This window comes from Mytilus edulis, chromosome 13 (genome assembly GCF_963676685.1).
Source record: "Mytilus edulis chromosome 13, xbMytEdul2.2, whole genome shotgun sequence".
Taxonomy (NCBI): Eukaryota; Metazoa; Mollusca; class Bivalvia; order Mytilida; family Mytilidae; genus Mytilus; species Mytilus edulis.
The window spans coordinates 67,109,000-67,253,178 of record NC_092356.1 but is presented as its reverse complement, the minus strand read 5'-3'; the positions used below and the strand labels follow the sequence as shown (position 1 = coordinate 67,253,178).

General features: G+C 32.5%; 3 protein-coding genes across 4 annotated transcripts; 1 reads left to right on the top strand and 2 right to left on the bottom strand.

The window, feature by feature from the left end:
- Nucleotides 1-44,352: 44,352 nt before the first annotated feature.
- On the bottom strand, nt 44,353-46,442 carry LOC139500485 (uncharacterized). The gene is made up of 2 exons (XM_071289223.1): nt 46,296-46,442; nt 44,353-45,777 (listed from the first exon to the last, which is right to left on the bottom strand). Exons 1-2 carry the CDS (start codon nt 46,440-46,442, stop codon nt 44,353-44,355), a joined length of 1,572 nt encoding a protein of 523 aa, XP_071145324.1.
- A 6,384-nt stretch (nt 46,443-52,826) lies between these two features.
- Nucleotides 52,827-57,235, bottom strand: LOC139501542 (beta-1,3-galactosyltransferase brn-like). The gene is made up of 2 exons (XM_071290654.1): nt 57,155-57,235; nt 52,827-54,668 (listed from the first exon to the last, which is right to left on the bottom strand). Exons 1-2 carry the CDS (start codon nt 57,184-57,186, stop codon nt 53,708-53,710), a joined length of 993 nt encoding a protein of 330 aa, XP_071146755.1. The 5' UTR covers nt 57,187-57,235; the 3' UTR covers nt 52,827-53,707.
- Nucleotides 57,236-65,570: 8,335 nt separating this feature from the next.
- Nucleotides 65,571-133,907, top strand: LOC139500777 (uncharacterized). Of its 2 annotated transcripts, XM_071289617.1 has the most exons (5): nt 65,571-65,751; nt 69,836-70,421; nt 83,435-83,604; nt 90,293-90,510; nt 110,097-110,609. In XM_071289617.1, exons 1-5 carry the CDS (start codon nt 65,656-65,658, stop codon nt 110,272-110,274), a joined length of 1,248 nt encoding a protein of 415 aa, XP_071145718.1. In that variant the 5' UTR covers nt 65,571-65,655; the 3' UTR covers nt 110,275-110,609. The 2 variants fall into 2 exon arrangements, with proteins under 2 accessions (XP_071145718.1, XP_071145719.1); XM_071289618.1 differs by lacking the exons at nt 90,293-90,510; nt 110,097-110,609 and adding an exon at nt 133,694-133,907 and having other exon boundaries at nt 65,608-65,751.
- Nucleotides 133,908-144,179: the final 10,272 nt, after the last annotated feature.

Here is a 144,179-nt window from a genome sequence, read left to right as displayed (position 1 = left end):
ATCAGTTTCAGAGAATTTTTTGTTTGAATCAGAATGATTCTTTACAAAGTAGGATTTATCCCTCCCTAAGACAAGATACTTGTATCTACGTTGGCCATTCTTTTTTATGAAGCAAAGTAATATCAACTCTTTCAATTTGTCTTTTAGTTTGGAATGTGGAATACTTGTGTACAGGGTAGAAAAGTCAAATGTTTTAATACTGTTACAAGATGAAAGAGAGTTAGATTGTATGTACTCTAAAAGATCTTTTGAATTTTTAAGTATCCACATCTGATTCACGCCACCTCTAGAATAGGCAGTTTCACAATAACTTTGAAGCCCGTCTTTGATTGCTGATAAAATAGATGTTAATAATTTAGAAAGAGGTTTCGTGGAGCACTTGGAAGACCCAGCAATATACCGTTGTTTGTAAGGACACTTATGTAGTTTAGGTATCCAATACAGTGATGGAAGATCCAGTTCTTCATCTTTGGTTGAAATTCCAAAGGAACATAGAACAGACCTATGATTATCCAGGATTTCCTCTTTGGTAAGTGTCGTGAGGGTATATGTTGAGTTACCAAGTGAATTGTCAATACCTTATTCGTTTATCAAGCAGTTGATGTAGTGACTTTTACACACAAAAACGATGTTATTTGGGGCTTTATCTGCAGGAACAACAACATATTTGTCATGGAGGTCGGATAGGTGTTTTGCAACATTTGGGTCTTTAAAGATTGACGTAGCATGGGCATTGATGGGCCCATTCAGTTTCTTAATTCTGATTTGTATCAACGACCTAACTGCCTTAATCCATTCGGAAAGAGTGTCTACGTCTTCCTTTTCGCGCTTAGCCCATTGCCTGGCATAATCCTCGACTGAATCCATCAAAATTTTAAAGTTGTATTTCCAATTGATGGATTTAGGCGCACGATATTTGGGACCTTTCGATAACACATTTCGTAGAGAAGTGTTATTAACAATGTTAAGGTCACCGGTAATAACGTGGCCAGCAGGATTATATGTGAATTTGGAACTAGCACAAGTGCAATCAGGAGGTTTAGACTTGAAGTCGTCAATATCGAGATCCTGCAAAACGCGTTTGTAATTGAAAATTTTAGCTGCAATAGGTTTGGTATAGGTATAAGAAATTATTGGTACAGACTGGTCTTTGAAATAAGGAGGTATTTTCGATTGCACTAATTTATGATGAAGGATATTGCCTAGGTTGACGCCATCGAGACCTTTGTTGGCAAAGGAAAGATTAAGAAAAGATCTTTTCTCTTTTTCATCTTTTCCAATGCGAACTGGCTTGAAAAGTCTGTGACTTGCAATATCCGAAATTATAGCTTCAAGTTTGTATTGGTTTGAATGAGGGTTTGTACCAGTGGATTCCAAACATAAATTGAACAGAGAATGAAGTTTCGAAAGGGGTAATGAATAAAGTTTCGTGCGAATGTGATGAATACCTAACGGCTTTTGTATGAATGGCAGCAAGTCATTAATAGAGACATCATGCAGAGAAGGTGATGTATAATGACGATGACCATGACTGCGTCTACGTCGAGGAGTCTAGTTGAAAATATTCATCACATTTACCGAGTTACACGAAGGACTAGATAGAATACCTATACCATCAATTTTGTCATTGCAGCCATAAGGTGTTGCAGTTCCAAATTGTCTAATCCAGTAGTCTTCTTTTTGTCTACGAAGAGTCGTTGAAAGATTAGGATTGTTAGAGCTATGGTATATCTTTTCGATAATGCGAACTGTCATAGAAACGATGGAATGATCGGGCTGATTGAAATGCTGGTATAGAATGTCGTTAGCATTAAGGTTAATGTCTTATCTATGACCGCACATACGTTTGTTAAGCCTTCCTTTCGTTTCACCGACGTATACCAATCCGCAAAGGTTGCACTCTAATCCGTAGACGACATTTATCGATTTACAATTCAGATCATCGTAACTTCTGGGAAAATATGACTTCTTGGTCAAATTGCTAGTGAATTCAGCATCTGTAATTAAAATAGCACAAGTTTTGCAGCCTTTGGTGTCACATTTTGAAATTCGACAGTGTTGTACTGTGTCATCAAACACCAAAATGTCTTTAAGGAGAACTGAACATGGCTGTATATGTGTAATATTGCTATTGTCACTAGGACGATGATCTGAATGAGTCGTGTTTGAGAAATTGTCATGTCTGGTGATGAGGGGACACCTGCCGTATCAGACGACACCGTGTCCATGGTGACGTCTGTTTCGGACCTTTTTATACTGGGCGACGTCCGAGCCAGTTTCCTGTTTAATCTTCGTAAGTTCATGCAATTGTAGTTTTGCTACTGGGCGGATGATGTCCTCGGGGACAAAATATCCACCAGCAGAGACATCGACCCAGTGGTAATAAAAGAGGGACGAAAGATACCAAAGGGACAGTCAAACTCATAAATCTAAAACAAACTGACAACGCCATGGCTAAAAATAAAAAAGACAAACAGAAAAACAATAGTACACACGACACAACATAGAAAACTAAAGAATAAACAACACGAACCCCACCAAAAACTAGGGGTGATCTCAGGTGCTCCGGAAGGGTAAGCAGATCCTGCTCCACATGTGGCACCCGTCGTGTTGCTTAAGTGATTACAAATCCGGTAAATAGTCTAATTCGGTAGGTCATATTCATGAAAGGGGATTGTAGTTACGACGTAAGGAACATATCCGATATCATTTGTGAAACGGTTATTCCATAACGGTCAACCAACTCGTGATGGCGTCCGTAAAATTTACGAAGGGATGATTTCAACTTCACCATTTGGAACTCTTGGTTTAATAGCTTCCTTGTGAGCAGCAAACCTCTATCAAGAAAATCATGATATGAAATGCAAGCACGGGAATATCGTATCAATTGGGAGATATATACCCCGTATGCAGGTGCTGCTGGAATGTTGCTACTTAGAAATGGAAAGTTCACAATTGGAAAGCTGAAATCATCTCTTTTGTCGTAAAGTTTTGTTTTCAACCGACCCTCATTGTCAATTTCTAGATGTAAGTCAAGATATGAAGCCGACTTAACTGTATCTGTAGTATCCTTTATCTCTAGTTCGATTGGATAGATGCGTTCCACATAGTCACCAAATTTTGAATTGTTTAGTGAAAGAACATCATCTATATAGCGGAAAGTAGAGTTAAAGGATATTGCTAACTTCTTATCTTTCTTCCTAAGAAGTTCCTGCATGAAGTCAGCCTCATAATAATAAAGAAACAAGTCGGCGAGTAGAGGGGCACAGTTTGTTCCCATTTGAATGCCGACAGTCTGTTGAAAAACACGTCCTCCGAACGTAACAAATATGTTGTCAATCAAGAAATCAAGCATCTTGATAATATCAGTTTCAGAGAATTTTTTGTTTGAATCAGAATGATTCTTTACAAAGTAGGATTTATCCCTCCCTAAGACAAGATACTTGTATCTACGTTGGCCATTCTTTTTTATGAAGCAAAGTAATATCAACTCTTTCAATTTGTCTTTTAGTTTGGAATGTGGAATACTTGTGTACAGGGTAGAAAAGTCAAATGTTTTAATACTGTTACAAGATGAAAGAGAGTTAGATTGTATGTACTCTAAAAGATCTTTTGAATTTTTAAGTATCCACATCTGATTCACGCCACCTCTAGAATAGGCAGTTTCACAATAACTTTGAAGCCCGTCTTTGATTGCTGATAAAATAGATGTTAATAATTTAGAAAGAGGTTTCGTGGAGCACTTGGAAGACCCAGCAATATACCGTTGTTTGTAAGGACACTTATGTAGTTTAGGTATCCAATACAGTGATGGAAGATCCAGTTCTTCATCTTTGGTTGAAATTCCAAAGGAACATAGAACAGACCTATGATTATCCAGGATTTCCTCTTTGGTAAGTGTCGTGAGGGTATATGTTGAGTTACCAAGTGAATTGTCAATACCTAATTCGTTTATCAAGCAGTTGATGTAGTGACTTTTACACACAAAAACGATGTTATTTGGGGCTTTATCTGCAGGAACAACAACATATTTGTCATGGAGGTCGGATAGGTGTTTTGCAACATTTGGGTCTTTAAAGATTGACGTAGCATGGGCATTGATGGGCCCATTCAGTTTCTTAATTATGATTTGTATCAACGACCTCACTGCCTTAATCCATTCGGAAAGAGTGTCTACGTCTTCCTTCTCGCGCTTAGCCCATTGCCTGGCATAATCCTCGACTGAATCCATCAAAATTTTAAAGTTGTATTTCCAATTGATGGATTTAGGCTCACGATATTTGGGACCTTTCGATAACACATTTTGTAGAGAAGTGTTATTAACAATGTTAAGGTCACCGGTAATAACGTGGCCAGCAGGATTATATGTGAATTTGGAACTAGCACAAGTGCAATCAGGAGGTTTAGACTTGAAGTCGTCAATATCGAGATCCTGCAAAACGCGTTTGTTATTGAAAATGTTAGCTGCAATAGGTTTGGTATAGGTATAAGAAATTATTGGTACAGACTGGTCTTTGAAATAGGAGGTATTTTCGATTGCACTAATTTATGATGAAGGATGTTGCCTAGGTTGACGTCTACATGTATATACATAGACCAACGTGAGCGACACAGGCTCTTTAGAGCCTCTAGTTTATACATAAATTAGGCGGTTAGTTTTCTCGTTTGAATTGTGTTTTATTGTCATTTCGGGACCTTTTGAAGCTTACTTTGCGGCATGGGCTTTGCTCATAGTTGAAGGCCGTACGTTGATCTATATTTGTTAATTTCTGTGTCATTTTGGTATCTTGTGGAGAGTTGTCTCATTGATAATCATACTTCATCTTCTCTTTTTATATTTTGTGCCAAACAATAGTACTTCAGTGTCAAACAATCGTTATCACGCGTCAACAAATCTGTCTTAGGGTCAAACAATTGTCCATCAGCGCCACACTGTCGTACTTCAGATTGATCATAGCAGGTAGAACGACCATAGCGACCCATAATTATGTTCATTTATAAATAACGGTTGGTATTTCCAAATGTACTTGCTGTTTATATAGATGAAGCAAATTAATATGAGCTTTAAAAATGGTATCTTCTTATAAACTATAATAATAAAGAGAAGTGGTATGATTAAAAATGAGAAAACTAACAACCAAAGTTCATATGAAGTGAAAGTAAGGAATTTTCAACTATGAAATCATAAATACCGTGAAGGCAGATGTAAAAGTCACCGCCGCGGTTTCCAAATATAAAAGAACGCAAATATTATGCTGCATACGAGTTGAGACATATCATTTTCTTCAACCAATTATCGGTGTAAACTTAAAACTAACATTGTGTTGATTGTAATCGTTCTTCATCATTACTGAGTTGAAGCACTGTTTTGCAAGGAGACTATCCTTGTTTACGAAGCACCGACAGTGTTCACATGCACGAGGGCAAGTATTAATTCAGATATGTAAACAAGTTACGACTGGAAAGGAGTAATTTTACTGCTGTGAAATGGTAAGTTTACATTTGGAAAGTTGAAATGACTATTTCGAAATTGTTTCTTGTACATGTATGTCAAGACAGAGGGACATTTAAAAAATGTGTAGCATTTTTTTACTTGCAGAGTTTTCCCTGAACTGAAGTTCATCAAGGTACATTTAACGCAAAAGATGCACAATAGTAAAGATTATCGGGTTTTCTACATTTTGATATTGTAAATAAACTCATCATAGATACCAGTATTGAAATTTCGTATATACGTCAGACGTGCGTTTGTCTACAAAGACTCATCAGTGACGCTCGAATAAAAAAATGTTAAAAAGGATGTAGATATAGGAAGATGAGGTATCAGTGACAATGAGACAACTCTCCATCCAAATAACAATTTATAAAAGTAAACCATTATGGTTCAATGTTACGCCTTCATCAAGGGAGCATGTATGTTCTCAGGTAACAGTTTGAAGAAATGATTATGGAAAGTATGTACAAATGTTTGAAAACTTAGTTGTCATAAGAACCCTATAAAACATGTATACGTATAAGTGTAAATCAAGTCCAGTAATTTATTATTTATTGATATTGAACATGAATTAAAGACGACTACAATCAATCGGACGACGTTTTGGCAATACATTACGTCTGATTAGAGTATAAAAATATTGGACGTCAGATTTAGACGTCGATTTGAGGAATGGACGTCGATTAGAGGCCGGACGTCGATCTGAGTCTTACATATATTCGAGGTAAACCCGATTATATGCTTATCGTTCTATTACTGATCTTTCAAACCCGCATTTTGACAGGTTAACACTTTACGAAAGCAAGCTTGATGACGGTTCCGCACACATTGTGACGTCGCTAACTCTTCAGAAATTGTTACGTCGCTGATAATGCCTGATCTTGTCTCAAAGGCGTGGCATGAGGAATACAGAGCGACTTAGCAGGGTAAAATATAAGTATTGAAGGACGATAAATGTGTTTTATTCAAAAGTATTTGACATCATCCTCCATTGACCTAAATGTGAAAAAAGAGAACTTTGCAAATTATCAAAATTTCATATAATGAGATACTTTCTTTTATCCAGCTGATATAAATTGTATTCTACTGGTACTTATGATAGCATAAAACTTGACATTGTCCAAAATTAAAAGACATATACATATAACCCTGTAGGAGCACCTCGATCACAACCCTTTTTGGTAGGGTTGAAGTGTCGCAGTCTTTTTAATATCTATGGTGTGGTTTGTATACCAGTATTGTTGTTTGTATACTGTTGTTTACATTTTGAGTTTTGTCGTTTTTTTTTTTGTCATGTTTTTTTTTAATCGACTAATGAGTTTGAGAATCATTTCAATACCTCTTGTATTTCTTTTGCAAGTTGCTTTTTTAATGTCTAAGGGAATGTATTGTTTGCACTGCTTCATATGATCACAATAACGAGTCCGTCAAAAGCGGTGATCAATGAATAGTTAGGAGAACAGTAACTATCGGTTGAAAATTAAATCCACTAACACAATAATTATACATCGATCAAATATGTTGCATTCTGATGATATCATTTTTGATAAATTTGATACTTAAAATAATGCAGTTCTTTACAACATAAACTTTTTTCATTAAAAAACAAAAGTGTATCCACGATTCCCCTTTTTGTAGTTAATATCTGTTCAATGAGAAGATGTTTTCGAACTTCCGGTTGGGCTTTAAATTTTAGATTAGAATTGAAAAACGTAGAACAATAAATAGTTTTGCAATCACTACAAAATGGAATAATTATGTTTGCAGATTTTGTAGTAGGCTTTACATATGTTTGGAAATCAATTTGATTGCCACCACAGTTTCAATATACATTATCGCTATTAATCGTTCTTTAAAGGTGTGTGTAGAGTGTCGAAGTTCATCATAAAAATTGAACAGTTTTACCATCATGTGTTATGTTATTAACAGAGGAGAGATGAGACGGATTTGTGATTTCTAAAATCTCCTTTTTTGTTGATAATGTTTATGTGATGGATATATGTATGATTCAAAGTTTTGCAGTGCTCTTCTATTCCTAAATTAGACATATAACAGCAAAACGGTTTAAGATGTTTTTTTGTTTTTCCCAGGAACAACATTATATATGTCATGAAGATGGAGATAAAGCATCACATTACTCCGGCATTTTTAAAGGGTAAGAATTCCGCGTGCTCATCGTACATCATAGACTTATAACGTGCTTCTGAATGCATCACCGATCAGCTTTGATCCAGTTTGCAATTGGGATCACCTGACTAGACTTGACTCATTGGCATGCATAGTCCTCAACGGCCACCATTTGTAACCTTAAGTTCTTCATTTAATTGATTGGCTATACTTTGGACCATTGAAGTTGAATAAGAACTCTCCTGGATGTTTAGCAATGATGCTGTCTTTTTAAGTATCCTGCTCATATCATAGTTTAATTCATTTTATATTGTACAGCTATTTGAATGGCGTTTGTAAAATTTGATAAACAAGAATACCTTTGATATTATGTATGTTCTAAGTTAAAAATTAATTGATTAATGATATTTCGTATTATTTCATTTCTCTTCATACTTACGAAGATTTAGTTACTTAAATCATAAAATCTGCTACTTCGAATAGACTTCTCAATCGACATAGGCCCTTGAAAAACGTGGAAAATGATATAATGCATCACTGTTCAACAAGATAGCATTATAGCTGTACTTTAGTACCTAACAACAGTATTTTAGTGTCATACACTCGTATTTCAGCGTCAAACAATCGTAACTACTCATCAAACATTCGTTCTTAAGTATCAATCATTCGTACATTACCGTCAAACAATAGTACTTTACCGTTAAACAATAGTACATCAGCGTCAAACCAATTATACTTATGATATTAGAAACAGCAGACAATTTAATTGCCCAGTGGTCTTGCTGTGTTTTTAGAAAAAAAAACAAATTAATATGAAATGTAATGTAAAAAAGGTATGACCTAATAAACTTTAAAAATAAAAAGAAGTTGCACAATGTATGATAGAAATTGATACCAACTAGCAACCAAAGGTCATGTGAAGTGGATGTTAGTAATTATACACCAACGCGTGCCTTTCAACTATGAAAATCACCAATGATGTGTAGTCAGTCGTAAATAGCCCCGACATAAAAAATACAAAACAAATCAATGGTTGCATAAAACGGCAAAATGTATAACTTAACAATATAATAAAAACAAATGTAAAACTAGTCGGTATTTAGAAAACAAATTATATGAAATCTTTTTAACAAAAGTAAACTTTTTTAGTAAAAAATCAAAACCAAAAAGCCAATTACAACGATTATCATAAACTAATTTATGTTGATCATAATTCGAGGAAAGTATTGGCAATTGTACAATACCATGACCAAATCAAAAGCAGATATGTAACAAACTTTTAAGAATTAATATTTCCAGTCGATAGTAAGACAAAACTGTTTGCATGACGCTAATAAAATTTAGTTCATTGTTCGTTTATTGATAAGAAAAGACACGTTTATTCACGCATACTATATTTGTGTTGATGATTTGCTTTAGTATTATTAGATGTAATCCTGTGTTGTATAGCATGTATATGGAACGCCGGCACTGTCTTATAGTGTAAATATTTAATGTGTTATGTCACTCTGCCTTTACGTCCTAGGCTGTCATTTCTTTTTTATGTTATGTGCAGATGCCTTTATTTCCTGACACTGTATCTCTGTGTTATGTCAAATTAATTAGTTGTATGGTCAAACAATTGTATGATATGTCATTGCTAAACTTTGTTGTGTGCAATAGGCATTCCACTACGCTGTAAACTGTGTGTCAAACAGACAACAACCTGACCATAGAGCAGACAACAGCAGAAGGTCACCAACAGGTCTTCAATGCAGCGAACATTTTTATATTATTTGAATACCTTCAAACTTCATGATCAACCACCTTTACATTATATCCTATGATCACTATGTTGTGTCTATCCTTCCTTTAAGTAAGTCAGTAACTAATTGGATCTTGTCACAAATGGAATTGTTATGCCGAATGTTCTAAATATTTTGTTTTGATACATCTTTGTTCTTTGAAAACCTCATGATGTTATAGTCTTACGGCTTTATATTGTGTTTATACATATGTATCTCCAGTGAAAAACATGATACATCATTGTATACTTCATATGCGTTTTGCCGAACAATTAATACTCTCTGTTAGCATTCATTACCTCATGTGCAAATGCCGTTTTGATTATGTCCAAACACCTAATACGTTATGTGCAAACACTTATAACGTTATGTGCACAAAGCTTATACGTTTTGTGCAAAAATTGTTTTATACGTGATGTGCAAACACCTCTACGTTATGTGCCAATACCTATTACATTTTGTGCAAATACCTATAACATTATGTGCAAACACCTATTACGTTTTGTATAACACTTATTTCATTATGTGCAAACACCTATTACGTTTTACCGCACCACAGGTAAATTATAACGTTGTGATTGGTTTAACGCCGTAACGTGGTGACCCCCTATGAGACCGTATGGGGTTAGTAAATTTCATAGGGGGTTCATGACGCGTTAATGGTGACGTCATCTATTAATGTTGTTGTGTTTCATTGTTTAATTTTCAACAAAACGCAGCAGAATAAGTATAGCGTGCGATAAATTCGTTATACGGTTAACTACTGACTCCCTACGGATCCATAGAGGATTTTACTAACCCTCTATGGATTCGTAGGGGGTCAGTAGCGAATCATATAACTTATAATGTGCAAATACCTACTACATTATGTACAAACACCTATTACGGTATGTGCAAATGCCTATTACATTTTGTCCAAACATTTTTAACGTTATGTACAATCACCTATGGTGTTATGTGCAAACACCTACTAAGTTCTGATAGAGATTTCCAATTAAATGACATTACTCGACATAACCGACCTTGACCGTATCTCGGCCTATTGCAGAGAAGGTCGACGAAGGGGACCATAAACTGCATGACGTTTTGGCTCGTTGAGTACACACACTTTGTTGGAATACATTTGATCTAAAAAATTAGCACAAACTACTATTTAAATTCTTTACATATTTTGTTATTAAATTTGGAGTGATTTCATCGAAAACATACTTAAATGGAATAATTAGTTCAGTAACCGGTAATCAAACACACCGATCATTTTTTCGTCATTTCAATTGACCCATATTTTATCTCTTAAACGGTGAATTCTTAATGCTCATAAATCAAAATTAAGTTTTAACAAATAAAAATAATTAGATATGAAGCGTGATCATATTCTTATTTTTGATGTTATAAAAAAAGAAAAGAGTTTCAAACACGCCGAAATGTAAAAGGTGTACACGACTTGTCTCTTTTTGTTTTTTAGCATACTTCTAATTCTATAATTTATTTCAAGATACTTTTCACCCCGTATAACCCCGATACAAATGAATTCGGACGTTGACGCGTTCGAAGCGATAATCAGGACAACATTTGGGATGACAACAATTTTGAATGCCTCTCTAGAACTTATTTGAGTATATATAAATGTGTCAATGTGCAAGTAAGTTTATTTATTCAAATATATAGTTATTGTAAGTTTTAGATATTGCATAGAACTTTTTATAAAACTACTAGCTGCAAAACCCACAGACATGGTGCAGTTTCATACGTTTTATGAGATAAACAATGCTGAATATCTTTTCGTGCATACACCTTTGCGTATTAATACCTTAAGCAATAACAAATAACTATGCGTTGAATTACTACGTGCTTCAAATGTTCCCTAGAACTTAGAATAAACGCAATATCATACTTCATAAGTTTTCTCTTACTGTATCGTTCGTCTCACAAAATATGTCGAGGTTTACTAGATAACATTTTTGTTCGCTTTGGGGATTCCGTATATCGTCAGATTATCGGAATTCCAATGGGGACTAACTGTGCACCACTTATTGCGGACCTGTTTTTGTATTGTTATGAGTTACAATTTATGACAAAAATAAGCAAAGACCCATCGAAACAACATCTGATAAACAAATTTAATAATACTTTTAGATATTTGGATGATATTTTGGCTCTCAATAATGACGACTTAAGTATGTATATTAATGAAATTTATCCTGTTGAACTTACTTTAAATAAAGCTAATACTAACAATGACCACTGCCCTTTTCTTGATCTTGATATCTATATCACTAATGGAAAGCTGAATACTAAAATTTATGATAAAAGGGATGATTTTTCATTTCCTATCGATAATTATCCGTTTTTAGATGGTGACGTTCCCTTGTCACATCTTACGGTGTTTATATATCTCAACTTGTACGATTCGCTCGTGTATGTAACAATGTTTTAGATTTTAACGAGAGAAATTTATGTATTACTGAAAAATTATTACACCAGGGTTTTCGATATCACAAACTAGTCAAAACATTTACTAAATTTTATCATCGGTATAAAGACATTATTCGTAAATATAGCTCAACATGCAGACTTTTAATACGTTCAGGTATTTCACATCCAATTTTTTATGGTAATATTCTTTATAAAGCACAAAGGTGTCAGTATTCACCTCAGAAACTTACAAAACCTTTGAATAGACTTATTAAGAAGGGATATAATTACGATACTGTTGTCAAGTCATTAAAGATTGCATATTTTGGCGTTAATATTGAGTCATTGATAAGGTCTTTGCATCGGAACTAAACACATTTATTCAAAAAACAGTTGTTGGCATGACACGGGTTATGTTCTTCTCATATATGTTATGATGGTAAGATACTAAACCCCTAACGGGAAGGATTGTGCCTGATGTTCATATGATGAAATCATAATCTTTCAGTCAGTTTAGTTGAAGTCTGGAGCTGGCATGTCAGTTAACTGCTAATAGTCTGTTGTTATTTATGTATTATTGTCATTTTGTTTATTTTCTTTGGTTACATCTTCTGACATCAGACTCGGATTTCTCTTGAACTGAATTTTAATGTGCGTATTGTTATGCGTTTACTTTACTACATTGGTTAGAGGTATAGGGGGAGGGTTGAGATCTCACAAACATGTTTAACCCCGCCGCATTTTTGCGCCTGTCCCAAGTCAGGAGCCTCTGGCCTTTGTTAGTCTTGTATTATTTTAATTTTAGTTTCTTGTGTACAATTTGGAAATTACTATGGCGTTCATTATCACTGGACTAGTATATATTTGTTTAGGGGCCAGCTGAAGGACGCCTCCGGGTGCGGGAATTTCTCGCTACATTGAAGACCTGTTGGTGACCCTCTGCTGTTGTTTTTTATTTGGGCGGGTTGTTGTCTCTTTGACACATTCCCCATTTCCATTCTCAATTTTATTCGTTGTGCGTTTTTAAATAATCACTGTACAGTTCGTTGACAAAAACCGTCACAAACACTTTCTTATTAATGTATTCGAGATGGCATCGGCAAACCTTTTTCTGTATTCTACTGTTCATTTTTATCTGTTTACTTAGTTGAAGTAGATCAACATAAAATATCATTCATACAAAGCCAAAATTACAATGTTTAACCAGTGAACATCTAATAGGAATGTTTCTATTGAAAATTGGGACTTTCAACGTTGTTCCAGATAAAATAAACTGTTAATAAATATATTCCAGGGGAAATTACGTTTCAAAAAGTATAGTACAGCCAATAAAATTTTAATGACTCTTACTTTGCACAATTTGAGGCCTACCAAATGCTTATGTTGGTATAAATTCGCCTAAAAGAAAGCATCCATAGAAGATCACTGAACTCAGTTAGCCAAGTGCTGTATTCCAACTGGTTCTTTTTTTTTTTTTTTTACATATTAAACTATGTAGATGTGGTGTGATTGCCAGATTACAAACTGGAACTTCACTAGATTTTACCTATATAACTGCTTAATATCAGCTTTGTCTTCAAGTGAGGTCGTGGCTTCATCGGTAGCGCTTTAAACTGGGAGTAACGGATTGTTGTTAAAATTGGGTTCAAGTCTCACGTTATTTTTCTTATTTTGTGTGTTGAAGAATTAAATTGTTATGTTTCTATAACATTTTTTTCGAATGTTTGTTTAATTTAAAGAGTGATACTTAAGAAGGTGCTTGTACATAAGCAATAACACGATAGTTGATCGTATAGATATGAAGCCCAAAATGTGTAATACACATAACGAAAACAAAAGTCATAGTGGAAACATTTCAAAACAACAAAAATACTAGTACTGACATTGTTACATTGTACCACCGTCCATACACAGGAACATAAGTCAATAGAAGAAAAAATGCACAACACAACAAACGACAAAACAGAACAAATCAATTACTCTACTAATCGTGACTGTAGGTAAAACCTCAAGAAGTGTTGAATCTGTATAACAAAAAAAGTGTGCATATGATACAATACCATGCAGACAAGACCAGATTAAAGTGTTTGTTGTTGGTACAAGCTGTTGTCCGGTACATATAGACCATAGACCTTTAAAGTCTGCACAGTGTATATATATCGATACATCCAGATTGAGGAAAACAACACCCCAGTTAAATGCGTCCGATATATATGGCTTCTTGGACCGATGTTGTATCAGATTAGCTGATTTATATCAGATAATTGGATTATTGAATGTGTCTTGTATTTATATTCAACACCCCTTATGGGCATTCAGTTTTATGTGCGTCCGTTTGTTCGTTCGTTTGCCTGTCCGTCCGTCCGTTCATTTGTATATCCGCCTGTTCGTTCGTTCGTCCGTCTGTCCCGTTTCAGCTTAGAGTTTTTGATTAAGGCAGTTTTTGTTGAGGTTGAAATCCAACCAAATTGAAACCTTGTACACATGATCCCTATGATATAATCCTTTTAGTGTTAACGCCAAATTACAGATTTTACTCCAGTTTCACGGTTCACTGAATATAGAAAATAATAGTACGAGTTGGGCATCCGTGTGCTATGGACACACTCTTGTTAAAGTAAAACAAAGCTATCAAACACACGAAACAAATGTACGCTACAAATCGTATATCAACGTAAAAACGTTTTTTTTTAAAACAAAACTAATTCTGAATATCTTTAGTTGATGATTTATATTTGAATGCTCCGGCAGGGGTCTTAAAAAACAAAACAAATATTTGTTTTGATAAACAAAAAACAAACAATTGTCTTTGCCTAAATAATTGTAAGAGTACACGTTCGAGCTATGAAAAAAGATGATGTGACGAATTCACAGTGTGGGCACGGAACTGTACGATTTTCTAATAAATTGGTCATTCGGGAGACTGTCTAGCGGGGCTCCGACGTTTGCAAAATAACAAATTGCTTGATGGAAACTTTGATGAACTCTTATGCTACTATAAACAGTTAATGTTTCAAGTTTTGATAGCTACAAAATGCTTTATGTAAATATGAACCAATAAAATAATAAGAAAGATATATGCATCCAAACGTTTTCCTTAGAATGGTGGAGCTCCGTGTTAAACAATCAAAATTGTCACACAACAGCGATCAAAATGTCAAATAAACATCGTTTGGATGCATATATCTTTCTTTTTATTCTATTGGTTCATATTTACATAAAGAATGTTTTAGCTATCAAAACTTGAAACAGAAACGTTTTATGGTAACATAAGAGTTTATCAAAGTTTCCATCAAGCAACTTTTATTTTGCAAATGTCGGCGCCCCGCTTGACATCTCCCGAATGACCAAATTATTAGAAAACCGTACAGTTCCGTTCCCACACTGTGAAATTTGTACTATAATTAACATCTACCGGGCTATTAAAAAACATGATTTACCTATCTAATCCAATGAGAAAAAAAACTCAGGGGAAAATGCCTCTACCATTTTTTTCCCAAAATACCTATTAGTTTTTTTTAAAAGTTTCAAATGAGAGGGACGGTCAACCTGCCCCTTTTTATAACATCCATCTGTCTCAACACGCCTCGTCAGGGACGGAAGAAAGGGTAAGTCATATGAAGGTTATTCAGAATAATATGCACGACTGTTATTGGAAAAGAACGACAATGAAATAAAAAAAACTGTGCGGTACAGGCTATGCCCATTGGTGAACACCGTACGTTGACCTATCGTTTTTATTTTTTGCGTCATGTGGTCTCTTGTGAAGAGTTGTCACAATGGCATTCGTAACATATCTTCTTTTGTATTGTTCCTTTCAGTTGTACATTTTTTTTGGAAACTAGGGTCGTGTCTGTATATTTATAAATGTCTTAATTTAAAAAACATGGGTGTTTAACGCCGACTCTTAAAGTAGAACAACATCATTTCCCATTAAAACTAAAAATTCATAAAGCATTTTTACATCAATCAATATCTAAAAATACCACATTTCCAAAACTAAGTCAACAACCCGATGCACACACATTACCTTCAAAAATTATACAGTGAAGCAGTCCACAGCGTTTTAGAAAGCTAGAATGTTTCATTTTCTTTGATTTCAAAATGCATAACATTGATGGGTTTTTGTTTAAATCTGTGTCATCAAAACGGTATCAGAACGTAATAGGTGTTTGCACATAACGTAATATATTTTTGGACATAATGTAAAAGGCATTTGCACATTATATGTTATATGGTTCGCTACTGACACCCTACGGATCTATAGAGGGTTAGTAAAATCCATAGGGGGTGAGACCGTAGGCCAATTCCCATATGGATTTAATTCACCCTCTATGATTCATTTTCTGCTGCGTTTTGTTAAAAAATAAACAACGAAACACAACAATATTAATAGATGAAGTTACAATTAAGGCGTCATGAACCCCCTATGAAATTTACTTAACCCCTACGGTCTCATAGGAGGTCATCACGTGACGGCGTTAAACCAATCACAACGTGATAATTTACCCACGGTGCGATAAAACGTAATAGTTGTTTGCACATAATGTAATAGGTATTTATTTGCACATAACGTAATAGGTGTTTCCACTTAATGAAATAGGTGTTCAACATAACGTAATAGGTGTTATACATTACGTAATAGATGTTTGCACATAGCGTTATAGGTATTTGCGCAAAATGTAATAGACATTAGCACATACCGCAATAGGTGTTTGCACATAACTTAAACGATGTTTGGACAAATCATATAAGTTGTTTGCACATAAAGTTATAAGTGTTTACACATGTAGGTGTTTGAACAGAATAAAAGGCATTCCCTCATGACGTAATGAATGCTAAGAGAGAGTATTAATTGTTCGGCAAAACGCATATGAACTATACCATGATGTATTGTGATTTAACTGGAGATACATATGTATAAACACAACATAAAGCCGTTAGACAGTAACATCATGAGGTTTTCATAGAACAAAGATGTATCAAAACAACACGTTTAGGATATTTTGCATACCAATCTCATTTGTGACAGGACGCAATTAGTTACTGACTTACTTAAAGGAAGAATAGACACAACACCGAGAACATATGAAAAAAGGTAAAGGTGGTTGATCATAAAGTTTGGAGGTATGCATAGTTACAACATAATGTAATTCCTTTTGCACACAACAAAGTTTAGCAATGACATATCATACAATTGTTTACCAAACAATTAATTAATTTGACATAACACAGAGATGCAGTGTCAGGAAATGAAGGCATCTGCACATAACATACAGAAAAAAAATGACAGGACGTAAAGGCAAAGCGACAAAACACATTAAATATTTACACTATAAGACAGTTCCGGCGTTCCATACATGTAGTTTTTAAGTTTATTGTAAGAAGTAAACAACAATTGTTTTTTTTTTGTCTCTAGTTTATATAATATGAATACTTTTTATTTGGAAGGGGGACGTAATATACCAAATATACCAGGCTATCAACATGATCAAGTTATCGTTTTAGAATCTTAAACATTCATGGAAATACTCGGCGTACACAATTGGTTATTTACGTCATAAACAAGGGAAATTAAATAAATTGAATGCCGGTAATTCTATTTTAGAGAATAGGCAATGAAATTATGCATTGCTTTTTGGATTCTGAAACGGCGAATTGTAAAATGATTAAACATGTTAACCATGTTAACAAGAATTAGATAACGAAAGTTTTTAAATCTATTACAATAATAAGTCCAAGGAGACGTCCTTTGGTTTTCGTTGTTTACGAATATAGTCCATAGTGTAAACAGTATATAAATTTCAATTGTTTTTCATATCCTCTCCTAATTTATTTCTCGATATTTGATGCATCAATTATTAAGTAAGACGGTGAAATTACATGTTAAAACAAATGTGTGCTGAATCTTAATGTTAAGTAGTGATTACTACAAGTTTTTATAATTTTGATATTATTTGTCCAAATAGTAGTAAACTTTACTATAAAATTTTATTTAATTTATTGTCTATTAAAATACATAACGAAATAACTATTCTAGGTCTAATAGTAAGAGTCTTGTGACCTGAGTTGTATGACAGTTGCATAAAATTGAATAGCACTCTCCGTTGATAAGTTAAAAAATGGTTTAGAGAATGAAGTTCCAACTTCATCAGGCAGTGATGTGATTAGTCACATTGACGAAACTATACGGATGGAAATCAGAACAGGAATAGTACCGCAAAAACCCACCAAAGTTTGATCAAATAAAAACACAGCATAGTTAACGTGTTGTTGTATTAAAATCCTACAATAAAATGAAGAAGAAAAAAAAACGACGAAACAACAAACAGTCTAATTAAGAATGCATAGAACAAAAATTGGTCCCAGGCAATTAATTGTGTTTACATACTGGTTCCCAGTTATGCTCTCTGTGTTAAATCTCTCAGACACATAACTTTGGAATGTTTTCAGTAAATAAATATGTGCATATTGTTTACATTGAAATCTGTGGTAACCTTTCATTCGAGGTAGGGGTAGTTAAGAAATTAGTGTTAGTTTAAACTCTGAGAAGTTCAGGGCATATAAACATTTAAAATATGCCGCAGAGCAATATATTTTGACCTTTGAAAAAAATTGGGGTGTATATGAACTTTCAATTCTAGGATAAGATTTTTTTCAAAACTTCATAGTAAAAGTGGGACAGTTTTAGCCGTAAAAGGAGTTCCTATGGGAAATTGCATTGTGAATATTTACAGAAATGCAACCTATAATGATAACAACGACGTAAAGAATTTCGAACGTTCAAGTAAAACAAATATACCTGTAGACTATTAAACCAATACGATCCATAAAGGTGAAGTACCACCATTGTTTTCCCTTTTAGTTTTTTTTTTTTTTTAAACTTTCCCTTTCAAATAAGAAATTCTTAACATGAGTAAAGTAAAAATGTCCAGTACTACAGACAAAATTTACCATAAAAGAGGACAAAAGATACCAGAGGGACAGTCAAACTCATAAATCGAAAATAAACTGACATGGCTAAAAATGAAAAGAAAACAAACAGACAAACAATAGTACACATGACACAACATATCAAACTAAAGAATAAGCAACACGAACCCAACCAAACACTGGAGGTGATCTCAGGTGCTCCTGAAGGATAAGCAGATCCTGCACCACATGTTACACCCGTCGTGTATGATATAACGAATCCGGTAATTAGTCTTATTCGGTAGGTCACATTCATGAAAGGGAAGGGGATTGTAGTTACGACATAAGGAACATATTCGATATCATCTGTAAAACGGTTATTCCATAACAGTAAACCAACTCGTGATGGCGTCCGAATTTACGAAGGGCTGATTTCAATTTCACCATTTGGAACTCTTGGTTTAATAGCTTCCATGCGAGCAGCAACCTTCTATCAAGAAATTCATGATAGGGAATACAAGCACGGGAATATCGTATCAGTTGGGATATATACCCCGTATGCAGGTGCTGCTGGAATGTTGCTACTTAGAAATTGAAGTTCACAATTGGGAAGCTGAAATCATCTCTTATGTCGTAAAGTTTTATTTTTAACCGACTCTTATTGTCAATTTCATAACATTTCATTGCATTTAGAAAATAAACATCACTGGCAGTTAACCAATCAAATGTTCACCCCTTTTATTGTGTTCAAGCTTTAGTAAACATGTCAAGTTTCCAAAATATTCAATAGAAACACCAAATGAAAAAGAATGGTGATTTGAAACACCCAATATATGTGTTTATTACACAAAAATAGTTCACTGCAATGAACTGTAGGATTTAGTTCATACAACGATCAATTCAAAGGAATAAATGTTTTCGATCATTATTCGTTTGCAACCGGATGTGACGTACTATGATTTGGTGGTATTATACCTACAGACGGGGACACATAAATACTACAACTACTGATACAGCTTTGGAAAAGACGAAGGCGGCAAAACAATGTAAGAAGTAAGCCTAATAAAAACTCTTTGCATCAATGTGTAGCTTCTTAATGGCATCACTGGCCTCTTTCCACTTAATCAACCTCTGAGCTAAAAATTCAGCTTTATGAATCTGTTTTATCTGATTACTACATGAACAAAAGTTATTGAATTTCAATGTTTGAATTTCCCCATGACGTTAATACCAAAGCAAGCCGAATTAGACAAGGCAATGCATTGATCGATTAATCCTAGCTATATGTGTACTCTTAAGATAACCTGTCTGACGATTTTCTACGTGCATGGCATAATGACGGGAGTTCACTGAAGTATAGGTTTACACCCTGCTTCGGGAAGACAGCACGTCAACAGAACTACAGATGAGTGCAGTCCTAACCTGTACAACAAGTTAACTTGATAACCAGTCATATAGACTGGTCAAAGTTAACATGTGACCGGATTTAGAACTGCTCTGACCAGTCCTAGGACCAAAATCTAGTTAACTTGAAAAGCAGACTTGGTCCTAGGACTGTTTTAATGCCCGCCAAAAAGTTAACTTGGAAACAGGTCCACTATTGATATAAGTTAACTTCGAACCAGTCATGTCATAAGTTAACATAAGTAAACTTCAAAACCAGTCCTGCCGTAAAGTTAACATAAGTTAACTTTGAAACCAGTCCTGCCAAAAAGTTAACATAAGTTAACTCTTGCTTTGACAAATCCGATCAAAACCCGACCTGTTCCCAAGTTAACTGTTGACTGGTCTGCTAAACACTAAGTTAACTTGAAACCAGGACCGCCCTACATCGATATTTTAAAAATATTTTTTAATATCTTTGGTTCGTACAGATGGGTGCACTCCTAACCTGTACAGCAAGTTAACTTGATAACCAGTCATTTGGACTGGTCAAAGTTAACCTGTGACCGAATATAGGACTGCTCTGACCAGTCCTAGGACCAAAATCTAGTTAACTTGAAAAGCGGACTTGGACCTAGGACTGTTTTTATGTCTGCCAAAAAGTTAACTTAGAAACAGGTCCGCTATTGATATAAGTTAACTTCGAACCAGTCCTGTCATAAGTTAACATAAGTTAACTTCGGAACCAGTCCTGTCATAAAGTTAACTTGGAAACCGGTCCTGCCACAAAGTTAACTTCTGCTTGAACAAATCCGATCAAAACCAGACCTGTTCCCAAGTTAACTTTTGACTGGTCTGGTCAACACTAAGTTAACTTGTAACCAGGACCGCTCTTCGTTGATTTAAAAAAAATATTTTTAATATCTTTGTTTCGTAGTATAAACATCGAAAATAAAGTAATTTGAAAATTAATACTTCCGTTTTATGAACAGGATTAAACACAAATAATTGAAAATAAGTACCACAGAACGTAACACAAATTTATCTGTGATCTGACAATCTATCTATTATAAAAACGATCTCGGTTACAATGATAACAGGCACTGAATATATATATATATTCCGAGATCAAATTCAATCATATTATGTATATTTTTGAAAAGAAGTATATTTGATGTTAGGTGTATACGTCTTTGTTAGTTATACATCCTTGAACTATGCAGCCACAATCTGCAATAGTTTAATTCATTTAAATAATGACTACAAATTTTTGTTCGCCTAAATTAAGGGTGCCAGAGTGTCTTTTTTTTACTCAAAATACTGATACGTAACAAAATTTCAGTAGTTTTGATGCCTCCAGTTGACTTGTACAACAAAATTATTTGACCGCATCCACCAAAACTGACCATATATGCACTTTAATTTGTAAATCTATATACCCGCATAGTAAATCAGCAATATTTTTTATGTCAGGATTCAATGTATAATACAATCCTGACAATGGACAGCAAAATTGCAATATAATAACAAAAAATTTTGGTTCGCATAAATTTAGGATACCAGCATGTCCTCATTTTATTCAAAATATTGATACGTAACAAAATTTCAGTAGTTTTGATACCTCCAGCTGACTTGTACAACAAAATTATTTGACCGCATAACCAAAACTGACCATATGTGAACTTTAAATTGTAAATCTATATACCAGCATAGTAAATCAGCCTTATTTTTAATGTCAGGATTCAATGCATAATACAATCATGACAATGTACAGCAATATTGCAATATAATAACAACAAATTTTTGTTCGCCTAAATTAAGGGTGCCAGCATGTCCTCTTTTTACTTAAAATACTGATACGTAACAAAATTTCAGTAGTTTTGATGCCTCCAGTTGACTTGTACAACAAAATTATTTGACCGCATCCACCAAAACTGACCATATATGCACTTTAATTTGTAAATCTATATACCCGCATAGTAAATCAGCCATATTTTTTATGTCAGGATTCAATGTATAATACAATCATGACAATGGACAGCAATATTGCAATATAATAACAACAAATTTGTGTTCGCATAAATTTAGGATACCAGCATGTCCTCATTTTATTCAAAATATTGATACGTAACAAAATTTCAGTAGTTTTGATACCTCCAGTTGACTTGTACAACAAAATTATTTGACCGCATCCACCAAAACTGACCATATGTGCACTTTAATTTGTAAATCTATATACCCGCATAGTTAATCAGCCATATTTTTTATGTCAGGATTCAATGTATAATACAATCATGACAATGGACAGCAAAATTGCAATATAATAACAAAAAATTTTGGTTCGCATAAATTTAGGATACCAGCATGTCCTCATTTTATTCAAAATATTGATACGTAACAAAATTTCAGTAGTTTTGATACCTCCAGCTGACTTGTACAACAAAATTATTTGACCACATTACCAAAACTGACCATATGTGAACTTTAAATTGTAAATCTATATACCAGCATAGTAAATCAGCCTTATTTTTAATGTCAGGATTCAATGCATAATACAATCATGACAATGTACAGCAATATTGCAATATAATAACAACAAATTTTTGTTCGCCTAAATTAAGGGTGCCAGCATGTCCTCTTTTTACTTAAAATACTGATACGTAACAAAATTTCAGTAGTTTTGATGCCTCCAGTTGACTTGTACAACAAAATTATTTGACCGCATCCACCAAAACTGACCATATATGCACTTTAATTTGTAAATCTATATACCCGCATAGTAAATCAGCCATATTTTTTATGTCAGGATTCAATGTATAATACAATCATGACAATGGACAGCAATATTGCAATATAATAACAACAAATTTGTGTTCGCATAAATTTAGGATACCAGCATGTCCTCATTTTATTCAAAATATTGATACGTAACAAAATTTCAGTAGTTTTGATACCTCCAGTTGACTTGTACAACAAAATTATTTGACCGCATCCACCAAAACTGACCATATGTGCACTTTAATTTGTAAATCTATATACCTGCATAGTTAATCAGCCATATTTTTTATGTCAGGATTCAATGTATAATACAATCATGACAATGGACAGCAAAATTGCAATATAATAACAAAAAATTTTGGTTCGCATAAATTTAGGATACCAGCATGTCCTCATTTTATTCAAAATATTGATACGTAACAAAATTTCAGTAGTTTTGATACCTCCAGCTGACTTGTACAACAAAATTATTTGACCACATTACCAAAACTGACCATATGTGAACTTTAAATTGTAAATCTATATACCTGCATAGAAAATCAGCCTTATTTTTTATGTCAGGATTCAATGTATAATACAATCATGACAATGGACAGCAATATTGCAATATAATAACAACAAATTTTTGTTCGCCTAAATTAAGGGTACCAGCATGTCCTCTTTTTACTTAAAATACTGATACGTAACAAAATTTCAGTAGTTTTGATACCTCCAGTTGACTTGTACAACAAAATTATTTGACCGCATCCACCAAAACTGACCATATGTGCACTTTAATTTGTAAATCTATATACCCGCATAGTAAATCAGCCACATTTTTGATGTCAGGATTCAATGTATAATACAATCATGACAATGGACAGCAAAATTGCAATATAATAACAAAAAATTTTGGTTCGCATAAATTTAGGATACCAGCATGTCCTCATTTTATTCAAAATATTGATACGTAACAAAATTTCAGTAGTTTTGATACCTCCAGCTGACTTGTACAACAAAATTATTTGACCACATTACCAAAACTGACCATATGTGAACTTTAAATTGTAAATCTATATACCAGCATAGTAAATCAGCCTTATTTTTAATGTCAGGATTCAATGTATAATACAATCATGACAATGGACAGCAATATTGCAATATAATAACAACAAATTTTTGTTCACCTAAATTAAGGGTGCCAGCATGTCCTCTTTTTACTTAAAATACTGATACGTAACAAAATTTCAGTAGTTTTAATGCCTCCAGTTGACTTTTACAACAAAATTATTTGACCGCATCCACCAAAACTTACCAAATATGCACTTTAATTTGTAAATCTATATACCCGCATAGTAAATCAGCCATATTTTTTATGTCAGGATTCAATGTATAATACAATCATGACAATGGACAGCAATATTGCAATATAATAACAACAAATTTTTGTTCGCATAAATTTAGGATACCAGCATGTCCTCATTTTATTCAAAATATTGATACGTAACAAAATTTCAGTAGTTTTGATACCTCCAGTTGACTTGCACAACAAAATTATTTGACCGCATCCACCAAAACTGACCATTTGTGCACTTTAATTTGTAAATCTATATACCCGCATAGTTAATCAGCCATATTTTTTATGCCAGAATCAATGTATAATACAATCATGACAATGGACAGCAAAATTGCAATATAATAACAAAAAATTTTGGTTCGCATAAATTTAGGATACCAGCATGTCCTCATTTTATTCAAAATATTGATACGTAACAAAATTTCAGTAGTTTTGATACCTCCAGCTGACTTGTACAACAAAATTATTTGACCACATTACCAAAACTGACCATATGTGAACTTTAAATTGTAAATCTATATACCTGCATAGAAAATCAGCCTTATTTTTTATGTCAGGATTCAATGTATAATACAATCATGACAATGGACAGCAATATTGCAATATAATAACAACAAATTTTTGTTCGCCTAAATTAAGGGTACCAGCATGTCCTCTTTTTACTTAAAATACTGATACGTAACAAAATTTCAGTAGTTTTGATACCTCCAGTTGACTTGTACAACAAAATTATTTGACCGCATCCACCAAAACTGACCATATGTGCACTTTAATTTGTAAATCTATATACCCGCATAGTAAATCAGCCACATTTTTGATGTCAGGATTCAATGTATAATACAATCATGACAATGGACAGCAAAATTGCAATATAATAACAAAAAATTTTGGTTCGCATAAATTTAGGATACCAGCATGTCCTCATTTTATTCAAAATATTGATACGTAACAAAATTTCAGTAGTTTTGATACCTCCAGCTGACTTGTACAACAAAATTATTTGACCACATTACCAAAACTGACCATATGTGAACTTTAAATTGTAAATCTATATACCAGCATAGTAAATCAGCCTTATTTTTAATGTCAGGATTCAATGTATAATACAATCATGACAATGGACAGCAATATTGCAATATAATAACAACAAATTTTTGTTCACCTAAATTAAGGGTGCCAGCATGTCCTCTTTTTACTTAAAATACTGATACGTAACAAAATTTCAGTAGTTTTAATGCCTCCAGTTGACTTTTACAACAAAATTATTTGACCGCATCCACCAAAACTTACCAAATATGCACTTTAATTTGTAAATCTATATACCCGCATAGTAAATCAGCCATATTTTTTATGTCAGGATTCAATGTATAATACAATCATGACAATGGACAGCAATATTGCAATATAATAACAACAAATTTTTGTTCGCATAAATTTAGGATACCAGCATGTCCTCATTTTATTCAAAATATTGATACGTAACAAAATTTCAGTAGTTTTGATACCTCCAGTTGACTTGTACAACAAAATTATTTGACCGCATCCACCAAAACTGACCATTTGTGCACTTTAATTTGTAAATCTATATACCCGCATAGTTAATCAGCCATATTTTTTATGCCAGAATCAATGTATAATACAATCATGACAATGGACAGCAATATTGCAATATAATAACAACAAATTTTTGTTCACATAAATTTAGGATACCAGCATGTCCTCATTTTATTCAAAATATTGATACGTAACAAAATTTCAGTAGTTTTGATACCTCCAGCTGACTTGTACAACAAAATTATTTGACCGCATTACCAAAACTGACCATATGTGCACTTTAATTTGTAAATCTATATACACCATGACGTACCCGCATAGTATTAATCAGCCATATTTTTTATGTCAGGAATCATTGTATAATATAATCATGACAATGGACAGCAATATTGCAATTTAATAACAACAAATTTTTGTTCGCATAAATTTAGGATACCAGCGTGTCCTCCTTTTATTCAAAATATTGATACGTAACAAAATTTCAGTAGTTTTAATACCTCATGCTGACTTGGAAAACAAAACTATTTGACCAAAACTGATCATATGTGCACTTTTATTTGCAAATTTATATACCCGCATACCATTGTACCGAGCGCCTTAATGTCTTCTCCTGGCGCTCCTGTTCACATTTTAGTAGGACCGTAAATGTACACGTAATCAATAATATTGGAAAACCATTAATGCAAAAAATATTCTGAATAAATTGAGAATGTCAGAATTTCATCTCTTTATTTATAATAACAGTCACATCATATATAGGAGTTCATGATGGTGTACGTGTAAAACAAAACTATTATGCCACATCATCAAAGTACCAACACTGACATGTCTGAATTCATTTGTACTATTTACAATGATTTAATAAAAAAAAGTATACGAGGTTCTCTTCTTGGAATCTATTATGTCAGTTGATTGATTTTGTTTATAGTTAAACGTCAAGTGGCAACTATTTCATTAAAGTGCGCATTGAGTATAATTTTAGGACGTCCCATATAAATATTGGCAATGACAAATCTCTCGATAAATCTGACGAATTTGACGAGATTGTTGATAGTTTTACCACATCGTATGCTTACGGACACTGTACAATTTCTGTTAGAATATTCTGCGGGAAATAGAATAGTAAATCCAATGCAAACAAGTTGAATATCAATGAAATATCCATGCAAGTATAAATTTATGCATGAAGTAAAATTTAGGAAGGGACAGGTAAACAACGGGGAACGAAGTAACGTAGACAATGTTGCCGATATCCCGTGATATAAGAATATTGTTCCGATGCGTTGGATAACCTTTCTATCCGCCTTCTAATAAAAAAAAACTCTGTGTGATCGTATAGCCATTTTTTATTTATATAAAAATACATGTATATCAAATAAAAGAGAGCATTTGTATAATATCTAGTAGAGTCTAGCGAGTAAATAATAAATGATATCTGTGGAAAACAATGCGAATGTTGTTTACATATTTTAATGAAAGCTCAAGTCTGATATGGAAACTCTTATAACGATAATCTGTCATAAGCAGACCTGTCCTCAGGTCTGGTCAATAGCAGACTTGTCCACAGGTCTGGTCAAAAGCAGACCTGTCCTCAGGTCTGGTCAGGAGCAGACCTGTCCACAGGTCTGGTCTGAGGCAGACCTGTCCTTAGGACTGGTCAAAAGCAGACTTGTCCACAGGTCTGGTCTGGGGCAGACCTGTCCTCAGGACTGGTCAAAAGCAGACTTGTCCACAGGTCTGGTCTGGAGCAGACTTGTCGATAGGTCTGCAGCAGTCCTAAAAAAGCAGACCGTAGGTCTGGTCCACCAACGACGAAGTTAACTTGCTTGACTGCTCAAAAATTCTCAAGTTAACTTAGAAAGCAGTCAACAAGTTAACTCTAAGTTAACTTTTGTCAAGGTTAGGACCGCACCCATCTGTAGTATAAACATCGAAAATAAAGTAAAATTAATACTTCCGTTATATAAACATTATTAAATACAAATATTTGAAAATAAAGTACGCATAAAACGTTGCTTGTAACACAAATAATTTATCTGTGATCGGACAATCTATCAATTATTAAAACGATCTTTGTTATAATGATAACGGGCACTGAATATATATTCCAATACCTATCAAATTCGTTACTATATTTGCACTTTATTATGTATATCTTTGAAAAGACATATATTTGATGTTAGTTATATATAGGTCATTGTTAGTTATACATACTTGATCTATGTAGCCACAATCAACAATAATTTAATTTCAGGATAGAATTTATTATATAAAATGAAAGCATTATTTAAACTCATGACTACAAATGTTTGTTCGCATAAATTTAGGGTGCCAGCATATCCTCCTTTTATTCAAAATATTGATGGGTAACAAAATTTGAGTAGTTTTGATACCTCATGCTGACTTGTACAACAAAATTAATTGACTGCATAGACAAAAACTGACCATATGTGCACTTCAATTTGTAAATCTATATAATCACATAGTAAATCGGTCATATTTTTTATGCCAGGATTCAATGTATAATACAATGGACAGCAATATTGCAATACAATAACAACAACAAAAAATTCGAATAAATTGAGGGTGCCAACATGTCCTCCTTTTATTCAAAATATTGATACGTAACAAACTTTTAGTAGTTTTGATACCTCATGCTGACTTGGGCAACAACATTATTTGACCGCATCGACCAAAACTGACCATATGTGCCCTTTAATTTATAAATCTATATACCCGCATAGTAAATCAGCCATATTTTTTTATGTCAGAATTCAATGTATAATACAATGGACAGCAATATTGCAATACAATAACAAATTTTTGTTCGCATCAATTTAGGATGCCAGCATGTCCTCCTTTTATTTAGAATACTGATACTTAACAAAGTTTCAGTAGTTCTGATCCCTCATGCTGACTTGTAAAACAATTTTTTGTAAAAAAAATTTGACCGCATCGACCAAAACTGACCATATGTGCACTTTATTTTGTAAATCTATAACCAGCATACAAAATCAGCCATATTTTTATGTCAGGATTCAATGTACAATACAATGGACAGCAATATTGTAATACAATAACTACAATTTTTTGTTCGCATAAATTTCCTCCTTTTATTCAAAATATTGATACGTAACAAAATTTCAGTAGTTTTGATACCTCATGCTGACTTGTACAAACAAATTTTGGACCGAATTGCCAAAAACTGACCATATGGGCACTTTAATTAGTAAATCTATATCATGTATATACCCGCATAGAAAATCAGCCATATTTTTATGTCAAGATTCAATGTATAAAAAAATGGACAGCAATTTTGCAATACAATAACAACAACGTTTTGTTTGCATAAATTTTGGATACCAGCATGTCCTCATTTTATTCAAAATATTGATACGTAACAAAAATACAGTAGTTTTGATACCTCATGCTGACTTGGGCAACAAAATTATTTGACTGCATCGACCAAAACTGACCATATGTGCACTTTAATTTATACATCTATATACCCGCATAGTAAATCAGCCATATTTTTTATGTCAGGATTCAATGTACAATACAATGGACAGCAATATTGCAATACAATAACTACAATTTTTTGTTCGCATAAATTTAGGGTGCCACCATGTCCTCCTTTTATTCAAAATATTAATACGTAACAAAATTTCAGTAGTTTTGATACCTCATGCTGACTTGTACAAAAAAATTTTGGACCGAATTGCCAAAAGCTGACCATATGGGCACTTTAATTAGTAAATCTATATCATGTATATACCCGCATAGAAAATCAGCCATATTTTTAAGTCAGGATTCAATGTATAATAAAATGGACAGCAATTTTGCAATACAATAACAACAACGTTTTGTTTGCATAAATTTTGGATACCAGCATGTCCTCATTTTATTCAAAATATTGATACGTAACAAAATTTCAGTAGTTTTGATACCTCATGCTGACTTGTACAACAAAATTATTTGACCGCATTGACCAAAAATGACCAAATGTGCACTTTAATTTGTAAATCTATATACCCACAAAGTAAATCAGCCATATTTTTTTTGAGTCAGGATTCAGTGTATAATACAATGGACAGCAAAATTGCATTACAATAACAACAAATTTGTGTTCGCATAAATTTAGGGTGCCAGAATGACGTCCTTTTATTCAAAATATTGATATATACATGACTTAACAACATTTCAGTAGTTTTGAAACCTCTACTGACTTGAACAGCAAAATAATTTGACTGCATTGACCAAAACTGACCATATGTGCACTTTAATTTGTAAATCTATGTACCATTGTATACCAGCATAGTAAATCAGCCATATCCTTTACGTCAGGATTCAATATATAATACAATGGACCGCGATTTTGCAGTACAAGAATAACACATTTTTGTTCGCATACATTTAGGGTGCCAGCATGTCCTACTTTTATTCAAAATATTGATACGTAACAAAATTTAAGTAGTTTTGATTCCTCATGCTGACTTGTACAAAAAAAGTACTTGACCGCTTTCACCAAAACTGACCATATGTGCACTTTAATTTGTAAAAATTAAAACAATAAAACAAGTAAACCTCGAAAAATTCAATAAAAATAACAAATCAGAAGTTTTGTTTAAATGTTGCGATGGATTGTACCTGGCCCTTTCATGTCTTCTACTGGTGCTCCTGTGCACATTTTAGTAGGATGGCAAATGTAAGCAATAATATTGGAAAACAATTAGTGAAAAAAAAAATTCCGCATAAATTGAGAATGTCAGCATATATTCATAATATTGAACAGTCACTAGAGATAGTAGTTCAGGGTTGTGTGTAAAACTATTAGGCCGCATCATCCTAGTACCAACACTGACATGTCTGAATTCATTTGTACTTTTTAATAAAAAAAAGTATATGATGTTCTCTTCTGGGAATAGTTTACTGTTAATCTATTATGTCGGTTGATGATTTTGTTTGTAGTTAAATGTCAAGTGGCTATTTCATTCAAGTGCATACATCTCTCGACAAATCTGACGAATTTGACGAGATTGTTGATAGTTTTCTCACACCCTACGTATCCGGACACTGTACAATTTTCGTTAGAATATTCCGCAGAAAATAGAAAATAGTATGCAAACAAGTTGAATAACAATGAAATTTCCATGCATATATAAATGCACAAAGTAAAAGTTAGGAAGAGACGGGTAAAAAACGGGGAACGAAGCAACGTCGACAATGATGTTGATATCCCATGATATAAGAATATTGTTCCGGTACGTTAGATAACCTTTCTATCCACCTTCTAATTAAAAAAAATGACAGCTGTATGTGATTTTTTCATGTATATAAGAATATATGAAATAAAAAATAAAGCTTAAGTCTGATATGAAAAGTCTTTAAAACGATAACATATCATAAGCAGACTTGTCCGCAGCACTGGTCAATAGCAGACTTGTCCTCAGGTCTGGTCAAAAGCAAACTTGTCCACAGGTCTGGTCAGAAGCAGACCTGTCCACAGGTCTGGTCGGGGGCAGACCTGTCCACAGGTCTGCAGCAGTCCTAAAAAAGTAGACCGTAGGTCTGGACCACCAACGACGAAGTTAACTTGCTGGTCTGTTTAAAAATACTCAAGTTAACATAGAAAGCAGTCAAGAAGTTAACTCTAAGTTATCTTTTGTCAAGGTTTGGACCACACCCATCTGTAACGTTGTTGTACTCAATTTCAGACTAAGAGATTGAAGTTATATTGTTTTATATTGTTGACCTTTATAACCTTAGTTTTCCAAAAGTTTTTCATTAAGTTGTAACATATATATGATGTATACAATTCAGTTATATCGAAGTGAGATAATGATCATGATTGGTACAAAAACAGTAGATAATGGACGTCAATTACAATGTATCTTCATATTAAAATACGTTATATGCTGTGTGACAACCGTAAAAATCATAAGAAACATTTTACAACCAGGGTGTTACCGAATAATATTACCGTTTAAGCATTAATGGGGCTCGCGGGTATGAATCAATTTTTGTTAATGTCCTTTTTTCTGTTGAACTAATAGGAGAAATAGAGGTAATATCGAAATAAAAAAAAACTAAAGTACAGAAATCGTTAAATTTTACAATTATTTAGTTTATGTACAGCTTATTTGAAAACAATACTAAAAAAATATAGGTCACCGATTGATTAAAAAAAGATATTTCAATTTTAATGCCAAAAAATGGCATTTTTGCACTAAAGGGAGATAGTTTGGAGCTTTTTCATTGATATAAACATTTTAAAAGTCATCTGGATCCAAACCGAATCGATTTTTTTGGTTGATTTTAGTATCATATCATAAAGTAATAACTTATAGTGTAATCAATAATATTTGTAATAAAAAAACAAATGTTTGATTTTTGGCTGAAATTTTTGTACACGTGAGCTCCCACATGGACTTTTTTAAAGAGCAATTTTGTCTCACATTTGTCAAACATTTCGTGACGGTGACAGTAAAAGTGTAGTAGTGTCGATCTCAGTTTACCTCTATCAGAGAAATGTTTGTGTCAGGATCCCGGATAAGATGAGGTTGAACATCTCAAATGTCAGTGAACGGTTCATTTTCCATGAGAACGTCTGTTTGGAAACTCATGTGAATTTATAATTGATAAAGCTACCAAACGCTTGAATCTTATGATTTTAATATAAATGATCACGAAATTATCTGCAAGCTATTTGTACCAGAGAAATCAGACCTATTGTCGAATTATCATCGCTTGTAAGGATTGCATCAACGCTTGGCATCAGAGAACTGATATATCAGAAATTAATTTAATTACTATAATGTTCTTTAATACATCTTATTTGGTCCAGTGGCTGATCGAGGGGACCCGAGAGTAGACATAGGAGTTGTAACACTTTCGTGGAAAATTTATTATTTCAGAAACCATTAGACGCCTTTTCATATATTTAACTTTTTGATTTTTGTCTTTGTGAAACATTAGGCGTTCTTAAAGTATTTAAACAAAAAAAATAGATACATCCGTGAACATATTGTTGAAGACTTATTTGTCCCCTGTTTGTCGGTCTGTTGACATTTTGTGTATGTTTTTTTCCTGTCTCGTCGACATTTTCCTCACAAGGTAAATAAATCAGAGACAGACAACAGTATGGTCAAAGTAAAAAAAAAGACAAACAACACAATAAGCAACACGATAACCGGGGAAAAAACAGGCAGTTATATTAGGTTCTTCTGAAGAGTTAGGAGATACTATTTAACCAGTGGCATTCGTTGAATTGCTCATGGCACGTGAAATTCTACAATTCGAATTTCATAATGCTATACCAAAGATAAAGATGACGGATTTTTGCCATTACAATTGAATTAATATATCAATTATTATCAATATTTTTATGAAATTTTCCTTTGATCTTACTGACTGATAATTTCCTTTATCAGCACAGTAGAGTCACTGGTGTTAAGGTTCATCTGAATTAATTGAAAAATATAGCCGATGTCATTTAAACGCAAAATAAAAATAAATGAAGCAACTTACAGATTAATATCTAGGACAAATGTGGGTTACTTCCTATGTCAATATATAAGTCATAACATATATAATGTACGAATATATTTTCATCACATGATATCAGATTGCCGTTTTTAATGTCAATATCAATAAAATACTATCCAGTTACGAGTATCGTCTCATTTTTTACTACCGTAATTACGATTATCCTTTTTTCGACTGAATAACAATTGACTGTTCCTTTGGTATCCTTCGTCCCTCTTCATCATCCCGAAATTTTCTAAGCACTCAGACAATTATAGTACACCGTTACGATTCAAATAGGATGGTAATGGTATAGAAAAACCTTAACTCTTAACAACAACAGGCTTCTGGCGTACAAAATTATAATCCTGGTATCTTTAATAACTATTCATTTGAGAAAATTGACTGAACAGATTTTACCTTTTTGCCGTCGCCAAATTGGGATTGTTGTAATTCCAGTTACGATTATCAGTTTAACGCCAGTTAGAATGATATAAAAAAAGGTACTGGCTACGATTACATGGAAATGTAACAATAACAAAAAAAATATTGTAACATAAAACAATAACTTCTCTCCCTTCATCATGTTCATGATAAATTTCGAATATGATAGACTAAAAAGTAATGCGTCACAAAACGAAATATGAATGCTACATAATTAGACTAAATATATTAGAAAATCTGAGTAACTCGAAAAACACATGCATGGGATTTTAAACTCTCAAATTTGAAGTACACTCTTTGTAAATATTAACTTTTTGGTTTATAATTTCTTGTGTAACAGGCTCCATCTCAACATGGTTAAGTCCAATGGATCTCATTGATCCCATTTTACCGGTGATCCTTAAAGTTAGTCTCACATGTAAATGTAACACATTCTACCTTATGAACTCAATTAATACTATGTATACAATGATTGGTAATATTGCTCTTAATTGTAACCCCTTGTCATCCCAGGACATCTTGGAAAGTCATTGTCCAAATCATGGCTTTTGTGATTCTACTCCTGTTTTGAAGATTTTACATTTATCATCGATCGCTCTTTGACTTTTAATTCCAGTGAGCATTATACAGTACCATGATTATGAATTCAAATTATATTTTTGGGAGGTCTTAAATGGGCCATCGTCATACTGAGACCTTTTTCTTAGTATATATATATAGTGATTACATGTATCAAGTATTTATAAGACCTAAGTTGTGTTAATACTGCTAAGCAACTGTTTTTATATGAATATTTCTTTTAGGTCCCGATATCTGTTTTTATTAAGCGTATATCATACATCTTTCGAGTCTCATAGCTGCACATCGAGAACATAGAAACATATAGGACATCACTGTGCCCCTTTTTAAATTTGAAAATGAAACATTAACAAAACAACTACGGCCATAAACAAAAGTGATAATCAAATACAAACGCTGAAAACAAACTGGGCCACAGATCAATCCCGTTGAAGGCATTATTTAATAAAGCATAACAAAACAAGAAAGCTTTCATAAAATTATTCGATGAGGAGAAAAAGGGTTGTCATTTTAATGTAACGTTTTGGTAATTTGTTTACTGGAAAATCTTTTGAAGTATCCACTAGTAATAGAAATGATTCCATGCAATTACTTTCTCCCCAAATGCAACTTTTCTTCAAGGGCTCGATTACCGAAAAGAACTCCAACTGTTACGTCATTGGTTGTCATTAAATTTTTAGTTTTGATATGTATGAAAGTGCTTTCTCATATAACAACCTAACATTGTAAATAAGAATCAATAATTTTATTATTAAAGCGTATATCATAAATGAAATCGAGTCTCATAGCTGTACATCGGAAACGTGATTTCCTCGAAGAAACATCTTTGATTTCATTGTGTACCTTTTAAAATCTGAAATAGAACATAACAACTACGGCCGTAAACAAAAATGATAATCAAATACAAACGCTGAAAACAAACTGGGCCACAGACAAATCCCGTTGAAGGCATGATTTAATAAAGCATACCAAAAACAAGAAAGCTTTCATAAAATTACTTGATGAGTAGAAAAAGGGTTGTCATTTTAATGTAACGGTTTGGTGATTTGTTTACTGAAATTTTTTTTGAAGTATCAATATGAAATAGAAATGATTCCATGTAATTACTTACTCACCAAATACAACTTTTCTTCAAGGCCTCGATTACCGAAAAGAACTCCAACTGTTACGTCATTTGTTGTAATTAAAATTTTAGTTTCGATATCTGTGAAAGAGCATTCGTATATAACAACCTTACATTGTATATCATGTATATACGATTCACTACTTTTATTTATCGTATATCATACATACTATCGAGTCTCATAGCTTGACATCGGAAACGTGATTTCCTCGAAGAAACATCTTTGATTTCAATGTGTACCTTTTTAAATCTAAAAAATAAGCAAAACAACAAAGACCGTAAACAAAAGTGTTAATCATTTACAAACGTTGAACACAAACTGAGCAACAGACCAATTCCGTTGAAGTTATTATTTAAAAAAGCATTTCAAAACAAGACAGCTATCATAAAATTACTCGATGAGGAGAAAAATGTTTGCTATTTTAATGTAACGTTTTGGCGATTTATTTACTTAAAAATCTTTTTGAAGATTTGTGACATTTGGTTTTGAGTATCTATGCTATTGCGTTGGCATATACAACCGTAAATTGTATATAAAATCCCCCTTTTTACAAATCATCTGTCATATTCGTTCTCAAGTTCATAGGTAGCCAGCAGAAACGTAGTTTTTAAATATGTTTCAACTCAGAAACATGTATGATCATCATATCGTTCTTTTTTAACATTTGACAATGAACAAAACAACTACGGTCGGAAACAAAAGTGATAATCAAATACAAACGCTTTATACAAATTGGGCCTCAGATCGATTACGTGCAAGGACATATATAATAAAGCAAAGCAATACAAGAAAACTACCGTAAAATTACACGATGAGGAGTACAATGTACAAAGGTTGTTCTTTTATTGTAACGTTTTGGTGATTTGTTTATTGAAAAAACTTTTGCAGTATTCAGCTGTGATATAAATAGTTCCATGTCATAACATTCTCACAAATAGACGTTTTCTTCCAGAGCTCGACGATTACCAATTAAAACTACATAATCACCATATACGGACTGTAGTGCTAGTAGGCAAACAGGAAAAAACTGTAAACCATACACAAAAAGAAAATATATCCAATAACGCAAACCACAGTACAACATCGATTCAACATCCTACTGGGCAACCACTGAGCTACAAATATCAACAGACCAGAATTTGCCGAAACAGAAAGATACGCATTATAAATAGGCACTGACTCCGGTTACATGGAAATGTAACAATGATTAAATAATTATTGTTACATTGGAGACTATTTGCCGGAATGCAGGGTTAGAAAGTCCCTGGATAAGAAACCGAATGTAACAATAATATTTGTTTCTACGGTTACATCGCGTTATTGTTACATGAAGGACTGTAATGCACGACTAGTAATATGTATTAAAATAAAACTAAATATTAATTTGTTTAATTTACAATTGACAGTTTCTACAAATCCAGTAAGTTGTTTTTGGAGCATATTTTAGTGCGACGCATTTTTTGGTGAAACCACTCCAATCAGTCATCACAAATCAGAAATGCAACATATTCACGGGTAGTAAGGTCGTCATATCGAGGAACGTTTAGTACAATGATTTTGTTATAGTTTGGTTAAGTTGGTCATGGATAAGTTATGTTACTTCCCAAAAGGATTGCCTCAGTTCTTTTAAACTGAGCAAATAAAAAGCAAATTACATTTTTAAATCTATATTGAAAGTCAAACGATTATAATTGAAATTGTTGTTTTAAGAAATTAACGCAGGATAACCAAAATATCGAAATTGGTATGGTTTGGTTAAGCGATTGACATGGTTCAGTTTTAGTTAAGAGTCTAAAAATTCGTCATGGTTTTGGTTACATTTTACATGGTTTAGATCCAAACAAATACATATTTGTGCCACCTTCATATTGATTGTTTGCAGTCCATTGTGAAATATCAAAGTAACACAATTAACTAATTGACAAAAGTTTAAAAAAGCTTTTTGAGCAAATTTGGTGGGCGTAAACGACAAATCGTACATTAATATATCTTTGTACCTGGAGAACGCATTGCGACGTCAATGAAAATATCGGGCGTTTGTCTTTCCGTCTGTCCGTACGTCTGAGCGTTCGTACGTCCAGTCTCACGTGTACAATTTTTGCCAGATCCTTTTATGTAACTTATATCCTACGTTGCTTTAGCAATATATTGGGCTATATTCAGTGCTGATCATTTACTTTTAAAAGAGTTACGCCCATTGGAGGCATTAGTTATATTAAAAATTGCATTGTTTACACTCTCATATGTACAATTCTTTGCAGAATTGTATGAAACTTACATCGGAGGTTTATATTAGCAATGTCTTGGAGGAATTCCAAAATAAGTGCCATTCAGTTCATTTTAAAAGAGTTATGACCTTGAAAATATAATTATATGGAGAACTGCATTATAAGCGCTCTCATATCATATGTACAATTTATACCCGAATATATGAAATTTAAATCAAAGGTTGATATCAGCAATGTTTACGACTGATTTGAAAATTAATACCGATCAATTATTTATAAACGTTTTTTTTTATTTGGAAAATTGCCATATGAGCGCTCTTAAGTGTACAACTCGAAGGTTTATATCAGCCATGTATTTGACACTTTTGAGAATTAATTCTGATCAAATATTGTTCATGGGGTATCTCCCTTGTAAATATAAACTAAAATTGAATTCACATTGCATTGGCTCTGAAGCCTTCATTTCTGTAAAGATATTTTTAAAAAGTTTTTTAAAAGAACAGAACGGACTTTTGTTTAGTTATCAGCCTTGTACTTTAGATAAATACGATATGTGCAACCGGGAGAAAATTATAACTCTGTTCTTTTGTTCTTTTTGGTGTGTTCCGAACAGATAAATATGATGTAAGATAAGATAAGAATTTTAGTAATCTAATCAAGAACCCATAAAGGGTATCATTTTACAACAATATTATGCACAATATGATTGAAAAAAAAACCCACCAGAAACCTAATACCATACTATATGGACAAGATCAGAGTCCAATACAACATGTGCCTTACATAACTATTCAATCAGATATATTTCATACATTTTGTCTACATCTGGACCTTATTTCTAAACCTTTGATAATGTAATTTACAAGGCACATGAGAGTTGGTAAATGCTCATTTGTGAACAGCCAGAAACATTTCTTATCCTTATGTAGTTCTTTTAAATTATTACAAAAAGAATTTTACTTTATCAAATAATAATGTCCTCTGTTCATTGTATATATAATGGACAATTTACTGTAAAATGGGTCTCATCTTCAATAGAGTTTGATCCATGCGATAAACAGTGATGATATAGATGCTGAGTCCTCTCTATGTATTATTTACTATATCTATCTTTCTCAATTCTAAGCTCATGAGCACTTATTCTCATTTTACATATAGCTCTTCTTATATTAAAATCTTTAATTGACAAATAAGCCTCCTTTACGAAGTCAGTCTTGAGGTTGAAATAATTTTCTAATTTACTATTACCTTGTAATAAGCTATCACATCTTTGATCAACCAAAATGATATATATATAACCACTGCTTTCGTTAACTGGCTTTCGAATCAGAAATAGGTCCATAATGTATGCCATAAAGTTCCGATAATATCAGAAAATATTTGTATGAATAAATGTGATTAAAAAACATAATTGAAAAAATACACGTATTATCTGATTATTGTGCTAAGTACAAGTACATTCAAACTGTGTACGGCCTAATTTTTTTACCCGACAAGACTAGAAATCACAGACAAGATGAATATTGGTAGCAGTATTTCATTTCGAAATACAAAAAAAAAACGAAAAACTTTTGTTTAGATTGAAGATTTTTTTTTATTAGTTGTTATTGGCCTGTGAAAATACTCAGAGATCAGTTTTTTCTTCGGTGTTACTTGATTACGTTGCTTTGTATCGATCTGATTTGTATAGTTTGTTGTTTTGAACCAAAGTCAGGCTGTTAGTTTTCTTATTTGAATTGCTTTACCTTTAACTTTTTCGGAACCTTTAATAATTTGCTAAGCGGTACAAAAATGTATGAGTTTTGTTAATTGTCGAAGGCCGTACGGTGACCTAACACTTACGTCATTTGGTCTACGGTGGATAGTTGTCTCATTGAAAGACATACTGCATTTATTAATTGTGTATAACCATGTGTTTTAGGTCATATCTGGGACTATTATGGTATATAATAGTGCCAGTTCATATTGTATTCCGGATACAACACTACTTTTAAAGAAAATTACTCTAATTGAAATGCATTTATATTTAGTGATCTCTTTACACGTGATTGTTATATGGTTTATTCCCTCTATTCCCACTTTTATTAATCTGGTAAGAAAAGGTAAAATTTCATGTGGGAATAGGAGGAAAACTTGTGCAAACCAAGGTTTATACTGTACAAACATTTTTTAATCAACTGTTAATTGACCAGTGTTTTTTTTTTTATTAAAACAGGTAATAAGTTATTTTTGCATCTGTATGAAATCTGTTTTTTTTTATAATTTGTTCAAATATGAAAGAAATTAAAACAAATATAAGTAAATTATTCATTATTCAAAACACAAATTCAACTGTAGATTCAAGCAAGCATAATATAACACAAATTATACAACACCACTAAATCAAATCACACATTTTAGCACAAACATAATATAAAAAAGAAGATGTGGTATGATTGCCAATGAGACAACTATCTACAAAAGACCAAAATGACACAGACATTAACAACTATAGGTCTTCAACATCACTGTATACAAGTCTATTAAAGTTTATCAATCTATTCCACGTGAAGAAGGTGGGAGGCTGCATCACCAAACTCTACTGTTGTGACGTCCTAGTGGCGGTGTCTAACCTTAAGTTCGTCTAATCTGTTGTTCACATACTTTTTTTTGGGGGGGGGCCAATCTCTTCCCACCGGCTCACTGCATATTGGATCATGGTCAGGGCTTTGAATGCTTCCTCGTATTTCAGCAGTTTAATTAGTTGAAAGATGTTTTGATGTGGATGCGTGACATGTTTCTTCAGCTTGCTGTGCCATCCCTCTAGACGATTTGTTGTCCTTGGTCCTTGTGTTAAGTATTGGTTCCAAAGGTAACTGTTCTGTTCAACCCAGTATGTTGTTACATAGTCTGTAAAGGCTGTGCAGTTGATGTTGGTATCAATATAATCTATGTCTGTAAGGGCATTAAACCACATATCTTCAAAAATGATTCTGATTTTGTTCAGCTTGGATAACTCAGTCAATTAAAATTAATGAAATATGATTGCTCATGCTTTGAAGTAAAACTAACAGTTTTCACCCATTATTTTTAATTGGTCCAAGTAATTATATTTTAAGAGTATACTTTAATTCAACATCTTAAGATTAGACTTAGTTATACTATTATTTATATCATGAATTATTAGTACAGCAGACAATTTTTTAAGGTTACAAATTCAAAAAGTTCAAAATAAATCTAACTCCTATCTATTTATCATATTTTGTCTTTATTTTTAAGTATTTCTATGATAAAAAACGAAACATATTACTAATAAACAAGGTATTAAACCTAAACAGTGTCCGATAAAATACAATACAATACAAATAGTTCATTTACGTCTCACCATTAATATTACAATACATAACATAATACACGAAAATCTATGACAAACGGGATGATTTCAACTTCCAAATTATCAATTTCCCATTCCATATGTTTACATATCACAATTGATACGTTATTCACGTGCTTGTTCACACTATTCGAACTTCAAATACAGGAGTGTGCTGCTTACGCAGAAACTTCTCAAAAAAAGTTATGAGGAAGACATATTTAAATTGACACTCCGTAAATTTTATGGACACCATCACGAATTGGTGGATCCATACGATGTGTCTTTAACCAAACTAGCTTAGGACATTTTTACCCCATGGTAGATTGCGGTTTGTCAGTATGTCGTCTAATCTTTTAATTACCAAACGTAACTTATTCCCGATTGTGACTGTTTTGCTGAGTTTTAATTCGCATTACTATAAGACGTGTTACGGTACTTGTCTATTTCAAATTCATGTATTTATTTTAAATGTTTAATGTTATATTTGTAATTCTCATCGGATTTTGTCAAATGTGTTGACGTCTTTTCTATTATCTTTATGTGTTATGGAAAGAAAAATTAATCACCGCCGTCATTTATTTGATTTAATTTTGGTCAACGTAATCTGTACGATAATTTACGTTTGAGGTTGGATACATAACAAACTGGACATATATATATATTATATAGTTAATTGCTATTAATTGAGATTATAAAATTTTTAAAATTTCAATAATCTGGTTTAATTCAATCAAATATTCGTGTGGGTGCGTGGGTGTTGCAGCCTGTAGCTCAATGCCATATTTGACATGGCCATAGCGGCGCTCGCAGCATGAATCAGAATTTTGGAATTCCCGTATCAGCTAGAATAGAATTTTGGAATTCCCGTCTCGGGCACTTGTTGATTTGTTGTCGACAAGAAAGCAAGTGTTACGCAAATAAGTTAAAATATCCAAACCCGCCCACCCTCCCTATGAGAATAGTTGCTGCTGTTTTTGTTTTATATTTTCAGGCACTGGTTAGCTGTATTTGATTACAATATTATGGTTACCAGTATACAAGGCGGACCTTCATAGTATTGGACCTATACAGGACTATTTGGAATAAACTTGCGTTTCTATGATTTGGACATTTCCGTCATTAAGCACGTTTGGGAACAAAATAACAACAAAAATAGCGACTCTATATTGCCTCAAAATTATATAGAATGGGTTAAAAATCGAAACTTCTTCTTCTGTTTGTATTGCCTTCCTTTAAGGAACACCAAGAATATCTTGTCATGAATGTTATTTACACTATCTACATATCTCCAATTCTCCTCACAGAATGTTTTATATATACAAAAGCATACACGACCCACTTTTCAACTTTTATCAATTAATTTTTAAAATCAAAAAATTATTTAAATTGTCTTTAGTGGAATTTTATATAGTTAACTTTAAATTTTAAAAGACTACATTGCCAATATCTCCAGCAATCAGATTTATAAGGTCACTTTTCATTTACATGTATCACTACCACATAGTTTATTGGACACTTTTGCTGTCTTTTCTAGCAGTTTCAGTCTCATTAAATATAGTTGATGACATAACACACTTGATAACTTTGTAATAGCATTTTGTTGATCCACACTAAAATATTTGCTAAAATTTGTACAGTCTAAAATTAGCAGAAGAATCGTATCTTTGTTTCCAAATAGCTCGGACCACTTGCTTTCACCAATCACATTGATAACCTCTATTTTGAGACGGTTATAATATATTTGTCTAGTTGACAATAAGGCGGGACAATCAAGAATGATGTGCATTAGATCTTCGGAATATATTGTGCACAGTTTACAAATCTGATCTGAATGTTCTATGTTGTACTTGTGTTTGATAACTTGTGTCATAAATGTTCCAGTAAGCATTCTGGCTTTTGTTATGCCCTATTTAACCTCAGATACCATAGAACGCAACAATTTCCATATTATATGGGGCTTTCCAACAGCCAAATCTTTTGTATTGATATATTTCAGAGTTGATTTTTTGACAGACTCAGCCACTAATATATAAGTCCATGTCTTCTGGATTGCACTTTTACAATGATGTTTGAACGCTAATTTTGAAGGTTGTTCTGCCATTAGAGTATAAATTTTCGGCAACTTGTACTGTTCAAGAATATCCTGTATTCCACCAAAAAAGCTTTCTTGATTTTCACCGTTTACAGCCAATTGTCTCATCATGAGGTTCTTCAGAGTAGAGTTATTACAGGAGATAATGTTATATAGAAGGCTTAAGTGTCTTTTATGCAACTCTGCTTCTACAGGTAATGCACCAAGTAATAAGTAAACTATTTCTGTTGCTGTACGTGTCGGCAATGATTGGAATCGACGTTAATTTGAAATAAGAAATTTCCTTAAAATGTCTATTTGTGATTTGTTCAGTGGCAACACTTCAAACCCAAAACAGAAGCTTTGGCAGTATGTAAGACTGATATATTTTGTAGGCAACGATTGGATTGATTCCGTTCGAGCCATGTAGTCCTGTGCTAATCAATGCATACATAGTCCTCCTTGCTAGACTAATATGATCCTCTAAATTCAGATTATTTTCTTTAAGCTCAGATCTAAAAATTCCCAAATGCACAGTTTGATTGGATGGCGAAATATCAGAGTCACCAAGTTTCCAAGATAATGTAGACTTAATACTGTTTGATTTACTAAATACCACTGCTTTGGTCTTTTTGGGGTGAATTGAAACTCTGTCTTGCACTGCATGAATATGTAAGGTTGATAACATACATTGTAGTTCGTTTGGATTTGAAGACAAGAGAGCGATATCGTCCGCACATGTAGGACATCCCAGATAAACATTGCCCATCCTGAAACCTAGCCTTGTTTTCTGTAATTCCATCAGTAAATTGTTGTTATAAATTTTATACAGTAGTGGAGACAAAATTGCACCTTGTCTCACTCCCTGTAGTATATTAAATTTCGGACTTATTGCACCGGCCCATCTGACTTTTGAGGTCCTACCATCATATAGATCTCTAACGATTGTCCAAATTTTTGGGTGGACACCTATTTCATACAACTTATTCAAAACAATTACATGGCTGACAACATCAAACGCTTTCATACTATCAACAGTGATGAGACATAATGGAATTAATGGTGTAAGTTTGCTTTCGCATTTTGCTTCGGAGACTATTAGTGCTGCTAAGATCATGGAAACTCCTTTCGTGAAACCAAATTGAAGTGGACTCTGTTTGTTATCAAAACGTTTTTCAATTTTTGGTAATAACACACATTCAAAAAGTTTGGTAAAGACCGGCGTTACAGTTATACCTCTATAATTATCCAGAATCGAAGGATCTTTCAGTTTTTTTCAAAATTGGTGTAAGTATTCCAGACTTTAATATTTCTGGAAAGCTGCCGAAGCTTAAAATAGAATTAAATGTTGTTGTGATACTTGGTAACAAAATGTCCCCAGAGGCTTTCAATTGTTCTGAACATATCTCAAATTCGTCAGTAGCTTTACCAGTATGTAAATGTTTTATGCCATTTTGAATTTTCACTTCTGTAAATGGTTCCAGCGGGTCATCAGCGCTATTACCAAATTCAGTTATGAGTTTATGACGGATAGTGTAGAGCTCAAGATATTTTTCATCATACCCATTGTCCTTTGGGATTGCTAAATCTTCAAAATATTTCAGAAAACATTCTCTCTGTTTGTCTGGGTCATTCACTTCAATGTTGCCCTCTTGTAAATAAGGTGTTTTAACGACTGACTTTCCTCTGTTCCTCCGAATTAAGCGGTGGAACAATTCAGTGGTAGGATTTTCCATAATTTGATTATAGAGATCTTGCCTGTCTGTATACTTTTCCATACGGAATTGACGACGAAGCTCTCTTTGATCAGTAATTTTTTGTTGTTTAAGTGGGCCCTCTGGCTTTCCTTTTTCGCACCACTCTCTGTACAATTTGTGACAGTTAGTTATCAACATTCTCGCTGCTGGTGAGGCCTTCCACTTTGGGCCTTTAAGATAGATAATCTTCCTTGGCGTTGATGCTTTTGTGGCTTTTTGCAAGATTGACATAAATATTTCAATAGTTGGATCTGAGCTTATTTTGCTATAACTGTTTTCAAGTTCAAGACGAAGAGTGTTCTGAAAAGTATGAATATCCATTTTCTCCCATTGATATTTCCAAATTGCTGAAGACTGTTGGCTCGGTCTTTGAATTGAGGCAAAGCTTATGTTAATGACAGCAGACACAATGGTATGGCTAGAGAGATTTGTGGCATGCTTTTCATGAATAATGTAGTCCTGTATCAGATCTTTGTGTGAAGACAAGATGTAACCAATTTGTGAAGATCCAGCCCCGGAATGTTGCATAAATGTGTGTTTTGTTGCTGCTGACACAATAAGTTTGTGGTCCCTAACAAACGAATGGATGCACACGTCATGTTTATTACCAGCCCTAGGCTTTAGAAGTGTTCCGTTCAGGTCACCGGCTATTACAATTCTATGGGTATCACTATAGTTGTTTATTATAAAATCTAAAATATCGAGACATTCTCCGTATTCCACAACAGAGTTGACCGACGCATTGTTCGTTGGGAGGTATACGCAAATAAGACATATCTTTGGATCTGATTTGATTAAAATGCCAATGATTCTTTCATTTCCTTCATCAATTTTAGTGACTTTACCAGAAATTGAAGACGACCATACAATTCCTACACCCCCTTTCCCTCTTGGCAAGTTGAATTCAGAAATCTGTTCATAGGTGTCTGAACAACGAACAAAAGATACTTTATCTTGGAAGAATTTGTCGAAATTATGCACTTGAAAGTCATAGAGCCAATGCTCTTGAATACATATGATATCATAATTTGAGCCCAAAAAGTCTGAGAAGGCAGAATTTGATGAGATGCCTTCGATGTTACAAGTTGCTAATTTTAATCCCGATTTGAGGTCACTTTCTCTATAAGTAGGAGTTCTGGCGATTTCTTGCAAGACAGGGTTGTTTCTAAAAAATGGTTGGAAGCATTAGTTTGGTCTTTTCCTGAGTTGCAAGTGTTTGTGTGCACATTGGCTTCAACAGTAATTACCTCCCTTTGATTATTATCATGAATTGAGAATGAGTTGTGTATATCAGCTTCAACAGTAGTTACCTCCCTTTGATTATTATCATGAATTGAGAATGAGTTGTGTATATCAGGCTTGTGAGTTTCATCCTGCATGTTTTCTTGCAGTGTTAACAACTTCCTTTATAAAGGAACATTTGTATCTACATCTGAGATATTTTGTCCTGAGTGGCTGATATCTGATTGTTCTATGTCATGAATATCTGGTGTTTGATCTATTGTTTTGTTATATCTCACATCTATTTCTGCTGGTTTTTCCTCAAATTTATATTGTTGTTTTGTATAAGCCTGCATAGGTCGTTTGATTGGATTTATACCTTGCGATCAATGGCTATGTTGTACTTCCTGTACTGTGGAGTATCTATGGTTTGAGTTATTTACCCCTTGATTGTAGTGTCCAGGATGTATAAAGTGTCTATTTACATGTGGCTGACCAATCACATTGTTTGGAAGTTGCATAGGTTGTGCAAATTGACTATGAATGTGTGGGTTGATCATCCCATAATTTGGGTGAAAACCATGTTGATTAATGTTGGTATGAAGCGGATGGACTGGCTGCATATGAACATACACCGGTGGATTTGGCGTAAGGTGTTGATACGTTTGCATATGATACATGTTTTGTTGATGTTGCTGAGCCTGCACTTGCATCATAAGTTGTGTTTGTTGTTATTGTATGATTTGCATGCTCTGTGACATGTGGGTCTCCATTGCTCTCATTCTTTGTTCAAGAAATTTTGTTTCAATGTTTGTATGGTGAGCAGTTGTTTGTTCAAAATGAGATGGACCTACTGATTGTTGTTCTCTGATGTAAGAGTTGTTGCTAATTTGTTGTTCCAGTAAAGTTTTTTTCAGTTTTTCAAACAAAAATCAGAAAAAATATTGTTTAACAATATTTTAATAGTTGTACACAATGTCTGTTTATTTTTATCGTAACATTTCCATCATTCACGACAGGAATCACATAACTGAACCATGTTAAACATGAACTAAACCATGACACTAATGAACCAAACCATAACATCAAATTTTCTGCAATCTCTAATTGTGTGCAAATGTAGAGGTTTTAAGGAATATTTGACGGCGAATGTTTACCATAACGAAATATGTGATTTAACAGACAGTACAGAAATTACTGTACTTTATGCATTAGAACCAAACAACAACTTATAAATTTGACATACGCAAGCACTATTCTGTGTCAAATTATAACTATATCATTAAAACGTTTGTGTACTAAAATACTAACTATAAACAAAAATACTGACCAGCTTGAATTAATATTCAGAGGTTCCTTAAGCGAAAAATCCGAATGTTTATATTTTGTCATTGTTTGTCAATAAAAAAGACATAACACAGCCATGTCAAACTTATCCAAACTATGACAAAATCACTGTACTAAACACTTCTAGATATGACGACCTTACTACCCGTGATGTTGCACGTCTGTATTGCAAGCTGTACAATTTCATTATGGACTATTCCTTTTAAAAGTTAAAGAAACTTTCAATGTCTGCCATGCTTTAGGTGAAAAATATATTTCACTCTAGCGATGATTATATTGTCGTGTTGTCTTTCAATGTGATTGCATTGTCGTCATGATTTATCAACTTTTGTAGAACTGCATTTGTATAACTGTATAAAATATGTGTCTTGATATTGTTTAAATTTCGATTTAAACACATCCGGAGTTTTTAATTTTTCACCCAAAAAAATATGGTAATAGGAATCACTTCACCTATTGTTTAAAGTATAATGACGGTAATAACGGTATGTGTGCAGTTAAATACCAAGAAGTGAACACTTTTCTCAGTCCAAGTTCTTAACAACGAACCATTGAACTATATTTTTCGCCTTTGGCACTACTAAACTGTAGTAAATTTAGAATGAAAATAGTGAATTTGTTAAAGCGACAACAACCCGACCATAGAGCAGACAACAGCCGAAGGCCACCAACGGGTCTTTAATGTAGCGAGAAACTCCCGCACCCGGAGCCGTCCTTCAGCTGGCCCCTAAACAAATATGTATACTAGTTCAGTGATAATTGACGTCATACTAAACTCCGAATTACACAAGAAACTAAAATTAAAAATAATACAAGACTAACAAAGGCAAGAGGCTCCTAACTTGGGACAGGCGCAAAATTGCGACGGAGTAAAACATGTTTTTTTAGATCTCAACCCTGACCCTATACCTCTAGCCAATTTAGAAGAAAAAAAATTCAAACGCACTACAATACGCACAGTAAAACTCAGTTTAAGAGAAGTCCGAGTCCGATGTCAGAATATGAAACAAAAGACAATAAACAAAAAGACAATAATACTTGAATAACAACAGACTACTAGAGTAGTTACTGACATGCCAGCTCTAGATCTCAATTAAACTGATTTAAAGATTATGTCTTCATCATTATGTGAATATCAGGCACAATCCCTCCTGTTAGGGGTTAAGTATTATACCATCTTGAAATATATGGGAAGAACATAACCCGTGTCATGTCAACAACTGGTTTTAAAATAAATGTGTTTAATTCCGATGCAAATACCCTATAAGTGAATCAATATATATTTAAGCCAAAATATGCAATCTTTAATGACCTGACAACAGTATCGTTACTTTATCTCTAGATCTTCTTAATAAGTCTGTTTAAAGGTGTTTTTTTTTTTAATTCCTTTATTTCCATTAGTTGCTTGTTACATTGTCTTCAACAAGTCAAAGCTCTTTGTGAAGAATACAGATAAGTTTCAATTCTATTATATTAATAAATAAAACAACAATCTAATAAATGTTTCTTAACATTAACTAAAAAATTAACTTCTTTGAATAATACAATCGTTTTGTAAATTCTCTATCGAATATACAAAACAAACATCAAGTCTTTTCATTTTTTGATCAGATACATAATAGAATTTATAAATTGAAAACCCAATAATAGTTATAAGAAAGTTAAATCCAAAGTAATATTTATCAGATATTTTATAGCCAAAAACAATAGCTTTCAGTGTCAAATCTTTTTCTATATCTACTTCTTGCAATAAATTATGAATTTTTCTCCACAAATCGTGTAAATAAGAACATGACATAAACTAATGTTGGTAATCTTCTTCAGTAAAGCATTTGTTACATAAATCATTGTCTGTTACCTTCCATCTAAATAATAACTTTTTACTAAATACTAAAATGATGTATCCATTTTATCTATTTTATTTCCAAAATTTAATTCCTCACATTCTTCATAATTATGTCAAAAATAAATCCCTAAAGCTTTTACAAGTTTATCTGTCCAGTTAATATTTGCTATTTTGTCTTTTAATGTTTTTGAGTTTTCCTATCCATATCCCTTCTGTTTTATTTTTATTTATAATTAATCCAGAATAAGATCGGAAGATTTCAAGTTCATTCAATGCTAGTTCGGTATCTTCTTTATCCTTAAAAAAAAGTTGTGTCATCAGCTAATTGGCTTATTGTTATATGATATGTTTTTCTGTCAAATTTTATCTGAAATCCTTTTAAATATCTTCGTTATTTTGAAGTCGCAGTGCCATTATTTCAACGGATATGACAAAAAGTAGAGCAGATAAAGGACACCCTTGTCTAATCCCTCTTGAATTCTTAAACATTTCTGAAATCCAACCATTATTAATAATTCATGTTTGAATATCAGTTATACAAAGTTTTAACCCAATTTTCGAAGTGATATAAAGTATCTAGCATAAATTTCCATTCAAGAGTGTCAAAGGCTTTTTTTAAAATCGACAAAAACAATAGCCCCTTCTTTAATATATATATCTGCATAATCTATGATGTCCATTATTTGCCTTAAATTAAATCCAATGAATCTATTTTTTATGTTTCCAGACTAATCTGTGTTTATGAGTGTTGCTACAACTTTTTTCAGTCGTTGAGCTAGTACATGGGCCAATATTTTAAGATCGACGTTTAATAATGAAATTGGTCTATAGTTTTCTAATTTTAATTGGTCCCCCTTTTTAATATTAACGACAAAACACAAGACCGCTGCGAGGAAGTCAATAAATTATTTTCATGACCCTTATTATATACTTTATCAAGTGAATGTTTAAGCTTCTCTCAAAACGTTTTGTAAAATTCTACGGTTAGACCATGAAATCCAGGCGACTTGTTTAATTTCATATTTGTTATCGCTTCAGAACACCTCTCAAGCGTCACACAATAGTTTTTCTTCATCATTTAATTTATTTTCTAATTTTGTATTTTTAATGTATTCTTGAGATAATGTATCATTAGGATTTTGTGATGAAATCAATTTTCATAGTAGTTTTTAATTTGAAGTAAATCTTACTTTGATCTTTTAAAAGATCAAATAATAAAGATTTCGTCTAATAACTTATTTATCGATTTCTTAATTTGCCTTTGCTTTTCAAGTCCCAAAAAAATACGATTTTGTTAGCTTTTGAGTTGAATACTGACATTTTTGTGATTTGTAAGGAATATTACCATAAACGATTGGATGTGAAATACCTGAACGTATAAGATATCTGCATGTTGAGTTATATTTACGAATGATTTCCTTATACCGTTGATAAAATTTAGCAAATGTTTTGACTAGTTTGTGATATTGAAAACCCTGGTGTAATAATTTTTCAGTTATACATAAAATTTCTCTCTTAAATCTAATACGTTGTTACATACACGAGCGAATCGTACAAGTTGAGATATATAAACACCATAGGATGATAACAAGGGAACATCACCATCTAAATTGGATGATTAACGATAGGAAACATAAAAATCATCTCTTTTATCATAAATCGTTGTATTAAGCTTCCCGATAATGATATAGATATCAAGATCGAGGAAAGGGCAGTGGTCATTATTAGCATTAGCCTTATTTAAAGTAAGTTCAACAGGATAAATTTCTTTAGTATACATACTGAAGTCGTCATTATTGAGAACCAATTTATCATTTAAATATCTAAAAGAATTTTTTTGTTAATTTTTGTATCAAATGTTGTAGTATCTTTAAGAACATCAAGACAATTAAATTAAATACTTAAAACTATTTAAGCACGATTTGTTTAATACTGATATTGTTATTAATAGTATCATTATTACAAATATTATCTAGTACATATCAAAGATTTAAACAACAAAACTACAGAAGGTGTATGTTTAATAAATCTAGCGTACATTGCAGTCTTTCATGTAACAATAACGCAATGTAACCGTAGACACAAATTTTATTTTTACAATCGTAAACAATCGGTTCTTTACACAACCCTGCATTCCGGCAATTAGTCTCCAATGAAACGATAACTATTTTATTATTGTTACATTTCCATGTAACCGTAGCCAGTGCATTATAAATATCCCCCCGCCAATGGCAAAGGAAATACCGACATATTCAGACATTAAGCCAAATATAGCAGCAAAATATAGACTTACTTACCATCAACACCTTTTGCCAAAGACTGCGTCAAACTCCGCAACGCAAAATAAACAATAACTTAATATCAATAGAAATATTATACTCCAACACAAGTCTTTTTAGCCATGTTGCCTTTTGTTGCTTCTTGGCGCTGTTTGTCGCTTATTAGCAAGGCTACACTACCAGCATATTTGTATTTATGTTTGTAGGTTCCTCCAAAATTGGTTGCAACTCTCAAGAGTTGTGAGGGTCCAGTGAAATCCTTGTATACTCCCAACAAGTTCATCCACAGAAGTTCTGCCACAGTCGATTCAGAATACCTTTGATAATCTTTTTGTGTCCCGGCAACTGAACCCCCAGACATAATAATATCTCAAAGTTGGAAACAAAAGTAAAGCTTTATAGATCAAATAACCTATTTGTTTGCACAAGAAATCTGACATAGAAATGCAACATCTCTATTAACACAATACGTTCAATCTTTTGCATTTATATTTGCTCGAAAGCAATGGCGAATATGTCTTTGGCCACCATTTAAAAAAGCAAAAAAAACCACTGCTTTCCTGATGTTAACTTCAGTTATTGAATCAACTATTGAGAGAACAGCATCTATATAGCGGTAAGTAAAGTTAAAAAATACTTCTAACTTCTTTTCTTTCTCCTAAAAGAAGTTCCTTTATGAAGTCAGCCTCATAAGACTAAGGGAACAAGTAGGCAATACGATGGGCTCAGTTTATTTCCATTGGAATGCCGATGTTTTGTTGAAAAACACGTACACCAAACGTAATAAATAAGTTTTCAATCAAGAAATCAAGCATCTTGATAATTTCAGTACCCGTGTTATAACAGGAGACCTAAACATCGTTCGTGACCGAGAGTTTTAAATAATTGACGGTCCTTTACTGAGAAATGATTTCAACTCTCGGTCACGAACAATGTTTAGGTATCCTGTTATAACATGGGAACTGGGGCCAAAAATGTAAATAAAGTTCATTGTATAAAGAAAACCAGGACGGGTTCAAACAGATAGACTTTTAGAGCTGAGAAAATTGTATCCCCTTACAATCAACATGACTTTATATATGACAATACGAATACTAAAAATTCCGGCTAAAAAAAAAGGCAAGATTGGCTGTACTTGTAGAAAACTGAATTCTTACAGAATAGCACATCCAAAATTTGATAGTGATGTAGTTAACCGAGCCCGGAAATAAATATACGATCTCCTGTAACAAAAATTATTATAAAAGTCTACCTATTCAACACTGCAATTAAGTATTTGAATATTGCTTTTATTGGTACGACTATTGTTTTTGTTATCAGTAAATTAAAATCATACCACATATAACACATATGCACCTGTCGATATCTACATTTTGGCAATGCACAATGTCATGTTTTTCTCTGATCGTTGAAGACGTCTTCTAAAATTACTAAATCCATTGGATGTTTATTGATTGATATTTTATTCGCAGATACAGTATTTTTTATTAGTTTTATTGGTTTTGAACTAGCTGTCAGTTATTGCGAGTACTATCACACCTGTTCTAAGTGTCTGTTTGGTTGTAAGGGACGAGGAATAGATATATACACTGCCACGTCCTGTCTGTGTATGATGTTTTTCGTTAATTGTATCGATCTGATAAGTAAAGCCTCTTTCAACTGATTTTTATAGTTTGTTCTTATGTTGTGCTGTTAAAACCACTGTTCTGGGTTAGGGGAGGGTTGAGCGCTGCAAAACAAAAACTGGACTGGTACAATCGACATCAAGTGCCCACAAGACTTAACTACAACATTCATAGAAATAGACATCGATTTAGTATGTTAAGAGTACAACTAAGTTGGAGTATTGTACACATGTTTAGAGTTAACAAAGAGTGCAGCGATATTGACCGCTATTTCTTAATTCTTAATAATTCTTTCAAATTGTGTGTTTCACTGTTCCTAAAAAAATTGCTTATGAAGGGATTCCCTTGTTTTATGAAGTAGTCGAAACTAGTGAATTAGTAAAGTTGTAGACGCCTTGCATAATTCGCGGTTGTTAGTAAATGTAACCTGTGTGATATTGTCTCTTTGAAAAGCATGTTGGTACAAGTAGAAAATAAAAGATGGAAAGTTCACAATAATTTCACTCTAAACCATATTACTTTCTTTACTGATATTCAAAATGAGAGTTTATTACTTTCCATTCTCTACTCATGATATCGTAACTTTTATAATCTGGACTTGATATTTTATCAATCAATTTACTACCAGGAACAAATACTGGCAAAAAACCTTCATTATGTTCCAAGTTTATATTAAGCATATTTGCCAGTATTCCAATATATGCATCTTCAATCCGAATTACTTTGGAATAAGGTATCGCTTCTCTTAGTGTTTTTATTACAAGCATATTTGTTACTGCTGTTCCTCCAATCAAATACGGAGGCCAGACATCAAACTCATATTCGTTTACTGATATATACCATTTAGAAGAATTTCTGCGATACGGTTTTGCAGAAGTAACTTTAAATCCAATCATTTTCATTGCGAATAATGGTATACTTTTAATCGCCAAGTCTAAAAGGTTTTGTGGATTAATCATCCTATCATCATCCACGAAATGTATAAACTTTGCTTGGATGTTAATATCACATAACCAAGCAATTGAGAAGACAGTTTTAAACACGAGATTATCATATATATCTTGCATATCGAACTGTAGAATGTCATCGTATTTTTTAGATTCAAAATCAATAGATGATTGAAAAGGTTCACTGTATCCGATGATAAATATCGTCAACGTACGCATTCGGGTGTTGTTGCCCCATGTTTCACGAATGGCGATTCTCTTGCTAAAATTTAACACGGAAGATTTTACAAGGTAGATCATATCAACAGATCCACATATGTGAGACATACATTTCTTTTTGAGCGGAATTTTTAGAAGCCTATAAGAAGAAGTAAGATTATTTAATGGCTGCACCGATGTTTTGGAGGTTTTTCTAATTTGATCTACAATATCTCTCAGGTTGATGTTGATATACTGCGATTGTTCAAATTCTCTCTCGCTCTGTCTTTCATTCCTATCTTTAATGAAGAATATAATACAAAGACAGCAAAATATATGCCTGAAATAGAAATCAGTAGACCATTTTAACATCTCGCTACAATATGTAAAACTAAAACAAAGAATTTCAACTATTGTTTCATACTTAAACAACAAAGACACTAATTATATGAATATGCCATTCAAAATTTGAACTATCAATGCATATTTGTCCATGTAAATGAAACGATTGCCTATTTCGAAATTATTAACATCTATTTTATCAGCAATCAAAGACGGGCTTCAAAATTATTGTGAAACTGCCTATTCTAGAGGGGGCGTGAATCAGATGTGGATACTTAAAAATTCCAAAGATCTTTTAGAGTACATACAATCTAACTCTCTGTCATCGTGTAACAGTATTAAAACATTTGACTTTTCTACTCTTTACACTAGCATTCCACATTCCAAACTAAAAGACAAATTGAAAGAGTTGGTATTGCTTTGCTTCGTAAAAAAGAATGGCCAACGTAGATACAAGTATCTTGTCTTAGGGAGGGATAAATCCTACTTTGTAAAGGATCACTCTGATTCGAACAAAATATTCTCTGAAACTGATATTATCAAGATGCTTGATTTCTTGATTGACAACATATTTGTTACGTTCGGAGGACGTGTTTTTCAACAGACTGCCGGCATTCCAATGGGAACAAACTAGGCCCCTTTACTTGCCGACTTGTTTCTTTATTATTATGAGGCTGACTGCAGGAACTTCTTAGGAAGAAAGATAAGAAAGTAGCAATATCCTTTAACTCTACTTTTCGCTACATAGATAATGTTCTTTCACTAACAAATTCAAAGTTGGTGACTATGTGGAACGCATCTATCCAATCGAGCTAGAGATAAAGGATACTTCAGATACAGTTAAGTCGGCCTCATATCTTGACTTACATCTAGAAATTGACAATGAGGGTCGGTTGAAAACAAAACTTTATGATTTCAGCTTTCCAATTGTGAACATTCCAGCAGCACCTGCATACGGGGTATATATCTCCCAACTGATACGATATTCCCGTGCTTGCATTTCATATCATGATTTTCTTGATAGAGGGTTGCTGCTCACAAGGAAGCTATTAAACCAAGAGTTCCAAATGGTGAAGTTGAAATCATCCCTTCGTAAATTTTACGGACGCCATCACGAGTTGGTTGACCGTTATGGAATAACCATTTCACAAATGATATCGGATATTTTCCTTACGTCGTAACTACAATCCCCTTCCCTTTCATGAATTTGACCTACCGAATTAGACTATTTACCGGATTTGTTATCACATAAGCAACACGATCTGCTTACCCTTCCGGAGCACCTGAGATCACCCCTAGTTTTTTGGTGGGGTTCGAGTTGTTTATTTTTTAGTTTTCTATGTTGTGTCGTGTGTGCTGTTATTTGTTTATCATTTTCATTTTTAGCCATGGCGTTGTCAGTTTGTTTTAGATTTATGAGTTTGACTGTCCCTTTGGTATCTTTCGTCCCTCTTTGAATATTCAGCTTACAAATTATTTTAAATAAAAAGAGCATTTTATGAAAATATAAACTCGGTGATAAGTCTAATTAGGAAGTTACACTCGAGGAAAAGAAGAGGGATTGTAGTTTGCGACAATCGGTACACATTCGTCGTCATCTTTCTATAACAGTCAACTTACGTGCTGGCGTCCATGAAATGTTTCGAAGGGATGATTTCAACCTCATCACTTGTAACTCTATGTTTTATGGCCTTCTTGTAGGACGAAACTCTATAATAAGAAAATAGTGATAGGAAACGGACGCCCTTGCATATTGAATCATCTAGGAGATATATACTGCATTTACAGGCACTATAGGATGTTGCTATATAGAAATGGAATATTCCCATCTTGGAAGATACCATCATCTCTTTTGTCGTAATGTTATGTTTTCAACTGACCCTCATTGTCAATTTCAAGATGTAAGTCAAGATGTGAGGCAGAATTGCCTGTATCAATTGTATCCATTTTTAACATACGTAGGTTCGATGGGATAGATGCGTTAATATAATCACAAAACTGGGGATTGTTTAGTGAAAGGAAATCATCTATATAGCGAGATGTAACGTTAAAGGATCATGCTAGCTTTTTTTTATTCTTCAAGATATTACATAAACACTGCCTCATATAGAATAGAAGTACAGTAAGTTCCCTAGGGAACGACGATTGTTCTTTGAAAAACACGTCCTCCAAACATTATAAAGATGTTGTCAATCAAGAAATCAAGTATCATGATAGGTATAATAGATTTGTTTTAACCATATCGATTTGTATATAACAAAATACGATGTATCCCTCATAGAACTAAGCAGTTTTCTGATTGCATCTTGTAATTTTCAGACTATGAAAAAAAGGTTGAAATATGCTCAATCCAATTAATCTTTTTGTTTTTAAATTATCCTCATTTTTTCCAGTACATTTGTACTTGCTGTTGTCACTGATGAAATAGAAGATGAAATTCTTACACATTACACTATATTGAAAGCATTTTAGTTTATTACTTACTTTTTGTAGCATCTGATGATTTTTCGTAACATAGTAAACTTTAAATGTGCATTGTTTTTTTTTAATAAATATTGTAGTGTAAGGTTGATCGCTTTTTAAAAGACGTCCATCAAGGTGTTGCAATTATTTTAAGGATGTATTCTTACAGTTTGCAGCTACAGTGATTTTGTATTAACTTTTTATCTGCCAATGCAAGTGATAATGAGCAAACTGTTTCATCACGAATAGTTATTTGAAAAATCACCAGTCTTTGAAGAAAATATTGTTTCAATATCTACTGACCTTCCCAACTAATAACAATTTTTTACATAAATCAAACAGGTCACACAGGAATATGAATACGGGAAATAATTGTTTTGTTTAACTAGCTATAACATTCAATTGATGTTCGGTTTAGAAGAAAAAGAGATAATTATAAGTACTGATATGTAATAGAAATATTCTTTACAACTTATGACGTTTGTGCTTCATACAAGTAAAAAATGTTGAACTTGCAGATATTTGATTGAATATTTTTTTAAATGTCAAACTATTTGTAAAAATAAATTTTGGATTATTTTGGAGTTGATATATATTTTTCGTTTTTACTGTTGAATATATATTTAGAATTGGAATGTTTAATCAATTGTTAAATCCGGGTCCATAACAATATTAAAGATGGTCAAGTTGGTATATTTGAATTTTTTATATCTATCTCTTTGGCTTTTACAAGTTTAATGTGGGCGCATGCATTCAGATTTATTGCTTTTATCATAAGTGTTAATACTCAACTGATAGTATAAGGCTTCGAGATATTTATAAACTTCTAAATAAAAGACACATTTTCACAAAGCAGTATATTTTGGTATTATAAAATATAAATTTATTTGGATCTTTATTATGCAGTACAAAATTTAGCATCAATTCCATAGAAAAAACAAGACAAAAAAAAAAGACAAAGTAATAACTTTTTATAGCATAATTTTTCATCACTGTCCCGGTGGAATATATTTCGGGTTAAAATCCAAAAAAAGGGAAATAATTTCACCTGAACGAGAAAGTTGGGTTCATCTTTTTTATTTAGGCCTGTTTGAGGGGACGGTTTTGTCTTGAAAACGTACGAAACAAAAGTACTTCGTGCATCATTTCGCTTCCGAATGAATTTTAGCATAATATATTTACTAAAAATATGCGCAAACTGTGCACATACAGTCATTGCCATTCCATGAATTTAAAATATTTTTGAGCTGAATAAAATTGAAATTTTTCTAAAATGATCAGGTAGGTCATTCCTTAAAACAGCCGCTGTATATGTAAAAGAGTTCTTATGAACATCTTTTTTTTATTATAGTTAGCGTCATATATAAACAAAAATATGAACAAACAAACAGTATTCTATGCTGAATTCACAAAGGGAAAAATTGACAAAATAAAACGTAAGGCGAATCAATTAACGGAACTAATGGAAGATACCTGTCATATTCCCGACATGGTGCAAACATTTACCGAAGAACATGGTGGGTTAAACCTGGTGTTTACAACATAATAGATTATACTACCTTTCATTTATTCAAGAACGCTTTAATTAAGATTAAACCCTTATTCATTTCTTATATGTATACCACAAATGATTAATTGAATGGATTAAGGATTATGTACCCTTTGTTTTGTCAAAGCTAAACTTATGGATTTTTTTCTCATCTACTCATATATTTGACAATTCGGTTCTTAATCGATACAGGATAACTGTATCCGTGCTAGTAATAATTTCCATGAAAGAAGCTTTGAATATAGATATTAATAAAAGCAAGTAGAAATATAGACCTTTTCAAGTCCTTTCAACTTTACATTCAAGATTGTGCTCGACTTTAGTACTCAACTAAAAGTTTTCTGGATTGTATTAAAGTAGTTAATGACATTTTGTAAACAATAACAAGTAACAAAACATGGAAAAACAAGTGAGTGATCTATGTTTTATATTTTATAGAGAAAATCTGTGTCATATAGTCATAAAAAATGTTTAGTTGATTTGCCACAAAATTCCAATTTTCCAATAATTGTAGTAAAACACTCGTTATTAATGGGATAAATGGCGTTTCCCTCATATAAATGTATTGATATCTATATCATTCACGGAAAGCTTAATACTTAAATCTATGATAAAAGAGATGATTTTTCATTTTCTATCGTTAATTATCCATTTTAGATGGTGATGTTCCCTTGTCACCAAATTACGGTGTTTATGTATCTCAACTTGTATGATTCGCTCGTGTATGTAACAACGCTTTAGATTTTAACGAGAGAAATTTATGTATTACTGAAAAATTATTACACCAGGGTTTTCGATATCACAAACTAGTCAACACATTTACTAAATTTTATCATCGGTACAAGGACATCATTCGTAAATATAACTCAACAGGCAGACATCTTATACGTTTAGATATTTCACATCCAATCTTTTATTGTAATACTCCTTACAAAGAACAAAAATGTCAGTATTCAATTCAAAAGCTAACAAAACCTTTAAACATGTGAACTTCAATTTAACCCCTAGCTAGAGATTGACAACGTATGCATTGTACGTGTATTGGTTATTTAAAGAAAAAGAATGTCAACAATGAAAGTAATACTTCTGTAAATCATTTGATTACTAATTCGATGCACATAAAATCATTCTTATACGGTTAAAAGCAATGAGAAACATCTATTTTTAATCTATAAAATAAAATCAAACAGACCTTTAAAAATCCAATTGCACGTTTTTATTTAATCTATTCATATCTTTATTTATGTTTACATCGCTTATATGGTCATCTGATGTCAAATCGATAGTTAATTAGTTGGTGTCTGGACTTAAATACACACGAAACGAACCTATATATTATCTACCCCATGCTCTGTAAACTGTTTATTTTAGACTTTTGATAGTTTGGATAAATGATTTACATTGTTTTACATCAAATATGAGAATTTGAGTCAAATCAGTGACCATGAATTTGACAGCTAGTACCCTTTTAAAATATACGATCTTTATTCAGAAACGGTATTGTTTTATTATTGATTTTCTCAAATCTATCATAAGAAGGGGTATTTTTAGTTTTCTGTAAATTTCTCATTCTGGCTTGTAAAGCCAATGTAAAATGTAGAAATGATAACACAGCACGCCGATTCTATATGATACTGCTGGCTAACCGGAATAACTTAGTCAATTCTGTAATGCACTATCTGTATGAGTCCGAGATTACTCTGAAGTCCAACGGCTGTTTATCTCGGGTAATCTCGGACTATAAGCAACGAAATATATACCTTTACAAATTAATTTCGAGATACCAATTTGAAATTTTCGTGTTCCATGCAAGTATGGGGCGAATTTTATTGCAATGTAATTAATTATATAACAATTACTTTGATAAAACAATGCATTAATTACTATCACAATTACATACATTTATCAAAATAGTGTTTTTTTTAATTACAATTACTTTTGCAAAGTAATGCATTGAATTACACATTACATTGGTAAATTTTATCATCAAGTGAAAAGATAAATCAAACATTTTGAAAAAACAACAAGTTTCCTATAAAAGAAAATTACAATGATGAAGTTTAATACTTATTTTGACTTAAAGTTAACTTTACTTTTGTAACTATATAAACATTGTTTATTAATTTTAATCAAAATGTTACTGAAAATGTCTTTCCTATTTATATAATAACACTCAATTTCAGTTTTCCATTTAAAATTGTAATTTGGTCATTATAGTATTTATCCCACTTTATCTTCATTTTTTAAAATATATATATATATATATATATATATGTGTGAAATGATTCAGACATTATAATACGATATCTTAATTTTTGAAAGATATATAGTAAGTGAAAATAAGTAATGCCATGTTATGAATGTAATGCATGAAAATACACAACATTTTGCTATAGTGATGCATTAAATTACAATTACATGTAATGAAAAAATTACTTCATTACACATTACATGCAATTACTCGGAAAAGAAAATGCATAACCATCCATAACAATAACAAATTTGTACTACTCCATTCCTGGTTTCATGTAAAAACACAAAAAATGTATTTAATTCAACACTTTGGAAAAAAATCCACAACTTTCAAACGTCAAGAGATACTTTTATCCTGCTTTTACTAAGTGTTCTGTAATATTTGTCGCGCCATTTTTTCAAACTACAATATAGTAAAGTATTTCAGAATTAGAAATACATTGCCTGTGTATATCAGAATTACTTGTGTACGTCAATGATACAAGTAAGTACAATAACTAACACTAATTATTTTGAAAATTAAGTCCAGGATCATCAGGTTATACAGATAATTTTTATGATTATTTCTCGAAAAAGTTAGTCCACTATGGAAAAGCATCATATGTGATGCCTAAACAATGTAGGCAAGTTTTAAAAATTTAATTGATCCTGTCCAAACCGATTTTGATCTAGGTCGATTTATAGGAGAAGGACAAGAGTGTTGTACAATTTTACGTAAATAGCAATAGGTGAAGATAAAAAAATATCCGAACTTCTCCTATTCGTAGATTTTGAAAAAAAAAAGATTCATTATCATGGGATATTTTACAATAAGCATGATAATTACTAAATGCCTCAATTTTAAAAAATCAATCCGAAATGCGATATTTTTGCTTTTATGTTTTTTTTGTTATACTGTGTACTTGAAAGTAGCGATTAAGCTTGAAAACAATAAGATGAATGAGGAAAACATTTAAAACTGTTAGCATTGAAATCATATGCTCTATTATCAGATGATTTTGCTATTATTTTAGATGGATTAGAATAATTTTGGATAGATAACATCTTCGTGATTATAATTAACTAGCGTGAAATCCACGTAGTATTGATTGACAACTCTAAAAAGCATTCTGTTTTTTGTATCAGCGTAAAATTATCATGGTGTAATATAAACATCATTTTGCATACCTTGGAATGGATTTTGATTCAGATTTAATGTATATGATGCCATTAAATAATGATAGAACATATTGATTGAATCTCTTCTAAAACAGTAGAACAAGAGAAAACAACTAACATATTGCATGAAACGTTGTATTTATTTGTACTGTATTCCTGTCATTTTTACGGTTTATTTTATCATTGTCATGTAAGCGGGCGGTTTGGCTAGCCATAACACCAGGTTCAACCCACGATGGTTTTTTAAATGTCCTGTACCAAGTCAGGAATCTGGCAGTCGATATAAAACGGTCCGTTTATATGTATAAAATTGAGAATGGAAAGGAAATATGTGTCAAAGAGGCAACAACCCATACAAAGATCAGAAAAAACCAAGGCAACCAACGGGTCTTCAACACAGCGGGCGTTTGTTTTTGTAGCAGTTCAGTGTTTCTGTTGTTCCGCTGTTTTCGCTCTATAGTTGATGTGTAGACCTTGATTTGGTTTTTGACACAAATTTATTTCAGTTAAATCGATGTATGACTATTGAGCAGTGGTATACAACTGTTGCCTTTGTTTACATCACTGCATAATCTTAAAAACAAAAGTATCCATCAACTGAATATCTTGGGTTGTAAAACCTGTTGGTGAAATATTATTTAAAAGGGGGAACTACAAGAGAGACGAATGATATCAAATGGATATTCAAACATCACAAGTTGACAATACACTGACAATGCGATAGCTAAAAAAGAAAGAGACTAACAAACCACAGTTAACAAAACCACATAGAAAACTAAAACCCAAACAACAAGAACCCCACTGAAACTTTGGTGATTGCAGGTGTTCCGGGAGAATAGAAAGATCCATATTATAAACGGTCAGACAACTCATGATGGCTTACGTAAATTTAACGAAGTGATGATTTGAACTTCACCACTTGGAACTCTTGGTTTAATAGCTTCCTAGTGATCAGCAAACCTTCCTCACGTAAAGCATGATAGACAACACAAACTCTGAAATATCATATCAACTGGGAACTGGGACATATATACTCTGTATAAAATTATTAATTTAAAACATCTCATAAATTCATTGAAATATACATCGGTTGAACGGTGGGTCAATATTAAAAACGTTACAGGATATTTCTGCTTCGGGATTAATTTTGAATTGCTTGTACAAGAAAGAACAGGTGTTACAAATATTTAAAGTAAAAAATAATGGCAACGCCATTGCAAAACAAGAAAATAAAAGACTAATTAGACAAACAATAGCAACACACGCAACATTGAAAATTAAAGACTGAGGGACACCAACCCCACCGAAACTGTGGATGATCTCAGATTCTTCGGTTGGGTATTAAGATGCATGCTCGACTATTGACATCCGTCGTGTTGCTGATATAATTGCAAACCCGATGCTAAGTCACTTTCAATGAAAAGGACACAAAATTGTGGTTACAACTTTTTTAACATATCCGTCGGTATCTGTGAAACAGACATTCCATTGCGGTCAATAAAATGACGTCCGTAACGGTAATGATTTATGAGAAAATCAAAAAAGAAAATGAATTTTATTCTAGAAAGACAGGTACTACAGAGGAGTACACTTTGTATATATTCAATAAATAAAGCAGGAGACATCTTTTCTTTTTAACAATTCCAGAACATTTATCCCATAATTACATATGTTTTAAGATATGAGCACCATGTGTTTAACTGTTTTCCAAAAAATGTATTGAAACATTCTAAATCTCCAATATAACAACTGTATCGAAAAAGTAAAAACAAATAAAAAATACCGATCTCCAAGGAAATATCTAAATGGACAGCAAATGACAAAATCAAAACACAAACACATCAAACTAATGAATAACAACTGTCATATTCGTGACTTGGTACAGGCATTTTCATGTAGAAAATGGGGGATTAAACCTGGTTTTATAGCTAGCTAAACCTCTCACTATGACAGTCTCACAAAATTCGATTTTATTGACAACGATGTGTGATCAAAACAAATAGACATATTAGGTAAAAGTGTCAAAAATAGGAGACCAATAGTCAAGATTGTATTACAGTCTTATCACTACAAAACAACAGAAAAAAAAACCAACAAAGTAAAACAAAAAGACATTTAGACAAATCATATAACAAAAACGAAAGTCTTGAATACAGAAATGTACATAGTACAATAACACAATGCCAGGATGTCATAGTATCAATCAATATCCTATTGATATAAACAACAATAGACTAAACAGAAAAGGTGATAATTATCACTAAGCAACTTGAATCCTACAAAAAACTGGAGGTGATATCAGATATTGTTGATATTCAATCGTCTTGTACATAAGAGTTATTTATATATAAAAATCTATACGGATTTAACCTGTATATTTCAAAACATTTTATGTCGTCGGAACTATCAAATGAGCTTTTCGTGATTGATATGAAAATAAGGAATACCAAACGGTAAGAAGAAAACACAGAGAGTGCATTTCTTTCTAACACAAACGATGAAAACGACTGAGCGCGCACATGTTTTGATCATTTCTTTCAAACATACGAATGTAAAGTTTACATAAATTTTGACAAACTATGCATACGCTAAAAATGCGTCTACAGTTTGTCGTTTGTTAGTTCAAACGCTACATTTGTTTCTAACTTCAACCTAATTAAACGATGTGTTTGTTCCTACGTTTGTTAAAGTCTGTTTATCAACAACATGTGCATGCTTTATTGAAAGTTCAAACAGAGTCAGAAAAGACTTTTTAAACGATGTATTTGGCCGTTATAACATTTTTGATTCGAGCGTCACTGAGGAGTCTTTTGTAGACGAAATGCGCATCTGGCGTAAATATTAAATTTTATTCCTGGTACCTATGATGAGTTTATTTGTTTCTACTTTTGTAGCGGTTAGAAAACAACAACAAACGCGACACAACGTTTACAAAATTTTGGTTAGAAAGAAATGCACTCAGAGTATCGATTAAATCATTATCTTTAATTATTGTTTAGTGTACTATTGCCATGCTTATTATAATTACTAGTATTACCATTAATTAATCGCAATTTTGTCAACACATTTTTGTTGAAAACAAAAACCTGCTTCGTGCCAATGTTGCCAGGTGTTGATGTCATACGTTTAATATGCGAATTGTGTCACATGCTCAATTAAAACAAACCGAATAATAAAATATGACGATTTCTAAATTTAGAAAATACATTTAAAAAAGAACAAGGATATTAATAAATCCTTTGATTAATGGTAATTATTCAATAGTTCGATGCGATATGTTGGTCATCCTTGAACGTTCTTATTCAGTACGTAACAACTTTCTCAATCAGTCAGTATATTCAATCGTATTGTTGAGGTTTTTTTTATAAACTCACAAAAATTTAATAATCAAGTATTTATATGAAAAATATATATTTTAAAAACAACTTACATGTAGCGCATGAGAGAATTTGCGTATCGTTAAAATGACTGTAAGTTTTGTAACCTATCAGATATTTTTTTATGCTTCTTCGTGGGATGACGGATGGATGATTTTTGCATACTTCCTTATTGAAGTTGAAGTATGAAGAAGAAATATTTGAAGACGATAAAGGGACTGGTGTTTTGTCTGGTTTTGATTATCTGTAATTTTGGTTTGAGAATGAATACTAATATCAATGTAAGTATAAATGTTCAATGAATTTTAAAAAGATATTGCCTTTCTGTGCAAAAATTCAAATTCTGTCATTCATTATAAGTAATTTCTCAGTTTGAATCGTTCATAAAATATCTCATTTCCCTGCTTTGTGTTCTCCTTCAATTGATTGGTTTACATTCAGTGTTATGTAACGTGCATATATAGTGTATCTAACTGATAATATTTCATATTTACATTTACACCTTGTAACATACATATGCAAATACTTAAAACGCGAAAAGACTGTCACTGATATACCTCATTAAACTTCAACTGATCCATATTGTACACATGCTGAAAGGTTATAGATGGGTCAGTCATTACATTTATAGAGAGATTAAAAGAAAGACGATATTTGAGGGCCCTTGTGACTTCGAGAAAAAAACCGGAACAGGGTAAAAGAGGGTTTAATATCTTATCATGAGCCAATGTTTTTTATATTTACAAAATAGTAGTAGCATTCAGCATTTTAAAAGATAGGACTATGAATACACAAATTTTAGTCCATTCATAATATCTAGTTTTGATGACAATTATATTGACATTTTGACAAATTTTTTGATAATTCTTTTACTAAATTTTTTAACCAATATGTTGAAGTTCTTAGAGTCTTACTATTTTAAATTTAATTTGCTTTAAACGTATTTTTTACTTTGTAGTTTTGTGTATGCACGAATTGGTTATATCTTTCAACATGTAAAGCGTAATAGTAGTTGTTGTGTTATATAAGGAGTTTAACTGTTTCGTTGCTAGCCTATTGAAAACTTTTCTGTCCTTTCTTGAAATTTTTTTTGTTAGTTAAATATCACGAAAACAATTACAGGAATCAAATTATAAAAAATAAGCTAGTCCATAAAATCTAAAAATAAATAGATAGAAAATTAGATAGTTAGCAAATTACATACGAACAGTCCTATCCAAAACATTCTCCACTTATTTTCTTGTAAAAAATTGAAAACAACACGTTTAATAATTTCTTGCGTCCGAAGCGCTTTTCTGGATTTACCTTCATCAGGAACGCTCAAAGCCAAACATTTGAAATCCGAAGATGTATAAGTACCAAAACCGTTGAAGAGCTAAATGTAAAAAAAACCAAAAAATATTCATCTAAAGCCAACCTTGCCTGAGAAAGTTAAATAATGTTTTCTTAATAATTTCAAAATTTATAAACTGACAATTTTAGTAAAGTTTGTTAAATCATGTCAGAACCGAAGTCCTGATTACTGAGCTGATGATACCCTCGGGGATACCCTCGGGGATTGTAAAAATTGTCATGTTGCAGTAACATGCAGTTAAATATTGAATTTGGGGAAAACTTCAAATGCTCTTCATACTTTTTTTTTTAGCCTTTTCTAACTTTTTAATTCCAGTGCCACCAATGTGGCTTTTATACACAAAAAGCGCAGCCGGCGTACAAAATGTACGCCTGTTATCAATGATGTGTTTATATATAACCTCTTTGTCGATGCCTCTGCGTGTGTGTTTTTTCCACATGCCCAGTAGTCAGCTCTTAACCATTCACATATATTATCAATGATTTGGTCATAACTAGTCATAATTATACACAAACTGTTTACAACACATTGCATTGATGGTCCTCAATACATTTCAACATCGTGCTTTATTTTCTCCTTGTTTCCTTCTTCTTTTACAGCGTCATTGGTGAGACTTTTGCAGACTAAAGGCAAGCACACATTTTAAGCCTTGTTCATGAGGAGTTTATTTACATTGATTGATAGTCTATTTTTTTTTATTTGAAAATTCTAGCATTTCGCAATAAGTATAGTCATAATCAAATTCCTAAATAGTCAATTTATTACACGTAGAACATGTAGAATAAATAGCCACCAAGAAATAGATCACTGTGTAGCTGTCACACCAAAAATTCCAAAATCATTGACGTATTGTACTTTTACAACACGGGGGAACTAGCGGTAGATTTGAATAAATAAGAAATACACAGGTTGAAATTTTAAATGTTCTATTGTTGAACTCAAACTAAATCAATATGATAACATAAACCAAAGTTACATATGGACCATAAAACAATAACAACGGTACAGTCCGCTGGAAAGTCCTTAAAGAAGCAGTGCAAGTTCCGAATTCTAACGTTCGGTTATCCTCACTAACTATAATTTCTGAATGTCTCTTTTTTATAACAAATGTTGAGTTACCCTTATATAAAATAACACTAATTAATACAAATTTGACAAATTTGGTCTATTCACAAGAACTTGTTAAGCTTAATCCGTTATCTCAAAATGACATTAAGTTCTATTTAACTAATTGTACTTTAAGCAGATTACGACATATGGATTTGTGAAAGTTTGTATCAACATAAAACAGTATTAAAAATTATGAAATAAAATCACAGAAATTTACACCATGACAATTTTACCAATAATATTTTGGGGGCACATTGATGGTAAGAACAAATACAAATGAGCGTAGGAACAAGATGAGTCTTTCATGTCCGACGTACACGCATAAACACCATGACCAAATTTTTAAAGCGATAAAGGACAAACAATGGTTCCCAAAACATAACACCGAAATGTACGAAAACTACCTTAAAGAAGTTGATGTTGCTCAGGAAGGGTTATCGATCTTCCACAATATCTATTTTCAGTAATATTTGATAAAACCACTAAAAAAGCATGTAATAATGTGCTAACATAAAAAACAAACAGGGTTTGTGAATATAAATCGCGTGATGCAAACACTATTCGTTCGAATATTGAACAAGAATACACTTTCAACATGTCTTCCACTAATGTTTTTAAAAAACCCACATATATACCTTAAACACTTTTATTATCCCTTCATATAAAATATGGTAAATTATTTTCTCATGATATTGCGAACAATCGATGAAAAGCAAAATGACCCCTATTTGAAGACCATTATTAAATAAATTGCAGTTTTAAATGTCGAAAAAAACTTCCACCTTTTACGATAAATTTTTTTTTTTTGACATATAGACATTGATACATAAGGACAATATTTAGTATTTTTGTCAAATGTTTTTTTTTTAAGAATTTCAGTTTTCTGTGAAGACGTGGCTCGTCAATGTGTTTGTATTGTATTTCATTTTTGTGGCGTGTTTTGTATATGCGACTTTTTGTATTTCTTTGGTTCTTATAACGTGACTCTGTACTTTAAAAGATCCCGTCATTATGATATATTTCTATTATGAATTACAATATACGTTGAACCACAAACGTCACAATCATTCAATCGCGTAGTGAAATTAACTATTAGTGGATTCTTATAAATTCTACATATAACTCATGGATTAGTCTAAATCTCGGTCTATTTCTGAAATTTATTCTTACATACTTTTGATTTTTTAACCCTGTATGCTAACATTGTCTAGGTAAATTTTAAAATTGTTTGTATGTACATTGAAAACTGCCGTATTTGTACTATTTGAATAGAAATACCTGACGGTAGCTTAAACTTATACTGATTTTTTTACAGGTTTGTCGATTGTACCGATATTTAACCCCTCGCTTTCGCTCGAGATAAAAATATTCAGCATAAAGGATCAACCCAATGTAAAATTAGAATAAATTCAAGCATGATTTGAGCAGTTTGAACACAATTTAAGAAACAATATAGCTTCACTTTTAAAAAGAAAGGGATACAATTGAAAGCATCGCAGCCACTCATCCTTCTCCCTGCAACAAATACTTTCCTTCATCACATTTTACAGGATAACTATTTCAGACTTATTGGGATAAAAATAGTATCCCAAATTTTGCAATGTTCTATAGATATTTTGTTGTATTGTGTTTTATTTTTACACGCTTCGCAAACTCATTTTCGGGTATAAAATAATCAACCCTTTGACACGACTGTCCATTTTGAACGTTTGAGTATATAACCATAATGTCTCTTTTGTATAATCATCTTTGTTGCCTATTATATATTTGGATTAAAATTAGGATTATAGGATCTCTCTGAAGCAGCAAAATGTTGCAAATAGTTTTTAAAAAAAAGCCAAAATCAAATGAATAGGATTTAAAAAAAAATCATAATAATACTTTTTTAAAATTTCTTTCAGCATAGAGAAAACTGTCCTTCTGACACACTTTTTGAAACTGTGTATATATTTCACTCAATAGCTGAGGCAAAATCAAATTGGCAATCAGTTGAATTTATTGTGCTCAACGTCCTCGATGGTTCTTTTTCATATTTATCGTCTTATGACTGTTGTCTGTTTGGAGAACGCATGTTAAGCATTCATCGTTCTGAAGCAAAAATTAAAAACAGCTATATCCATGGATCGAACCTTCCAGAACTGACGGCTAGGCAATATATGTGTTCTACAAAACACAAAACATTCAAGACTGTGTATGTAGGTCTAGTGGAATCTGGTATGCCGTGTGATCCCTGTATTACAGTGAAGCCAGTGATATATCCAATAATTAAGGAACATGGTACAGCTGTATGTGCGAAAATTGCATTTAACCATCTTAATCCTGGGCATCTCACAGAATGGTTTGAATACCAGAAATTAATGCATGTTGATACAGTTCTCGTAATGTTGCAATATTTAAACGATGAGGCGTTAAAAGTGTTAACATTCTACGAAAGACAAGGTTTTTTGAAAATTTTGCCGTATCCAACAGTCTTGCCAGGACAGACAGGTAATATTCTTTGTTATTCTGTTTACAATAACCTGATTACGGTCATACCATGTATCAAATATAACATTGCGGCTGCTTTCTAAGTTAACTTTGAATATTTAGAGCAGACAAACAACTTTACTTTATAGGTGGTAGGTCTGCTTTATAGGACTTCCTAGATCCTGTTGATATGTCAGGTCCGGTCCACACATGTAGACAAGATTTCCTTCTACCAGTTCTGATGACAGGCTAACCTGTGTATCTGAGAATGTGGCCATGATAATATGAATATTGCTCGATTGAAACCAGTTGTGAAAATATTGCAAATCAACGTAAATCCAGTAATGTCTCTTCCTTGTGCTTAGCTTTAAATACGGGGTTTGTCTATACTTTTGGTCTGCTTTGATTTTATCATCTCTTTTATTTCAAATTCAATTATGTTTAAGATTTTCAAGTATCTGGGAACCGAGCATCTATAAAACACATAATTCGAATTACGAATCTGGTGCTATTCAATTTATATATCAATATAAAAAAAGATGATGTGGTATGATTGCTAATACAACAATTCTCCACCAGAGATCAAATGACACATACATAAACAATTATAAATCACCGTAGGCCCTCAACAATGAGCAAAGCCCATACCTCATAGTCAGCTAATTAAGGTTATTTATCGATAATGGAAAGAATTTTTATTATACGAATCATCTTCATTTCCTAAGATTTCTTAAATCTGATACCGCTAACAAAAGAAACAAAACATTTTTGCAAAACTACACACTCCAGTTATTTTGTAACTGTGTTCCAATATTGTTTACATTTTATGCCAAACCATCAATCCTATGATACTAAGACGTAATATGTTTGTACTAGCTAAGTAGTATTAATGAAATTAAAAAAAAATTAAAAAAATATTAAAACTGAAGATATACGTGTGTACATGTTTTTCGAAATTTTCGAAATTATATAGAATACCTTTAGGACAATCTTGATATTTATACCGTTTTTCCGCCATCTTGAAAATGGCAGCCATATTGGATTATTCAGAGTGGGTCCATAGCTAAAATCAAGGGGTATATAACCAAGAACTACTATGCAAAGTTTCATGCTTTCTTCATCAAGTGAGCAATTCTGCTCTATATCTGCACCAATCGGCCGGACTATTGTATATTACAGTAATTTAATAATATATTATACAATTCATCATGAAACACCAAATTTACAGACATGTGACAACAAGTATGCCTTTTTCGGAATTCCAATAGGGACTTAGTTCTGTATTTTTAGCTCACCTGGCCCAAAGAGCACTCATTACTTGGCGCCGGCGTCCGTCGTCTGTCGTCTGTCGTCCGTCGTCTGTCGTCTGTCGTCCGTCGTCTGTCGTCCGTCGTCTGTCGTCCGTCGTCGTTAACTTTTACATAAATCTTCTCCTCTGAAACTACTGGGCCAAATTTAACCAAACTTGGCCACCATCATCATTGGGGTATCTAGTTTAAAAATTGTGCCCGGTGACCCGGCCAAACAATCAAGATGCCCTGAAATTTACAAATGAATCGGACAACCCGTTGTTAGGTTGCTGCCCCTGGATTGGTAATTTTAAGGAAATTTTGCTGTTTTTGGTTATTATCTTGAATATTATTAAAGATAGAGATAAACTGTAAACAGCAATAATGCTCAGAAAAGTAAGATTTACAAATAAGTCAGCATGACCAAAATGGTCAGTTGACCCCTGTAGGAGTTATTGCCCTTTATAGTCAATTTTTAACCATTTTTCGTAAACATTAGTAATCTTTTAGAAAATTATTCTCCTCTGAAACTACTGGGCAAATTGAACCGAACTTGGCCACAATCATCATTGGGGTATCTAGTTTAAAAAATGTGTCCAGTGACCCGGCCAACCAACCGAGATGGCTTCCATGGCTACAAATAGAACATAGGGGCAAAATGCAGTTTTTGGCTTATAACTCAAAACCAAAGCATTTAGAGCAATTTTGACAGGTGAAGATATGTCTACCATAGAATTTTCAGATGAATCGGATAACCCGTTGTTAAGTTGCTGTCCCTGAATTGGCAATTTTAAGGAAATTTTGCCGTTTTTTTGTTATTATTTTGAATATTATTATAGTTAGAGATAAACTGTAAACAGGAATAATGTACAACAAAGTAAGACCTAAAAATAAGTCAACATTGACCCCCTAAGGAGTTATTACCCTTTATAGTCAATTTTTAACAATTTTCATAAAATTTGTAAATTTTCACTATAATTGTCCACTGAAACTGGTGGGCCAAGTTCATTATAGATAGAGATAATTGTAAGCAGCAAGAATGTTAAGTACGTTAAGATCTAAACACACATCACCATCACCAAAACACAATTTTGTCATGTGTTCTTTGTTTAATATTCACGTTCACCAAGGTGAGCTACACAGGCTCTTTAGAGCCTCTAGTTATAAAATTACATTTAATGATTAAAATGAGCATATACCCATCAAAACAACATATGATACCAAAATTTAATAACGCTTTTATATATTTGATGTTATATGGGCTCTCAATAAAGACGACATCAGTGTGTATATTAAAGATATTTTTCCTGCTGAATTGACTTTAAATAAAGTACTAACAATGAACACTACTCTTTACTGGATCTTGATATCTATGTCTTTAACGGGAAATTTAATACCAACATTTATGATAAAAGAGATGAGTAATCATTTTCTATTGTTAATCATCCATTGTCTATATAGTTTCGTTCCATTGTCACCTTCTTGTGGTGTTTATATTTCTCAATCCGCACGTATTTATAAAAAAGTATTTGATTTCAACGAAAGAAATATCTGTATTACTGAAATATTACTACACAAGGGTTTTCGATAACACAAACTAGTAAAAACAATTACTAAATTTTATCGGTACAAGGAATGAAAATAAAAATATATCGACGATAAAAAGAAAGTTAGTTACTACAGTGGAGATCACTTCTAACCTCTCATTAAATCTGTCAGAATCTGTCAGGAGAACTGTTCTAGGACAGTACGTAGAACTGTTAGCCTGACACCTTTTAGTCAGTTCTAGCTAGAACAGTTCTAACCTAGAACTGATTTGGTCAGTTCTACCTAGAACTGATTTGGACAGTTCTACCTAGCACTGATCCTGACAGTTCTACCCTAGAACAGTTTTAGACAGTTCTAGCTAGAACTGACCAAATATCTGGTCCGTTCTATTTCTAGAACAGTTCTACGGTTAGAATTGATTTCAAATTCTACGGCTACAATTGATTTATAAATTCTACGGCCAGAATTGATTTATAAATTCTACGGCTAAAATTGATTTATAAATTCCACAGCTAGAATTGATTTATAAGTTTTAAGAAATATTTTTCTAAATATAAAGGCTTCGGCAAAATAGCGATTAATATTATATAGAGTTTTGCTATTTTGCCGGTTTTATTTCAGATTTATAATCGGCAAGAGAACATGTTTAACCCCGCTATATTCTGCATGTATGTGCCTGTTCCAAGTCAGGAGCCCGTAATTCAGTGATTTTCTTTTGTTGATGTGTTACATAAATTATTTGTTTTTCTTTCATTTTTTTTGTACATTAATTAGGCCGTTAGTATTATGGGTGGGGGGGGGGATTATTATTTGAATTGTTTTACATTTGTTATTTCGGGAGTCAGGATGGCTCGTTATCACATAACATAATAATCTGACCTTATTAACCAAATGTAATATCTGTTAACGAGTAGTTTTCATACCTCGGAAGGACCTGTTTAACAAAATTCTTTTGACCACATCAATCTAAAATGACATTATTTGCTCTTTCTTTCTGAAATTCTATATAGCTGCACATTACTTCAGTTTTAATTTTAAGTCAAGAGGGACTGTACTATACAAGGTACAGCAATATTGGAAAACAATTTATAGTGCCAACACGCAGGGGCAGATCCAGCCATTTTAAAGGGGGGGGGGGGGTCCAACCATGAGTAAAGGGGGGTTCCAACTATATGCTCCCATTCAACTGCATTGATCGTCAAAAATGGGGGTTCCAACTCTTGGACCCCCCCCCCCCCCCCCCCCCTTGATCTGCCAATGAGCATGTCCTCTTTTTATTCAAAATATTGAATCATAAACAAATGTCAGTAGTTTTCATACTTCAGACTAAGTCATGTAATAAAATCTGTTAACCGCATCAACCAAAACTTACCGTATTTGCCTTTTTAAAATGTAAATCTAAATAGTGCACAATAATTCAGTTACAATTTTAGGTCAAGAGGGACTGTAGTATATAAATAACTACAATATTGGAAATCAATGACCAGAAACAAATATCAGTAGTTTTCATACCTCAGACTGACTCATGTAACAAAATTATTTGTCTGCATCAATCAAAACTGACCATATTTGACAGCATCAACCAAAACTGACCATATTTGACCGAATCAACCAAAACTGACCATATTTTCTCTTTTTTATGTAACTCTTATATAGTCGCATAGTAAATCTGTAATATTTTTATGTAAGGATGAATTGTAAAATCATGAAAATACAAATGATAGAAATATTGGAACACAATGCTACCTTATTTCATTTGCATCAATTTAGAATGCCAGCATGTCCTCTTTTTTATTCAAAATATTGCATCATAAACAAATATCCATAGTTTCATACCTCAGACTGACTGGTATAACAAAATAATTTGTCCGCATCAACCAAAACTGACCATAATTCCACTTTATTATGTACATGATGTCAATCTTAAAAGCCGCAAAGTAAATCACTTAAATTTTTATACCAGGATGGATTGTTTAATATAAATGAAAGCAATATTGGAAAACAAAATTATGCTCACATCAGTTTATAGTGCCAGCATGTCCTCTTTTTAATCAAAATTTTGAATCGTAAACTAATTTCAGTAGTTTTGATATCTCAGACTGACTCATGAATATAACAACATTATTTGTCCGCATCAACCAAAACTGACCATATTTGACAGCACCAACCAAAACTTACCATATGTGACAGCATCAACCAAAACTGACCATATTTACACTTTGTTAGGTAAATGTTAATAAATATATAGCCGCATACTAAATCACTTATAGTAATACATATTACGATGGATTGTATAATTCAAATGACAGCAATATAAATGAATATTGGAACACATTTGCTACAAAAAAATTTCCACATCAATTTAGAGTATCAGCAAGTCCTCTTTTTATTCAAAATATTGAATTGTAAACAAATTTCAGTAGTTTCGATATATCAGACTGAGACAGAGTCGTTTTAACAAAATAATTTGACCGCAACAACCGAAACTTAACATATCTACACTTTTAATATCATATAAATATATATTGCCTCATTGTAAACCAATAATATTTCTATGTGAGGACGGATCGTATGATAAAAATGACTTTGAAACTTTGAAACACAATACACCTTATCGCTAATCCCGGCTGACCGAGCCTCTTGAACTTTTGAAGCAAACAACAATCACTTTTCCATTGTGGCGTCAGATATTTTGTTTTATTACGTCAAACTTTAAAGGAACCTGTTTGATATCCAGTAATGGCAGACAAATAGCGACAAGGTGTATTCATACCATATCTAAGAATTTAGCGCGCCGTTATTTCCTCTCTGTATCCATAATAATGAACCGTCACTAAAGTGACTTTTTAACATGTTTAAGTCAGTAGTTTGTGATGTTTTTTTTTATTTAAACAAAACTATTCAACGGCATCATCCAACACTCACATGACTGATTCATATACTTTATTTTAAACATAAAATAAAAAGTACAAATGTACATGTATGGAAAGTTCTCTTCTTGCAATAGTATACTGTTAATATAATTTGAAGAAGGCAAAGAAAAATGCATGATTTTGTTTGTTTGCCGGACGTCCAGGGGCAAATGTTTCATTCATGTTCAGATCGAATATATTTTTCTGAGTTCCAGATTCCCAGATAAATTGACGAGATGGTGAAAATGTATATATAGTTTTTTTTACGTTATACAACACTTTTTTCATTAATATCCCATAATTCATCCACTGTACAATTTTCGTTTGAACATTTGTCAAAACAGAATCTTAAATGAATGTAAATCCAAGGCAAACAAGGTAAATTATGATTAAAATTCCATGAATTAAATGCAGAGTTATATTTAGGAAGAGACTGTTAAAAACGGGGAACGAAGAAACGTAAACAATGATGTTTCCGTATGCATTCTTATAAAAATATGTCTCCGATGAGTTGGATAACCTTCTATTCACTTCGATATTTGTACATGTAACGTTTGATCAGTAAAAAATATAGAAAATCTGCTATTATATAGCAAATTATTGGAATTGATTTATTTCTTCTAAATTCTAAAGTGCCCTTACTGCATTGATATAGTCAGTTCTGCTGACAGTTCTACGGTTAGAAGTGATTTGGACAGTTCTACCTAGAACTGATTTAGACAGTTCTACCCTAGAACTCATTTAGTCAGTTCTACCTAGAACTGATTCTGACAGTTCTACTTAGAACAGTTCTAGGGTAGAACTGTTCTAGGTAGAACTGTTCTAGAACAGGCTAGAACAGTTCTATGACAGAATATTCTGACAGTTCTAATGAGAGGTTAGAAGTGATATCCACTGTTTACACAAATATCACCAAAAACTTTTGGCTACTGTACAGTGAAATAGCTCACAAATTGTATGTATTATTTGAGATTCTTGCAAACTTCTATTGGTTGCCTCTAAAAAATAAACATAAATGTGCCACGAAATCTCAGTAGCATGAGTTCGAATCCCGGCGAGGGAAGAATAAAAAAATTGCGAAAGCAAATTTACAGATTTAACATTGTTTGGTTGGTGTTTTATTGGACCATTATATATACAGAATGTACAAAGCCTTGTCTCACCATTATTGCTGGTGATCCGATAGATGAATCTGTTATAGAGTTATCACTGGTTTTTATAATAAGACGTACTTATAAATATAATTACTTTTGTGACTGTATCTTTTTTATTTATAGAATCTTTTACAATAGACATTTCAGCGGATATATCATGAACTGTATTACTTACGACGCTTGATTAAAACTGACGAATAAAGGTAACACACAGCCTCCGAAAGCTTTATTTTTGTGAAGCCTAGGAGGCCGAGTGGTCTAGCATGTCTTATACAGTGCAAGGCGATTTAGTGTCACGATATCTCAGCAGCATGAGTTTGAAACCCGGCGAGGAAAGAACAAAACATTTACGAAAGCAAATTTAAAGATCTAACGTTTTTGGACTTATTTTAAGACAAATTATATATGTATATGCGTTTAAAGCACATGTGCAGATGCATATCACAAAATAAATAGTAAAATAAGTAAAAAGGTTAACAGTTAAATCGATTTCGTCCTTCTATATGGACTCTTCGGGATAACTGATTTAGCATCAGTATGGGCGACGTCATTAAGGAGGTATGTGACGTCCCGGCATTGTTCGTAATTCAAAAAAACACTAGAGGTTGTTAAATTGACAGGTTTTGTAAAGACTATGCATTGAAAACCCAATTTTCTGCCATAAAACGAAAAACTAAACCATAGAATTAATAAGATAAAGTATGAGAAGATAGATTTAATATTATGCTATCAGATAAAATAAAAGGAAAATGGGGTCATGACCCGTTTTCTTGCCACATAATACAATAGGTCAATTACAAACACATTATCTTGTAAATATAACTTTATCTGAATTATCTGACCTTACATCTGAGTTGTCTCTCTTTATTTGGCAAAGGTGGAAAAAATGAATCAAACAAGAGTATTCTGTTTTTGTTTGTAAAATAACAAAAGGAGGTATGTATATATATATATATAAAAATATATATAGATTACTAAAAAATCCAACATTTCCGGTATGAATAGTTTTAATTCACTAATATAAAAATATATATATATATATATATACAACTCGTCTAAACATCAACCCAACAATGTTAGATCTGTAAATTTGCTTTCGCAAATTTTTGGTTCTTCCCTCGCCGGGATTCGAACCCATGCTACTGTGAGATCGTGACACCAAATCGCCTGCACTGCAGCCGTCCCGCTAGACCACACGACCACCTGGGCTCTCTATATATACATTTTGTCTAAACATTGTTTTTCGTTCATTTTTTGTACATGAATACGTCCGTTAGTTTTGTCGTTTGAATTGGTTAACATTGTCATTTCGGGGCTTTTTATAGCTAAACAATTTACAGATCTAAACATCAGCCCAACAATGTAAGAGCTGTTAATTTGCGTTAGCAAATTGTTTGCTATTCCCTCACAGGGATTCGAACTCATACTTCTGAGATATCATGGCACCAAATTTCATTGCACTGTGACCGACGCGCTAGAACACTCGATTACCTACGCTCTTCAAAAAGAGCTTTCGGTGGCCGGGTGTTAACTTTCCTAGTCAGTTTTAATCTAGCGTCGTAACACAGTACCTATTATATAAGACATGAAAACATGATGAAGATGGAATTGTTACAGATCCGCTGAATTATCTATTGTAAAGGATCCTACATATTAATGTAAGATGCAGTCACTGAAATAATTTTATTATAAGTACGTCTAAACCTGAATAAAGGCAACAGTAGTATACCGATGTTCAAAACTCATAAATCGATAGAAAAAAACCAAATCCGGGTTACAAACCAAAACTAACGGAAACGCATTAAATATAAAACAGATTGTATCCATCGGATCATTAGCAGTGATGGTGATGCAAGGCTGAAAATACATTCTGTATATATAATTCGTCTAAACATCAGCCCAACAATGTTAGATCTACAAATCTAGTAAATTTTGTGTTCTTCCTTCGTATATATATATATATAAATATATAGTTTAAAAATAAAAAACACAAACATCGTAATAAATCGAACATTGTTTCTATTAGCGATTTCACTGCATATCCTACAGTTCATCATACTGAATTGTTATCGTTAATAGTAAAGACTTGTGACGTTAACTAATAGTAACGGAATCATATTCAAGGACCGAATTTCAGTTCCTATATAAAGTGTACAGTCAATAAAATAGAGCGCATTGGCTTCACGTGGAATTTTATCTTCGGGACACATCTTAAAAAAGTCGCTTTTGTTTCGAACTATAGATTCATCTTCATTGTCTTGATAAAAACATGTTTACTTAAGCGTAGTTTTCTACAAAAGATATCAACCTGTATTTCTGTGTAGTAATGTTAATTTGGTCTTGAGAAAGTTCATTCGTCGTTAAGTTTATTATTAATTTTGGTATTCGTTGGTCTGGGGTTCCAACTCATGTCTTGTTATCGTTGGTCCAGATATAAAAAATGTTCTCATTTCTCCGGATTATAATGTTGATAATTGTAATCGTTAAATCAGTTGTTTCGATCGTTTATTCTATATTCTGGTTCTTTATTTCTGTTTTGATTTTGTCCAAAATAGTTATTCTTGGAGTTATTATTTCTCCTGTGTTCAAAGTTAAATCTTTTTGGTCGGTTATCATTTTTCGTACCACTGTTACTATTCCTTTCCCGTGATTGAAAATTAGTTCTTCTATATGTTTTAGTATTGGTTCCTCGATTGGGTCTTGGTTCGGATTGACCTTAATCTCTAGTATTGTTGGATGCTGGTAAGTCTTGTCACACGACTTGGGCATATAATTTTGGATTCAGTGTTTTCTTAATTTCTTAATTTCTGACGAGTAATTTCACATCTATTGTTCGAATGTCCAACTGCTTTTGCAGTTTATCTGCATCAGGTGCAATCAATACAATGCATATAATAACTAAGAGACCTTTAATTCATCTATTTGAATACCACAAATTGCTTCTTTAATATCTGAGACTAAATCATTTACATAGATAGACAATAAGGTCGGCGGTAAAACACAGCATTGTTTTACATCAAGAACAACAGGAAAAAAGGAGGTCATAAAGTTATTTACTTTGATTTCACAATTGCCATTACTGTATAAAAAAGTAATACAATTTAAAAATATACCACTATTACCAATTGTACTCAATTTAAATAGTAGACAGTTTCTATCAACAGTATCAAATACTTTCTTTGAGTCAACAAAACATAAAATTGTATCCTTTTTTGCATTTTTCTGCTTTTGACAATATTATCTTATACATAAATATGATCAGTATAGTTTCTACCTTTTCAAAAACCGTTCTGTTCATCACATAAAATTTCATTTTCATTAAGCCATTTATTTAAACCCTTATTCAAAATGTCAGCCAAAATTTTACATGGGATAGATAAAATAGTTATACCTCTATAGCACATGGGATCGAATTTACAACCACTAATTTTTGGGAATAGGATTTATAATTCCTTTTAAGCAAAATGTAATAAGTTTAAATAACAGGTCTACACATATGCTTTTGCGTAAACTTTCCGCAGGAATATAGTCAAAGCCGACTGCTTTATTAAATGTAGTCCTATTTACATCGTCAATGAAATCTTGTCTCGTAACAGAGCAGATGATTGTTATCAAAGTTACCATTATCACCAGAATTAAATAGTTTTTCATAATCTGCTTTCTATTTGTTCATGACAACATCAACATCACTACTAAAGCCGTCATCTGTTTTTACTTTGAATGGAATGTTTTGGCGACGTTCATTCGCAATACCAGTTTTACCAATGTATTTCCAAAAGTTTTAAGTGTTGTGACTTTGAAACAGTTCAGTCAAATTATCCTGCTCCTTTTGTTGAAAGTTACGTTTATTCATGTATCTATTACCTTGTGCAATATTGCGTATATCTATTGAAAGTCTATTAGAACTATTAATGTTTCAATTAGGGTGTTGAAGTTTTATTCGTATATTTCGGATAACAGGTAACAGATATCCTTAATCAGTATTATCATGATTACCTCGTAATAAATGTAGTTCTATGTGAAGTATACTGTTTAAGATATAAGTATTGTTTTAGATATAATTGAAATATGTGATCATACTAATGAAGGATATCTGTTATCCGAAATATTTAACATTTAATTATTCTACTATTATGGTTTGGTGTTATTTATTTTTTGTGACTGTGCTGAAGACTGGGGTTTCAATGTTGGCGACTTTGTAGCACTTATAGTTGCCTCTTCTGCATGGTGTATAATCGCCTATTACCAAAGCGCATTGTTCAGAGACATGAGATGTTACTAGAATATATTTGAGTTTTTTGGGTCTGTTATAAATCATGACGGGAGGTGATGGAAACATCTTTTTGAGAAAGCATCATTTTCAATACGACGCCATTGTTTGTAGACAATTGATGAACTAACAGTCAGGTCAGGATGAAAGCTAACAACACACGTAATTTTATTTGTCTGGTCCGTCTTTTCTTTGCATTCAAGTAGGTTTCTTCGGTCTTTTTCTTTTGCTTTAAAGAAAAGATTGTTCTTATAACCTCTTGATTGAAGTTGCTGCGTGAGTTGTCCCAAACGGTTATTAAATTTTGATTCCGTTGAGTTAATCCGCTTCAACCTGATAGTTTTGTTGTACGGAATGCTTCGGAAAGAAAAAACGATGTTTGTCTTTTTTTTTGTGTGTGAACAATGTGTGTACTTAACATACGTCATATTTAAATTTGTGAATTGTATAAGCGTTGTGTTTGGTTATAATTGTATAAATTCATAGAATCAGAAGAGATTGTTATGAATTATTTTACATCATGATCATACTGATGACGGATATTTGTTTTCCGAAATATTTATAGATAATTACATTTAAATATTTTTTTAATAATGGTGTTGTTTTGTACACTTTTTAGGCGTTTATACATATATATTTCGTGTTTTGTATTGAATTGATGAGTTAAACCCTTTTCTCTACTAATTTTTCCTAGTTTGTTGGGCTATAACAAGACTGTCTCGTATTAGGGGAAAAAATGGCGCCAGCAAACATGTTTATGTTCGCCACATTGTGTATGTACCTGTCCCAACCCTGGAACCAGCGAAAAACCGGTTGTTGTTTGATGCTGTATATCATATTTGTTGCATTACTATCAGTACATACAAGTTTAATCAAGTTTTCCAAGTATCAAGCACGATTCAATAAGTTGCATATTGATAAATACAAGTGTTGATACCATATACGTTATCCATCATAAAAATCACATTTTGATGGTCAGATGTTGAAAGTCGCTAGGTTACCTAAGTATATTTGCTTACATTTATTTGGACTGTTTTAGGATTTTTTCATTGGCAATCACACCAACTTTTACCGTTATATGTACATGTATAACTAATTTATTTTCTTTGGAACAGAATAATAAATGCATTCTGCTGATTAATTAGTCAAACCATGTATTGAGAGTTTGGAGAATTTACAATATTTTGGTTCAAAGAAAAACATTTTCTAAATCATAATTATTTGAGGACCACAAAAACAAAAATACCACTATTTTGTTTCAAAATTAATGTTGTCTAGTCTTTTCAAAACCTTTTACATTCTATTGTGAAATATTCGACAGTAAATTTCTATTTCTATTTTAAAACTGACAAAGATCGATTTATTGTTATAGTGCTTACTACTCTAAATCATGATTTGATTTTAGAGAAAAAGAGGCGAAAGATACCAAAGGAAGTATCAAAACATACAAAACGAAGAGAGTTTTTATAAATAAATAAAGAAAGCCGGTTTAGAAATAAATATAACGATAAAAGAAATGATTCAGCTATGTAACTGTGGACTTTTCATTCATAAATAGCAACATTCTAAAACTGTCAACCGTCGTTTTTCTTTTTTTGCCATGCTTTTTTTTTTTATTTCCAAAATTTATGATTTTCACCTTGACCTTTTCTGCACATGTTTTTATGCCCAATTTCTTAAGAAATATCGGGTTCATTTGACATATTTTCCTCTATCCCCATTACGAAAGTATTTAGAAAAATGCAAACGATAATATAATTACACAAAATATGTCTTCATTTTGTTGATATTTTCATAGACGTTTGAAGTTTATCAAATTTATTAGTAACATTGACTGATATTTATGATATAATGATTTTAGACCGTGGATTTGAGTCGACAAATTGGCATTTGGAACAAAGCTCGCATGATGAACAGGTTGCTGTATACACATGTCAGACATATTTTCAAGGATATGAATTCGTTGCAGTGATAGATTTTGACGAATTCATTGTACATGACAAATTTATGTCATACATGACCATGCTGAAGGTATGCAAATAATACTTATTGCTATATTGAAAATAATAGTGTCAAAATTAAAAGTTACTCAACTAAAATCCATTTATATCAAATTAAAAGTCAAGAACATTCGTGTTAAAAGAAAACAAACCACAATCGAGCTGTTTAGCAAAAATCTATACAAAACACACCCGAAAACTCCCACCCGAAACAAACAGACCAACTACAAATCAACCAAATGAAGAGATGAAAGACAAAAAAGTATGGATTCATGACCACCGAAGTATAATTTGGAACATCCTGTCCGCATTAACATTTGCCAGGGATGCTCATAGTCAATAATGAAAGATGGGGACGTATACATACTTGAGAAGGTAAATGACTAAAAAAAAAGAGACTTACAATAAATAACCAAAACAATCTAAGATAAATCATTCTCGCATATGTAATACTTGAATGATGGAATTTTGTGGAGGACTACTCGATCAGAACAAGTAATGTATAAAATATGTCTTATTGGTTGCCACTGCTCGAAGATTTGTTTCCGTGATTGTATCAAGTTTGAAACGCTACGCAGTACTTAGTCTACTTCTTTGTTGTCTTATTGACGTATTATCCACTTTTTCTTTTATTCAAACTTGTATTTGGCGTGTTAAAATAATCAAACGGGGTGCTTTGATTTAAGTGTCACATATGTTGTACTCTACATAGTAATTATTCTTATGATTAAATATTGATTTAGATTTAGAAAATAAAGATACTACTTACCTAACCACATTCTACTTTATAAGTAGACGACAAGTGCAACAATTGGGCGCACTGTTAGACAAACGACAGATTTTCAAATCGAAATTTCCTGCATATCGTGTTTGATTTACCATTATTAAAAGAACAAACATTGTGTATTTGATAATGATAAATACGGTGCCTTTCCTTTCTCAATATCAGAGATTTGTTTAAGAAACGATAAGTTGTGTAAAACTCGTTTGTGCCGCTCATGAACAGAACCATTACGACCAGATAACAAATCTTTTCTTACAAGTATAAAGAATATTGGACACGGATCAACCCTATATGTTTTGGTGGGGTTCGTGTTGTTTATTCTTTAGGTTTCTATGTTGTGTCGTGTGTACTATTGTTTTTCTGTTTGTCTTTTTTATTTTTAGCCATGGCGTTGTCAGTTTGTTTTAGATTTATGAGTTTGACTGTCCCTTTGGTATCTTTCGTCCCTCTTCTATGTTCCTTCCTGACACCACATTTTTATCAACTAGCTTCTAGATATGATTGCCTAATAATGTAATTTTTAATCATAATAAAACAAATAAAAAAAAACAAAAAACAAGAAACCCCCCCCCCGCCCAAAATTAAAAAACAAATAATAATAATAAGAAACAAACAAGCAATATCTCGCCAGACAAACCAGCCGTATCCGATTTGCATAATCGGATGCAAACAAGAAACTAATGCAGCTACGTATATATACATGTATCAGGTTTTATCTAAACAGATATAGTTGTGCTGAGTAAATCTGTATGACTTTCAAGATTTTAGATTTACAAAATTTGTTGTTGTAGAAACAGTTGTTTGTAATGTCTATTGGCCAATATTTAAAAGTTATTATTAAACTCTTTTCGATTATCTTTTATTTCAAGTATTAGTTTACAAAGTGGATTAATATATGTTCCTTCTCCTTCTTGCTTCCCTGTCCTACTCTGTGTTTACTTTTATTATTACAAAAAAATGAAGTTATTGAAGTGAGGCTTGTTTGAAGGAAAATGTTTTGTGAGGGAACTTCTTTGTTTGTTTTGACTATGATTGATTGACCGAATTAAAAATGTGTCATCGTTTCTTTAACGACCAGAATGCCAAACGCGTTATATGTTATTGCTCAGTCTCTATTTCTTTTAAGTGTTTTGTAGACTGTTGTTCTTTTTTCTCGTCGTTTTTCACTGTTTGCCTGATTATTTCTTTAAACACAACTTATAATTTGTTTTAGATTTATGAGTTTGACTGTCCCTTTGGTATCTTTCGTCCCTATTTTATAACGTGACTCTGTACTTAAAAAGATCCTACCAGTATGTATTGCTCTATAAAATGTCATTATGTTATATCTCTATTATAAATTTGGGAAAAAAAACGTCAAAATTATTCAATCACGCAGTGGATTGTGGATTTTTATAAATTCTATAGAACTTTCTGACTGATTTTAAATCTGGGACTATTTCTTAAATTAATTCTTACATACTTTTGATGTTTTAACCCTGTATGCTAACATTGCCTACGTGAAAATTTAAAATTGTTTGTATAAACATTGAACTACAAAAATATGTGACGAATACATTTCTGACGTCAGCCACAGCAATGAATGTGTTTTTAATTTGGGGTTCTGTAAAATTGTTTCTTTTAAAATTGTAACACGACGATGACTGTTATACCCATATTTTGACTATTTTATTTATCATGTCTGTTTAGTTCACGCAACATTGTAAATATAACGGAATTTGATGACACTGTCGTACAAAAAGTAAAATCACAAAAATACTGAACTCAGAGGAAAATCTAATCGGAAAGTCCATACTCAAAGTGAGAGATTTAGCGCTATAAAACAGGGTTTAATCCACCATTGTCTACATTTGAAAATGCCTTCACTAAGTTAAGAATATGACAGTTGTTGTCAATTCGTTTTTGATTTGGTTTTGGTTTGTCATTTGATTTTGCCATGATTAGGGACTTTCCGATTTGATTTTCCTCTGAGTTTAGTATTTTTGTGATTTTACTTCTTGATAACATAATCAAAATTATTGTTTACATTGTATGTTGTTTCTTTTCTTCTTCTAAACTGACGAAAAACAAAAGGAAGCAAATGAGAAGGTTCATTAAGGGTTCCCTAAAAGTTTTATGTTTTTTAATCTTGCAAAAACAATCAAATTTCACATAGAAATATTAAGACATAAATATATTTGTTGGTACCTTCAATTAAACTTTATGAGGTTATGACCCATTAAATAAACATTCAATGACTCATTGGTAGGGTTATGTAAATTAACCGGTGTCGTTTGGGAACTAAATCTCAGAAACCAAAAGTCGTAGCCCACTAGGATCTTCACCAATGCTCATCAATTCATGTGACCATCAAAAATATTTCAAGGTCAAGGTCATGACCAAGATTTTAACCTTAGCTTGTTATCGGGATTACTCAATAACAGTAAAAGATGACTGATAAATTATACTGGAGAAAATGCTTGTCTTATCGAGATCTACGTTTGTTATGTTTGTTTAAAATAATTGAACCAACTTTTATGGACTTAGGGCACCAAAACTGCTTTTCGAGGTCCGAAATGAAGATTTCTGCTTATAAATCAAACAAGGTCTCTTGTGGACAGTTGTCTCAATGGCAATCATACCACATCTTCTTTTTTATATTACAGATAGAAAGAACCATTGAACTGCACAAATGTTAAACATAATATGATCTACATAAGTCTGTCACGGTCAATGTCCCTAGCACCGACATAAAAAGCCTTAGCAACCATATATTTTTGAACTTAGAAGGCTTTGTATAATATAAAAAGGACATTTTCAATACTTGAAATGACATTTCTGTCCATAGCAACTACAAAAATGTCCTTAGCAACCAATTATTAATTTAAGATTAAAGGCAATGAAAATCAGATATAACATATTTTTGTCTAGAAGTAATCATTTTATAAGTAGAAATGTTTTTTTGTTCTAAGCAACCACTTTGTATGATCATATTCTTTAGCAATCATGATGTTTTGAACTAAGAATTGAAGGATATTAGTAAAAGGAAACAGTAACGACCTTTCAATTGTTCATGAACAATTTACTTTTGTTTTAAATTGTTTTGGCATAATAACCCTAGACCGTCATCCACGATCCAAAAAGTTTTTTTTATATTGATTAATTGTATATCGAATTTGGAAGTTATAAAACATTTTGGATCGTAGGTGACGGCTAAGTTTTGCCTTCAGATTTTAGAGAAATTTTACAGAATCTTCATACTTTGACAAAATTTCCAAAGTGGGCTTACTATGGAGAATATTTTGTACTTTTACGCGGGGAGACAAAATCTATAAGAATAAGTGTTCGGTTACACAGGGTGAGTTTTGAAATCCCCAGCACTGGACGAAATCATCAACGTGAAATTGACTTTTGACTTCAATTTTACTTGTATGGTTGCAGAGTCATATTGATTTCATTTTCATAAGGGCAAAAACTTCTATAAGTGTTGACCAAAACACTTTGACTTTAACGGGTTGAGGTTGCGTCCTTTTGTAAATTATTATTTGGCAAACACATCATATCATTAATTGTTACTGTTTCCTTAGAAAAAGATAACAATGAAAATTTAAAACATGGTCTTGACCTTTGAACTTGACCTCAGTGTTCTCCAAATTGACCAAGGACTTCTAATAAAAAACTTTAGGCCTCTATGACTTATAACATATGAATTTATTCAACTTTTCACCAATGTTAAATTTTCAAAGGGAAATAACTGGCATAAGATGTCATCAGATCACTTGTTTAAACTTAACCAAAACATTCTGAATAGTAGAGGTCTTATAATCAAAACAAAAGCAAATGGTCTTTCCACAAAAAGTGGGAGGACCTAATTATCGTTAAATACGTTGGAAAAAATTACAATGTCTAATTACTTGACATTGCATTGTAATAACAAAATCAGACTCAGGATCAATTACATTGAAATGTAATTAATTAAATTACACATTACATTGCAAAAATGATCAATTATACTAATTACACATTTCACAGTTTTTGAAATGTAATTATGCAAATTACAATTACTTTACTAAAGTAATTAGTTAAAATGCGTATTACATTTCATCATAACTTTTTTAAAAACAATATATATATCATGTATATAGATAGCATGTGCAAAATATTCATGTAAGCTTATAACTTAGTTTTTGCATTGCATTTGGTCATCATTAGTATTTTAAAGGTTTTGTCATTTAGTCTGCATCTGCCTGGTCTGAACACTTTGTTTCGACATGTGACAGGTATTGCTTGATCATAAGATGTCTTGATAGACGAAGGAATGTGTTCCTATTAACTTGCAAATACATTAAGGGGTATTTTGACAACTCAGAAATAAAGCCATTTGAAAAAAAAAATATTCAGGTAAATGAAATATAAATAATTAAAATTTTGTCCATTTCTGTTAACTTTACAATTATACAAAAGTATGACTGTCACTAGATTGAACATAATTTTTAGTACCAACAAGATTCAATATTTTTATTTTATTAGAGTCAACAATGTATAATGTCTGAATACTGACAATATTTTTCTAATTATATCGAAATGTAATAGTGGTATGTCCCTAGGCAGTTTTATTACACATTTTAATCTGTTTAATTGCTGTTTGTTTTTACAGTTGATAATTTGTATTGTTATAATCCTTTTGTGTATACTAATTTGGCAAAATAATTGTGTACAGTAATTTAAAATTCTAAATGAACTGTCTAAGAAAGATTTACACATTTGTTCAACCATAACTACATGCATTGAGGGCATGTATATGTAGAGATGTTATCATTCTATTCAAATAACGATCTTTCTTAAAATCTGAACAACTCCATTATATGATTTTTACATTATTTAGAAGACTTTTTAGCAAACATTTCTGTATGTCAAATAAATAATATTTATATTACCACAATTTCTTTTTAATAACACCATAAACGTACATGTAGTTGAAATGTAATTCAAAAGTAATTAAGCATTACATGCTTTTTTCATTGTACATGCAATTAATCAAATTACTTTTACATGTAATTAAAATTGCTCAATTACACATTACATTCAATTACATGGAAAATTGTTATGCATTACATTTAATCACCATTACATTTTCAATTACTCAATTCCTGAACAAATTATACTGTTATGCTGTGTATAAAAGTTGAGTAATATTCAACGAAGAGATATGTTATGATATACAATAAGACAACTACCCAACATAGTTAAAATGAAATGGCCATCTTACGGAAAAACCTAGACCATACAGTCGGCTATACAAAATATCCAAAACTTAAAAATTTTAAATTGTTTTGATCTCGCCTGCAACGATAGGCGCTGTATGCGAGACATAGACATAACAATCCGGCGACGGATAAAAGCTTTATATTTCAAAAGGTATAAGACCTCGATGATGCATACCTTGTATTACCTGTCATATTTCTATTGTTCATGTTCAGTAACTTCTTCTTCTTTTTCTTCTTACAATAACCCCCACTGTTTTCCTTTTGTTAAGTAAAATTATTCATTTGACAATTTTTTGTTTTTGTGGTTTGGTTAATTTCTCAGATATTATAATCAAAAGGTCAATTATATTTGATGTATAGAAAAATTGTGAAGTCTCACGTTTGTCTGTCAGGGTTCATATGACCTTGATTTCATTTGTATGGTTCATTTTTCAATAATTTCAGTTTTCGTAATTTTATAAGTTAATCAAATACTATAAAAAATGGGTCAACTATACTTGGTGTATGAAATGATTGCACATGTATCTGTTTTTCATGATTCATCTGTTCACTACCTTTTGATAAAAAATTGATAATATTACGTTTATGTGACTTGTAGTAAAATCTTTATATTACAGATTTAAACATGATTAAAACAAAAACTGACATTTGAGCGTGTACAGTCTTGTCTCATATTATCTTTATTTCAGTCAGAATTACTGCCAGCGTATCCAGATGCTGCTGCATTTACCCTAAATGTATCGTTTTTCATAACGGACTGGGGAGTTTCAGGAGTAGAACCGTTATTGACCAGTAAATACATACAAAGAACGCTTCCACGATTTGAGCGCTATAAAAATTTATACATTCCAAAAAGAATACAAAACATAAACACTCATGAAATCCAACCAAAAGAGGGATACACAAGGTACGTATTTTTCGTCAATATTTTACCAATAGTATTTATTTTTATTTTTCTGTAAATTTCCTACCCTTTCTGTTAGGGGATGTGGACTGAACATGAAAAGAATTAGCGAAAACCAAAGTTTTTGTTAGTAATTTAATTGTTAATGACCAGGAAACTTATTTAAAATAATACATTTTAATTCGTGCTAAGTTAGTGCTTATTGTTAAAAGATTGATTATTTTAGTGTGTGGTTATGAGTTAGAAATAAGAGGTATACCTGAAAAGTACAAAAAAGAATTGAATAAGATATAATATGGAATTTGATTTGGGATGGGAAATTGAATCAAGTAGACCGTAAGGTTTGTTGTTCATAAGGAGGCATGCACATTTTCTTTAAATTTTCAAACTGATATAACTTGAAAAACAAACAGTATTGTTTATTTACTCACATGAAACAAACCGGGATACTGTATTCAGTAATTAGGTGAAATTGAACGATATTTATATAAACGCACGCAAGAAAACCTTTATCGTTTTAAAAGACCGAATAAATTCAAAAGTAACATTTATCAACAACTTAAAAAGTACAATCAACCTATTAAATATTTAACAGTTCAACTTTTAGAAGTATTAAAAAAGCAGCATGGTGAATCTCATTCAAAGTTTGTACGAACCATCCTACAAATATAGATTTATTTCGTCTTCAAGCCATTGTTCCACTACTAAATTTTCTATTCTTCTTACTAGTACACTTGGTACAATCACAAACCTTATAATAAATTGTTCAAATAAGGCCTTCAAAAATAGTGGAATTAATTACTTTTTGAGTGTCAAAAACTCATTGGAAGTGCTTGATAAATTGCATGTTTATATTGGTGATTTTGAATCTGTTCAATTTTTTATTTTTCTACCCTATATACCACTTTGCCTCATATTCTCAATAGAAAATATTCACACACCTAATCAAATGGGCATTTAAAAAGTCAGAATGCTAATATACATGTTCAAACTCATTAAGTATTTTTTTAGTAGCCATAAACAAAAGAACTTTCTCAATTGGACATGCTTTGATACTATATCTGCCCTTGAATATATACAAGATAACATTTTGTTTTCGCTTTGGAAATTCCGTGTATCGTCAAGTTATTAAAATTCCAATTGGAACTAACTGTGCACCACTCATTGTGGACCTGTTTTTGTATTGCTATGAGTTACAATTTATGACGAAAATCAACAAAGACCCATCAAAACAGCATCTGATACAAAACATTAATAATACTTTTAGATATTTGGATGATATATTGGCTGTCAATAATGACGACTTCAGTATATATATACTAAAGAAATGTATCCTGTTGAAATTACTTCAAATATAGGTTATACTAACAATGACCACTGCCCTTTCCTCGATCTTGATATCTATATCATTAACGGAAAGCTTAGTACAAAAAGTTATGATAAAAGAGATGATTTTAATTATCCTTTTTTAGATGGTGATGTTCCCTTGTCACCATCTTACAGTATTTATATATCCCTACTTGTACGATTTGCTCGTGTATGTATCAACGTTTTGAATTTCAGCGAGAGAAATTTATGTTTTACTGAAAAATTATTAAACCAGGGTTTTAGATATCACAAACTAGTCAAAACATTTACTAAACTTTATCATCGGTACAAGGACATCATTCAAAAACATAACTCAACATGCAGACATCTTATACATGTTTTACGTTCAGGCATTTCACATCCAATCTTTTATGGTAATATGCTTAACAAAGCACAAAACTTTCAGTATTCACCTCAAAAACTAACAAAATCTTTAAATAAACTTATTAAGAAGGGATATAGTTACGATACTGTTGTCAGGTCATTAAAGATGGCATATTGTGGCTTTAATATTTATTCACTTATAGGGTCTTTGCATCGGAATTATACACTTTTATTTAAAAACCAGTTGTTGGCATGACACAAGTTATGTTTTTCTCATATATTTTATGATGGTCTAATACTAAACCCCTAGCGGGAGGGATTGTGCCCGATACTCATATGATGAAGACATAATCTTTCAATAAGTTTAATTGAGGTCTAGAGCTGGCATGCCAGTAACTGCTAGTAGTCTGTTGTTATTTATGTATTATTGTCATTATGTTTATTTTCTTTTATTACCTCTTCTGACATCGGTCTAGGACTTCTCTTGAACTGAATTTTACTGCGCGTATTGTTAAGTGTTTACTTTTTTACATTGGCTAGAGGTATAGGGGTGGGGTTGAGATATAAAAAAAAACAGTTTAACCCTGCCGCATGTATGCGCCTGTCCCAAGTCAGGAGCCTCTGGTCTTTGTTAGTCTTGTATGATTTTTAATTTTAGTTTCTTGTGTATAAATTTCTAATTCGGAGTTTAGTATGACGTCCATTATCACTGATAACTATTATAGATATTTGTTTAGGGGCCAGCTGAAGGGTGGGTTTTTAAATCCCTATCACTGTACGAATTCATTGGCAAAAAATCCATTAGATATGTTGTAAAACAAAGAAGCATCTCAGACGGCAGAAGATAAGAAAAAAATAATAATCAAAAACAATAATCAAATCAAAAGCAAAATGTCTTTCCATGGAAAGGAGAAAGACCTAACAATAAGGTTTCGAATAGTATATTTTTTGAGTCGTCAGCTATATAAAAAAGAAGATTTGGAATGGTTGCCAATGAGACAACTGTCCACAAGAGACCAACATGACACAGACATTAACAACTATAGGTCACCGTACGGCCTTCAATGATCAAAGCCCATACCGCACAGTCAGCAATAAAAGGCCCCGATATGATAATATAAAACAATTCAAACGAGAAAACTAACGGCTCTATTTAAATTTAAAAAAAAATGAACGAAAAACAAATATGTAATACCTAAACAAACGACAACCACTGAATTACAGGCTCCTGACTTGGGACAAGCACATATATAAATAATGTGGCGGGTTCAAACATGTTAGCGGGATCCCAACCCTCCCCATACCTGGGACAGTGGTATAACAGTACAACATAAGAATGAAGTATAACAATCAGTTGAAAATGGCTTAACTCATCAGATGGACAAAAAATATAAGTGAACGTGGCCAGGTACTTGTACATCCCGACAACAAAAAGACACTAGGAACAGATCTGAGAGTACTCGCAGTTATCTGACAGCGTGTTCAAAGCCACTAACAACTAATAACAAAAATCATGCATCTAAAACTAAACAATTAATCCGTACACATCCAACATCCAATGGATTTAGTGTAAAAACGTCATATACAGCCAGAAAAAAACATGACCTTGTGCTATGGTAAATTACAGTTGTCGACAGATTGTAGATCCATGAATGTGCATATGTATATAACATACTAGTAATATTTAGTGTACTTTTAATTTACTGATAACAAAATCAATATTGCTATGTTGGTGCATCAAAACTGAATGTCACTTGTCTAATATGTTTTTGCTTCTATATGAGTTTAATATCACTAGATTTAAATAGGTAAATGGAAGAAGGGAATGTGTCAAAGAGACAACAACCCGACCAAAGAGCAGACAACCACCAAAGTCCACAATGGGTTTTTAATGCAGCGAAAAACTCCTGCACCCGGAGGCGTGCTTAAGCTGGCCCCTAAACAAAACTGTATACTATATAGCTAGTTCAGTGATAATATTGAACGTCATACTGAACTCCAAAATATACACAAAGAAACTAAAATAGAAAATTATACAAGACTAACAAAGGCCAGAGGCTCCTGACTTGCGGCGAGGTTAAACATGATTTTATGATCTAAACCCTCCCTCTATACCTCTAGCCAATTTTGAAAACACAAACACACAACAATATGCACAGTAAAACTCAGTTTAAAAGAAGTCCGAGTCCGATGTCAGAATCGGTAACCTAAGACACTAAACAAAATGATAATGATACATAAATGAACAAACGACTACTAGCAGTTACTGACATGCCAGTTCAAGACCTCAATTAAACTGATTGAAAGAGTAATGTTTAAAAATTTTGCCGTTGTATATTGGTATCACGTCGACCTCGTCCGAAGACATTTGGTTTTCGAACAATAACTTAAGTTTAAGTATGCAGAAATCTATTAAATTTAAAAACAAGATTTATGATCAGAAAAGGAAGGTTGGGATTGATTTTAAAGGGTTATTATCCCAACAGTTTAGGAATTAGGGGCCAAAATAAGCATTTTTCTAGATTCCAGACAAAAAATAACATGTGAAATGGTGTATGAATCCTTCTGAAATCATACAACAAGTTGCCATACCACAAAGGAATGGTAAAAATTGGCTTCGGGGGGTTATGGCCCTAACCGTTTAGGAATAACGGAAACAAAGGGGAAACACTAGGGTGTCCTGGTTAATGGACAATTACGAAACATATTTAAAATCAGTGTAAGGGATTAATTAAACACAATATTTTGAATTACCTCCTTTACACTGCTTTTAAATTATGTATATAGAAATGTAGTCTTGAGAATTTTTGGGACAAGACTTCAGAAATTGAAATGAAAACTTCAAAGATTTTTTTTTTTTGCAAAAGAAGGGGGAGGATGAGCTTAGTATATTATAAGTTCAAATAACATAACTAATTCAAGTTCTTTGACTACAATTATTCTGTGTCAAATATGTAAATACTATTTCACAATCCAATATCAAGTGCGAAATTTTGTCCTTTTTTGTCCCAACTGTTCATGGTTGGACCTCTGTGGATCCAGCTGCCCTTAGCGAATCAATTTGTTGTAATATAGTCTCATTCAGTCAGAAGTATTAAGTAAACAGATATTTTCAAATAGACATTTACACTTGTAGATATAAATCTACTGTTTTACTGGAAGATACAATGTAGTTGGAAAAGAATCCACTTTCTGTTGATGTTATTTTATCATTCATATCTCATTAAATACTTAGCTTTCGATAACTAATGTCACATGAAGAAGTCGAAGTTGTTCTCGTTTTCTCCTGAACCAATTATTATATGTACATAATTTCTTTGAAATACGATATCTGTAATACTATTTTTAACAACTTGTACTATTTACCCATATAATCGACACCTCGTGTCTATACTCATTCTTGAAAATTAAAATTGTATTTAACAAATTGAAGATACTGCATATGTTTTTGTTCATATCGTTACAGCTGTATAATCTTTCTATTCTTATTTTGGAAAATTGCAACATCGTCTGCATTGGCAGAATTTATCTCTGTAGAAGATAAAATATTCCAGAGCTTGGGTTTACCATCATAATTTTCTTTATAATTACAAAGAAGCTCTTGAAACAATGGTTCCGAGTTGTAAGGTTAAGGTCATCTCTTTGAAAGTTTTACGTAGGCATCACGACTTGGTTGACCGTAAAAATTCTGTGGTGACCAGAGATATTTTCCAAAAGATAGATACCGAAGGGATAATTAAATCGAATACTCAAAAACAAACTAACAGCGCAGTGGCAAAAAACGAATGCAATAAGGGGCTACAACAATACACACAACACATCATTAAAAACCAAAGACTGAACAACACGAACCCCATAATAAAGCGGATGACATCAAGACCTTTCTTGGAGACGGAAAGTTTTATAGAAAGGATCATGTATCTTTTTCTCTATTCCTATATAAACCGGCCTGAAAAGTCTGTGATAGTTGTAAGCTTGTATTGGTTTGAATGGGGGTCTCTAACTGTGGTTTCAAGTAAAACGTTGTACAGTTAATGACGTTTTGAAGGGTAGTGACTTAAATTTCGCGCGATTGTGATGAATACCAATCGGCGTTTGTAAAAATAACAGACGGTCTTTAATGGAGACATCATGGAAAGAACGTGATGTATAATGACGATGACCATGACTGCGTTTACATCGAGGAGTAGAGTTGAATATATTCTTCATATTCACTGAGCTACATAAAGGACTAGATATAATGTCTATATCATCCCTTCTTTCATTGCCTTAATATGGTATCACAATTCACAATTCCCGTACCCAGGTGTTTTGCTTTTGTCTATAGAGAGGTTTTCAAGATAAGGATTGTAAGTCTTGTGGTATTCTTTTTCGATGACGCATAAAAAATTGAATGATCTAACTAATTAAAATTGTTGTTTGCATTGTTGATAATGTCTGATTTAAAGCCGCATATGTTTAATGTGCCTCCCTTTCGTTTCATCAACATATACCAATCCCAAAATGTAACACTCTTTTCGGTAATAGGTCTGTTGATTTATATTTTAAATCATCGTATCTTCTATTGCAAGTTTTTTGTAAAGTTAAATTGCTTGTAAATCGTGCATATTAAACAATTCTAGGTTTTGTAGTAACTTGTTTATCAAAATTGTCGTGACTACACTCCCGTTCTGTTTCCTCGATGTTTGACAGAACCAAAACATTTGTACTTGACACGAGTTACACAATGGATGCGATTGTTGAACAAGATCTTCTAGCCTTTTTCTTTAGTTCATGTTGCTCAGTCTTAAGTTTTCTATATAAAGTAAAGGAATGTGGTATGATTGCCAATGATGCAACTATCTAGCAAAATCAAATGTGAAAAAAAGTGACGTGGATGCTGTGAAATTATAATGCACCTTCAACAATGAAAAAAACCCATACCATATATAGTCGTCTATATAAGTCCCCGACATGCACAATTTGGAACAATTCAATTTAGAAAACAAACAGACTTACAAAAAAAAATGTATCTATAACAAAATGATTTACGAAAATCAATTAGGACAGACATTAATGATTTACAACCATAAACAACAGACCCCAGTATGTTTTAATAGAATAGTGTGTCTTTTGTTCTCTATATTTTTTGAACATGGGGTTGTCAGTTTCTCTAGACTGTTGATTGTCCCGTGGTATCTTCCGCTTCTTTTTTATTACATAATTACAAATTAACATTCGTATACCCTTCTTACTGGTTAATTGTAATGTACAATTATTTCCAATTTTAGTTCCAATCCACACACTTCCTGACATCTCGGTCTTTTTACCGTGTAATATGCTTACAATCCGGTTTGAATGCATGCACGATCACGGTTAATGAAACCTCGATCACAAATGTCAAAAATAATACATAGCAATTCTCCATAAATGATTTCAGTGTTTCACATAAGGTGCGACCTGTTGTGTAGAATCTTCTTTTAGTCAGCCTTAAAAGTCGCAGACATGACAAATATGAAGCAATTCAATTGAGAAAACTGACGACCTTATTTATCACAAAATCATTAACGAATATCAAATAAGACAGACATAAAAATTGGTTTAAACTGGAAAAATCTGATAAAAAATCTCTTGATTCCTATTCATGAAAATAAATGTTGTGAAGATTCGAATATCACATTTTAAAAATAATTCAGAACTTTGAAAGCGGTTTGTGTTTGAACCGGTCGACAAAGCAGCCAAATTGTGGTGGTATGTCATACAAACTGCAAGCACGTTCTTCAGAATGAAATTTTAAATTCATCTGTATATAAGTCCGTATGCTCCACATAGTGTCATTTACTAAACAAACATATCATAACCACATCACAGCTTAATGCATCTTCTGAATATTTGAAGGTCCCTACTATATATTGCTTACCTAAACTACAAAAAAAACCACAGTAAAATATCGGTTCATCTCGGCTTCCAGTAAGTGTTCTACTGATTTTTTTCAGTACTTTTAACTAGTTTCCTAACTACTATCATACAATTAATCATTAAATAGTTATCAAAGGTACCAGGATTATAATTTAATACGCCAGACTGCGTTGTGTCTACATTAGACTCATCAGTTACGCTCATATCAAAATAGTTATGAGCCAAACAAGAACAAAGTTGAAGAGCATTGAGAACCCAAATTTCCAAAAAGTGTTGCCAAATACGGCTAAGGTAATATATTTCTGGGATAAGAAAATCCTTAGTTGTTCGAAAAAAGTTTTGTAACCGGAAATTTATAAAAATGACCATATAATTGATATGCATGTCATTGCTGACTACTGGGCTGGTAGTACCCTCGGGGACAAAACGTCCACCAGCGAGGGCATCGACCCAGTGGTGTACATGGTTATCGAAGGTACAAGGATTATAATTTGATACGCCAGACGCGCGTTCCGTCTACATAAGACTAATCAGTGACGCTCATTATCTTTTGTAATAAAAATATGAAAATAGTGCAACCAACTATTTTTGTAGTGTAAAAAAGTCTTTAGATTTTAAAGATAAATAACAAGCTTTTGATGGTCCTTTTGTTTCTGTTGCAAGTTTACACTAAAATTCCTTATATTGTTATGAAAGAAATGTTTTTCTATTTAATTAGGTGGTCGTTTGGTAAATCTGAATGCAAATATATTTGCTGCATTATTGCAAGCCTTCATCTCTAACGAGAAAGGTAAATATGCTCGGTATACTAACTGGAGGTGTGGTGAGATGATAGAAGCAATAATTTTCTCCTTGATAATATTTATGTACGTTTCGGCAACAGAGTTTATCGATATGTTGTAGGTTTTCCTATGGGCATTACTTGCGCCTCTTTAATAGCAGACTTGTTTTTGTACTGTTATGAATTACAGTTTATGACCAAACTCAGTAAATAGTTACCAAAGGTATCATGATTATAATTTAGTACGCCAGACGCATGTTTCATCTTCACAAGACTCACCAGTGACGCTCAGATCAGTAAAGACCCGTCTCAATGGCATTTAATGGATAAATTCGACATCTTACCGTTATCTTGATGATATCTTTTCGTAAAGTTATCAAGAATTTCTAAACATATTGCCAAAATTTACCCAAAGGAACTTACTTTAAATAAATCAAATGTAAACGGTAATAACTGTCCTTTCATAGATTCAGTATTACATGGAAAACTTCACACTGACATTTACGTCAAAAGGAACGATTTTTCGATCCCGATTGATAATTTTTTTTTATGGTGATGTTGCTTCGGCACCATAATTATTACAGTGTTTATATATCACAACTCGTTTGCTATGCCCGAGTCTGTTGTGACGTTTTTGATTTTAATTAATGTCATATATGTATTACTGATAAATTAGTGAGTCAGGTATTTTGTTTCCACACGTTACTGAAAACCTTTACTAAATTCTTCCATAGATATAAATATTTGGTATTGAAATTTAGTTGTTTATGTAGTAAACTTATTTCAAACGGGATAGCGCATCCTTATTTTTACGGAGATGTTGTTTACCCTGCCTGAAAATTAAGAATACGATAGTGGTAAACTTATCAACCCTATAAATAAACTAACTGGGGATTCATTTAATTTTCGTGGGTACCAATTTCCGTGGATGGAGATAAGTTACATGTTCATTTAATTTCGTGATTTTGATACATTTGTTTTAGAAAATTTCTCATTCGTTGAACATTTAATTACGTGGTTCACCTTTACCCAAGAAATCCAGTAAAGTGATATCCAATGAATGATAATGAATCCACAGTTTTCTAAAAGGTTACCAATTCAACACTGTGTAGATTATTGAATAGAGTTTTTATTAGTATTTTATTGATTTTGTTAGCAGTAATTTAAATCAAACTAAATATTATTGTTTAACAATATGTATGTTCATGGATCTACAATGTGTCGGTACCTGTATCTTGGAATTGCACAAGGTTATGTTTTTCTCTGACTGTCGATGACGTCTGTATACTAAATCCATTTGATGATGGACGTGTAATGATTGATAATTTAGTCTTAGATGCATGATTTTTTTATTTGTTGTTTTTACCTTTGAACTAGGTGTCAATAACTGCTAGTACTCTTTTTGTTGTTGGGATGGACATTTACAAGTACCCTGCCACGTTTACCTTGTGTTTTTGTTAAATGTATTTCTATTTGTATCAATCTGATGAGTTAAACCGTTTTCAATAGAGTTGTCAATGTAAAGTTCGTCCTAGTATTACACCGTAATACCATTGTCACAGGTTAGAGGGAGGGTTGGGATCCCACTAACATAATGAGCTCGCCTCATTTTGTATGTGCCTGTATCAAGACAGTAGCCTGTTATTCAGTGGTTGTCGTTTGGTTTTGTGCTACATGTTTGTTTTTTGTTCATTTGTTTGCACATAAATTAGGCCGATAGTTTTCCTGTGTAACATTTGTAATTTCGGGGCATTTTATAACTGATTATGATGTTTATACTTTGATCATTATTGAATGCCATATGGTGACCTATATTTATTAATTTCTGTGTCATGTGGTCTCTTGTGAAGAGTTGTCTCAATAGCAATCATACCACATGTACTTTTTTTTTATAATAACCAGACAATCAATGAAGAACAGGCTCCAGTATGGTTTTGTAGAATAATGTGTCTTTCGTTGTCTTTCATTTAGCATATTAATCTATTGTCATAAAAATTCATAATATCAAATAAAATTTGTAGATTTAGCTAACAAAGTCCTTATAATTGTATAAAGTAACATTCGTTTATAGTGGAACATTGTTTTAACCTTAGATAAGCTACGTTTTAAAAATTGCTTGCTAGTCCATCTCTGTGATTTATATTAGATAACTCTGGTTAATTTTCCAATCAATCTATCATGAAGGGGACATAAATAAGTCCATTGTCATTTATATTCTTTTTCAATAATGATGAACAGTTCTTTATATTGGTACATGTATGTAATCATTTTAAACGTTTCAAATGTATGAAATTATATTCATACATCAATGTTTTTGATACACCAATAACAAAATAATGAAATATATTGAATTGATACATTTTGTAATTTTTTAAAATTATATCAGAAACCTATACTTAATTATAAAATAATGAACCTGTTAAAGGGAGACAATACTCGCGTAACTTTTTTTCGAATCGGCACATAATACAAAGGAATGTTACTCTTGCATACAAATGACACATCAATATAATTAATTAACTGCATGTATATTCGTGCTCCACCTTCAATGAAAATTCTAAATTCTGAATATAACCAAAAACTGTCAATCTATAGGATAGTGAAGACAAATGATAGCTAACCCACTGTAAAAAATGTCTTTTTGAATTTTTTAAAAGTTTCTTAGAAAAATGCTCGAGCCACATGACTTTAATAGCTCATAATTAACGTTTTATCACAATATTTTAATAAAGTAGTTAAAGATTATATGCTTCTCAAAGTATAAGACGCAATAAAAATCGTATGCTTGCATCATCTTACCCAAATACAGATTTAATTAAGTCCTGAATATTTCGACATTTGTTTGTTTATTTTTTATCAATACCGGTTTTAAACAAATCACAAGATCCGACTGAATACCTATATCCCGATATCGTCAGGTAAATATGCTATCTAATTTTTTGAGATGGGTTTTCAGTTTAACTAGACTTTTGAATATCCCTTTGGTGTCTTTCGTTCCTTTTGTTTTATTACAACATTACGAATTAACATCCATTTATCCTTCAAACTAGTCATAGTAATTCACAATGATTTTCAATTATAGCTCCGTTCCATAAGCCTCGATCACTGAGAAGAATAATATATAACAATTCTCCATAAATTATTTACGTGTCAGTGTTTTATTTTCGCTATTGAGACGTAAAACGTATTTATTCAACGTTTTTGCTTGTATATGCACTTTAATATTCAAAATGAAATATAAGCAGGGAAATGTGCTGGATCAGCATATTTATGCAAATGTCATGTTATTGGAAATCGTACATGCATTGCTACTCACGAACATTCATTTGCGTGTTACTGTAATTATGCCCGTTATTCAGAATTTTGGTCCAATAGGACCTGATATGGAGGCTGTAAAATTAGAAAAACACAAATCCTAACATTAGTCACAACGAAAACGAAAAAGTTTGATTACATGTAGGTCAGGTTTGTAATTTGTTATAAATTTTTAACCAAAAAAAACCCCATCAGAATCTTTTTTTCCGAGTGTTAATTACACAAAATTTTAGCTTTTTTGGTTTGTTTTAATGCAATGAGACACTGATTCCTTTACATCTCTTTTTAATAGCCAATAATGACATTCAAATCATTATCATGATGATAACATTTATAGTTCATACAATCATTGATACCAGTTGACTTGGCAAACACATATCAACTTTCAGTTTACAGCAAAAGTAGCCATATCATTGTCCTTGTACTATTCTATGAATGGTAACTTCCATTCTGGCTTATAATTCTCATTGTATGTTCACAAAAACAAGAACAACACATCTAATATCTACCCTGAATAGCATAATATTATAAGTTATATGGTTCGCTACTGACCCCGTACGGATCCATAGAGGGTTAGTAAAATCGATAACGAATTTATCGGACGATGGACTTTTTCTGCGGCGTTTTGTTGAAAAATAAACAATGAAACACAACAACATTAATAGATGACGTCGCCATTAACGCGTCATGAACCCCATATGAAACTTACTTACCCCATACAGTCTCATAGGGGGTCACCACGTGACGGCATTTAACCAATCACAACGTGATAATTCATCTGTGTTCCGATAACTATGTTTGGTAGGTTCTCTCCATCGTAACTTATTCACTATCATTTTCAGAAACTGACTGTTTGGTGGTTGAGGTCTCTGATTTTTCTTACATAAGTATACATTGGTTCTTTTAAGTTTGTTGAGTTGTTAATCGGTTTCCTTTTTAACAAAGTATCCAACTTAAGTAACTATTGAAGGTTGTGTAATTGGGAGCTTCATTCTGACTAATTACCATGATTACATAAGATTTGGAATTTTTCCAGCCTCACAGATACATGTATAGGTAGCTTAGGACTTGTGTGAATCTTAATACTTTTCCCTTACTGCAATGTACCCTTTCCAACACCATTTTCTGAATATCTGCTGACATTTTATTCAGTATCTTATGTTATTGTTTTCTTGTACATATGGGTTATACTGCTTTAGCAATGAATAGCCTCAGAAGTATGTGCTCATTTAATAGCTAGGACAACCTAAAACATGAAAAAAATTCAATGTTAAATTTACAAATATAACCCTTTTGAACAGAAACCAAATTATGACAGAAAGAAAAAAACCCATCTTCTATATAACAATTTTAAAACAATCAACAATGATGTTGGGTTGCTGTCCAACTGATATATAATCCATATCTCCTTTAATTCATGTGCATGAGTTGTGCAAAACAATGATGTAACTATACATGTACAAGTATGTACATACTAACATGATAACTTTAAATTAAATTTCCAAATTTCAACATTAAACATACATCGATCTTGATATCTATATCATTAACGGGAAGCTTAATACAAAACTTTATGATAAAAGAGCTGATTTTTCATTTCCTATCGTTAATTGTCCATTTTTAGATGGTGACGTACCCTTGTCACCATCTTATGGTGTTTATATATCTCAACTTGTACGATTCGCTCGTGTATGTAACAACGTATAAGATTTCAGCGAGAGAAATTGATGTATTACTATTATGTATTATTACACCAGGGTTTTCGATATCACAAACTGGTCAAAACATTAACTAAATTTTATCACCGGTATAAGGAAATAATTCGTAACTATAACTCAACATGCAGACATCTTATACGTTCAGGTATTTCATATCCAATCTTTTATGGTAATATTCTTTACAAAGCACAAAAATGTCAGTATTCACCTCAAAAGCTTACAAAACCTTTAAAAAGAAGGGATATAGTGTCGATAATGTTGTCAGGTCATTAAAGATTGCATATTTTGGCTTTAATATTGATTCACTTATAGGGTCTTTGCATCGGAAACAGTTATTGGCATGACACGGGTTATGTTCTTTTCATATATTTTATGATAGTATGATACTAAACCCCTAACGGGAGGGATTGTGTCTGATGTTCATATGATGAAGACATAATCTTTCAATCAGTTTAATTGAGGTATGGAGCTGGCATGTCAGTTAACTGCTAGTAGTCTGTTGTTATTTATGTATTATTGTCATTTTATTTATTTTCTTTTGTTGCATCTTTTGACATCGGACTCGGACTTCTCTTGAACTGAATTTTAATGTTCGTATTGTTATGCGTTTACTTTTCTACATTGGCTAGAGGTATAGGGGGAGGGTTGAGATCTCATAAATAAAGGCAACAGTAGTATACCGCTGTTCAAAACTCATAAATCCATGGACAAAAAACAAAATCGGGGTAACAAACTAAAACCGAGGAAAACGCATTAAATATAAGAGGAGAACAACGACATAACACTAAAATTTAACACACATAGACAAAATCCCACGAGAATAACAAATATAACATATATATATATATATATAACATCAAAACCAAAAACATGTTTAACCTCGCCGCAATTTTGCGCCTGTCCCAAGTCAGGAGCCTCTGGCCTTTGTTAGTCTTGTATGATTTTTAATTTAAGTTTCGTGTGTATAATTCGGAGTTTAGTATGACGTCCATTATCACTGTACTAGTATTCATATTTTAGGGACCAGCTGAAGGACACCTACGGGTGCGGGAATTCTCGCTACATTGAAGACCCATTGGTGGCCTTCGGTTGTTTTCTGTTCTATCGTCGGCTTGTTGTCGCTTTGACACATTCCCCATTTCCTTTCTCAATTTCATGTATTCCGGCCCTGAGAACATTTTCGATTTCGTATGCATGGTTACAATTGGAATGTAAACAACTTTGATTTATTTAAATTCTAATTTACTTTTACTCATTTTCAAAACAACGAATTTAAATCATGACAATAATTATGAGAGTGACGGAGTATAGTATCATGCAAAGCAATGCATAGTCCCCTCTTGCTTAAAATTTCTTTATACTGGAACAAAATGCTATACTTAATCTAATCTATAACTTGACATGGTGTAATGTAATACATATCAAGTCAATATCTTCAAGCATGATAAATAATTATATATATAAAAGGTGTGAAAACTGAAAATCAGACATGTTTGATTGAATCAGACCGTAAGAAAATTTGTATATTTTGTGCTTGATCTGTAACCTGTCATTATACAAGTACTTTGTACATACACGTACTTGTACCAATCATAAAAAAGGTGGAAAACTGATTATTTGGGTGATCTTTCTAAGGACCGACTGACCGACCGACCAACAGACCGGCCGACCGACCGACCGGCCGACCGACCGACCGACCGACCGACTGACTGACTGACTGACCGACCGACCGACCGACCGACCGACCGACCGACCGACCGACCGACCGACCGACAAACAGACAGACAGTTAAACAGACAGACAGACATGATACATGTACATGTACAACACCTGTTTTTGTAATCTGCATGTTGATAATAAATAGGAAGGATATATATATATATATATATATATATATATAATGTTACCAATGTTTTTGATTTGGGACATTTTTGTCATTAGATTGACTTTTATATACATGTACCCCATTTATGTAATTAATAGTAAATTACTTGAGCCCTTTTTTTTTACCAAATAATCTGGCAACATTATTAATTCAAAATTCTCATAAAATATAATGCCTGATATTGAGTTTTGGTACATACATTTGTACATTGTATGTCATGTAGTTTGCAATGTAAGAGACAATTTATCAGCTTCGCCATGAGCGCATGTTGCTGTTTAAAAAATGAAAGTTCAATTACTTCTCAATGCCATATTTGACGGAATGATAGGCCTACAGACAAAGTTATGCCATAATAAGTCCCATAAACGGGCATAAAAAGTATTACCTATTGAAATAAGGGCTTAGGCATTAAAGAGAGCACACTTAAAGTATGCCAAACAAATAGAAAATGCTTTATAAATGCATAATTTATGATCTTTTATATATATTTCCACACTATAAATGGCTAGAGCTCCAATAGAACTAGTTTGGTGACTTTTAAAGTACTTTCAAATAAACATATATTCTAACATGTATAGGGAAATTTTGGCTAATTTTATTCTATTATGCAAATTAGCTTATTGCTAAAATTAGACACAATTCAGAGAAGTCTAAACTATATTTTCTGGTTTCTATTGAACCTTAAATATGAAAAAACTTCATTAGCTGGAAAGCTTTTAACCACCCTCCTGGAAGATTTTTCAAATTTTGCATGGTTTTTTTTGAGACAAGCTCATAAAATATTTAATAGAACTTTTTTGTGCCATCCGTTCCATAGATTATTTAGTTTTCTATCAAATATTGCAATGCATTTCATATTACCTATTGTGTCGGTTTGTTTTGTCCGACTTGATGCGACATTGGGAATGCAACTGATATGGAATTGTTATTGGTTTTTTATTTTCTTTACCAAAACTCATCTTGTAAATTCTATAATAGGTCTACATTATTAAAGAAATATAAAAATGTGTCTTCAAATTGTCAAACTGACACAGAATCCACCACTCAAATTTACCCTTAGTCCAGGGTTCGTGTTGCTTATAATTTAGTGTTCCATGTTGTGTCATGTGTACTATTGTTTGTCTGTTTGTCTTTTTCATTTTTAGCCATGGCGTTGTCACTTAGTTTTCGATTTATGAGTTTTACTGTCCCTCCGGTATCTTTCGTCCCACTTTTTAAACTCGTGCAGTACGATATCTCTCTTATTTATATGGGTAAGTTTTAATTTCAAGCCTCGCGTTGTAAAATTGAACTGTTTTGAGTGGCGGCATTTTATTTCACACTCAAAACTGTGGCTGAAACAATATATGCATGATAATTGTTCAGATGATTATATTGATGACATGACGTTTGGTTAAGGATGAGTGAGTATAAATCGTTATAAAAAGGTATGTTGTAGTCTTCCTGACACTTGTGGTGAAACAAAGCCCCTAAACAATTAACACAACTCAACGAATATTGAGCTAGTCATTCGAAGGAGGGTAAATTTTTCTGATGGAAAAGGTCAACTTCTATTTAATCTAGCTAATTTGTCAAGCCATAGTTAACTGATTTTATATATTTTTTCATATTTTGAACTGTGAATTTGAGCACTAATAATGAGATTGTTTTACCAAATTATAAAACTGGTTTATTTTTCCTACGCCCTTGTACCTGGTCGGTGGAGGGTTAAGCGCTTGCAAACACGTTAATCACCGTCATATTTTGTATTTGCTTGTCCCACACAGAGGGACAGTTGTTCATTGGTTGTCATAATCTGCAATCTTTTTTATTTGTTTTTCGTTTTTGTTTCATTAAATAGGTATTTGTTCTTTTTTTCGCTTGACTTGTTTAAAACTTTGTCATATCGGGAATAGTTTTAAGACGACTACAAGGTATATATAGCCACGAGGTGCTGTCTTTCTGATACATTTGTATGTTTTGATCTGAGCGTCACTAATGAGTCTTATGTAAACGAAAGGCGCGTCTGGCGTATTAAATTATAATTCTGGTATCTTTGATAAAAATTGTCATAGTGTTCATAAAATAAATGACATTTGATTAAAACGCTCTTTAAATTGATGACAATTAATTCAAAATTACGTGTATTTACTTTAAATTTAAGGAATTATAGGTCACATTAAGGTCTTCAAAATGAGGTACGAAATGAAAATAGTAAGTAATTTTTAGTCTGATAACTATAACTCACTTTTGCCCAAGGCTCTTAAATAAGGTACACGGGTTCTGGGACCAACAAATGTAATATGGTCAAAATCAGTTCGCAAGTTTCAAGAAAGAAGCAACGTTGTAAATTGCTTGATTTAAAAAAAGGAAATAAATCTGATAACGACCACGATTTAAAAATTCTGCACTAATCAATCATATATTTTTTCCAGATAATGTCAAAAAGTTCTGCTGTTTCCTAATTGTCGAAATATTCGAATATAACGCCAATAACTGTCTGCTGTCCACCATTTTCGAGTTTTGATTGGGTTGTCTTGAATGCTTTCATATCTTGCCGACGTGCTAACAACAATATTGAAGAAGGACTAGTAAACATACAAGAGTTTTACCAATAAATAACAAGAGCATGTTAAAGACTTCTGGTCAATAGGTCCTTCTTTTACACCACGCTACGTAACTTTTTAAAGACCCAAATGTTGCAAAGCACTTGTCCTACCTCCATGAAAAATACGTTGCTGTCCCGGTAGATCAAGCCCTAAACATCATCGTTTTTGTGTGTAAATATCTTTACATAAACTGATTGATAAATGAATTAGGCATAGACAATTCAGTTGGGAACTCAATATATACCCTCACGACGCCTGCATACGGAGTATATATCTGATACGATATTCCCATCTTGTATGTCCTATCATGATTTCCTTGAGAGCAAAAGGGAGTTTTTAACCCAAGAGTTTCAAATGGTGGAGTTGAAATCATCCCTTCGTAAATTTTACGGATGCAATCAAGAGTTGGTTGACCGTTATGAAATAACCGTTTCACAGATGATATCAGATATGTTCCTTATGTCGTTGCTACAATACCCCCCCCCCCCCTCTTTTTTTCATGAATGTGACCTATCAAATTAGACTATTTACCGGATTTGTAATAACATAGTATTAAGCAACACGACGGGTGCCACATGTGGGGCAGGATCTGCCTATCCTTTCGGAGCAACTGAGATCACCCCCAATTTTTGGTGGGGTTCGTGTTGCTTAGTCTTTAGTTTTCTTCTGTACTATCATTTGTCTGTTTGTCTTTTTATTTTTAGCCATGGCTTTTTCAATTTATTCTCAATCTATGAGTTTGACTGTCTCTCTGGTATCTTTCGTCACTCTTTAGACTCCTCCATCATACTTCTTTATACTTTATCATTGCGATTTACGTTGTGTACGCAGTACAAAACCCAATATTTTTTTTTATCAGATTGGTAATTTCGTATTCTGACATCTTTATTAAAAAAATAATAACTAAAATACCGAACTCAAAGGTCATTTTAAAAGAAATTGACGTTTATAAAACTTGACATATTCAATCGCTTGACCATATCAATCAAATGAATGATAAACAACTGCCATTCTCCTTATTTCGTACAGGCAAGTTCCGAAGAATATAAATGGATTAACCTGATGTTATAGCTAGCTTAATCTATCACTGGTACATGTATGACTATTCTTTATGCATCTGTTGAGCAACCCAAACCAACCCAATTGTTTAGCGTGACAATGATCATAACCAAGATGCAACAAAAGACTTTAAAATTTCTTACAAACGTTCAATTGAATCTGACTACCGACCGTGCAAGGGCTGTATAGCCAGTCAAGGAAGTTAAAAACTTAAAATTTGTTTGTTTGAATCTGACAAGAACGTCAACCAAACGAGTTTCTGTAGTTTAAAGTACATAAATTATAGTAAATATTCATTAAGAATTTATTATTACAATAAAAATAAAATTGAGAATGGAAATGGGTAATGTGTCAAAGAAACAACAACCCGACTATAGAATAGACAACATCAGAAGGTCTTCAATGCAGCGAGAAATTTCCGCACCCGGAGGCGTCCTGTGGTTGGCCCCTAAACAAAGATTTTTACTAGTTCAGTGATAATGAACGCCAAAAAATATACACAATATAACAACGCTATGAAAACATCATGCCTCCAAATCGCATCATCTGGATCTTTCATATAGGTTTAAGGTTAAAAATGTTCAATGAAGTAGCAATAAATGATAGTGACAGTATTTACATTACAAGTCATAACTTAAATATTTCTTTTTCAGAATTCTACTTAGAACTCACAATGTTGTTCTATATCATTATAGAAGATGTCCACGTGATGATATGAAATGGAAATACTGTATGCAGATACAACCACGTATTGATAAAAAAATGTATCAATTGATGCCAAAACTGCTTAGCAATGTAATTGACGTAAAGGCACGAATTGGGATCTCTTGAGGTTTAGTAATTACAGGAGAACACAATACCATATTTTGTTTGTGATTTAGAATTGCAGCTAAAAAAAAGGGAGGATAATTATCCCTTTTAAAAAAATATCAGCAGAGACGCTTCTCTACAGTACTTTCAACCTGATGCGTTACTTTTCGATGGGAATTGACTGATAAGTGAATTATCTGTGACGTGAACTTGATTAGGAAAACCATTAATCGTAATACCTCATAGAATAGCTTGGAAGATACTGTTTAAATTGTTACCCTTAAATTAATATTCTGTAGTGGATTATTTTGAATATCAGTATTTGGGAAACAAATATCGTGAATCAATTAGCCATGGTATCTAAAATTTAGGGAGCACAATTGTTTTACCGCTGTACATTCGTCTGTCCTTAATTTTCCCCAGAATTCATCATTATGGGGAGATTATTTTCATATATAGTCTTTTTCATAAAATTTCAAATGCTTATTATAGGTTATAACCATAATTTCACACTAAAGCCTTTTACGTAATTTCAAAGTTTCTGGAATGAAGTGGTTATGGAGTTCTGTTCTTGAGTTTGAGCGTATGCGTATCTTGTGTGTGTTTGTTTAAGGGGTGTCACAGCATAAATGTATTTGTCCTTAAAGAATCACATAATGCAACCATATTAAAGCTTTTCTATAAAAGCATGCAAAGCAAACCTTCCATCAACTTGCTTGCGATTGCTAACTATGTTGGTTTGGATGTTTGTAAAAACATATAGCGTCGCTGGGCTTCTAAAATGTTGTATACGGGTTTTGGCAAATTTTACAGGACAAGCACAAGTATTTCAATTTTTTTTTTTTTTTTTTATATTTTAACAGGAAAAATCAGAATGAACCTTCTTTGAATGGTATGGATCTTAGAAATTTTGCACTTCCTTTCTGAACAATGAAAACACAGTTATTATTATCTGTATTTCCATTTAACACATTTATTTCTTTAACGGTTTTTAAACGACATCAATGCCAACAAAATAGCTTCAAGTTCTCTGTAAGGACTCTTGTAAAGTCCACATCTGATGAAAAATATTAGAGTCAATATCTATTGAGTAAGCACCAGCAGCTACATTACTAGCATCAGATTATACAACCATATGAAGAAAAGAATAACCTGCTAAATGTTTTCTGGTCAATCTTTCAATGTTATTCAGACAAAATGTGAGCTCATTGAATACACAATCAGGACATTCCAATATTAACTTTAAATCCCACTTTACTCTGTTTTCAATAGGCCAGTGTATATAACGGGTCATTAAACTAGTTCTGTTACCCATGACTGGACACATAGACATTATGAGGGCATATACCCGTAAAACCGGCATTACGGGTATATGCCATCTAATCAAATTGAACGTAAACACACACCGTGTGTTTGATATAAACACACACACGTGTTTATAGTAAACAATCACTTGACAGTTACAACGTCTTGTGACTTAATGCCTTTAATAAATATATTTATATTCTAATTCGCCAGATCAAACTAATATAAATTATTTAATAAATAAAACAACACATAAATAGGATAAGTGTGCCTACAGCTGTAACAGCCTTTCGAAAAACAAAGAAAGCCGAGAAGATCTGAACAAAGAATAATACATATATATATAGTATATTTATGAAAATGATATTCCCAAATGTTTAGACACTGTCAGTTTTTCTTTGATGTTTTCTCTTACATAGCCATCTTTTGTTTAATCTGAAGCCCATCTACCATGCTTCTTAAATAATCTATCATGTATACCAGCTAATGTAGCTGCAGTAACTCCACCTGATCTCAAGCAATGTAATCCAAATTTGGACTTATCTAAGCCGATAGATTCAACAGATGATAATATAATTTATCTTACTCTAGTAAATGATAAAGGTTTAAGACCTCTCAGTTTATAAGACTTGATTTTTTACATAAATACATGGATCTAAATATATAATGATATATGATATAAAAAAAAAAGCTTAACTGACGAAAAAAAGTCATGCATTTATTCAAAATCATAAAATGCAAAAAATACATTTTGCAAATAAAACATTTGACATAAAAGTTCATATTTAATATGAAATGATAATACATAATTAATACGAAATTACATCAACTAATATCATATCAATTGAATAAATGACAAAGAATAGAAAAAGTGGAGAACAACCTGCCCCATTAATAAACATATATACATATCTACTTTAAAAAAAACATTAAGGGAGGTAATGGGTGGGAATTGTTAACAAATTGTTTGATAAGAATCACAAGTTAACACATCAAATGCTGATGATAAAAGGAAGTGAGCACAACGCACTAACACGTGAACTCGTGCTGACCCGCAAGATCATTGACCAATGTGAAAGATGAAATCCAATCATGCATTGGTCATCAGTGAAATTTCTCTGCACGTAAAAACATATTATCTAGCTTCAACAATCTATCGCTTAATTAAGTAGGACACTCTGACCCTTTGACCAGACTACAGACATCATAAATTTACAGTATAGATATCTCACTCTTTATTTAAGTCTTTGTAATAACCAATTAAAACAGAATTATCTTCTCTGATGTCTTAAATTATTTAATTAAGCTTAATATTCAATTAGCAAATAAAATTGGTTATCTTTGGGCCCTTGAAATAACCAATCATTTGCGATTGTCTAATAAATTGATTACACATTTCGTTGTAGAAGGGTCTAAAATTAGCACAAACAACGTTTTCCAAAAGACCTCCAAAAAAAAAATGTTTGTCAAATACAGCTTAGGTAATCTGTTCCCGAGGTAGACGAACCTTAGTTTTCCAAAAAAACTGCATCAAAATCTGCCAACATTTTAAAAATCCTTTATAGATTTTAAAGTCAGTACCTTGGGAACAGCCACTATCATAGCTAATAATGGGCTTGTCATGTAAAGTTGTCTTTTAGAAGAAATGGTATATCTGGAATCAAATATATTTTCAAAGAAAAGTGTAGATCATCGATAAGCATGGTAAGAGTAAAAAAATCAGCTAAACTACTTTTAAGTGTATCAGATTTTTTTGAAAAGATGATTTTTTTTCGTTGGACGAAGGACGCAAAAAGGGATTTCGGCAACGACGATTGCGTTAACTTTTATCAGTTTTTTATTAGGTCAGTTTCTCAGAAATTGAATTGTATTGAAGGCCATTAATATTAGGTATATGGAATCAGCCGAATGTGTACATGTCAGTAAGACATATTTCACCTGCCCCTTGCCTCATTTTCATGGTGCTCTGACCAGTTTATGTGTTTTGTGATAGATTCTGTTGATTATTTACTGTACATGGTAGTTCAATGATATTTGATGGAATCATTTGAAGGTGATCATATCCGGTAATTCAGTGGTTGCCGTTTGTTGCTGTGTTACATATTTGTTTCGTTCATTTTTTTGTACATTGATTAGGCCGTTAGTTTTCTCGTTTGAATTGTTTTACATTTTTGATTTGAGACCTTTTATTGCTGACTATGCGTTATGGACTTAGCTCATTGTCGAAGGCCGTACGATGACCTAAAGCTGTTACTTTTTGTGTCATTCTGTTACTTCTACGGAATTGTCTCATTGGCAATCAATTATACCACATCTTCTATTTTATATCAGTGTGACACCTGTAGCCGACCCTTTCCTAATTTTTATGGTCCGCTGTCCAGGTTAAGTTTTAGTGATCAACTACGAATGTGTACTCGTCAGTCTGACACATGTCACCTAGCCTTGATCTCATTTTCATAGTCCATAGACCAGGTTCAGTGTTTGCTATTAGGTCTGTTTATCATTTTTAAAACTCTTCAATGTAGGTCAATGATATTTGGTCTATATATATTCATTTGAAAGTGCACATGTCTTTCTGGCAGCTGTTAACCGACCCTGACCTCAATTTCACTCTCCATTGAATATGTTAAATTTTCGTGATTTTTCTTTATCGAGATTCCATAGCCATAAGCAATAGATATTTCATATTAGGTGTATTGAATTTATTAAACAGGCGACACATTTCAGCGTTATGAACTTTTGTGAATCTGTTAAACATGTTAAATGCATTTATCTCCAGATAATCAGACAATTTTCGTTGTTTTCGCTGATAAGTTTATAACGCGTGCTTAATGTGATCAACTTTGTAATAGATACAATGTACATGCTGTTAAAAAAACATAGATTATTATTTGATTTTTCTTTACTTTTTGTGTTGTTTTAGGTCTAGGTACAATAAATTGTATATGGTGATCTCTTTTTTTATTTGACATTAAGGACAAATGCATGAGAAAGATTTTCTAAAAATATTGTGAAATTGTATTAATAAACAAAGGTTTATTTTAGGAAATAGAGAAACATTACGTATTTTCCCTTACGTTTTCGTTTTTTGGGATCTAAAATCCACTATCTCTTTTATATTGTCGAGCTTAACCAATTTCTAGTAAAACAACTATTTGCTTTACGTTTTGACATTAAATCAACGAAGTTTTATAAAGATAATTTCACATGTTTTTTTTTCATTTTTGATAATATATCCAAACGGTTCACATTTATATGTAAACATTCGACAAGTTAGCATTTACACGATACGATTTTCGTTCGATTTTCTATTCGACTAGGTACCGTCGCACAGGTAAATAGTACATCGTTTGTTCACACGATCCGATTTTCCAGTCGATTTTAAACAAATTTGAACAAGTGCTTTTATAATTCAAAACGCAGCAACTTCCAAAATGTTCTTTAGACACAATTACTATTCAAGTTTAAACAAATATTCTTGAATGGTACTTGGTTAATAAATTTCCAACCACATATCATTGTAAATATGATGGAATTTGATGAGACTGTCGTACAAAGTGAGAGGTTTAGCGCTATAAAACCAGGTTTAATCCACGATTTTCTACATTTGAAAATGCCTGCTCCAAGTCAGGAATGTGACAGTTGTTGTCCATTCGTTTTTGATGTGTTTTGTCATTTCATTTTGCCATGTGATTAAAGACTTTTCGATTTTATTTTCTTCTGTGTTCAGTATTTTTTTGATTTCAATATTTCCCTAAATTCTCCATATTTTTTTATCCATCTTTCAAAACCTTTCATTTTATAACCCTTTATAACACCTTTCCCGTTGTGAAATTGATTAACTGCACATTGTACAGTTATATTTGCCAGCATGTCCTCTTCTCATTCAAAATATTGTCTCGCAAAATTCTTTTCGGAATTTAGATAACTCAGGCTGTTACATTTAACAAAATTATTTGAACAAATCAACCAAAACTGACCACATTTCCACTTTATTATGTATATCTATATAACAGCATAGTAAATCAGCATTATTTTGATGTCAGAATGGATTGTGAAATACAAATGACAGCGATATTGCAACACAATGACAACAAAAACTTGTCCTTATCAGTCTAGATTGCAAGCATATTCACCATTTGTTCAAAATATTGTTTCGCAATATAATTTCAGTAGTTTTGATACCTCGGGTTGACTCGTTAAATTAAATTATTTAAATGAATCAACGAAAACTGACCATATTTGCACTTTATCATGTTAATATATATAAAGCAGCTTGGTAAATCAGCAATATGTTTATGTCAGAAAGGATTGCATAATACAAATGACAGCAACATTGCAATACAATGACAACAAAATATTCTCCTAATCAATCTAGATTGCCAGCATGTCCTCTTTTCATTCAAAATATCGTCTCGCAAACATTTTTAGTGATTTAGATAACTCAGGCTGATTCATAAACAAAATTTTTAACACATCAATCAGAACTTACCATATTTGCACTTTATTATTATGTATATCTCTGAAACAGCATAGTAAATCAGCAATATTTTAATGTCAGAATGGATTTTAAAATGAACATTACAGCAAAATTGCAACGCAATGACAACAAAAAATTGTCCCGATCAGTCATGTCACCTTTTATTCAAAATACTGTCTCGCAACAAAATTACAGTAGTTTTGATACCCCAGACTGACTCGTCAAACAAAATTATTCTAATGAATCAACCAAAACTGACCATATTTGCACTTTATTATGTAAATCTATTTACATTTAGCAGCATAGTCAATCAGCAATATTTTATTGTCAGCATGAGAATGGATTGCATTATACAAATGACAGCAACATTGCAACACAATGACAACAATGTTTGTCCAAATCAATCTAGATTACCACCATGTTCTCTTTTTATTCAAAATATTGTCTTGCAAACAAAGTTCAGTAATTTAGATACCTCAGGTTGATTCATATAACAATATTATTTTAATGAATCAACCAACACTAACCATATTTGCACTTTATTATGTAAATCTATATAGCAGCATTGTAAATCAGCAATATTTTGATGTTAGAATGGATTGCATTATAAAAATGACAGCAACTTTACAATACAATGACAACACAAATTTGTCCCAATCAATGTTAATTGCCAGCATGTCCTCTTTTTATTCAAAATACTTTTTTCAGTAATTAAGATACCTCACAACACAATGACAACAATGTTTGTCCCAATCAATCTAGATTACCACCATGTTCTCTTTTTATTCAAAATATTGTCTTGCAAACAAAGTTCAGTAATTTAGATACCTCTGGCTGATTCATATAACAAAATAATTTACCACATAAACCAAAACTGACCATATTTTACTTTGTTATGTATATCTAGATAGCCACATAGTAAATCAGCAATATTTCATTGTCAGAATGGATTGTAAAATACAAATGACAGCAACATTGCAACACAATAACAACAAAAAATTGTCCCGATCATTCTAGATTGCCTGCATGTCCTCTTTTTATTCAAAATATTGTCTCGCAACAAAATTTCAGTAGTTTTAATACCTCAGGCTGACTCGTATAATACAATTGTTTTAATGAAACAACCAATACTGACCATATTTGCACTGTATTATGTTAATCTATATAGCAGCATATACAGTTTGTTATTGGTGTGATACTTGTTGGTGTATTATTTGCTTTGTACCGGCTCTTCAATATGTTCAAGTAAAATTAGGGTAGTGTATTTCTTGAATTAGGCCATAAACTTATCTTATCTGGCATCATATGAAATGTAAAAATGTTTTTACTAAATTTGTTTAAATAATATGTTGGAATGACTTTCCAATTAGCAAATTCCTTTGCCCGTTAATCGTTGCGTCACTGATGAGTCTGGCGTATTAAACTGTAAGCCTGGTACCTTTGATAACTAATAACCCATGCAATTTGTAAAGAGTTTAAGAAATTATCAATGTCAGTCGTTTTCAGACCTCCATTCGTGTAATCTTTGGTGTTGAACGTTTTACCTTTTCATGTTAATTGTTCCATATAAAATTGTATATATATTTTTTTAACATCTTTTATGTTGATTTAGGGTTTCGACATCGAAACAACCGAGGCAAAAAAGGTAAGATTGGGTAAAATAAGTGACTTAAGCCTTGGTCACACCTTACCGGATAGCTCGAACGGACGCCTAACGGATAACTTTTTTTCAATCCGTTCATGTCCGTTAGACGTCCGTTCTTATCCGTTAGACGTCCGTTCATATCCGTTGCATGTCCGTTAGGCGTACGTTTTATCCGTTGACGTCCGTTCTGTCCGGTTGAAAATTTTGAGCATGTTCAAAACTTTGAACGGACGTCCAACTGACAAAATGTCCGTTTTGTACGGTACTCGTCCGTTTCGTTTCCGTTTTGTATCCGTTACGTGTCCGTTTTACATCCGTTTGATCTGGAGGATAAATTCACCAACGGGCTTCTACCGGACGTTTAACGGATAAAACGGATGTTGAACGGATGAGAAACGGACTTCTACCGGACGTATAACGAATAAAACGGATGATGAACGGATCTGAAACGGAACAATGCCAATTGAAAAGGTTCATGAATTCTTATTATTCATAATCGATCTTAGAGTATAGGCACGTCTTCACAATCAAGTAGTTCTTATTCAGGCCAGACACTGCCCTTTGGCGGAATTTTGAAGAACAAACCAAAACCAGTTACACAGAAACATTTTGAATATTTATACGATTTACATTGTTTTATTATTGTCACCTTTGATTTCTCCGTATATCTTGTTCATCCGTTTTATCCGGTACGCTTCCGTTAGGTGTCCGTTTTATTCGTTACTCGTCCGTTGGATGTACGTTCGACATCCGTTCTGTCCGGTACGTGTCCGTTTCTCGTACGTTGCATATCCGGTGTGTGTCCGTTATGCATCCGTTACACGTCCGTTTTATTCGGTCAGTACATCAACGGACTCCCAACGGATAAGAATTTTGTCAACGGACAACTTTTATTTTCATCCGTTAGGCGTCCGTTCGTGCTATCCGGTAAGGTGTGACCGAGGCTTTAACAACTGTTATTCGACCTATCATTGTTAAATTTCTTTGATCCCAATCAAGTATTATTTTTTTTACTGTTTCATTATTTTTTCAATATTTAATTTGTCTCATTTATTTTTATCTAATCCAAAGTAGACACCTAAACTTTTAATTGGTTCTTTGCTCCAGTGTATATCTTCAATTCTTTCTTTACATTGTTGAAGTCTTCCTAACTATATACCTTCTGTTTTAGATTTATTCAGTTTTAAACCAGAAAGTGTTCCAAATATTTCTATTAGGTTCAATGCTAGGTGAATTTCATTTTTAGAACTGAGAAAGAGGGTTGTGTCATCAGCCAAATGGGAAATTTTTAGACTATGCGTTTTTTCATTAAGTTTAATTTGAAAGCATTTAATGTTAGAACTTTGTTTTACTTTACAGACCAGGATTTCAACTGATATTACAAAAAAATAAGAGAACTTAATGGACATCTGAGTTTTATTCCACGGTGAAGACTATAGGTTTCTGAGATCGAGCCGTTATTAGAAATTATTATCATTATATAAAGTTTTTACCGATTTTAAGAAGAAATATGGTACTCCAAATCTTAAAAGGGATGCATACAGGAAGGGCCATTCTAAAGAATGAAAGGCTTTGGAAAAGTCTGTGAACAATAAAATTCCATCTGTTATAATTTTTTCTGAGTAGTCTATTATATTTTGAATCAAGCGAAAGTAAAAACCTATGTACCGATTTTTTATATATTCATTCTGATCACTATGAATAATTTTGGACAACAACACCTTTAGTAGTTGCACTAAGGTATAGGCCATAAGCTTAGTGTCTACATTTTATAAAGTGATCGGCCTGTAGTTATCAAATGATAATGGATCACTGAAGGGAATGGAAATCGAGTACAGGCTACTAAAATAACAATCATTTATTTTTAAGTTCAGATGTTTGAAGTCACCTCTTAAATTAATGCAACAGAAATTTAAGGAAAACTTATGTTTTTCAGATGTTATTCTCTGAACCATTTGTTCTGATTTAAATTAAGAGGGAATGAAATGTTCTGCTTTTTAGTATTCTAAATCTCTGACGATAAAATTTGAATTTAAATAAAAATTGCTATTCAGTGAAAGTATTTTATAACTGCATATTAAATTGTATGGAAATTAAAACTGTTATTACATAATATTTGAACCTTTAAAATCTTAACCATTATCCGAAGTATTGTCCAGTTGTGAGTGAAACAACAAAAAAGCTATTCAGTAGTTTTTATTTTCATTTTTTTTCTTTTACGCGATTCAGCTTGATATTAATAAAGTTAGAAGTAAACGTTAAATTGTGCCTCTACAAATCTGATATGACCATTTTCCCAAGAATAGAATTCATGATAAAGGGAATAATTCAGTCAAAACATTATGTAGCATGTAAAGTTCAAAATTCAAAATGATAACTTGCAGTGTATTTCTTTGAAATCTTTTTGAATGCTTGTGTATTAAAATACTGGTTTAACTGAAGGGAATTTACTTTTTATAAGATGGCATAAACAATCAAAAACTGGAATGCATGACGAAGATAACAAACACAATTTTGTATTTATTTAAAGTCAAATTGTATTTTAATTGTAAAGAGCTTCCATTAATCCTTAGAAAATCTTACCAATATATGATTTTAGAACCAAAAATTGAGACGTTATACAATTTTTAACTTATTCTCCATAGCTTACTACCAATAAAATTGAAAATGGAAATGGGGAATGTGTCAAAGAGACAACAACCCGACCATAAAGAAGAGAACAGCAGAAGGTCACCAACAGGTCTTCAATGCAGCGAGAAATTCACGCACCCGGAGGCGTCATACCATTGTATATCTACCGAAACAAATGAAACGATATTATACTTTTTTAACCTAAAAACATTGTTTTGCGTGTTTAACTGATCCTACTATCAGTTGATACATATGACCACACAAACTAGTTCTTATTTGCGTTGCATCAATGTGAATTTCAATAGAAAGACTGTGAGGTCGTGAATACAAGTGATACGTTTGGTATTTGAATATAAATGTTACATCGATGTTGAAAAGCGCAATTAGATTCTGACAATGCATTTTGCAACTCAGCATATACCCATGATTACCAAAGAGGAACTACGAGTTAAGTGGCCAATATTACGAACTTATAAAAAATAGATCAGAGATTTTAGAATACATTGTTTACTTGATTTAGAACGTTGTACTGTCAACAAAATCTAATTATCAAACTGCAACATTTTCATAATCTATATTTTGTGTTCATTCTATACAGCATAAACACAAAACAAAGAGCGTTTAATTGTCGGATAGCTGAAATGAATTTTATCTAACTTTAAAGTAAATGTACTTTCAATCAAATTACATGAATACCTTATATTAAATTCTTCATAATATCTCTGTCAATAACTAGAATATGAAATTTTAGTAAAAAAACAAACTAGGACACCGAGAAAAAAGTACAAAACATACCACACTCTCTAAAAAACAATACAAGCAAAATGAAAATTGATAAAGTTCGAAATAAAATCGGTTTTCATATACAATATAAGGTTTTTTTTTCTTGCAAAGAGAGCCCTATATTCTTATGCAGAACAATTAAACTGTTCAATACTATTTCCCGCAACAGAATAATTAATTTGTGTATCATCGTCATTTTGTCGGTTCGAGATTTGATTTGAGTTAATTCACTTGGTAACGATGTCATGAACTGTACTATTTGTCAACATTAGTCAACCTCTCTGATAAATACACCTCGCCAAAAGTTAAGCAACACCTCATTATTTTCCAGGATCCTTTTTTGAATTCATAACTTATCGAAATATCAATACAATGAACTATATTTGTGTTTTTATAAGATAACATATATAATATTAATTGAAAAGTTAAAGTTTGGACTGTTTTCATGATTGAATTTTTTACTTTTTCATTTTGTGCAAATGGTTGTAAAATGGCAAAATAAAATACAAGGTCAAGTTTCAACTTATATTGACGTTTTTGAAAATTTGCTTTGCAATATACACAAAATTCTTTTTAAAACTCGATAGTGACAATTTGTGAATACATTAAAGTAAAATTTAGGTCACTAGCGAGTGTATCCTTAACGCTTCCGGACAAGTTCATTTACACGTCATCTCATGCTTTGAACTAAGCGTCGTAATGTTCTAACATGAATTCTTTGATATTATTCAAGGCTGCTCGTAATTCCTGCTAATTCTTACTTGCAGTAATCCTATCGACCAATATCATCCCAGACATGCTCATTGGGATTCATATCCGGTGACATGGATGGTCCAAAGAATGTGTGTCAGTTACCTCCTTGCGTAAATAATCTGATACAATGAGTGCTCTGTGTGGCTACGCATTATCGTCAATGAATATTGGTCTAGTTGCAAGATTGTGATAGTCAAAATGTGGCACATCGATATCCCGGGTATGTTATCGCGATATATTTGACACTTCATTGTCCCATCCAGAACATACAGGTCCATTTTGCAGTCAAATGAAAAGCATCTCCAAAATGTCAAACCCTTACCAGCAAACGCTGTAGTTCAAAGAATGTACTGTTTCCTGTATGCTGTATTCCGAGGACGCGTAAGCGCTCATCAATATGATGTTGGATGAATCTTCTCTCGTCAGACCAATGGACGTAACGCTACTGTCTCAAAGTCGGTGATCAAGTGACCACTGATGTCGCGCTTGACGATGCCTACGAGCCAGCAATGGTCTTTTTACTGGTCTACGGGCACGTAAATTGACACAATTTAGTCTGCGATTAACAGTTACATTTCATTGCATGAAACTTGCAAGAATAAAACTTGTATGTAGCTTTATAAAACCTGTTTTTTAAGGTACATAGGAATAGAATTTGTATCTGAATTCGTACCTGTCGATTAACAATAGATTAACGAAATATATGGAATCAAATTTCATTTTACAACAAAAAATAGAAGCAAAAACGTAACGGTGTTGCTTAACTTTTTGCGAGGTGTATATATCATATATTATTTTTGTCCTCCGCTGTCTTCATCAACAGTCAAAATGTTGATAGTGAATTGTTACTGTGCAATTGTGAATTTTTGTAATGGAAAAATATGCTTAAAGAGTATATCTTTTAGTTTGCAGTATGACATTTCCCAGAATAGTTGAATCTTTATAGCAATTGATTGTATTCGTGTAGTGTTTGTTTACACACTGAATATTATTCATTATAATTTAAACATTACCTTTTTTAAGGAAGTCCGCTGGTCATTTGGGGGGTTTTGTCTGATTTTTTGAGTCCTCTGGTTTTATTCATTTGAATACATTAAAAAAAATTGCCCATTGACCCCCATTTTTCTTGATATAAATCTTTTACACGTATAATGATACGCCATCTGTAAAAGTCTTATAAACATTTTTAACTATTAAATAGTTTTTGAGAACTTAAACTTGTCAATGATAAAAATATGAAAAGTCAAGAGATAATATTTTCCTGCCAAAACTTCAATGGACTATATCTCGAAAATAAGCACTTTGACCTTTATTATTTTTTTTGCTCTTTTGATACCTTTATCAAATTCCTATCAATATAAACTAGTGTTTTGAAAAGTTAATCATTTTGAAACTGAGAAGCGAACTCCCTTAATATATTCCATTTGTTTGACGTATTTGAACTTTTTATTTTGTCATTTGTTAAGTGGTTATCCTTTTTTAATTTTCTTTTGAGTTTGGTATTTTTGTAATTTAAATTTTCATTGAACAAAAGTTTTTTTATGTCTAATCGGCGCTAGCATTAATTTTTTAAGTCTTTGTTCGAATATGAAATAAATAAACAGTAGCATATAATGAATTTTATCGCTATTTTGTGCATTTTTACGTTGATCTTTTTGTGTGATAATTTTTCATATCATGCTCTCGCTTGAGATGGAAAATTATCGCTAGAAACTAAGGAGGCACGTGGCGTTGATACTGAAATTGACTAGAAATTGATAACGTCAAGATAAACAGATTATCATTGGTCATCTCAACTCGACTGCTATTCTCACTTTCGCCGTTTCGGCTTAAGCGAGAAAATCAATCTCGTTGAGATGATCAACGATTATCTATAAATACATGAATTTGCATGCGCATTTTTAAAATAGCTGTTTTCATCTTCCTCGATCATATACCGCAAATATATCATCGTTATATATGTAACTATTGGATCACTTATCTTTAAAGCATTTTTTTTCAATCGAGTCATTTTTCACAATCTTTAAAAAGGCATACAAATATGAATGTTTAATTTTATTTTTAGATTTGATGAGTTTTGTCTCGGTGGTATGTTTCGTTGTATTAAATTTTATTCTTTATTGTGTTGAAATATAACTGAACAAACATTTGATATTGATTTAATTGATTGACAGTAGTTGAATATGTCTCACGATCTTTACCTTTGCAACGACATTACGTTGTGTAGTTAAACATATCTTGCTTTCAGATAAGACGCTTTTAAAAATGACACGTCTATTAATTTTAAATGGTTTTAACAAAGTCCTAAATTGACTTGAATGACAGTAAGAGTTGTTGTTTGTCATAAATAAGGTTAATAACACTAATTTTGTCGATCAATTTAAACTTTTGTTACTAGTGCTTAGTATTTCGAATAATTGAGAAAAAAAATTGAACATTTTTAACTTGTTTTTGTCTATTGAAACTCATGAATTACGATTTGTTTAAAAAATATCAATAAAATGAATAGTTTATATACTCGTTTTTCCTGTGTGTATTTGTGTAAAACTGACAGTCGAAATTCTGTTTCTAAATATGTTTTATGTTTTTTCCGTCGTGTATATGCATGTAATATTTGCCACTGAACTACACCAACAACTGATCAACCATGTAAGCATCCTAATCCAATTAACCAATATATAACTTTATATCCGAAAATGACACGAGTTCCCCACCTGATAATATGTGTATCTAATTATAGTTCAATAGTCGAAGTGAAATCATGTACAATTTATATATTAAATGTTGTATCCAACTGTGATGCTGGTTTCAATGTCGTTTTAACCATAAGTCTCATTGTATGCAGTTTGCTTTACACGTGTAATAGCACAATATGATTTGTGAGGATTTTGACACTGCAGACTCTGTAATAATCATTTTATTCCCATTATCAATCAATCAGTTAATATGAGAATCTCGCAGGACATCAAACTGTGAAATTATTGTGTGTCGATATGCTCATTAGCTTCACTGTTTTAAACTTTTACATCTGATAAAAATCTGAGGTCAAATGTGTTAAAGGTTCCTGTATGGTGAATGTTATCTTAGTGGAGTGTCAGTATACTGTAGATTCAATAATAACTTTGTCATTGAACCATTGCTACTAAACGAACAGGTTTTAATGTAATATTTTTATTATGAAAATTACACTAAATAAAATAAAACGTATTTCTTGAACTAAACATATAAAACATATCAAATTGTTTGGCCTTGGGAAATCACTCAACTATCTAACGAATAATTTTGCTCCAGGACTTTGTCAGGAAGCGATTTTTTCGTGGAAAGAACACCAGCTGACAAGCCACTACGCTCAACTTGAACAACAAAACTGACAAAAGAATGACAAAGCGAAGCTTCATCTGACGGACAATGCGTGGCAGTGGACCAGCCCCCGCGTGACGGTGGGCTACAATGTTTTAAGGTGTTGAGTTGAGGTTGGAGATGTTAATTGACAAACGCTTGGAAAATGAGTGACCCCCAAGTATTAAGAATAAGAAATCCCCCGGGACCACCTTCAATAAGTCAACGAATTACACAATAATAAGGTAAATAAAAGAAACAAAATATACATATTAAGCAAGCATGCAGTTCTACTGAGAATAAATTCGAAGTTGACTATACTATAATCAATGATTAATAGATTCAGCAAGCTGCTGTTGTACATGCTTTATAGAGATTGGTTGAGTTCGAAGATAACGCACATAGCAATCTGAAGACCAACGACCTAACGTTTTAATCATGTCATCTTCTATGTTAGCTTGACCAGCTGCGGTGCCAGCACCTATTCTAAATAAATGACCTGAAAAGTTTTTAGGATTATAACCGCATAACTCTAGAACATGTTTGATTTTTGTTATAAAGAATTCTCTTTCCATAGCTAAATTGCCAATTGATACAAAAAGAGGATCAGTGTTTTGATAAGACGATATAAGCGTTTTCCTGATTTCTAAATATCTTTTTAAAACACAATAAGGGCAAATATGACTATTAATTTTGTGTAACTGAATATCTATACCCTTACGGAATGGATCAGTTTTGGACTGTTTCAAGTGCAGGTTAGCAATATTGTCTGTGAATGAAATGTCTGATATACATAAATTAATTGCAGGTTCAAAATGTTCGGATTTGATTACAGTTATTTCTCCGCATCGGAGGGATCCAAAGAAAGAAATCACGCTAGCTGTTTCAATCATTAGGTCAATGATTTTTGAAAAAACTCCCTTTCGTAATCTCTTTATAATTTGTTCAAGAATATCAAAAGTGATTGGTAGCCTTATTCATGTTATTCTTTTGTTTTGATTTTGAGATCGTTTAACAGAACTTAACATCAATGTAAGCCTTGGCAATGGTTTGCCGTTATATAGTTCTAATGGTTCACTACAATTTTCCTTCAAATAATTGTACCTGATTCCACATAGATAAAGTTTAATGGTAGAATTATGAAGTTTCAGAACTGTTTGACCTTTTGGATATCGATGTTGTCCATAGTTGTTCTTCAGTTTGTTTTAGATTTATGAGTTTGACTGTCCCTTTGGTATCTTTCGTCCCTCCTTTGTTTTAACACCATATTACATCTGAGATTTTCGGACACGGTTCCGGAAAAAGGTCTGCATCTGGTGCCAGGGTTCTGAATCGTTGTATCTGAAATCGAGATAAGGCATCACTAATATCGTTTTGTACACCTGGCACGTGTTGTGCACTAACAAATAAATTGTTTGTACATGCGCACCATGTTAATTTTCTCCATAACTTTATAATATGCAAACATTTTGATCGGCCTTTTCTTATAATCTCGACTGTAGACATATTATCAGACCAAAATAACACCTTTTTTGTTTTCCATGAGGCGCCCCATAATACAGCTGCCACAACGGTGGGGTACAATTCGAAAAATGCCATTGAATGTTTTCTGTTTGTGATGTTTTTTTTTATTTCGGTCGGCCATGAAGAATAAAACCACTTTCCACCAAAATATTCACCAAAACCTATAGTTGACGATGCATCTGTGAAAAATTCCATATCGTAATTAGATATCTATGTAGAATTATAAAACATATTAATTCCATTCCAATTCTTAAGGAATCGTAACCAAAATTCCAGATCTATCCGACATTCTTTATTTAATAAACGCACAAAATGATGTAATTCTTTCGCTTTGGTTGATAAATTGATTAGATAAGACACAAAAGACTATAGTCAAGAAATCATCTAACAGGTGTAAAATGTTTTTGACCTTGTAGTTGTTTGTAGCAATATAACATATTGCTTGTGGTAAAGTATCGAATATGATGGGACTAGATCGGCAGCCGAAAGTTAATCGCACATAGAAATAAAATTTATCCTCCCATTTAATGCAAAACAAAGGCCATTGTGAAGGTAAAATAGAACAATTTTTGAATGCATTTAGGATTATATCTATAGCGTTGTCGATCTTGACGTACGACATAGAGCAGGTGTCCTTGTCAATTAATTCATTGATGCTAAAATGAATATGACTTTGATGAGGTGCCGAAAAATCCAATATAAGTCGTTTTTTCTTTGAATATTTTCCTTCCGCAACTCCCAACGAACTGACTTGGTAACTTGAAAATGGGAGTGTATCAAAAGGCACGTACATAAAACCATTTTCACACTCCTTCCTTAACAACTCATTTACTACGTTCGGTTGCGATCGTGCAGACAAATTATTACGACATTCAGGGGTTGGTAAACTAGTTACAGACACTTTAGTGTCAAAACCATATTTTAAACCATTGAATAAATAATAAACAAAAGATTTGTCACTGTGATTTCTAAGTTCTTTTTATAATACTTCTACTTTAATCGGAGTAGTAGCATGTAGGGGGAAGTTAATATTTGACAGTCATTTTTCGGAATCGAAGCTTGGCTTTGGTGCAGGAATACTTGTCTTACCAGCTGTGTTTTTAAAAGAGTGATTCTTTCTATTTTTCTCGCTATCGTTATGCGTAGATTGACGAGGACAGGTGGTTACGCTATGATCATAGTTACCACAATTGGAGCACATGTTTAAGAAAAGGCATCGACCGTCTTTATAACAGCCAGACAAGCTATTGAAATTATTGCAAATTTATTTCCCGTTGTGATAAAAACGCTTCCTACCACGAATATCAGAATTTTCGCTATTTTTGGTTAGATGTGGGGTAGATACGCTTTTTTTCTGATGGTTGCAAAGGACAGAACTTCGTGTCATGGTCAACCATGTGACAAAGCTTGCAAATATTTATGTCAACGCCCGCACCTATCAAGATCATCAGGTCGCGATCCCTTTTGCTCCGATCGACTTTAATTTGTTTTTCTTGAAGAAGGGTCGAGGCTTTGGCCGAAAACAATTTATGGTAGTCGTAAAACTTATTACCATAAAAGTTGCTGATATCTATGATATCCTCTTCAGAAGCGTCTAATTCAAATCTCCTACCTGGAAAAGCAGATGTCATTACACGCTTGAATTTTCCGAAAGCTTTTATGAATTCCTGAATTGTTAGCTGTCGATTTAAGTGTGGGTCTGGTTAATTTCCATACCGTCTGCCAAAATGTTATGTGACTGGGGACTCTCGTAACTAGGAATAAGGAGAGAAGCTAAGTTAATGTCCTTACCCTGTATTATTTGTTTCTGTAATCCTGTAGAAACTATGTCTACATTGGGAAAATCATCAGAACGAACTCCTGATCTATTTAATCCATGTTGTAACGCATCCGGTGTGCTTTGTAACGGCGGTGTCGTATTGCTGGAATTATACCATTGCTGTAGATTATATGGTTTGCTAGTATCATACAACTTCTCTGTCATCAGGGTATCGACGGATTTCTGAAGGCCGTTCACACATTGTGACATAGTGTTTAAAGCAGCTACCAATATATAAGTGTTGACATTTTCCGTAGCAGAAGTATGTTCAATGCTTTCACGGTTTTGAGTCTCTGTTGAAGCAGTTGGATTATCAGATGAAAAACTGTCTGTTGCACTTAAAGTATTTTCGATTGTTTCTACGCGATCATCACTTTTGTTTACAATGTTTTCTGTATACAGAGATTTAACCACGTTTAAAGTAAGATTCGGAGGCACTTTGAAACCAATTTTAGACAGTTCGTCCACCATTTCGGTTTTGGCTTTCTCAGAAGTAGTTTTTGTAACATCAATTTTGGTACTATATGGTTGAAAACGGGATTTCCGTTTCGTCGGATTCCGTTTTTTACTTGGAGGCATAAGTTATATAAACAGTGTTTTGAGAATAAGTTTTAAAAGCTGTTACCACAAGGAGCAATTACTAAGACTGTGATTCAACTTGTGTTTCACGTGACACATATATTGTAAAACTGCAAGCACGCAACTTTATCTAACCCATATTTATTATGACCTCTTGACCGATATTTAACGGATTATGCAGAAACGGGTTAAGAAAAGTCATCAGCATCATTAAACAGCTGGTAAAAAATCAACTCGTCTATAAACCATGATTATACAATTCCATAATCATGATAATCTACCATGACATAATTTCGTTTTTAATGATGACAAAATGAAAGCGAAAAAGTTCCCTATTTTATATATATATATGGAGTTATTTTCTTTCAGAACGACAGGTCATTCTTTTTCAGAATCAACCCGGACGATACCATGTTTCAATGATATATGCTTCAAGGCATAAAATAATGACCTGTGTGAGGTCATTATTTTCCTTGATAAACATGCAATCTATGATTTACTTCAAAACTTTATTCGTCTAATAGTTTTTTGTTGCCGATTTGGAAATTTATTTTTTAAAGTTTAATCGATGAAAGGTGTAAAAGAAACCGTCATTGTAGTCCTGTATTTTAATTTTAGAAACAAATAACGTGAAGTTTTGTTAATTTATCGCTACAATAAAGAAACATTATCATATATGTCAGATGAATTTCAATGTAGACTTTCATAAAATAAATCCAGATTTAACATATTCGTGTGTAAGATTTTGAAAATCTTATTGAGTCAAACTGAAAAGGTTGACTGATTTTTGGTTGCTTGCTTAACGTCCAGTGGCAAATATTGCATGCATGTACAGAACGATACACACTGAATAGGAAATCATTCTGTGACCTACATGTATTTATATTCGTCTTCGTGTCAGTTCTTAACTTTTTAAAATTTACGTATACCTTTTACTCTATCAAATGATCAACTAATTAGATAATCTTATATTCTATTGAATAACATTAACGTAACTCACGAAAGGGTCAGGTGCGGAGGGTATATAATTATATCCAGATTATCTTTTAATAAAATGTATTGCTATTCAAAAGGCAATCTCATTCGATTCAAATAAAATTGTTAAAAAAATAACCACTTTTCCGCGATAGAAATAACATAACAAATAGAAAAAAAAACCGTACCCCTCCCCCTTTTCTATAAGCTGCATTTGTATGTGATCCAATAAATTACTTACAATTACAATGTGTCTTGTATTTGTCATACACCGTTATCGGATGGTTACAATACATTTGTGTCTTACTTCATGCAGTTACAGTAATATTTTTATTGTGTATGGATAATAATTTTTAAAAGGTTTATATCTAAATTATTTAGTGAGTTTTATTTCACATTCTAAATGAGCCGCAGGGCGTATTTAAAACCTGAACACATTAGAAAGGAATATCCCACTTTAGTGTTGTCGGTAAAATAGGATACTAAATTTTACAAAAGTTTATAAAATTAATATTTTTTGACGGTATATAAATCAGATAATGCATATTTTAAGGTTTTTCTTGTCGTAGAACACATCTCGGGGTGTCAAGATTGTTCAAAGAAAGACCTCCCTCCAGTCGGTCTTTCATTTGATCAATCCTGACACCCCTCGGGGTGTTCTTCGACAAGAAAAACCTTAAAATATGCATTATCTATAACTTAAATCATTTTTTCAAGTATCATAATCTCCCTTAATAATAAAACGCCTGTATTTTTTATGTAAAATGGCGAATCTTATACTTTTACTACACATTTGCGAATATATGTTATATCGAAAAGTGTTGTACAAATGTACTTTTTCAAAAATATCGTAAAAAGATGTATAATTTCAACTGTTATTTCATTGATATCTTTCAGATCGTTGGTTTGAGAAAAACCGGTGGCAGATGTTTCAAAGTGTTCATGATCAACTTGTAGTCTTTACATGTGAACAACTTCTGCAGGGATTCGCGTTTGTTGCAGTAATTGATTTTGACGAATACATTATACATGACAAATTCATGACATACTCAGAGTTTATGAAGGTAATGTTTAAAGTTATTCATTGGTGTACGTACTGACATTTTCTAGTTTGTGAATAACTTCAGGCCGAATACGGAGAAACAGTATATGTAACTAAATTTTACGACAACATTTAATTTACTGTACCAATTTTAATGTACCAGATGCACATTTCGACAACAAATGTTGTGATGATTGAGGCTAAAATATTTGAAAAACCGAACTTTTAACAACCTTAACGAGCTGATCGAACTAAAAAGAACATAAGCCTGTCCACTACAGACTTACGTACAATTGAAAATGAAAATGGGGAATGTGTCATTAGAGACAAAAACCCGACCAAGGAGCAGAAAAATGCCAAAAGCCACCAATGGCTCCTCAACACAGTGAGAAAATCCCGTACCCGGAGGAGGGTTCAGCTGGTCCCTTAACAAAAATGAAACACTAAACATTCAAACATATAAATAAACTAAATTTAAAAAAACATAAAAGACAAACAAAGGCCAGATGCTCATGACTTGGGACAGGCTAAAAAAACTACGACGGAGTTAAACATGTTTTGTGGGATCTCAAACTCTCCCCGATACCTCTATCCAATGTAGAACATACAAACACACAGCAAAACGCACAGTAAAACTCAGTTTAAAAGAAGTCCGAGTCTGATGTCAGCTCAAGACCTCACTTAAATTAATTGAAAGATTATGTCTTCATCATATATAAAATAAGCACAGCCCCTTCAGCTAGGGAATTAGTATCATACCATCATAAAATATATGACAACTACTGGTGTTAGAATAAAACATGTTTATTTTCGATGCAAAGACCCTAAAAATATTCCATCTTCATGACCTGAAAACAGTATCGTAACTATATGCTGACATTGTTGTGCTTTGTATAAAATATTACCATAAAAGATTGGATGTGAAATACCTGAACGTAAAAAATGTATGCATGTTGTTTTATAAATACGAATAATGTCCTTGTACCGAAGATAAAAGTTAGTAAATGTTTTAACTAGTTTGTGATATCGAAAACCCTGGTGTAATAATTTTTCAGTAATACAGAGATTTCCTTCGTTAAAAGCAAATACGTTATTACATACACGAGCTAATCAGACAATTTGAGATATATGAACACCATAAAATGGTGATTAGGGAACGTCACTATCTAAAAATGGACAATATGTAATGAAAAATCATAGTTTACTTCTCATAATTCAAACGGTTATATCAAAAGACAATACTAATAGAACATTCAGTATAAAATATTAAATAACACATAGCTTAGAGGTGATAGAGCAGATTTGTACCCCTCAAAAGATCATTGTCAACCTCAGCTTCGCCTCAGTTGGTAATGTTTTCTTTGACTCTCAGCTATTAGTTATTTATATATTGTTATAGACCAGGATTAAATTGTTGGTCTACAAAAGACGCGTATTGGAAAATTTAAAGGCCAATTGACACGATAACACAGTTATTTCGTAGTGCATATCTTTCAGACAATAAATGAAAATTAAAAAACAAAACGCAACTGCACTTTCTCAATAATATTTTTACAGTGTGTTGTACTACTTTTGGGACAAATTATAACAAATTTATAGAAAACTTCATCATCAACAATTTTAATGTTAAGTAGATCTAGGACTCTTTTGACAGCTTCGAACATACTAGTTTTAAACTTTTTCAGCTGAACCAAATCACTACTCTCCTTTAAAATGCATGACCCCTTTTTTTTACAGTTTTAAAATTTCATCCCAATACTTGCTTTTTGGGGAATAAAACATGAAAGGAAGGTGTATGACAAAAATACAAGTAAAACACTGTCCAGACTAAGGAGTTTGATTGTAGACAAGGAAAATCACAGGACGATAACTTTGTTCCTTGACCAAATAAAGTACGAAATTGAAGAGCATTAAGGACCAAACTCCGAAAGCTTGTGCTTAATACAGATGAAAAAAAAACTATTTCTGGGGTAGAAAATATTCAGTATTTTGAAATATTTGTTTCTTTTGCAAACAGTTATCATATAATTATGACCATATCAATGATAATTCATGTCCACAGAGACGTGCTGATTATTGGGATGATGTAATCATCGGAGATAAAACATCCGACAGCAGTTCCATCGATCCAATGGTTATTAACATTTATGAAACTAGAAAGAAGAAGTATGACAGCTAATGAGACAATTCTACAGCAATGACCAATTCAAATATTAATTATCAACGACAGGTCACTGCACTGTACGATGATCAAATTTATTCATCCTAGTTAGTTATAAAAGGTCCAAAAAAAAGACAAAAGTAAATTCATTCAAACAAGAAACATAACGGCCTTGTTAATGCACAAAGCACTATACGTAACATTATCGAAACGTTTAAAAACGTATTGATATGTTTCATAGTGGATAAAAGCGCAGGAATTTTAATAATATTCTATTTATTTGATGTTAAAACTAGTTCATATATATAATTTTGCGCGTTACCATTACTGAATAATAAATGTTTATGTATATACATGTATATCATAGAACTTTGGAATATAATAACTAAAAACTATATTTGTAGTCAGAATTATTGCCGTTGCACCCGGATGCTGCAGGATTTGTTCTTAATGCATCATTCTTTCTAACAGACTGGGGAATTTCGGGAACTGGAAATATGTTACTACTAAATATATCAGACCCACTAATCCACGATTTGAACGTTACAAAAACATATATCTTCCAAGAAGGACCAAAACATTAGATACGCATACGCATACGCACACAATGAAGGGATATAAGAGGTATATATAATCTTTTTGATTCCATAAAACGATAGCCATTCTTGTTCCTCTTAAGATAAGTAACTGCTTATAAATTGTTAAATATCTTTAAAAGTTTTATCCATATTTATAAAAAGAAAATCTCTATTTTTTTCTTGTCTCATGACATCGTAATTTTTTTCCGATAACAGTTTATTGTGTTATATAATCTGCATGTTTCACAGACTAAGGGTTTTTAGTTGGCGTTTATGATTTCTGACTTTGCAACTGAAATGTATCTAAGATCAATGGACAGAACAAGTTAAAGATTTAAACTTTTTAAAAGCCACCTAAATAGTACAATACATAGAAAGAAAATGTTGATTGAATAGATAGTAATACAGCAATACAATTATCTTTATTTTCTTTCTCAACGAGCAAATTGAATTGAAATAAAACTTTTCATAATATATGGAATAAAATGATTTGAGAAAATAGATAACAGAGAAGAACTTTGAATGGACGTTATTTTCGTTTACTAGCATTAGGTCCATACCACTGATAGTAGATTATAAGTATTTGTGCTTCGGAACTGGAACGTTTTAAACACATTTTTCTTATATCATTGTATATTCTTCCTTGAGAAAATAACTGTTGTGTAGAGATAAGAATAAATTCAAAATAAAACGGTTAGGTCATGTCTCTACATATTCATCAAATACAAATTTATTACTTTTGCAGGCCCTACTACAATTGTCGGGCGAAGACGCGATAACCGACAACTTTGGATTTTGTTCATTAACTGATTATGAGAGTGCCTACTTATCTTTTTTTTACGCATAAATTGAAATTTTAAAACCGCTTCTCTAACCATTTTTTCTAGGTTTGTCTGTAAAAAGAAAATCTGTATAGCTTTATAAAACCAGATTCAATCCACCATTTTCTACATTTGAAAATGCCTGTAGAAATTCCGGAATGTGACAGTTGATGTCCTTTCGTTTGATGTGTTTTATCATTTGATTTTGCCATTTGATAAGGGACTTTCCGTTTTGAATTTTCCTCGGAGTATTTTTGTAATTTTACTTTTCACCGAAGTTTTAGCCATACAACATTGTTACTCTGTTAGAATATAGACGGTCGCCATATAATTAAATATATTTATTAAAGGTATTAAGTCACATGATGTTGTAACGGTCAAGTGATTGTTTACTATAAACATGTGTGTTATTTACACTAGGCTATTGAAAACAGAGTAAAGTGGGATTTAAGGTTAATATTGGAATGTCCTGATTGTGTATTCAATGAGCTCACATTTTGGCTGAATAACATTCAAAGATTGATCAAAAAGTATTTAGCAGATTTATCTTTTCCTCACGTGGTTGTATATTCTGATGCTAGTAATGTAGCTGCTGGTGCTTACTCAATAGATATTGACTCTAATATTTTCATCAGATGTAGACTTTACAAAGTCCGTACAGAGAACTTGAAGCTATTTTGTTGGCATTGATTTCGTTTAAAAACCGTTTAAGAGATAAATGTGTTAAATGGAAATACATATAATAATAACTGTATTTTCATTGTTCAGAAAGGAAGTGCAAAAGTACATTTACGGGAGATAGCTATAAATATTTTTAAGTTGTGTTCTGAATTAAATATTACGTAAGATGTTGTTTGGATCCCGAGATCTGAAAATACTAAAGCTGATTATATTTCAAAAATGATTGATATAGAAGACTGGGGAACAATCATAGTTTGTTTTAAATTTATAGATGATATGTGAGGTCCGCATACTGTGGACAGGTTTGCAAGTAATTTAGATAAAAAATTACCCAGGTTTAATTCTAAATTCTGGAATCCTGGTGTTGAAGCAGTTGATGCGTTCACACAAAATTGGAATAATGAAGTTAATTGGATTGTGCCTCCAATTTCTGATGTCTGTAGAGCAATTAAACTTTTGATTTTATGTAAGGCTAGAGGCACTTTGATATTTCCAATGTAATTGATGTTTTAGAATTTCAACCAAATCAGAACATTTTTATTCATGATATGAACAATAAGTCCTTGTTGGGATCTTCTAAATTCCTTTTTAGTGTTTTAGCTATAAGATTGAACGCAGAGTTCATGTAAGAATTTACGACAAGGCTGTTGAGCAAGGTCGCATAGTAAAGACAAGGCCAATATATTGGCAAGGTCGTATGTTGATGACAAGGCCAAATTTAATAGGCAAGGTCTCACTTACATGGCCAGTGTGAAAAATAAATCTGGCAAGGTCAATTAAATATATTGTAAGCTAGTAGTAGTATAGTAGATTATGTTTCTATTTCATATGCACGTTTTTCAGATATTTTTTCATGTGGAGTATATAAATCCTTGCCTAAGCCAGTCGACCAAGATTTGTCATCTTTATCTAACTGCCTACCTGAGTTCTGTCTGCGTTCGAAGGCCGAGAATACCAAAAGAAAATATTCATATGCATTTAACAATTTCTGTAAGTGGTGTAATAACTATTTTTATGCTACACCTTTACCAGCTTCAGATTTTTATGTTTCATTGTACTTAACACACCTATCAAAAACATTTAATTCGTATGCTAAGGTTCAAGAAGCATATTATTCCATAAGCTGGGCTCAAAACTAGCTGGCTATCCCAATCCGTGTTATTCACAGTTGTGTATATCGGTTAAGGAAGGAGCTCATAAAAGATTGGACATTGGTTAATGTAAATAAAAAAGAACTAATTACACCAGATATTTTAAAGAAAATTGTTATTAAATATGGTCAAGAATGTAACAATCTTATAGACATTAGAATGTGTTGTATGTGTCTTATTAGCTATGCAGGGTTTTTAAGATTTTCTGAAATGGTAAATTTAAAAAGATCTGATTTAAAATTTATTAATACACATGTCTCTTTGCTCATACCGAAAAGCAAAACTGATCATTATAGAGAAGGCACACAGGTTTTAATTGCTAGAACCGATACACAAACATACCCATACAAGTCTTATAAAATGAGAGGTCTTAAACCTTTATCATTTACTAGAGTAAGATAAATTATATTATCATATGTTGAATCTATCGGTTTAGATAATTCAAAATGTGGATTACATTGCTTGAGATCAGGTGGAGTTACTGCAGCTACATCAGCTGGTATACATGATAGATTATTTAAGAAGCATGGTAGATGGGCTTCAGATTAAGCAAAAGATGGCTATGTAAGAGAAAACATTAAAGAAAAACAGACAGTGTCTAAAAATTTTGGAATATGATTTTCATAAATATACTATATATATGTATTATTTTTTGTTCAGATCTTCTCGGCTTTCTTTGTCTTTCGAGTAGCTGCTACAGCTGTAGGCACACTTATCATATTTATGTGTTATTTTATTTATTAAATAATTTATATTCTTTTGATCTGGCGAATTAGAATATAAATATATTTATTAAAGGTATTAAGTCACAAGACGTTGTAACTGTCAAGTGATTGTTTACTATAAACACGTGTGTGTGTTTATATCAAACACACGGTGTGTGTTTACGTTCAATTTTATTAGATGGCATATACCCGTAATGCCGGTTTTACGGGTATATGCCCTCATGATTATCGTTAAAAGCATGATTAATTATTAGGGGTTAGTTTGAGAAAATAAAGTTATTCGAAGTTTGCCTATAGTATTCGTTATTATGTTTACCCACCAACCCACCCTTTTATGAGATAGTTATACTTTCATCGGAGTATATGCATATATAACATTATATCAATATGAATTTTCCCTCTTTTGTAGATAGTTTTTGATTGTGTTACTGTATATTACTGTGCTATTGTATGATTGGATTGGTAGTGTGCCTGAATTTATAGTGAAGGACTTTAGTTTGAGAATCATATTAAATGTAAAAATATTAAAGGCTGCTACACCTGTATGCACACTTATCCTATTTATGTATTGTTTTATTTATTAAATAATTTATATTCGTTTGAGCTGGCGAATTAGAATATAAGCCGTAATAGTCATTTTGTCCTATAAAATATCGGACGATTTGATTTTTTTAAAAACATTTGGGTTAAGAGGATTGTGCATACTCAATTAGGAGAATATATATGTCTTTGGATTGTAAAATGTTACTGTTCTTTACGAGTTCCGTATATAACAGAACATAACTATTTTGTTTTAGCTTGAAGGGCACTACCTGTCACATTCATGTTCACCGATTTGACTCTGATTCTCATGTATATACAAACCATCAAAAGCCTAAAATAAATAATTTACACGGCATAGTCTCGATAATATTAAGCTTCGTTTCGTGTGTATTTAAGTCTAGACGCCATCTAATTAAATATCGAGCAAACTATGCATTGCACGACGAAAGGAACCAAAATTAACAGATCACATTAAAGTAGGACATCTTTTTCTTATGCCTTTAGGATTAACCACGTCCAACCGTAAGGTGAAATAAAACTCACTACATAAAACTTGAGTATAAACGTTAAGCCTCGGTCACACCTTACCGGATAGCTCGAACGGATGACTAACGGATAACTTTTTTTTTAATCCGTTCATGTCCGTTAGACGTCCGTTTTTATCCGTTAGACGTCCGTCCATATCCGTTGCATGTATGTTAAGCGAAGGTTTTATCCGTCGACGTCCGTTCTGTCCGGTGGAAAATTTTGACCATGTTCAAAACTTTGAACGGACGTCCAACGGAGAAAATGTCTGTTGAACGTCCGTTAGACGTCCGTTTTGTACGGTACTCGTCCGTTTCGTTTCTGTTTTGTATCCTTTACGTGTCCGTTTTACATCCGTTTGAGGTCTGGAAGATAAACTCACCAACGGACTTCTATCGGACGTTTAACGGATAAAACGGATGGTGAACGGATGAGAAACGGACTTCTACCGGACGTATAACGGATTAAACGGATGATGAACGGATCTGAAACGGATAAGTGCCAATTGAAAATTTCGCGTCAGAAATGCCAATTATTTGTATGTCAGATTTCTTAAGAATTATGAATTCTTATTATTCATAATCGATCTTAGAGTATAGGCACGTCTTCATAATCAAGCAGTTCTTATTCAGGCCAGACACTGCCCTTTTGCGGAATTTTGAAGAACAGACCAAAACATTTTGAATATTTATGAGATTTACATGTATTGTTATTGTCGCCTTTGATTTTTCCGTATATCTTGTATATCCGGTACGCTTCCGTTAGGTGTCCGTTATATGCGGTACTCGTCCGTTGGATATACGTTCGATATCCGTTCTGTCTGTTTCATTCGGTCAGTACATCAACGGACTCCCAACGCATAAGAATTTTGTCAACGGACAACTTTTATTTTCATCCGTTAAGCGTCCGTTCGTGCTATCCTGTAAGGTGTGACCGAGGCTTTAGTAATCACTGTCTAGTTACATTAAAAATGTTACTATATTTGCATAAAACTAGAAAGAAATGAATTGTTACGTTGTTTGAATAAATATAGGTGACGTTGGTAAGGACATTTATGTTATGTGTATAATTGTAAACGCTGTGTTTTTTCTCTGGTTTCATGACAAACTTACCGCGGAATAGCAGATTATTTTCAATAATTTTGAAGTATTTCAAATTTCTTGAGTATGGCAACACTAATTTTCTTAAAAAATTGTTAATCAGGACACAATATGGTATCCCTCTCCCTGTATTAAATTTCTTGGATATTCCTCTATAGAAACGGATATATTCGGTATTTGGTACTGTAAAAAGTAAATATAAATGTAAACAAAATCACAAATTTGCACAAAAACACAAAATCGTTCAGTTTACGTAACAAACAAAACAAACGGTCATCGGATTTCAAACACAGCGTGAATCATCAAGATTCTATACTCTTTTTTATTATCTTACACATGCATTTGATACAATTGGCTTGTTATAAAAATGTTGAAAATGCTAAACTGTTAAAACGACGCTTTTTGATATTTCGGTTTAATAAATCGAAGACATGATCGTTTCAACTTGAAACATTTAAACCTATTACAAATAGGAAATTGTCCAGTAAAACTTCATTTGGCAGAAACATATGATTATTATCAATTGAATTAAAAGGTAAAATAACAAAAAATTCAAGGAAAATTCAATCGAAATGACTTTATTCTAATGGCAAAATCAAAAGCTCAAACACATCAAACGAATGAAAAACAACTGTTATATTCCAACCTTAGTATATACAGGCATTTCTTAGTGTAGGCAATGGTAGATTAAACCTTGTTTTATAGCTAGCTAAATCTGTCACTTGTATGAGCATGATGATGGTCGCATGACATCCGATTATATTGAAAACAATGCGTGAACAAACAAACATACAGTGAAAAATGTTAAAACAACATTGTGACTTAGAAAACAAACAAAAATACCAATAAAGAAAAACAAAACGGCTTATAAACAAAGCACATAATCAAAAGTGAAAGACACGAATACAAAAACATGACCACAGCACAACAACACATTGGCGAGATGCATAAATACCGAGCCACGCCAAAAGGATATTAACAAAAATGAACAAAACAGTAAAGGTCAAAATACAAAAGTAAGGACACGTAATTTAGATGATTAACAATGCCAGTAGATATAATCTATACTTCAAGACCATCACGTATAACATGTGAAGTTGGAATGGAATATATATCAACACAGTATTCGTTTCTCCGATAAACTTTTCATAAGGACGAGACAGTTTTTGACATAAACCTGGTTCATCAACTATCTACTCTGACACTGGTGATTCTATACAGTTAAATCGTAATTACTTGAGTATAAAATTTAAACAAATAGACGTATAATAAAGGGTAGAGTGGGGGGGGGGGCATATTCGCCATGGAGTCATTTTCGCCGTTTTACGATTTTGTACGGGAAATGTCGCGATGTTTTCCCATTGCCAACCAAGATGTCTGCAGTCGTCCGGCAACGTAGATGAGCAGTTTCATATAGTCTTATGTGCAGTAAATTCTTGTCGTGGTAAGTTTTCAAGGATACACGAGACTCGATCACGTCTAAATTAACTTTGTTTGTTATCCATGAAGTCCTTGCCTCTGGGTGTATAAAGGTAGTAAGTTTGATATATATGAATACACAGAGGAAAGCATATGAAACAGGCGTTTAGGCATTGCACACAACCTGATATGTCATACACCTTTTCAGAATAAAAAAGTTCTACACGACAAAAAACTAGCCAAAACGTTTAATCATTTACTACTTTCATTTTGACGCCAATATTTACATTTGACGTCACACTCATTGTAATTCCTCGCCTGAATACGGTAGGCACCAGTGTGATATTCCGAAACATACAAAATTGTTCCCAATAAACAACGTTTGAACTTTCACGTGTATTTGAATGCCTGTCTTTCCTTGGTTGAAATATTATAAATGTATGTCCTTTATGAGGTTGTGTGTAAACAGCAGAAGCGGAATTTGGCGGATGCGGAGCGGGCGTCCGCCATTCTAAAAGGAAGCAAATGAACTCTTACCATTCTAAAGTCGTACCACGTCAACTTGTACCACCAAAAGTCAACACATAAACTCGTACCACTGCGAAGTCATACCATTCAAAACTCGTATACCAAAAAATATATACAAAGTATATACGAATGTTGTCATTGTATTTTCCTGATATTTCCATTGTTATATATCAACATTTCCTACATTTATAACGTTACATCAACAAAAAAAAATAACCGGCGACAAAAGAATGACCCAAGCGCCTGGAAGGGAAATTGAAAAATAAGAAGATTTTTTTTAGCATGAAATTGATTTTTTTTATACACCAAAAAAAAAAAAACAGCACCGCTACGCTCGGAGAAATATCTGTTGACAAATATCCTACATTCTTTGCACACAAAAAATCTGGTTCACTCCACAGAACAATTTACCCAATTTCGAAGAACTGCTTCAAACCAGGGGGGGGGGGGGGGGGGGTGATGGTAATTTCCTATTATTGGATATACGGGGATGTGCCAAAAATATGAGTCATAATTTTGCGAGATTTTATATAAAAATGACCCTCCTTTTTAATGACATCCTATATTAAAATGCATTTACGTTTGATAACTGTATATTTGGGGTATGATCTACATATCATATATAAATATGCTGTTGAGAATCTTACATTATTAATGGTCAATTATTATATTAAATCAAATCAATTCATTTTAAAGTTCACCTTTTAAATAAGTTTCCAAATGAACCCCGGAAATATATAAATAAAGGTCATTCTTTCTTAAATATTTATATAGCTATAGGTACTGAATTTCAGTGAATATTATATTAAAATTGGTACGTTTTTTAGGCAAAAATGGCACACCCCTACCAAAAAATATCGAAGTTATTCCCCCCCCCCCCCCCCCCCCCGTGCTTCAAACTTACCAATTTGGTAAAAGTATATATATATATATATCATCGTCGTCGTCATCCGAAGACTTTTGGTTTTCGCACTATAACTTTAGTATTCTATGAAATTTAAACAAAAGGTTTATGACCATAAAAGGAATGTTGGTATTGATTTTGGAAGTACTGGTCCCAACAGTTTAGGAATAAGGGGCCAAAAAGGGCCCAAATAAGCATTTTCTTGGTTTTCGCACTATAACTTTAGTTTTAGTTAATATAAAAATATGACCACAAAAGGAAGGTTGGGATTGATTTTGGGAGTTTTGGTATCAACAGTTTAGGAATTAGGGGCCAACAAAGGGCCTTAATAAGCATTATTCTTGGTTTTCGCAAAATAACTTTAGTATAAGTTAATATAAATCATTGAAATTTAAACACAAGGTTTATGAACACAAAAGGAAAGTTGGGATTGATTTTGGGAGTTGAGGTCCCAACAGTTTAGGAATAAGGGGCCAAAAAGGGGCCCTAATAAGCATTTTTCTTTGTTGTCGCACCATAACTTTAATATAAGCAAATAAAAATATATGAAATTTAAACACAAGGTTTATGACCATAAAAGGAAGGTTGGGATTGATTTTGGGAGTTTTAGTCCAAACAGTTTAGGAATAAGGGGCCCAAAGGGTCCAAAAATAAACTTTGTTTGATATTTTATCAAAAATTGAATAATTGGGGTTCTTTGATATGCCGAATCTAAACATGTACTTAGATTCTTTATTATTGGCCCAGTTTTCAAGTTGGTCCAAATCGGGGTCCAAAATTAAACTTTGTTTGATTTCAACAAAAATGGTATATATGGGGTTCTTTGGTATATGCTTTATCTAACCATGTATTTAGATTTTTGATGTTTGGGCCTGGTTATCAAATTGGTCCACATTGAGGTCTAAAGGGTCCAAAATTGAACTTTATTTGATTTCATCAAAAATTGAATTCTTGGGGTTCTTTGATATGCTGAATCTAACCATGTACTTAGATTTAGGATAATGGACCATAATAAAGGTAATGTCGAATCCAAATTAAAAGTTTTTAAGTTAAAGTTCTTATGTACCACATTCATTAATTGTCAGAAACCTGTGTTGTGTTAACTATTTAATCACAATGCCCCAATGTTCAGTGTTTGAACTCTGCGGTCATACAAAGCTGCGCCCTGCGGAGCATATGGATGTGGTTTATCTGGCTATTGATATATTGATAACAATGGGAGATACAAGGTACTCAATGTAAACTGCTTAAGTGATCTGTATGATAAGCTCATATTGCTTACAATGTTTCGTCAATATCTGCCAGACAGATGGACGGATTAAGGTAAAAATATATGTCCCTTTCACAAACGTGATCGGTGGCATAAAAATAATGGACGAAAAAAAATATTACAGAAGTTAAGAAACCACCTTCCATACCATTATATGTATTGTACATCCTATCTTTTTCATTTTAGATCCATGGCTAAACAAAAATACAAGAAATATACAAATGAAAAGTTAAGCGAAGCAGTGGACATAATAAAAAGAGGTATCCTAACAAACACACAAGCGTCAAAACGTTTTGACATCCCAAGGAAAACATTAGGTGACTATCTAAAGGGGAAAAGCACATTTGGCAAAAAGGGTGGGCAAAAACCCTACCTAACACCATCACAGGATTCGTCACTTGCAAACTACGTCAGGTACATGTGTGAAAGAGGATTCGGACTTCCGAGAAAAGTTCTACAAATTTTCGCGTTTTCCATCGTCCAAAAAACAAGCTCTTCCACGAAATCTGCCCCGTCAAGAAAATGGTGCCGAAGGTTTATGGAAAGACAAGTCTTTCTTTTAGAACAGCAACATCTCTCGCAAGATCAAGAGTAGCGGTTTCCTCACAAAATGTTATTGACGATTACTTTACATTACTCAACACA

Bases quoted from the DNA above. Each gene is read 5' to 3' on its own strand.
- LOC139501542 (XM_071290654.1), bottom strand. From the start codon at position 57,186: ATGTTACGAAAAATCATCAGATGCTACAAAAA. The intron at 54,669-57,154 runs GTAAGTAATAAA...TTTCTATTTCAG, and splicing joins ATCATCAGATGCTACAAAAA to GCATATATTTTGCTGTCTTT.
- LOC139500485 (XM_071289223.1), bottom strand. From the start codon at position 46,442: ATGCAGGCTTATACAAAACAACAATATAAATTTGAGGAAAAACCAGCA. The intron at 45,778-46,295 runs GTAGATACAAAT...ACCTATGAACAG, and splicing joins CAGGACAAAATATCTCAGAT to ATTTCTGAATTCAACTTGCC.
- LOC139500777 (XM_071289617.1), top strand. From the start codon at position 65,656: ATGAAGAAGAAATATTTGAAGACGATAAAGGGACTGGTGTTTTGTCTG. The intron at 83,605-90,292 runs GTATGCAAATAA...TCTTTATTTCAG, and splicing joins CATACATGACCATGCTGAAG to TCAGAATTACTGCCAGCGTA. The intron at 90,511-110,096 runs GTACGTATTTTT...TTTCTTTTTCAG, and splicing joins CCAAAAGAGGGATACACAAG to AATTCTACTTAGAACTCACA.